This window comes from Anopheles ziemanni, chromosome 3, assembly GCF_943734765.1.
Source record: "Anopheles ziemanni chromosome 3, idAnoZiCoDA_A2_x.2, whole genome shotgun sequence".
NCBI classification, from domain to species: Eukaryota; Metazoa; Arthropoda; class Insecta; order Diptera; family Culicidae; genus Anopheles; species Anopheles ziemanni.
Genome location: NC_080706.1, coordinates 21098671 through 21236926, shown reverse-complemented (window position 1 = coordinate 21236926; position 138256 = coordinate 21098671). Strand labels below are relative to the sequence as shown.

Genomic DNA, 138256 nt, shown 5'->3' with positions numbered 1-138256 from the left:
TACAAATACGTCGATTCTCGAAACCCTTTATCCGCAATCGGCCCCGGTCTCTGGGTGGAAATTATCACGTGCGCAGTACCATGCCGTTGCGTTTGGCGGCTCTTGGGGCCATTTTCACGCTACCTTTTGCCGTTTCGCTGGCGCTGGCGTCTTCCGGCAAGTCTAGCTGCTTCAACGACCCAGCCGCCTTTGACTGCAGTGGTATTGAACACGGGCCTTACCGATCCCGCCGGGTGTTTATCTTATTGAAATTTCCGCAATAATGATATTCTCATTATTTGTCAAAACCTGATCAAACGGTTGCAGTGCCCTTTTGTGCCCGCCGGCATCCGGTCCTGGCTTGTGTCAGCGACTACAGCCGACGCCACCCCGGTCCGAAGCGGGAAACTCCGCAGCAATTTCACAAAAGCTCAATGCGCCGGATTTCCCCGATTCAGCTCGCCGGGCCCAATTAGGTCAGTTTGCGAAACGGTTGGTACCGCGTCGGTGGAGCTGGTACCGGACCGTCAAGGCGCCAGGCCTGTCGGTGGCGGATATTTCGATTAATCGAGCGTCAAGCTACGGTGCACTCGCTGCCGGTCGGGATCTCGCTCGCGTGTATGTGCGGCGAGAAAACGGAAAGGGTCGGTTGATGGCACGTCATTTCAAGCTGCGATTGATTTGTCTTCTCCATTCCATGGCGAGTGCCAGCCAACCGGGCTGCCGACGTCAAACCACGGGTGAGGAAAAGCTGAAACGGGGGGGGGGGGGGGGGGGGGGGGGGGGGGGGGGGGGTAGAGGAAAACTTCGAGCGCACAGCGAAACGCCAATTGCGATGAAAGGATACGCGGATATTAAATAGACGCGATATAAACTGACAGACGACTGTCACCAAATAAATATACCAAACCAGCGTTTCCCGGCGCCCCCCCTTCGGGTGGTGTGGAAACCAGGACCGGGACAGGTGAGCAGCGAAAGGAGCATTCGTACCCGAATGCAACTCGTTACTCGTGCAGTCGACGATCGTTCCGCGAATGCGATTGCCACCGGGCGTAACATATTTTCACACCTCGTGACTCGCAAACAGATCCCTTTCCGGTTTGGTTGTTTGATGCCGCGTGCCACACGGTATGCGCGTATATCAAGCGGACGACAGCCATCCGTCGCCGTGGCCCGATCCATCGATTACAGCAGGCGGTGGTACCGGCGCAACTCGGCACAACTCCTTTGTACGTCGGGCACGCCGAAGGTGGGGTATTTACGCTGGAAGGAGCTGCTTATGGTTCGTTACGATAATCAGGATCTGTCCCAACCAATCAATTGATTGCGTGGGACGTTCCAAGATATGATTTGCGATATCATCGAAGGAAATGAGAAATAGGGCGGATATGCATGACAGCGTGTTAATCCTATGATAGGCACGTTAACCAAACCGAGACGGGATCCGTAAGCATCGTACACGTACTATAGGGTTTGATTAAATATCCTAGTTTATTCTAAATTTTAAACTGTCTAACCTAATCAAATGTTTTACATTGCAAAACAATATAAAAGATATTAAGTTTCCAAATCGTTGTCGATAATAAATGAAAATTAAAGTAGGAATCAGTTGTACCTAACTTAGAAGTTATATTACTTTCATCGTAAGTAATCAAGCATATACTGAATCATTGATAGTTGAGGTAGTTCTAAGATTGATTGCAAAATTAGATTTCAGCTGTTGATTTTAGAACTATACAATAAATTTGTTGTAGAAAAATATATTGGATATAAGAATTATATCCTGTTTTTCTTGAGTTTTTACCTTGAGACTTTGTTTATACCATACTGATCGTTTGTTGATACAAAATAAAATATCGATTAAATACTCTTATACTTGTGGAATCGATATACATACATTTACCTTTGAATGTTTCGATCCGGCGATGGTTCTTTCCGTCAAGTATGCCTAAAATTACGGAAAAAGAAATCGAGTAACGATACGTTTATGATTGATCATGCCATAAATTAATGATTTCCTTGTCAAACTTAACGCGCCACACACGAATCGGAACGGAGACCCCGCCTTGGCGATGTCCTTCGCCACGAAAACGAGCGACATCAGTGTACGACGCTGGTTGCGTTGCAAATTTTCGCTTGTTCGTTAAGCAACGCCGGTGCCCATGCGGGAAAAGCTGTCGATAATGATACCCGCACGTCGAGTGAAAGTCTTCTGGCCTTCACGTCCGCCGTCGCTGGGCATCGATCGAACCCGGTACGGAGCGATTTCACGCAACCACAAGCCTTCTTCTGGCCTGGTGGTGGTTCAAGTGGTTCGATTCTCCAAGGCAAGCCCCAAGACGATGCGCTACCGAGAGGAGAGGAACCATATCAACATTAGCAACACGTGCGTACCCATACGTATGAAAACGATGCCCAACCGGTCGGTTTCGTCGTCCTTTCGGAGGGTGTGCATGTGTGAGAGTGTGTATTTGGGGGACCGGGTCGCGAGTAGACACAAATCGCTACACGTTCTGCCGTCGACAGAAATTATTGCTAACGTCTAGCGGAAGAGCGGGTTTCGAACCCGGATATCAATCCGGAACACCGTCAACACGGCCGGCTTTCGGTATCGTGACGAAAGCTGACGAATTTTAGAGGCAACGATGCAAACAACCGAACAAAAACCAAAAAAAAAAAAAAAATGAGGCCAAACTCAACCGTCCTTCAGCCTAGGCGCTCTCCACACGCTAAAGCTGTCCCGCATTACGACCCCCAAATCACCGACCATCGGGTGCACTTGCACCCGTGTCAGATGCAACTCTGCCGCCGCACGAGCCTTTAACGGGCACTTGATGACGCGGAGGGTTTTGATTTGCAAATTTATTCATTTGCATGCTGCGAACCACCATCAATCCCGTCCGTCCGTTTTTCGGTGCGGGGTTACCACGGAGACTCATCGATTTATGAGCGTGCACTCATGTGCGTCCCGGTGCTGCATCGGTGCATCGGGTGCACCCGAGAAACGCCTGGCGCACTTACGACCAGCACCCGAAAAAGAGCTCCCCGGATGGATGTGAGACGTGATAGAGTCATCAGATGAGCAGCGGAAGTAGAGTAGGGTACCTAAAAAAAGGGTTTATATTAAAAGCACAACATTGTGAACCACTTCTTCCTGGACGTGAGGTGGGTTGGGGAGGGGGGGAGGGGGAGGCACTGCAGGCAACAGAGTGCAGTGAATAAATTGTTATCCGGATCAGATGTGTCACAGGAAAAATTATGGTTTCGCAAAATTTCACCCACCGTCAGAATGTTTCCCCCCACGGTTCCACAACACGTTCGTATGCGTAAGCCGTGCCACGATATGTTTGAGAAAGGATTTTTCCACCTTGCCTCCCTTCCAGCTCGTCGCTTCATCGATACGAGTCCGAAGTCCTAGGTTCATCGTTTTTCCCTTGAATTCCGTTTCGTGCTCCCTTCACCGGAAAGCACTAGAGTTGGTACCTTCAAGTACCTTCAGGCTTCCTTCGTTTGGCGTAAGAATGTTGGCAGCCAAGTCGTGTGCAGATCGTCGCTTCGCCCCACGCAGCCACCTCGTTCCACGGCTGAGAACTTGCCTTAGGAATGCACCATAATCTTCACTCTTCACAGCGAGGGGAAGATGGAAGGCGGAGGCGCGTCCGTACCGATTATTGTTACACTCCGAGTGGCCAAACAATGGGTGCCGTATGGACGAACGGTCGCTGCAGTCGGTTTCGATTCAATTACAATCACTTACCGATGTTTCCAAGTAATCGACTTTTTAAGAATGCTTACATTTTTTAAGTGCTCTCCTGTCAGCCCAGCTGTGTCGGCACTGTATGTGTGCTTGAGTGTGTATATATAGGTGAGTGTGTAGTGTATGTGTGCCGATGCAAGCAGGAAACGCTGCTGACTATGCTATAATCCATCCTCACCGTCTTCACTGCTCGACCCGCAAAGTCGTAGAGGCTACCGTAAGCTTTGTGTGACTAGGATTTCCCGAGCACTTGTACACCCTCACCCCGGACTAATCCGTACGGCCAATCGACCGGATCAGAGCAAATACGGTGCTGCCACCTTACGTTTAAGAAATTATGAAACTAATCAAACCGATCCCCGGCAAAGCAGTGCGCTTCGAAATGCACTCGACTGAATGGCAATCTATTATACCTGGCCAAGGCACATCTGCGCTGGTTGGGTGTGTTTTTCTTTGCCCTATCGCTTGTTCGACGTTCTGTTGGGGCAACGTTATCATCTGTCTTGTGTTGATGTGAGCCCCAGAGTGTTTGTGTTTCATTTCGAATCAGAGACAAACCAGAACGGAAGTTATTCTTTTCCTACCGGCGACCGATCCTTACGCACCGAGTAAGTAAAACGTTTGTGGCGGTGAAGTGGTAGACAACTTCAATATTATTATCAATTAGATTGCCCTAACATGTTACTAAAAGGTTATTGAATACGAATGATCATGTTCGGATTGTCGGTCATTATAAGCCAATGTGTTTATTAAGGCTTCCGCTATCATGAGGGCATTGACAAGAGTAATCTCCGCTAGGAAATTTAAACCTATTATTATTATTTTCTAATTATCAGAAGAAAAATCTCAAATAATTTCGAGACACATCCTTAATCACTGGCTACCTAAACATGAGACCAAGTTGACTCAACCTATACCTATTTACATTCACTGCTTCCCATTCGGCTTGACACTTAATAGCACATTCCAACGACAATCATCATATCCACAAATACGTCGTTATCGTCTTACCAAAGCTAACTGATCCCTCGCAACCTCACGAAATGCAAACGCGAAAGAAAGCAAACAAGTGCACCACTCCAAAAGCGATCATTTAGCGAACGATTTTTGCCACTACATTTTGCCGACCAAAGTTCCACTCTCGCATCGACGATCGACGGTGTGCCGTATCGCCCCGGTATGCATGGATGCACTTTTGCACGACAAAGGTGCATCATACCCGTGCATGTGTACGCTTATTTGTTTTCCAGACGATTTGGCCCCCAACCCAGAAACTCCTAACTGGCACATAGGCAGAGAGCGCCTGCACGAGAACGTCCTGAAGAAACGCCGTTCGATAGCGATTTGTACCTGACGACGTCGGCGGGCGCGAATACCAAAAACGGAACAAGCAATCAATACATAACACCAGCAATGAAATAAAAAGGAAAACTAATGCAAATGGAACCCACCCTCGGCAGCAGGGATCGTGCGGTACATTGTGCGACAAGGCGGAAGAAGTGAAAATAGTGACAAAATTGTTGTATCCACAAATGCACTTCCGTTTGCAGCAGCAGCAGCAGGACTTCTTCGTTTGTGAGGAGCTCCAGGGGTACATCGAGTCTCACGGTGTGTTTGTTTTGGAGGGAAGGGGGGGGGGAGAGATAAATGTGACAAATTAGCACCAATCATATAATTTAAAAGAGAGATGATTGAAATCAAACAAGGTACTGAACTGGTTGAAATATCAATTGTTGTATCAAAGAAGCACAATGTTGTTCTTGTGGTTAGTATGCAAACATGAAAACATATTTTCGCCATCATTTTATTTATTTTATGCAAACAGTGGAAATTTTTAAGTTGTATAATCAAATAAATTGCACAATTCACCACCAAACCATCGAATCAATGCCATAACTTACGAAAACCCAAGCTACCTTTCGCTGGAAAATCTATATTTTATACATCTGACATTAGTCAATTTTTAGCTATTTCACAACACACAAACCGACAGGAACTGAAGTTATGCTCCCCTTTTTCCGAAGCATTTTTACCGACAAAGCCGACCCTCTACGGTTGTCACTGCATGTTGGTGTGTTGGCGTGAACCGGTATTCAAAGTCTGGCAAAGAATGGAACTAAAAATGGATCTACAATACCGGTACCAAAAGCAGCAGGAATAGGGGGTAAAAAACCCAGGATCACGCCATTCCGCTGCAAGTCAAACATTTGTAGCGAACGGGACTCCCCATGTCGCTAATGCACCTGGAAAAAGGGGTGAAGGTGTTCCGTGGAGGGCTGTCTTTGGGAGAAAAATGTTGCAAATTTTCGCGCGCACTTGCACTGAACCGAACCTATACGAAAAAGTGTCACCAGCATGTTCGCGGCCGGCACGGTTTCGAATTGTACGAGCCCGGGTTGCCAATAAATTTACACCCGCTCCATCCTTGCCGCATGTAAAATCCGAGGGTAAAATACAACCCGGAAGAGATGAATTGAATCGCAGCAAGGAGAATGAAAGGCGCACCGTTGAGTCTCGTGCTGTTTCCGAGAGCAGCCATTGCTTTCTTCCACGGGTGTCTCCTGCAAATGAATCCATAACGCCACTTCCGGCCCCACCGATCGGTAGCGTACGATCCGGTTCCTCAAACCATTCTTAATTGTAAATCCACCACCCACACACGGCGCAGCTAATCCCGGTCCGGGCACGCGGTGACAACTGACTCACCGGAAAACGTGCCACAGCGGGTGGAGAGCGTCTCCCAGCGTCAGCGAGGAAGGGCAGGAAACCCCCGTCGGTAAACAAATACCAATGTTGGCACCGTGGAAAAATGACGATGAATCTGCCTAAAGTGGGGAATAAACGTGTCATTTTATGTATGCATATCGGAGCATAAACATGATGCATAGCGCCAACCGGTCGAAACGTTCGTAGGCTCCCCGATCCCAACTTCCCCGTAGTGGAGCGGTGCGGAAGGCTGCCCTTAAATATCCTGAGTTGACAGAGGAGAATAGAATAAAAAGAAGCCAGCCAAATATATATACACTCCCCCCGCTTCATCCCCCGCCAGGCGGGGGCCGTTTTTACTAGGAAAGAAAGTTCTAGCTTCGGATGAACCGCGAACAAGGTACCGAAAATCGCAGCATTCCCATTCGCAAATATACATTTCTTTTTTTTCCTCCTCTGTGCTCCCCTCCCTGGGTCCTTGGGAACAGGTTTCGGTTGAGGTACGGGAAAAAAAAGAACGAGTACAAACGAAAACAGGTTGAACTCTATTCTCAGCGGGCTAGCGATCGTGTGGTGCTGTGTGCGCCCAGAAAAAGCGGGGGACGCATTCGGGCGGTACTTCCTAAATAATAACAACGACAGTAACAGCGGCATAGTACAACAAATGTGCCCTGCCCTCCCAACTTCCTGGAGGCAAATAAAAAACAATCCCTCACAACGTTTAGATCAGTGATGCTTACGGTGTTATGTACAACTTAACGATGGGAAACGAGAAAAGCTCTTAGTCGTGATAACGATGATGGTTTCATCAATAATTGTACATAATTAAATATCAATATTTGCAAAATTATTTGACCTAATTTATTTGTGTACTCACAATCATGTTTATTAATTTTAAACTACATGTCACCCGGAAACAATTCCTTCCGTATTATATGGACAAGTTTTTTTCTGCTTCGTCATTCTTTTAGAGAATATCCTAGATATGTTCAATAATAACAATGTAACAACACTATATACAAAACATGGAACCTAAATACTTATAGTTATCTATGGAAGTGGGGCTTTTGAAGAAAATGATTTTGGAACCACTGGTTTGGACAAGAAAAAAACCATAAAGGGAGTCCAAAAAAATAGTGTATAGAAAAGCGGAGAAAAAATCGCACCAGCGTCATTCGGCGTACGCGAACTACAATACAAAAAAAACGAGCTAGCGCACAAACACAAGGGACAACAACGGTGGGCGAATAAAAGAAATTCTAAAAGCGTGCGCCCGACCCTCCACTGGCCTTTTCGACACGAGCCACGGCAAGGACGGTGGAAAATCAAGGTTCGTCCTGTCCCAATCCTTTCCCACCGAGCTGAACGTGTGAATGAATGTGAACCTCGAATACCCGGTGCATGATGCAGATGATGCAAACCGACGACGACGACGACGACGATGCAAATAGAGAAGGGTAGGCAGCAAAAAAAACGCACAGACGCATAGCACACTCGGCATGCTCTATGTTTGGAGTGGTGCAGGGTAGCAGCTATATGAGCGGGAAAGGACATTTCCAGCACCGGAACTTTTCACCTAACCGCTTCCCGTTCTGCTGCAGACCGTCGTCGCGCGTCGTATCAGAACGTTCCTGTTGGCAAAGTAAACAAAACAACCAGCAACAGAAATGGGTGACCACCCACCCATACACGCACACACACACACATATTCAGGATATGCGGAAGTGGCAAGAACTCAAGCCATGCTTCCGATCGTTCCGCCGGGTAATGATGACACGGAGAGAGGGCTCGAGGAAGAAGCGGCAAAAAAAGAAGAATGGCGAGAAATGGCATAAGAAACACTCCGTACTAGGAATCGTCTGATTTTCGTGTTGCTTGCACCGCTGGCGAGTGAATTTTTATATTTATTTTCTATGCATAAAATAAATATATTTCTCAAACTTAGTTTTCATAATTTTCCCTCCCACGAGCGCAAACCGGGCCTTTCCCTATTTTTTTTTTTTTTTTTGCACGGCTCGAACTCTTCACCGGGAAAAGGTTTTCGGTCCTTTCGGTGTGTTTCGTAATTTTGCATTTTCCTTCTCACGCTCGGCATTGGTTTTTTTTTTTTCTTTCTATCTTTTTGCAACCTTCAATATATTGTGGTTGGCACGAAGAAATGCATCTCATGCACGGCTGTCGGTGGGCGCATTGGCAAACCACGGCCCCGGGAACCGCTAACCGGCAAACATCTCACTTGTACTGGCAACGGAAAACGGCAACATACACACTCCCTCCAGTACCCACCCACCTCCACCCGTCACTCCCACCAGTGGAAAGGATGTAAACGGACGCGTTCCGGAAAGGGGAGGTACCCGGTTGTTTATTGTTCCGACGGATCCCCTGCCGGACGGGGGTTCTCGCCCACACCGGCACGGAAGGCGTTCGATCATTTCCCAGGGAAATGCATGCCACTAAATCCTGCCCACTGCCGGGATAGTAAAGCAGCGTTTTCTTCGGAGAGCCTAACAATAGGCAAGCCCGGAGGAAGGAGTGGTGTGGCGTTGGCCTGCCAGTGCCAACGACAACGACTCAATTGCCCTCAATTGGTCCCGGCCAAACGGGGGCGGGCGTAGCGTTGCTGGGACCCGAAAAAAAAAACCGGGAAACGGCAACCGGCCTTGCCATCGTCGGGCGTGCCTTATGTCGATCGCCAGCGAAGGCACCGGGAGTACGGAGGGACCTGCATAAATTGGACACACGAACACACACACCGACCGAACCGATCGATTGGGGGCACCGACACAAGAAATAACGGCCCGGCCAGGTGTCACCGGCAGAGCCGAATCGGGAAAATTCTCATCCAGAAGCTGCTACCCCGCCAAGGATACACCAGCGGCAAAGCATAATAACGTTGCAGGTTGGGAAGAAAATATGACTTTATTGAATGTTGAAAGGCACGGGGTTTGTTATGCTTTTCGCTTTTGTAATCGGTTCCAGCATCGGTTTGTCGACAGGAGCCACAGAACGAGCCGCGTTGGTGGACACAGAACACAATTTATCATGTAAAGCAGTTCGATGATACGAGTGGAGTGGATAAACAAGCGCGATTCCGTTGATTTATAGCTAATTTGTTTGAAAGCGTTTGCCATCGGCGGGAAATGGATAGTTTTCATGCAGGGAGAAAATAAAAATCCCGAACCAAACGCACAACAAAACATTCAACTGCTGAAACACAAACTAAAAAGGAAAAACAACCACCCCAGGGTGAAACAGGGAAACGCAAACTCACTGGGGCAAGCTTAAAATAACCCGTTACTAATTAGTGAAGGTGCATGAGAAATCCAATTAGGACACTGTTTACGCCGGGTTTCATCATGCCGGTACTGCCGACTCCCACCCGCTATGGACACAGATCATTCGGGTTTACTTTAAAAGGGTTTGTTTTTCAAATACATGTAACAATGAGATGTGAAAATCGGTACCACTTGATTATTATAACTTTGAAACGATTCAGATGAGTGGCGAAGGTGCTCGTCATGCATGAATTCACGCTACTAAACACAATCTTTCCCCCGGCAACATTCGTCCTTCTCCCAAACTTTGTCAGCCCTCATTATTACTGACTTCATTACTGCAACCGGTTAGAAAACGGAAACGGTACGATCCGAAATCCGGCGATGGGGAAAGGAGAAAATAAATATAAATTCGTTTGACCTCAGCGCCAGTCATCAAAGGGCTTGGGAAATTTCGTCCCCTCTGGTCCTGTCCCTTTCGGGTTTTTTTTTCCCAGGCTCGCTAGCTTCCGGCTCTGCTGTGCTTTTGCTTTTCTTCAACCTCCCAGCCACCTTGCCACCCGTCTCAGGCGCATCTCGTCCGGTCACATATCAAAAGTTTGTCCCGCGGGGCACGTGCACATTCATCAACGGCAACGATTGCAGTCAAACGAGCACGGGTTCGGGCACTATTTTGGAGCTGGGACGAGCTGGGGTTTGAAGATGACACAAGACAGGCGTCTGCGGTTCCGTGGGGTGAGTCGTGTTTGGTTGTGTGCAACTTCTCTTCAGTGGAACTCCGAACCGGGCCAGGAACAAGGATGTATTGCGATGGTATTTTGATACGAAATTTTCACTTCATTTTCACCTTTTTTTTCACGACAAGGAAAAACAACTCGCACATTCCCATGCCACCGGGTGGGATGCTGAATGCTGACCATTTCATTCTTACACTCTTCTCTTAAACATTGTTAATTAAATACAAATAGTTCGCTACCGGCAACGCTTAAGCTCCAACCTCCCGGTGGACGGCCCTGCTATGTGTGTGAGTGTGGGTCACGTCTAGGATGGGTTTTGTTTTGCATACATTACGGCGAAACAACGGTGGCCAGCTGAAAACTTCCGGCCCCCAAAAACCGTTTCCGGAGCGCACCGGCTGGATGGATGGGCTTGCCTTTACGAATGTGACAGTTGGTCATTTCCGGGTTTATTTTTTTTTTTTGTTTTTTTTTCGTCCGTGCAAACAAACACATTGAAATCGGTAGCTAGCATCGGGACTGATAAGGGCGTAAGGTGTGCTTGAAGGAGAGGGAGAAAAAAACCTCAGGTACTCCCAGCAGCTCACCGCATCATTCATCGGGTCGGGACAAGGAGCCGTCGTTTCCACGGCAAACTTTCGCCCCGAAACGGACGTGGACCGCAAAAATCTCGTACGATCAAAAGCGAATCCCGTGGGGGACAGTGGTACATGCATGGCTTACATGACAAACTTTTCACCAACCCTCGAGCCGAACGCTGCTGCCGACGATCAAACGGATTACGAGGAACTTTGCTTTGCTGCTCCAGGAGGCCTTTTGGGAGACGTGTGTTACAGAGTGGTTGACATTTGAATGCACTTTTGATTTGAAACGTTGTAAGTCAAAACAAAATCCGCCATAGAATTGTTCGTAGTTAAAACTAAAAAGGGTTTAACCATGACTTTACTAGTTATGATTGCATTCTATGAACTATAAAGGCCATGAGAAATGTTTGAAAAGGAATGTACTCTTGAAATATGCAGTAATTAAATGTAATACATAGAAAAATATGACATTCTCCTTTTCCCAGTAAAACCAGCATGGCAATTGGCACACTTTACTATAACAGTACGCTTCGGTTCAGTTAAACAATAACCTTCCTCACTTCCACCTCTCCCCTTCCTTATCATTTATTCTATTCATGTTCCATTCATGTGTTTATAGAGTGTTTTCTAGTGTAACATCGGAGTTGATAATAATTACAATCAATTTGCAACCTGTGAAAAAAAAAACCTTTCCAACTAACAACCTGATGAGTAGCAGTGAAACTTTCCTTTAACATTTGCAATTTCCTTTAACATTTAAAGTGTTACAAGACGAACGGGTTTATTGAGAGGTTGTCGATTGGTGATAGTTAAGTTAACAAATGTCGCGACACCAGAAAACTACGCCGTTCGTTAGCCATATCTTATTGCCCCAAGTGAAAGGAATTCGAGCATGTCTGGCGAAACATTTCCTTTACGATAATCAGTGCCTTCTACGGTCACAAGGTTTGTACACAGGACACATGTGATTTTGCTACACATTTTATCGCAAATATCAGAGATTGCAAAAGGGCTTTGACGGTTGCGGATCGGTAAACACAAATGTTTAGGAATAAAATCGGTGTGCAAATACGTATCGCACGCCGACCGATTCGTTTCGTCGATGCGCCTTTGGATGGACGATAAAACACCAAACCTGTAAATTACCGATTATTCCAACCCAACAGGTTGCGAAGCGTAATCTATACCAGAGCTGGTGAAACCCGTAATTCGGTTAGAGCTACCTACATCTATTTATTGGAATGCCTACGATATAAAACAATTTTGAAACAATACTAACGCCCTCTGTTAAGCCATATTCGTTACGTGACAATCGATGTAAAATTATAACCCATTACAAAAAAGTACATTACCGTATAATCTAAATTTTCAAAACTTCTACGTTTCCATCGTATCGTATAGTATCAATAACTACATATCCTAATTATTAAATATAATATATTATTATTATTATTATTATTATTTGTGATTTATTGGTCTTCAATTTAATTCATTACATAGTACACTTTACATTTATATTACAGGGTTCATCAATTGTTTTCCTCTGTGATTCTGATGGCTTCTTTTACCGTTAAGGCATTTCTTATTGCTAGTTATTATACGCTTTTGCTGACTTTGTTTGGTTCCAAGGAAAATTTTTCAAAAACCTCAGGCATAAAAAAAAAAAAAAAAATAGAAGAATTTTATGAATTTTTGTAACTAACCCTAACCCTAACTACCCACACCTTATTATCTAGCTAAACTATTTAGTGCTCTGATTGAGCTCTGTTGACATTTCAACCTGTACTTGTTTGTTAATTTATGTATATAATCATGTAGCATTTCTATTTTGGTTCGCTGGTGGAGTTGTCTAGTGCTGAACCACGGAGGAACGTTTATTATAGTTTTCAATATTTTGTTTTGGATGATTTGTAGTTTTTTTAGGTGAGTTTTAGCACAGGTATGCCATACTGGGGCCGCATAGCACATTATTGGTCTGAAGCATGATGTATATAAAAGAATTTTGTTTTTAACGTTAAGTTTGGATTTTCTATTTAAGAACGGATATAGGATTTTTGTTAAATTATTCACTCTCAGTATTGTATTTTCGATGTGCGTTTTGAATGTGAGATTTTTTTCTAGGTGGAGCCCCAAATATTTGACACTATTTTTCCAAGGAATTTGTTCATTGTTAGAATTAATATTACTGTTCGGGAGTTTACGTGAGCAGCGATTTCTTGTGAAGAAAATGCCTACAGATTTGGAATTGTTTATTTTTAGTTTCCAATTGTTGCAAAATTTGGAGAATGTTTTTAGGGCCTTAGTGAGCGATTTGATTATGCGCTTAGGAGACTTTCCTTCCGCGGTTATTGCAACGTCATCGGCGAATTGATAAGTTGTGCAATTTTCCAAACTAGGCATATCTGCCATGAAAATGTTGAAGAGTATAGGAGACAATATGCTACCTTGTGGCACACCTGCAACCGGGGTAAAGGGCTCCGAATGTTTGTTACAAATTTTAACAGAGTTCTTTCTGTTTGATAGGAATGATTTAATTACATAAATGATGTGTTTTGGGAAGTTAAGTGTAATGAGTTTATAAATTAGACCTTCGTGCCAAATGCAATCAAAAGCTTTTTCACTATCTAATAGGACCATTCCTGTAGATTTTTTAATGTTTCTATTTTCAACAATATTATTTTTAAGTGTATGCAATTGGTGTGTTGTTGAAAAATTTTCACGAAATCCAAATTGGTGATCAGGTATGATATTGTTTGACTCCGTAAAATTTTTAATTTGTGATGCAATTATTTTTTCAAATAATTTCCCTATGCAACTTAGGAGGCTTATTGGCCTATAATTTGATGGATTTGTATTGTCTTTCCCAGGTTTGGGTATCGGAATAACAGTAGCTTTTTTCCAGTTATCAGGAAAATATCCCTGTTTGAGGCAGCTGTTCAGAATTGTAGTTAGGTACACTATAGCTTTTTTTGGAAGGTTTTTAATTGTCTTGTTATTTATGTTGTCCGGGCCTGTAGATTTTTTTGTTTTGATTTTACTAATTATTTTCATAAGGTCTTTCGGTTTTATCATCTGAAAGGTTATTGTATCAGATGTTGGAGCCGTGTTTAGTGTAAAGAAACTACTGTTACGGGAATCTATTCTATTCCTTATTGGACTGATAGTGTCAAATGTGATTTTGTGGGCCTTTTCGAAATGTTCTTTTATGGAGTTGCATTTTTCCTCGTTTGTGATTAGTAATTTATTATTGTCTCTCAATGGTGGGACACCTGGATTGCTATTTTTTATTGTTCTTATTAATTTCCAAATTTTACTATTGTTGTTATTTCGTGAGTTTACACTTTCAAGCGTTTTTGTCCAGTTATCATTTCGTTCTTGCGCAATTCTTGTTTCTATTTCCTGTTTTAACGAGTAATACTCTTGCTTGAAGAACCAGCTTGAACGGTGTCTTTGCCACTTCTTTCTAAACTTATTTCTGATCTTAATAAGTGAAAGAGTGGTCGTGGATAATTTCACATTGTACTTCCCCGGCGTTGTTTTTGGGATTGCATTGTTGTGAGCAGTTTGCATTATGTCTGTTAGATTGATGATCATTTGATCAATAATGTTGGTTGAAATAATATTGCTTAGATGGCAGTTTGCAAGATCTATTTTGCTATTGATTTCGTTTCTGAATTGATTCCAATTTGCATTCTTGTAGTCAAAGATAAGTTGATTTCGATAATTATCGTGACTTGCGTTTCCTATAGAAAAGATTACCGGTAGGTGGTCTGATGTTAGATCTGTGTGTGTTATGAGAGTTGAAACGTCTACGAGGTTATTTGTAAGACAAATATCTATTGTAGAAGGGTTTCGAAGAGCGTCAGCCGGATAATATGTGTGGGTAGCAGGGTGTTGGATTGTAAATTTGCCTGATTGTGAAATTTCGTATAGTATTTTGCCCGCTGAGTTCGAAGTAGTACAATCCCATTGTCTGTGCCTAGCGTTCAGGTCACCGCAGATGAAAAAGTTACTAGGGTAGTTTGTCAATTTTGTTACATCAGTTTTGAATTTGGTGATATCCTTGTTGGAGCCAGGGTGGTATGCACTAGTGATAATCACGTGAGAGTTCTGAGTAAATATTTTTATGCCTATGGCTTCTATAATGTTTAACTGGTAGCTTTTAAGTAATTCATGCTTGATTCCTTTTTTAATAATAATTAGTACCCCACCTTTGGGACCACTTAACCGATCTAGTCTGTGCACTACGTATTCGGGGATGCTTAATTTATTTCCTGGTTTTAAAAACGTTTCAGAGATCGCCATAACGTCTAGGTTGTGTTTGTTAAGGAAGTTTGTCAGTTCTCTGGACTTATTTAAAATGCCGTTAGCATTCCAATAGGCTATTTTAAGCCTGTTTGTATTTAGATTATGCGGTAGCGGTTTCATTATAAACAATATTTTTGGACTATTTCGAACATTAGAGCAATCTGCTCTGGCTTGTTTTTGCACTTTGGTAACTTGTTAAAGATTTCCGTGACAATCGGAAGAATATCTGATGGCAAGAACGTGTCATTACCCGACTTTTTGTTCGTCTCATTGGGACCTGTTTCTAGCTGCTTTGTTTGTGTGTTGGTGACGTTTGCCTGATTGCACATAAATGCCCACGGAGCAGGTGTTGCCAAGATTGGGAATTTTTCGTTTTGCAGTGAGAACTGCTGTTTTTGTATGGGTTTCGCTTGTTTTGCGATAGTTTGCGGACGTTTAGGGCAATTAATATACCCTGCAGAGTGGTTCCCTTCACAATTGACGCATTTCAGCTTGTGCTGTGGTATTAGACCATCTCCAGTCGATGGCCCGGCTTTGTGTGGACACATTTTTGTCTCGTGGCTACCCGCACACAGTTTACAAGTCATCGATCTGTTACAGTTAGCTGCTCCATGACCGAATGTTTGGCACCTTTTGCATTGCATTGGGCCCGCTTTTGTGGAGAAGTAGCTCCATGTGACCTTGCAGTGGTACAGACCACGAATTGTTCTTAGCAAATTGATATTGCACGTGCCTTTCGGAAAGTGCAAAAGGTATACCGCATGTTCGTCATACCTTTTCTGCTTTACAGAAATCTTTTTAATGCTTGAGGGCATTATACCTTCGTTTTGTAAAATTTCGTTTACTTCCTCCGTAGGAAGGTCTATTAGTCCGTGTAACACTATTTTCGTTGTTTTGTCTTCATCCAGTTGATATGTGTGATACTGCACATTTGTCTTTTTTAAATGGTTTATCACGGTTCGAAAGTCTCTGCTGCTTGTCACTTTCACTATCACGCCGTTGCGTGATTGGTTTGTCAAATATTTGTTCACACCCGCTGCTAATACCAATTTGTGTACTGCGTACACAGATGTGCTTTTCACTACAATTGGAGGCAATGACCGTTGAGGGTCCCTTTCTTCCGATCTCTCGGTAGCCGTAGTTCTTGGCTGGCTAATCAGCTCTTGTGGCTGCACAGACTCCTCCATTTTATCACTTTCATCGCTGAGAATGGCATATCTGTTCGAAGATCGAGACCGACTTCTAACGCTCTCCAATGGAGCACCCTGCTTGGCGCGGCTGCTCGTCGCGCCACTTCTATTACCTCGTCCCATGATGGGAGAGGGAGCACAATACTCAAGGATCCTCGTGTGTGGTAGTGTCTCTCGTTACAGAATCACTGTAGCACTCGCGGAATCACTACGACTAATCGATAATTGAATTTACTCTCTGTGGAGTGTACCAGAAATACGTCTGCTCTCGTTGACTTATCGATCGCGACTGATAATATATTATTCGCCACCACTGAGATGCACCGAAAAGGACCAACCGGCTTATCAATGTGCGGAAAAAGCATAGAATTTAATTCTACGACACCTATTTCGTATATTCGGGTGCTCTGTTTACATGCCAATTGCTGCCCAGTCCGGCATCTAGTAATCTGTTCAAAAGCCGCCTAACAACAATCTCCAACTATGTACCGTTTCAGAGCAGTGTAGCGGAATAAGGTTTTATTTTCAGGCTCAAATAAAGCCTGCCGATGTTAATAGTAAAAACAAATAGATTTTTTCAAATCTTTTTCTTTATTATAAATTGTTTCAGTTTTTTCGTTACCTGGTGGATTACGTATTTGTTGCATTCTTAGTACCCCTCTAAAGTGTCCAATTGAATGTTTTGTTTTAATCAGTGGAAATGGTATTTCGAATCTAATTCGAATGTTTTGTAACTCTTGATGGAATGACACTTTAATTGACCGATTAAATTCCATTGCCATGTCGATACCGTATTTGATTTCTGTTTGATAACAACAACATCTTATCACTCATCACTGTTTGAATGCTACTAAAAGGATAATTTATTCATAATATTTACAATGCAATCTTGATGACCATTAAAATTTCCACATTCCAGAGGTTGCAATTCCAACGAAGGATACTGCATGTCCCAACCAATCGGTCCAAGTATGTTTCCCGTGGTGTTTTCCCCGCCGCCGGGCGGGAAAAAGGAACATTCAGTGTCAGATTGGCGAAGCTTGAAAAATCTACCACCAAGCGAACGAATATGCAGATAATTGATTCTCCGATTGACCGCATCGCACACCACATTCCTGTGCAAACCTCTGCGCGCCACCTCTGACGATGCAGGAAGATGGGAGGGAAATGTACCTCCCACCAGGCGCCTCCATTATTTCAACCCCTCCCCACCTGATGTCGTGCAGATTGATGCCACCATTCATTCCCCTTCGGGGCATCAGGTTTCGAACGCCGGGACGGGTCGAAACCAAAAATTACCCATCGGACCTCCGTGTCAGGGTGTCATTTTGTCCCCTTTCCGAGTGGCGATTTTTATGATTCCTCCCGCAACGCCCTCCACCATGCCCCCATGCTCCCAACCATCGTCAGCCACTTCGAGGTGCCAATGTTGGGCGCGTTTTGAAATATAAATTTTATTCCTCCTAATGGTATGATTGCGGTTAACTGTTGTGGCACATTTGTCGTCCGCTATCCACCACACAGGCACACCCCGCTCCATCACACGCAACCAACTTACCCCCCCCCCCCCCCCCCACCCTTCCGGTCGGGTTTTTTTCTTGCTGAATTCAACCCGGAATCCAACCAGTTTTTTCCACAGATTTTTTTGCAAAATTTTCGGCTGATGTTTAATCGTTTTTTTTGCCAACCCGATTCGAAGTGAATGCCTGTTGAGCAAATAATGGTCAGTTGGTAGCAGGACGCGTCTGATTCGTCCACACTGTGGCGTGTGTATGGCCACGTGGTTGGCAAATGGTTTACCACTGTTTTATGTGCGTGTTTGTTGGAGGGTGTTTATTGAGGGGTGTTGCATGTTAGCACCCGCTTCTTTACCGATCGTTTTGTTTGCTTTGCCGTTGTTTTGATCATTGCTTCGTTACTTCTTTCATTTCGCGCTCGCTGTCCGTAGCGTTTCCGTTTGGTGATGTTTGTGTTTACTACCGTTCTGCATGCGGCGTTATCCCAAATAAATTGTTTCAAGGTTCATACTTTGATGCGAAGCCTTCGAGCTACCCCTTCCCATAAGCTCCTCGATGTTTCACTTTTATCACTCTGCGGTTGCTCGGATGCTCGAGGATACTCTGCGCGAGTTCCGTAACACCCCCGTATGCAAAAGGTTTACGGTCGGCAAAATCGATGTGATGTTGCGATATTATGGTGCTGATTATGCATACCACCATTCCCCGTCGATCGGTACCGGGGGGGTTGATTTTGGTTCCATTTGGCTTTTTTGTGCCGTCCGCAGCAACAGGATGGCTGGACGAGTCATTCCCCCAGTCAACGTACATCCCCTCGGGATGGGAAGGTAGTAGCGACACCGCCCTGCCAGTGTAATGATGATTGTTGATAAAGCCTGCGGTGTGACATGTGGTTTCATCGCCGGTAAAGAATTACCGCTCGTTCGTGGGTCCCACCCTAGTGGGAGGCTCTCGTTTCCCTCATCCTCACGGCGTGGGTTTGAGATCAGAAAGGACGAACGGGAAGTGAAGTGAATGCTGGAGAAATTGCAGTATTTTTCCATCCACCACCAAGCAACGAGCGCAACGCGGGGACCATTTGTGGTTTAATTAGAATTTTCCGACCCCGCGGAACACGGGAGCCTTCGCACATTGTACCGCCGTGCTCATCCTGCTTTTCGCGTGCATATGCTGAGCGATTGCGAGATTCTATTGGGTGGAATAATGTTTTGATCGGTTTATCTCGACCGCCAACGTTCCGAAGGGGGGGGCGCAAAAACAAGTACGCTTTTGTACGAACGGCACCGGGAGCCATTCAGTCCCGTGGTACTCCCGCCGGTACAGACCCAAACGTAATGAATCATTTGAACAATAGATTTGACCAACGGAATTGAAAAAATGTCTATTCATACCCATGGCGAAATTTGCGTAACTCTGCAGAAAATAGCGATGCAGCATCACATGATTCAATTTATCTCAACTGTTTCATTCATCTTTGTAAATCTGTCCGGGACTTACTCTGTTTTCGATAATGCGTTGGTCAGGAGAGTTTGAATATTAATTTTTGAATACCTCAACACAATGCTAGGTGCAGATAACATTTATAAACTCTGAAAGCAACAAGTTTTCTTGTATCAAATTGATTGAAGCTTTAATAAATTTGCGAAACAAACCGAAACAAATGCTATTGTTCTTTATTTTTTATTTGAAATTTAGAAATATAGCACATTTATTACATGTATGCAATGTTTAAAAAAATAATAAGCATTAATAAAATACAGTAAGCATTAAAAATACAATAAGTTTCATAGGTACCAGAGCTAATTAGCAAGCATTTTTGAGGATTGTTTATTTTTTCATTTTCTGTAATATTTAGACAGAAAACACACATACATTACATCATTATAAAAACAATTTACTTTTTGTGATTGAGTATGATATGAAAAAAAATCATATATCCATCATTCAACGTGTTGCTGGTCTTGTTTCGTTTACAGTTTTATTGATATTCGATTTATTCCAGGAACGTAGGTTTGCTAATGATATTGTTTCCGGAGTATAAATTAGCTTAATCTCTAATTATTCCCAGCCCACTACTTTCCTGGGTCTACCTCCCATGGTTCCTTCTCAAGGCACACAAGTGTGGAACAATCAAATTAAAACATCTTCCCAGCCCCTCCCGTATAGCTCTATTGTATCCCATTTTCGCCGATCGTAACATGTTTGCCTTTGCTGCTTGGGCTGCAAGAGCCGCCAGAATTGGTCTTCTATAGCTGTCTGGTTCAAGCGTCCGCTACACTACTTCAGCTCAAGCACCCCTGATCAGCAAGCACTCGCTACCGGAACGCCCCATCCGAGGCTAATTACTCATCTCCTTACGGTACACTCAACGGGCGCCGGCAGCGATGCTTCAACGGTTTAATTTATGATTGCTCCTTAATATTACACACCTATCTTATTTTACGAAATTTATTGCAAACATGGGCGCTAAGAGGCTTCACGCCGGTGCTGCCGCCGCCGTCCCGCGGCTGGTGGATAGATTTCCACACCGCACACCCTTATCATGCCCTTATCACTTTTCACACTTTCGTTTTTCAGCACCACCAGCTTCGCCGTGTGCTGCGCACGAAGGTGGCGATTAAACTTAGGTTGTTGGGAACTGTAAATTGAAAAATAGAGACTTATACCCACGACCCGCTGTTGCGACCAGCCTTCTCCCTCCCACCACCCACGAAGCGGTGTCATATTAAATATATCCTAAGCACTTTTATTTTCACTTACATCTTCCTTCCCGGCAGTTTATTGTTGCCAGCCTGGGTGGGCGGGTTGGATGACTCTTGAGCACGAGAACGCCGACGCTGGCTTGCGACCGGGGATTGGAGGGTGTCGTCGAGGGCAACGCGTCGTGGCCGCGCCAACACCTTGGCTGATTTATGCTTATCAACAACGCCCGAGGTGCAGAAACAGCTTCGAGGGTGTTATTTAGGCCGCCGCCTGACGGTACGCTGGATATTTATCGCAAGGATTGAGGGAAAAATTTAATAACTGTTAAAACACCGTTCATCAGCGAGCAACTAAAGGCAGTGTCGCTTTAATCGTACGCAATCGCAGCGGCCCTTTTCGATTTCACAAACCTGTTCGTCAGTTTATAGGATCTAAAGTTTAATTCTTCTCTGTTTGGGTAACAGTAACATACCATGTTAACTGGGTGTCTTAAAAAAATTATAAAAAATTCTGAATGACAAGCTACAGAATTTTAAATTATGTTGCTTTTAAGAATAAAAAGAAGCCAATGAATAATTATGTGAATTTCAATGGATTACTGTTCGGCGTTCGCTTTTCACTATATAATCCGCATCATTAAAAACAATGATGGTCTTCATTGTTCCATGTAAAGGATTGTGCAAATAGGAAGTAAGCTTATTTAAGTGGCGTTGCAATGAGCAATTTTTTTATTAAAATAATATGAATGTAGCCACAATTTGCAAACCGCAAAAAAAAATTACAAATTAATAATTCAACCTATATACAAAGAACAATACAACATCAAAAACTTTTCTTTTGGAATAATAACGGATGCAGCTGACAAAAACATCAACATTAAAAAAAGTAATAGTGAATTCCAAACTGTTCTCTTCCATCTATTAATATTATTATCCTACGGTACTCCTACAAAGATCTCCCATTCCACTCCATTAATAACCAATTTGAGATAAAACTAACGCTTCATGATTTTATCATTCGACATAAAAAGTTCCTCTCGTTTCTTCCGACAGCGTGAGTTAAGAAACGACATCTTCATCTCGTCCCGATAACGATAACCTTATCCAGTGTTTTTGTGAGACCGTTTCGAATTCGTCCGGGAACCGGGATAGCGGCGGATTTGAAAGCGGACGCCGATTTGGGGGAATAGTTCCAAATTTATGCCATTATAATTTGTCACGCCAAGCTCGAAGCACTAGCCATTCCGGTGTCCGAGGGACGGGACATAACAGAACATATCGAAACGGTTTCGAAATGCCCCTTCGCTTCGTCCGTATAATGAGATAAGAACCGTATCGTCCCGTACCGAGTAATGGTATTCATTCTTCAAGCCTCGGGTTGGGGAAAACCGGGCGATCGTCTCGGGCGGTCGGCGGTTGGTGGTTTCTTTCGCATTTGGAACGTAAGATCGATTCGATGGTAGCCAAGTGTCCCGCTGGCCGGGTTTCTAAATTGACCAAAACGGGCAAAGTTATGTGGCACGCTGGCTCGCCCCTGCCCCCTGCCCGAAAGCTCCCAGCTGACCCCAGGCGCTTCCTTTTTCTTGTCCGTTTGGTCATTTGTTGTTTGTGGCGGCAAAGAACGCAAACGGAAATAGCTAGCACAGGCAAATATATAGATGGCACAACTTAAGAAATACGGTCGAAATTGTTACGCTGGATGTACGGATGCTTAGAATGCGTCCCCGGTGATGGATGCTAGGTACTCGGTTCTATTGCAACTAGAAAAGGAACCCGATCGCAATCGTTCGCAATTTCAATATTCAACCAAGCACATGAACTACGTCGTACGTTCGAACCCCATCGAGTAGAACGGATCTGGTGGCCAGTTTTCTATTCGTTTTTATCACCCTCGCTGTGTTATTCCCTTCCCTACGTTCCCCTCTCCCATGGCTTGCCCACAGCTCCCCGGAAAATCGAGCAAATGGAACGAACCAAAACCATCGCAAACGACGGCGCTTATTTGCAACACTCGTGTCCCGGTTACAGCGCTTCACCGTTTCCAATAAAATATTCAACCAATCAGCTAATCAGCCTGGCTCATTGACACACCCTATTCGGCCCGGGAGCAAACCCGCGGGTACAATCCGAAACGGCACCCGAGCGCCACATCCAAAGGGAAGGCGAAATGTTTTCCAAGTTATTTTTCCATCGTCTAATTATTCGCAATCGAGCGGGCACGGGGAATGTAATTTAAGGCACTTAAATTTTAACGTAAATTGCTTTTAACAGGTTTTACCCGCGCCGCCCATCCCCCCTTGTGCCGTCCTTGCTCGAAGTGTCGTCGAAACAACATCGAGTGGTAGTAAGAAACAGTAGAAAAACCCTGCCACGGGAAGTTCGTTTCGGAAACTAAAGTTTATGCGGATGGTTGCGGCTAGATGGCTGCATCCTACACTCCTCCTCTAAGGATGCAAGCGTGTGTTTTGCTTGTAGGTGAAAATTTTAATACGAAAGAAACTTCAAAGATAGGCAACAATCCGACATGTAGCGGAAAGTTTCGTGGGTTCGCGAAATTTTTGCGATTGGAACGGAGAAAAGCATGCCGAACGGCGGACGAGTAGCAATAAAATTAAAGAAAAACTAAACCACCCGCCCCGAACGAACGAGGGGCTGATCCCGGATTTTCCAGTGATCGTGACCGGAGTTGGGAGGGACGAAAGTTCCCGCGCCACGTAAAAATGCATCTCTGTGCAATCCTTTCATTGGTTTCCCTCGCCAGCGCTTCCAATCCGTCCAAAGCTCCCTTCCCGTCCCGTGTTGCCGTGCGTCAACGACGAGTTGATGTAAATTTAAGAAGTTTACCATTTTCGCAAAGATTAAAAAGTAACGATACTTGTGCAACAACATACTTTCGCCGTCGGTCGTGCCGAAGAAAATCCAACACCACCACCGTTGTTGGGTGGTAGTATGGCTGCTGCATGCTGCTACCACAAAAGTTAAAATGAAGGTTCGCTCGGTTGCGCGGTCCCCGTTAGTCTCACCGGGCAAACCCGAGCACTTCCCTCGCGAACACGGTCGGCTACGGTTGTGGATGGAGGGAAAATTTCATCAAATACCAGCGTACGCCAGTGCCGGTAATCGATAATGTATTTACGTTTTCATTGCAAGAATGTACCCGCTAAGGAAAAAACAAATAGGATGAGAGGTGGGTTTTTGATCCTTCACCTTTGCTGAACCCACCTGCATCTGCATGCTGAAGGTTCACAAGATACCAACTCTCCTTTGAAAGGGATTAGTAATGACTTACCCTTTGCTCCGGATTCTAGAATTTTCAATCGACCCAATCATTGGCAAATATTTTCAATTATATATATGCGAATTTCTTGTACGATCCATAATGCTTGCCGTATATGCTATTTAATCAGACTGTTCAATTATCTAGTCTACATTTAAACTCCACTATCGAAGGGTCAAGTATTGAGAATTTACTTCTATCTTATCGTAGATTGGTGCATTTGATTAATTTCAGAGCACAATCAAGCGCACCGGATATGAAGATATACCTTCTATTTAATTCCCTTCTAGAGAGTACGCTGACGCTGACGAGCAGATGCAACCAACCAGATGGATTACGAGCATAAATACAGCATCAATGCATGTCAATTCACAAATAGATCAACATTATCCACGACCGCTATTTCTCGTTAACATCGTTATTGCTATTTGCTTGACTTCCTGGTACGAGTTCTCCAGCAAAAGGGGTGAACTTTACAATATAAAATTTAATTTCGTTCGCCCTTCAACTGTGCACGACGCTTCGTAACTAGCTTTTTCATACTTCTCTCCAGTGAGATGAGAGAGAAACGCACCGGTTGGGCCGGCGGGGCTGGTGGTGAAACGGAACGTCCAAGAATTCATCCCATCTTAATCATGGTCAGAAAGAAGTGATCCATTGCATTCCACGCTCTACCCTTTCGCTGCACCCGAACCGGAAAAAGAGAGCACGGAATGAATGTAACGCAAATATGAAGCAAGGGATAGGGAAGGTAGGCAAAAAATAAAATACTCAAACAAATTATCGAACGCAATCGATGAAATATTTCGCAACAACCTTGAGGGTAGATTTTAATTGAAGAAATATTGCCTCGATCTACTTTTTGCGCGGTTGTCGGCACCGGGTTTGGACCGGAAGCAACGGGGATGGAACAGTGATGCAGACCGCTGCAGAAATTGTCGACATGGCGATCGGAAAATGAGATTCTTCTGCGAGCGCCGGTGGGCACGGCGATGAGGGAATTAAATAAAGTGTCGATAACATTAATATTCATTTAATTATCTATCAATTTCTTCAACGGGTTCGTTCGAACATGAAATAAACATGTCACAGATTGCGCTGTTTGATGAAGTGAGGTGACGATATTAGTAAATGTTTGTATTCTTTACCTTTAAGTTTATTTATAACGCATGTATGAAATTTTAAAAGTTTAAAAAATGGGAAGTGTTTTAAGATAAATGTTCTAAAAGGCATATGTACATTGAGAAATTGACCGCGTTTAAGGTAGTAAATATTCAATTTTCTACCTCTAACTTTAAAAATACCTCTAGATATTCATAAATGAACTTCAAATGAACTATACAAAACAAGCTATGGACGTTTTATATTTAAATTATTCAGCGATTCATTGGGATATCAATTAAATTCATGGAAGAAACACAAATGATTACCTGTAACGAAGTACATTTTTTCCTTACCCCACCTCGTCGTTTAGTAAACCTCGTAATCCCATTCGTGAAAAATTATTTATATTAAAAAACCTGTTTGATGATTTTCTCTCTTCCAATCTGTGAAGCCGTTTTTCCTATGATTGTAAAATGGAATGCCGTGCTTTCGCGAATCCCCAGTCAGCTAAAAAAAAATTTTTAACATGAATGCAGGCCGGTCTCGGTTTTCGATTGGTGAAATAAGAAAGGTGAAATTGTATTATTTGCAAATATGTATTAATAAAGCGAAACCCAGTGCGAAAAGATAAATTTAATGTTATTCAGATACCGCAAATTCGGCCAGTTCGTCCCCTCTGAAATAAATTTGAGTCTAAACGTTAAAGCAATTAGTAAAACAAATCATGATGAAATTATTTTTCAGATTTAAGCAATACACTAGAAAGCCACGGAGAAAGCAATTCAATACTTTTGGTTGAAATAAAAATTGTATTACAAATAAAAATGAATTAAGTTGTGATCAAATATTCCATATCTTACATATGTAAGGAATATTTTGAAACCTACTTTAACAATATGACTATATTGCACCTGCTCCCAACCATTCTTTGAATTTGACTAACCCTACTACTTCTTCTGCAGATAAGACACCTAACCAGAACCGACCCCAAGAAGTAATCCAGCCCCCTTCCCACCATTTGCCTGCTGGGTAAAAACGGGTTTCCCACGAATCATTAACCTTTTCCTTTGTCTGTCACTTCCTCCTCCACCACCCTATTGCAAGGATAAACAAACTCCGGTTTCCCCCTGCCAGCGGCACACTCATCCGCACCAAAACGGACAGTTCATGACTCATTTAGAAAGAAATACAACGGCCATCCGAACCGGATCCCTCTTCAAACCGGGAAGGAGCACGATGCGAACGTCTGCACCATCGGGTTTGGTGGTCGGGTCATTTCCAGCTGACAATTTCCATCCCACCGTGCTCTTGCCGGGACCTACCCACCACCACCATTCGCACTCCTTTCATCGAGTACGTTTCCGAATGGGACCAAAAAGGATTATATCCCAACGACTTATCGTTCGGGACAATAAACTCGTCTCTTTATGAATGCGAAATGGACTTTCTTTCAAAACCTCCACCCACTGCGAGTGGCTGCGGGGGGTAGGGGGAGGTAGAGGTTTAATTTGGTCCGCCTGTCCCATGCCAGCTGGCCAGCGGAACCGGACGCGTCCCTTCCAGTTATCACTAGCACATCGCGCACTCCGGGCAGGACGGTTGAGGCTGTCAACGCTATCTATTGCCCCGCCCGACCAACACATCTAGAGAACAATAGAAAGAAGCAGTGTAGGAGAAAACTAATTTCGAAAGAGAAAGTAAAACGGGTTCACAGTGAAAGCTGAGAAAAGTAAGAACAACAACCCAAACCAAAAGCGGTCCTCTACTCGCGGTTCATTTTTTTGTGAAAATTTCTCGGTTCAAATTTTTTGTTCCTGAATCCTCAACTCAGCACTGATCGGTTGGTACGCAGCCGGAGGCATTCTTATTCTGGATCCCATCATTTAACTAAAGCCACCGGCACCGGAAGCCCTCGCTCGATTGGGGTTCGGTGTGTTTTGAAAATAAAAATACGCAAAATGATACAATAACAGAGGCGCACAAGAAAACGCATTCCTCGAAACAAAAGGGGTTAAGATGATAAGTAAACGAAAGCGTTTCGCGCGCGCGGCCTTTCAGCACGGGAAAAAGACAATGGGTGGAAATTGGGACCCCCTTAAATGCCTCACGCGAGCGTAAATAAAAACGCAGGATTAAATGTGCAAAACTAAAGGGCCCGGGAGGGAAAAGGAACAGCCTACGAATACAACATAAATAACTCTTCGCTCGTTCCCACAGTAAACAAAGAATCTCTTTTTCAAACACGTTTCCGTGGTCGCCTAAGGGAACCCCTCAACCCAGGCACGGAAAAGCGGAAAAGCAGCATTGAATGCCAATACTATCACCATCAACAATCGGAATAATTGAGAACCCCGAGTGTACGTTGGGAGCGTCCAAGGGTGTCCTCCCATTATTTCCGATTTCTTACGATTCCAGTGGACGGCTGAGCCTGGCCCTTCGGCGGTGGAGGGAAAATACACACAAGGCAGGGCAGGCCCAGGGGCAAAGGAATTCAGAGAGCTGCATTGCCGTACAGGAAGGAAGCAATAAGGATAATCGGAAGGCAAGTGTCTTCTTTGCTCCGGCATGGAGGGCAGCATGTTGCCAAAAAATCAAAGAATTTCACCGCAAAGACGGGGAATACAAAATCAATCCTTTTCCGCACAGGCTTTTTATCTTTGGCTTTGTATTTTTCAATCTGCATATTCCTTTGTGTGTTTTTGCCGAAATAAAAACCACACAACCGACTTTCTTGTTCCCCAACAAATTATTTGTCAACAGTCAATGAAGGCAGGGAAAAACAAACCCCCTTTTTGGCAACGGTTTTCGTGGCAACAAGAATTATCTTGTTTTGTTATTATTTTTCAATTTTTAAAATGGTGCCCCGGTAAGAAAAGCCAAAGTGTTTAGTACAAAACAAGACACCCGACCCCGTTTCCGTGCGACGGCAAGTAGGAAAATGGAGCTGGCTGAAAAACGCTGAAAAATGGCACCCGCCGTTGCCGTAAATTTATCATCGACGGGTGACTGTGAATTTCGTCCCGTATCGGCCTATTTTTCGTCGTGTATTGTAACGCGGCCTGGAGTAGATAGTTTGTTCGTTTGCAAGCAAGCAATCGAACGAGATTGCGTGCAGTTTTTGGCCCGTGGTAGTATTGCGCTGTACTTCGTTTGGCCCGGCCCGGTAAATTATTGTTCCCGAGGGAACCATCGGTAACCGGCTGGCTGGCTGGTTGGTTGGTTAGTTGTCTGACTGGCTGGCTGGCTAGCGGTGGAGTGTTTGGGGATGAGTGGGTTTGTCACAGCATGGGGAACATTGTCTGCCAGATCGACCCGATGTCGCCGGGTTAAATCAAATTGAAACATCAATGGTGTTACTTTTCACGTTGGGAAAGAATGGTTACGAGTTAGTCATGCTCGGTGGAGTGCATGAATGAATAATCAACATCAACTTATGTCTTACGGTGGATCAAATAGAATAAAATGGAACCGAACAGTGCATTTTGTTACAGAAAAAGGTACAATAACAAGAATTTCGAATCAATTTCACCCTTTTAGTTGGAGTTAGAAAAGGGATCTCCTGCAAAAATTGTAAGAACAAAACGATATAGGTTTTAAAGTTTTTGTTAAAAATTATCAAAATAACAGAGAGAACTTTTAAATATCTTTTTGCGAAATAGAACAACTTTTTTTTGACAGCAATAAATACACAGACTAAATAATTTAAAATATGAAATTGACACCAACAACTTTATAACGTAGACGTATGAGCAAATTTGCTCTTCATCAGTTACTCTCTAGAAGACTTCCCAAAAGTTCACTGTGCAAACTATGGGTTTCCTTTGTCTGGCAGAATGTAGCGGATTCCACCGGGCTCGCATAGACCACCGGGCAACTCCATTACATACGCATCCGCTGAAAGGTCGCACGTCAACGGCGAGTTGCATATTCGCCGCTACTTGAGCGCCCTTCCACCGAAAACTGCTGCCCCATATAAATCTTTGGATCGTGTTCATAAATCAAGATGTTTTACTTTCGTAGCTGTCGAACCTGAACCCAAATCGAACACCAAACGCTCATACGGATCCGTTTCCATTTCGATGCACAGACCAGCCAGCCAGCAACATGCATGGATTGTCTTAAGTTGCCCTGCCGGTTCGCAGCGCACGGAAAACTTGTCTTCTGCTCGAGCGGACTCCCGGGGGGCTGTCATCGAACCACGCCGAAAAGCTGACACTTGACCAAAGCGTGTGCGACAGAGGGTTGGCCACCTTTTGGGGCTGGCGATGGGCAGCGGCACGCGGATGTCCCATTTGCCTGACTTATTTCCGTTACCACTCCCTCGGACCGACTGCAACGGGCGCCGAAATTCAATTTCTTTGCCAAGCGAGCGAAACGACATGGAACAAACCACGTACCTTGGCACGGCCTGGAGCCGAGCTGGTGCAATTTTAATCTGCTTGCCTCCGAGAGCATAAGCCAACATATTAATGGTAAACCATAAGCGATATAGCGCACATCAACTTCTTCTTTAACTTCTTAGAAAAGCTATGGTTTGGAAACAATAACGTTTAAGACGAACAACTTTACCTATTTAGGATATTTCAATTCTAAATCAAGTAAACCGCTTTAACAGTACTAAGGGAATGTTAGCGAAAGCGAACGGCAGCGTGATCCATCGGATCAACTAAACCAGGAAGTTGCTAAAGGCATGATCAAGTAATGAGATCACGAAAAACTTCTACCCCTAAAGAGCCATACTATCACATAACCGTTTTATAGTAGCTCATAATCAAATAAACGAAGACAAAGTTTCACGAGTTGTAAGAAAAACTTTTACCCGTAAAAAAGCTTTGAAAAAACAATCGCTCAAGGCAGGCAACGGGCGAAACCAGGATATGTGTTTGTGCAGAAAAAACAATATAACAAACAACAAGATAAAAAAAATCGTTAAGCATCTCATGAAACTACAGCAACACATCACAACAAATTTTATAAGTAACACAAGGCAGACACTGTTGCCGCCTCCATCCATACACAGTGTTGAGAAAGTAGTTAGCGACTTGAAAATACTTCTCCGACAGGGCAAAATAGCGATGTGAAAATAGTATAATATGCTGAATGAAAAATCAGAGCTCATGAATAAAATAAGAAACAAAATCTCCTGAGGCATGTAATAACATTTTTTTTTTTTGGTTTTGTTGTTTATTTTAAATAAATCTCAAAGTATAACATTGTTGTTCCCATTTTAATGAAGACGAGATGAGTATTAAGAAATCTAGGTACATACTTGCTAAAATGCATATAGTATTTTAAAGTATGACGCCTCTAGAAAGCCTAGCTTTTTTGCTTCTTTTTTATAATGTACAATTATGAGTGAATTTCTGCGATTGCTTATATCTATTCATGTTATGCTAACATTTCTATGGTTACACATCCAAATTGAAAATTATAGTCCAAACGAAAAAAGGATAGCTTGACGCTAGTGTTAGTTTATATCAAACCAACACCATTGAACGGATTCGCAAAGCAATGATGAGTTATAAAAACTGTGTGTTTATGAAATATTTAAAGTTTCAATATGAGTTTCCAATTATCCTAAAGTTTTAATTTTTCTATTTTTAACGTTTATAAACCGCCAATTTAAATCTTCTCGAAGCCCGATGTCGACAATATTGACCACAGTTGACTCGACATTAGTTGTCACGACTAATGTCATTTTCTGACAAATGTCAAACAAACGTGTTCGATTGTTGTTTTTTGTTTTTAAAAAACACACGAATCTGTGTTTCCGCAATGTCCACAAACGAGGATTTTACCGGTAAGAACACCATTAATTAGCTTGATTTTGTGGAAACTAAACGTTTTACTTGTATTACAGTTATTCCCCTGAAATTTGTTGAAAGCGACGAAAGCGGACACCAATTGCTTGTGAAGGAAAATGCCTCGAAAGTGACATGCAAGCAAAAACCAATCGGAAGAACACTGTACGTACTGAATGTTCCACCGTACGCGACGAAAAAATCGCTTCAACTGGCGTTTTCAGCCGCCGGCAATGTGGAACGGGTGGCTCTGCAGGAAAGACCATCAAGCAAAGAGTCGGCCTCAATCGACGAGATGGCCTCGAATCTGTTTAAGTTCAAAGTAGCATACATTGTGTTCGAGGAATCAGCATCTCTCAAGAAACTTCTGAAATCGAAAAAAATTAACGCCCTAAACGCCGATGGTAAACTGCTGACCGGTGTACCCAAATGGATCCAGACCTACAAAAAGCGGGTGCCCGATCCGGTTGCCTTGCAGAAGGAAATTGATGAGTACATGCAGTCGTACGACGAAACGATGGAGCAGAAAAAGATCGAGGAAAGCGCCAAGAACGAAAGCGAGGATGGATGGGTGACGATATCAACGAAAAATTCCAACGCCTTTTCCCAAAAGGAGTCGGTTGTGAAAAAGCTAGAGAAAAAACTGAATAATGATAGCTCTACGAAGGAGTTGAAAAACTTTTACACCTTTCAAATACGAGAGGCTAAGAAAAACGATATCATAAGCTTGCGAAAAAAGTACGACCGCGACCTACAGAAAATGGAGCAAATCAAAAAGACAAAACGCTTCAAACCGTACTAGTAGTGTCGATGGATGTACAATAAAATCTATATTACTCAGATATCGCCTTATAAACTAGATTTGTTAGCGTTGATAACAATTTGAAGCAGTTTATTCTTCCCGGGCAGCGACTCCAAACGGAAAATCAGTTGAGTGATGTTGCCGAAGATGCAACGTGATGTAAGCCCGACCTGGACAGCTTGAGCAAATCGTTCCAAGCAACTCTGCAAATTTTCTTCGTCGAGGCTTTTTCCTGATTTCAAGTGGTTATCCATTTCGGTCTGAAGGCTGTTCACTATCAGCATTAAATGTTGAGCGTTGATCGGTTGTAGCGTTGGGGGTGTTGTTACCGGAGGTGTCGCATCGAGCAAGCTTTGAAGCACCGCCAGATGCAATTTGCTGTACAATTCCTGTTTGTCCGTTACGAGCAGAGACAGAACACACCACCTGATAAGCCCGGCTAGGGGTGTTGTTACCGGCATTGCGATAGCCCCACTCGGCAACGCTAACTGCTGCTGGGAAGCGAGGCACAGTGACGGATTTTCCGACACCCATTCGGTGATCACATCCAACAGAAGATCAGGGGGCGAATCCAGCGTTTTCGCGGAGCCGTTCAAATAAAGGTCCGTTACAGCGGTCATCAAATTGGCAGCAAACCGGGGAGCCACTAAGGGCAGCGATTTGAGCTGCTCGGAAGACTTCTTCGAGAATATGACAAAATCACGCACGATACACTGCGCCAATTCGAGACTTGCTGGGGAAGTACAACCCAACTGTTGCATCCATGTACCGGCGGCACACAATAACGGTGCGATCGAACCCGAAACCGCCGTGCTGATCAACTTGTTTAGCACACTCGTACGAATGACGGAGCCACCGAAAAGTGAAAGAAACACGGCATTTCGGGTGGCATCTGGTCCGGGACGGGAAAAGAACTCGCACAGTACCAGCACCAGCTGAAACTCTTCGATCGAGGACAGCCGGGGCAGGTTTGTGTTCACTTTTCCAAACTGACCGCTGCCCCGTTGTTCATCCCGACGCTCCCGGAACACAAACTCGCCTATCAAGTCCATCGCCTGATCATGTTTGTTTCGATTGATGAGATTTTCTGTAAGTTTCATTTGTTTTATTAATGTTTGCCTACAAAGATATGTTAGTTATGTTTGGTTTCTCACCAATAATGGGTAAAGCATCACGGGCCATGTCCGGGAACTCCATTTTCCGCAACAATCCACGTTCCTGGCTAGACATTTTGAGCAATTCTTTTCCGGGTCGGTTCAACAACTATTTCGCCTTTGTCCTGATCTTTTCAATAAATGTTTATCATTAAATTTTACGTGGAATCAATTTCCTAGCGGCAAGCTAAACATAAACAATCCCGTCAGCTTGACGCTAGCAGTCACATCAACTGTGGCTTTTCGCCATGTTTCTTTTTTTTTTTTTTGACAGACACGAAACTAAGCATTTTTCTGCTATCTCTTTCTTAGCGTTAAAAGCTGAAATGTAATAATCGTCTGCCGACAACATCAACTCCGGTTGTGCGAAACTTTCCAATAACAACGCCAATAGATACGCGGTTCTGGTAGTCTGTGCATTACGTGACTGTGCTGTGGTGCTATACTATTCATCGGGCTTTTACTCGCTACGATATTCGAGTGATTGTTGTGTTGTGAAGCATCAGCATCTGCTATGCCCAAAAACAGTGCATAACATTGCGTGTGAATACGTAAATCGTAAGGTAACGCCGCCGTGGCCTGCGGTAGGGACTAGTTTACGCAGAACTCTGCTTAGATTAACCGTGTTTCGATGATGAATAATAACGGATTCAGTACGGGAGAGGAAGACTCCCGGGGGCCAGTGGACCAGATATGTTGCCTGCTGGACGATGGCGAGCGATGCCGGAAACAGGCGGGCAACGCGTCCTACAGCAAGCGCATCCAGAAGACGGTCACCCAGCGAAGGTTAAAATTAAGCATCGATAGCCACGTACGTTTTCGTTTCGGCCACAATACGGCCCACCGATTCACCTTGTTGTGCTTGTTTCTGTCCTCCAAAACAAGTTGTTTCATGCAAGCACTTCTTTTATTTTTCTATTATTCCTTATACAGGCACGTCACATATACATCTGCGACTTTCACAAAGCACGTATACAATGCGCTCGTACGAAACGACGCCGGCGTGATTCGGAGGACGATAGCAACGAGACGGACACCGATCTTCCGGAAGTGGACCTGTACCAGCTGCAAGTGAACACACTGCGGAGGTACAAACGTTTCTACAAAGTGTCGACACGGCCAGGCATCAACAAAGCACAGCTATCAGAGGTACGTATTGTGCGTCGATGTGTGCGTCTAATGCAATTTCTAACAAACATTGCCCGCTTCTCATTTCCCTTCCGCAGACAATTATGAAGCATTTCAAGACGATCCCGATAAAGGAGAAGGAAATTCTCACATACTTTATTTATATGGTAAAATCTAACTCCAACAAGCTGGACCAAAAGAACAACGCGAACGCGGAGGCGTAGAGAAGGTGTGTCTAGAGTTTGCAGTCCCTGTCCCGTCGCCCCGTGGATGTTGGCATTTTGCGAAATCGATCGTAATTAACCCATTAAGCCATACCGTGTACAAAATGAGCGAATCTGGTCCGACCGACGGAACTGCCCCGACCGTGTACCAATCATCTTGTTGTTTTGATAGTTTTATTTTGATATGTTCTTCACTTTGCTTTCATTTAAAGTTCTTTTACGTTCTATCCACATTTTGATTGTTAGCACGAAATGAATCAAGTGTTGCTCGCGACAACACCCGGATTAAGGATTTTATTTTGCAAATGGGCATCTTAAATGCAAGAAGGAGGATAATGATTAAAGTTTATTAAAGTATTCAACTTCCATCTTTCCGGCGTAAGATTCGATAACATTTACCAGTTCAAGAAGTAAAAAGTAATATTTTTCCACATATATGTTCGACTAAATATTGTTGCTGTGCAATATTTTGGATACATGAAAATATTTTTTTATGTTCATTAAAATAGTGTTTCAAAAGTGTTTAGTTAAGAGAAATTCTTGTTGACTCAATAAACCGTATCTTAAAAAAGAAATCGTCTATACTTTTCATCTCATTATTATAAATCTCATTCTCTTTGCGTTATAGATACACCACAGCCGGCACAATTTGAAATAATGACTGAAATAGCTAATTTGTTTATAACTTGTTATAGCCTAGGCCAATTTTACAACTCGAAAAGCCTTTTCAAGACACACAACTTTGTCTAACAACAGATTTTTATCTTTGGTAGTTTTTAAGAAAATTTGTTGTGTGGAAAAGAGATAGAACTCTACAGGACCAAGGTTTGCCAAGCAAGCGCATCATTCTACCCTTACCACATTAGACGTCGCTAGAGCAACATGTAGACGTTTGGTAGGGAGGGTCCGTTCGACCGGCAAACAGCATACTTACCTGGCATAGGGGTTACCGTGATCAGCAAGGCGGTTCCCCCAGGGCGAGGCCTGTCCATTGCACTCTGGGACGGGTTGACCCCTGCGATTATCCCTCATGTGGATAACTCGTATGCGCAATTTTTGGTAGCCGGGAAGTGCGTCCGCGCACATCCCGATCTAATCTTAAACACAACCCTGTTGTAACAAGTACATATATGATGGGAAAACTAATTAAAGTAGTGAATTTAACAAAAATGATGCGTTTCTTAGACTTCAGGATGTGATGCTGCAGACGATTGCATTTTCCATTCTTCTAGAGATGCAAGCAACAACTTCATTCATTTTAAAAGTTTGTTGGCATACCTCTTTCTTAACCCATGGGTCTTCACATTACGGCTAGTTCGATCCATTTTATTTTACGATTTCAATTCATCGATATGTTTCCAATCCTATGTAAAATTCATTCCAAATGTTAAATTGGCGTCGGTTTTGCTAGGGTTGCTCTAGACGTCAAACATCTAATGGTGGTGAGAAATGTCAAATCGTTCCCCATTGCACTACCTGGCAACATAGCAGCCTGTGCACGGTTGTCAAACATACCGAACTTCACCGAAGAAACGTCGGTAATAAACGAACTTCGCCTTGAACGCCGAGTAGTGATGGGAAAACTGAATCCCTACAGGGATTCGAATCTTTCGATTCAAATCCATTCTGAGATCCGGATCTTCGAATCCGAGTCCCAATCCATCATATCATGCGTGCCTACCAAATTTACCGATTTTTCATATTATTTGTTACTTTAACAATTGTACAATCAATGGTTGAATTGATCCAAAGGCTAAATCGAGCTTTTGAATGGTCCCCAGGACCATCTGCATCGCTATCGCTATACGCTCCCAGGGGGAGCTGTTTCATTTCAGTTCCGAGGAAACTACCCACCACTATGCGCACAATTTGAGAGAGAAAAGTGAATTGAAAATGCTCTCGCAACATCGCAAAATCTCTCTTTCGAAGAGAGAGATTGCGCATCGGGACCTTTCGAACTCTGCCGGCCTGGGATTGTATGAAAATGACATTTGGAGATTTTCGAAGAGTTGAAAAGCTTGTTTCAAGGAACGCCGAGTCAGTTATTGCCCGCCACTGTTTTGCGTCGGTTCGGTGTACGTATTTGCGCTTCCCGCATTTGTCCTAGAGCTTACGCGCGAAACCAGCCGCAGCTTGTTTACCAAAACGTGCCGATAGTGTGCATGTGTGTGTGCAAGTGCATCCCGCAGCGCATTCAGCAGCAGATGATCTGCTGGTGCATTTAAAAGTGTTCCGGAAAGTCGAACTGGTGCCGTTTATTGCACGAATCCGAGACGAGCACAAACGGGCTAGGCAGACAAAAAGAAAGTTCCCATACGGTATAACACGCGCACAGTACGCTGCTTGCAGTCGGACAGGGAAGGTTTTTACTGTCCGATGCCGCTGATTCCACCGTGCTCCGTTTCCGATTAACACGGACACGCGCGGATTGTGCGTCAACCTCCGAACGGTATCAGTTGTGGCTCTGGCCAAAGTCCCCGTATTAATCAGAGCGATTCCTACTACATAATAAACGGTGGCCGGTTGGTTTAATCGTAGTGGCTGGAAGAGAACGATCGCGATCAGAACTTTGAACCGCAAATCGATAAGACCGTGGTAATATGTAACCGTAAGTGGATTAAATATATTTAAAACGCACTTCGATCGGACAACGGTACGTTGTCGGTGGTGTATCATCGCAGTGAGAACGTGTGCGACGTGTCCTCCGGTCTTGGTCCGTAGCGTGGCTTATGGTGTGCAAAAAGGCCGTTTGAACGGAAAAGAGAACAAGGAAAAACATAAATAAACGAATCATCCCACGATTCAGTGACACACTTTTTCTCCGTGTGGCAACAAAAACGCCTGCGAGGCGACGGACTGACTCACCGCCGAAGCCAAAGACTCCACGGGCAGTGATAGTGCTGCACAGTGCCTCCACCCGGAGGCTGGAACATCCGTCTGCACCAGTGAAACTTTGTTGCTCTCACTTCGGGGGCTCGATCGGTTCCGTCAGTTCCGTCCGATCATCCAACTAAACAGCTGGAAAGTGTAATAGCACTCCTCCCACAACGCCATGAGCCTTGGGAAAACGGTACGCTCCCACGGGGGTGTGAAAAGTCGCACGATCGTCACGCTAATTGCTCTGCTAGCGATCACCAGACAAACGGCCGCCGATGGCCTGTTCGATAACTTAATCTCCCAGCTGATGACAACGGCGGCGACTGCACAAAACTTCCTCGAGGAGGCGTACGACCAGCGGCAGGGTCGCGGGACGGTTCCGCCATCTACCGCGTCCGCCGTGGGTGCCGGGATGGAGCTGGGCGACGAGCTCCTACCGACGACACCGTCAACGACGACCGGCTTCGAACCGGGATCGACAACGCACGGCACACGTGCACCGCTTCCGTTCTGGAACCCGTTCGTCTGGTTGCGACCGAAATCTCCGTCCATTCCGTACAATCCGGACACCGATCTTAGTACGGTAAGTGACAATATAAATTTCAGACCTACCAACTCACAGTTTCGCAATTTATTCGATTGGGAAATTGCCCCTCCAAATTGTTAAAATTCTTTGAAGTAAAGTCTACAAATTCAGAAATGAATTCGTTGTCGATTAAATAGGTGCATTCATAACTAGTTGGCGTAATTTAATTTGCATACAAATAACTAAATTTCGTATAAAATTAGCTTAGTAACCAAAATGTTCCACTTGTCTCTATAATTAAGAAAAAATTAAGTTTACATTGGCAACATTTCATTCATAACACAATCAAAAAAATCAAATCATAAATAAAATCATAACACAAGTTTTATAAAGCAAAACAAGCCGATACTGCCTTCAATTGTTTGGAACAAGTAAATAAAGATATTTTAAATAATTTTGGAATAAATTCACAAAATATGAAAGTGGGAACTTTTTCGCTATCAACTCGTTTTAGACTACATTTGTTTAACCACTATCGGTGTTTTAAAGTGCTCAAAAATATTGGATAATTTTTTAAACTGGGTTTTGAAACAAATCATAGCTCTATATTTAACTTTTAAATATTAAAATATGCCATAGTAATCACAACATTTTTTTTTCAATAATATCAAGTCAGTGGCATGATTCACTTCGCTTGTAAAATGGTTCTGTTTACTGCATCAACAAAAACATACACAAGCGAAAAAGTATAACAAACAACTAGAAAAAAAATACATCGTCACGTATATTATTCCATTCGTTCCATTAACGGCGGCTATGATTCATTTAGCTCCAGGGAAATTAGATTAGATCGCGCAACAGTAAAGCGGACACAAAACAAGGAAAAACAAAAACATGGGAAAAAAGCCGCTCACAGATTGCATGATCTCCGGGGTGGGGTGCCGGGAATCAACGGCCGTATAACGGTAATCCGGATGCTTTCCGCAAATCTTAATCCAATTTGCCAAAGTCTTGTGCGCGCCGCCGACCGATTGGCGGCACGGCTCGTTGCGTCTGGCGTTCTCGAACCGTGGTGGCTAATTTAATTGCTCCAATAATCATTGATTACGAGCGCAACGTAGACGAATGCATGGACGATGCGACTGAGATGAGGAAGAAATTGCAAAACCGATCCGGGAAAAAAACTTAGCAACTGAGTGAAAAAATTCTACATGAGTCTCTAGAATGGGGTCTTGCGGAGCCAACAACTGATCGATCAAAGGGAAATTAAATCCCCAAGTGGACATTTGTGTCTGCCTTTTACTATAGGAAGAAAACAAAAGAGTATCCCACCGGTCGAACAAATCGCAGCCGATACATATCAAATTAACCACCACGATAAGTTGCGATAATTTAGTGGCCCTTATTACCATCGCTAGCACCTCGGTTTGCTAATTACGTAAGTCAGCATAACTTATCCACGGGAAACAGGATACACACGAAATATGAGAAAACCGCGGCTGTCTTTCGATGCTAATGCCGACGAATTTCCAAGCCAACACGACGGACAACAACCACTGACCAGACGGGATTTGGGTGGGTGGTTGGGTGGACGCTGCTGTGCTCCCCTCCTTTTCCCTCTCTGCCCGAACGACTCATAAAAATAGCAACCATAAAAGATTAAAACAGACTCGCTGTCCGTCGGCCTCGTGACTCGAAACATCGCCATTAGAGCCGGACGCCATTAGAACAAGGGAAATAGTCCTGCCGGAGGGCCCCGCAGCCCCCTGCGCCGAGCAGCCTTCTTAGCCACCGAGCCATTGCTTGCCCTTGTTTGTCCTTGTTTCTGTTCCGGAACCGTGCTATACAACCCACACACGGCTTAACAAACGTTCCCAACCGTCGTTCTAACCCATTTTCCAACCTCCCAAAGCCCTTGGCCATGCCGGCGTTCCTTAGTTCTGTTACCATCGCCCCAGTTGGTCGGAGTGTGGTGGAACGGGAACTGCATTTCCCAGGCCCGGTGAACCTTGTGGAGCGGGAAGGTTAGCATTCGGAATGATAGCAAACACCAAAGGAAAATGCCACGCCAAACAAATACACCCAGGGCTGGCAGACGGAAATGACCGGGATATGGAGGGTTGCGGGAGAAAACGAAAAGAAAAATCGCTGAATAAAAGGCGAGGTCGTGGAAAACATTCCCGTGGACCGGGCGGGCGCAACCGACGAGTTATGGTGGTTTGATAAAAATAATGTCAACAACACATTACGTTGGAAAAGTTTCGATATGTTTTTCCTTCGGCTCATAAAGTTATGATAGCAAATGTGCTTCCTTTTTTTTAAATATTTGCGAAAAATATGCTGACCATTTAAAAAGTTTAAAGATCGATAAGCGAACGTTAAAACAGTTTTTTAGTTGATGTTGGAAAAAAAGATAATGACAAATGAACATCAACAGGATTGATAAGTTCATAGATTTTAGTGTAAACTTTGTTTTTAACTTTCTATAAATTTAATTTTTCATCTCTCCTTTCATCATTTCTCTTGTAGCTTTATATGATACACGAATTTTTACAACAAATCATTTTGCGTTTGATTTTCTCTAAGTTTTCTTGCAAAAGTTGAAGTGAAGGATTGAAGTTTAGTTTTGTTTGCTTAAAAGTAAATTTTAAAATATGTGTTGGAAAATTGTCCAATATATTTTGTAAGTTTGGTAAGTTTTTTGCAACCAACCATAATCTACCCATGTTCAAACAATCAAAACAACATAACATCGACAGATCTTATCTTTCACTGAACGCTTTGTAAAGTGAAATGGACTATTCGCTTCTGTTAAAATTTTCAAACCTACATTTTGCAGTCCAGTTCCACTTCCATGCAATTACGGAGCAGAATCGAAGAACCCAAGAGAGCGGTACCATTTCGTGCAGCTTATCGAACTAGTCCATGTCAGCCGTCGTCTGCCGCAGTTGCTGTTTACGTGCTCCAGTGACACAATAGTCCTTTTGGTCGGAGGATCACCACCAACTGGGTGGGGTGTTGGAGGGGGGGGAGGCTTGCGAGGCCAATAATGGTCAGGAAATTGGACCGATAAATAACCCGTTCTTCTTCATGCGCTTCATCTCTTGCACTGTAAGTCAGGGAGGGCGGTCAATTATGAAGTCTGTCCGTTTGCTTCCGTTCGGGTGGTCGTGTTTGGGGTCGATTGTTAGCTTTTCCATTTGTATGTTGTAGCTTTTAAACTTTCCAACGTATGTTTTGTATCGTATCGATCGACCGATGCGCCATGAAGGTCCTTTGGGTGTGCTCGCCCGGACGAAACCGATGTTGGACGTGGGCTTGGGCTAAGGTAGCATTTATCCAGTAATGCGCACCGTGTCCATCTAGTTGTCCAAAGGAAATCAACCCCCACGGCCATTTCGACCACGCTTCTTCCAATACACCCCTTCTCCGATACGAGGCAAACTGTGAAACATTAAACTCATCGTCGTTGCGAGGGGAAAGGACCTTCCAAGGTGTCCAAGAAAAAATAACCGAGGCCTTTCGTGTCGTCTAGGGAGTGGTATGGTGATTATAATTGGCCGTTTGCATGCGGCACTCTTTCGTTGGAATTGTAGTGACCATGCCCGGGTAAAGGAAGCGTCAGGCCGAAGGCTGACTGCCGGTCAAGGACGGTGGGCATGCCTGCCGCGCGAGGAAGGTCGAGGCTTGTTTTATGAAGTTTTAAAATTTTAGTTCTACCCAGTGGCGATTTATGGCTTATGGACGGATTCTTAACCGATGGTGGCTCCGTGTTCTGTCTTGCCACTTGCTGCGAACCCGTGTACGGTTCTTTATTCCTCATGCATGTTTAAGTAAGCAAAAAAACGTACAACGAAGTAAGACAAATTTATAACCACTTACAGCACCATTAGGATCATTTTGAACTTGTTTGAGCGAGGATGTAAATCATAAAAAGCACATTACTTTTCATTTGTAAGGCCTACAAATAGTGTATATTAAGACTTTTTGCTGAATCTGTACCTTCTGTAAACATTTTACGATATTTTTAAAATAAGCTAATTAGTTAACAGCTTACAGAAGAATGCTGTTGCATGAAGCAAGATCCTAATATATTTGGTTAGTTGGGGCTTAAGAGAAACATTTAACGTTTGCAACCTCTATAACGCTTGCTTGGGTCAACTAATCGGTAATTGTTATTTATTATTATTTTTTAAGAACGTTTTTTTCAACTTAATGAACTGTTCCCTTAGGACAACCATACTGACAATTTACATATAGAACACAAACCTCTAAGGTAGATTGGGACCCAATATGAATTGTAGATTTCCCAAAATGATTTAAATCATCAATACTAGCACGGAAGAGCCACTGAGAAACCAGTTCAAAAATACGTTGCTCGGTTTGATGGTCTCAGGTCCATTACTGTTTACGTTTAATTCCTCTCCCAATTTGGGTCAGTTCACCGATTCATGAATGTTATCAGCGATCGGTTATTTATGTTTCAACCCTAGAGTAAGCTCCTAATTCCTGGACTGTCTGTCTTCCCCGTTGCAGCCGGAAATCGCCGTCCGCCACGGATACCAGGCCGAATCGCACACACTCAAGACGGCCGACGGATATCTGCTGACCGTGCACCGGCTACCCTGCGGCCGGGTGGGCTGCGGTGCCCAAGGTGGCAAGGGGACCGGCCAGCCCGTATTCCTCCAGCACGGTCTGCTCTCCAGCTCGGCCGACTGGCTGCTGAGTGGGCCGGAAAAGGCGCTCGCCTTCATCCTGGCCGACGCCGGCTACGACGTTTGGTTGGGTAACGCGCGTGGCAACACCTACTCCCGGAAGCACGTCAGCTTCAGCAGCGACGAAACGGCCTTCTGGGACTTTAGCTGGCACGAGATGGCGATGTACGACATACCGGCCGAGATTGACTACGTGTACGGCATGCGGGGTAGGTGGTCGTAGGAAGATCCTGTGAAGCGCTACGGTACAGGTTAATATTTAACTCCTCTCCTTATTTCGCAGAGCTGGAACGCAATGATACGACTCGCAAGCTGCTCTACGTGGGCCATTCGATGGGCACGACGATGATCTTCGCGCTGCTGGCGAGCCGGCCGGAGTACAACGACAAGCTGGAGGCTGTGTTTGCGCTGGCCCCGGTCGCCTTCATGGGTCACGTCAAGAGTCCCATACGATTGTTGGCTCCGTTCTCGCACGACATCGAGGTAAGCAAGGATGGCGCTTATTGTTTGGAAACCCTACCTTCCAAGAGTTATTCTACCGCCCCGAGGCAACAAGGATGTTTTGTCGCCCCGCAGCCATCAGTTCGTCCGTTGGTCCCCTCCATCCGTTGCATCCCAGTGCCATTTCTCTACAGTGTGTTTTCTGTTTTTCTTTTCCCCCCATATTGTTCCGTTTCTTCCCGGCTCCACCTTTGTCCTGCGCGGTTCAAATAAACACGTTGGCGTATCAGTAGATACCGCTAAACTATTTCGATAACCTTCGTGTTCCCAATTGGGTGGACGGTTTCGCGAACGACTTTCTTAAGCGTTTCTCGTTGCGACTGCTGGTGAGTCTTACGAATGAGTGTGGTGGTGGCCGGACGATCCGGACCGGTACACACGTTTTCCACCCTTCTCCGTCGGGATTTTCCCGACCTTTTCTGCTGCACACGTGGCCGGCTAGCGTGTTTAAATGGTGGTGAATAGGGGCGTCCTTTCCCGCACCCGGTGGTTTCGGTAATGCATTGTAAATGTGCCCTCATTATGCTAACGTTTTGAATGGAGCTTCATTTGCTAAAAATGTTGGTTCCTTTTGCATACTACACTCTTTTCCTACAGTTAATATTTTTTTCAATATTTCTAGAGTGAGTAAGAAAATAAGCTGGTTTCTTTAAAACTTATTACCATCGTTTAATGCATAATAATATACGCTTTAAAAAAACGTCTCAAAACTTTGGTCGTATTGCACTAAATCGCTCCTTTGCAAACTTGTTTTTGTAAATATGTTTTTTTAATGTTTTCCTCTTCGCGGTTACGGTTTTCTTTCCGACATTCTACTGATTGAACGATTTATTTAACCACCATTGGGAATAAGAAGAGTTACGAATGATTTTCACAATTTTGTAAATTTTAAACTTATTACACTATATTGTATCCCTGCTAAAGACGACGAGGATATAAATTTTCACCAGTTTCACTTTACCATCTTTGTGGGTATGTGCGTGTATTTCCCCAGATGATACTAAAGTTCTTCGGTGGCAACGAGTTCATGCCGCAGAACAAGATCATTCGCTACCTGGCCAAGTACGGGTGCGAGTTGACCGAGGCGGAAAAGTACATCTGCGAGAACACCGTGTTCGTCCTATGCGGCTTCGACAAAGAGCAGTACAATGCCACCCTAATGCCGGTCATCTTCGGGCACACACCGGCCGGTACGTCCACGAAGACCGTCGTCCACTATGCGCAGGAAATACACAACGAGGGTAACTTCCAGCTGTTCGACTACGGGGAGCATGAAAACCAGCGACGGTACGGGCGTGCCACACCGCCCGGTTACAACCTGGAAAACATATCGACCCCGATTGCGCTGTTCTACGCCAACAACGACTGGCTGGCGGGCCCGATGGATGTCGCTAATTTGTTCAACCAGCTGCACCGTACCTCGATCGGGATGTTTAAGATACCGAACGACAACTTCAACCATGTCGACTTCCTGTGGGGCAACGACGCACCGGAGGTGGTGTACAAGCAGCTTCTGATGTTGATGCAGCGATACAAGTAATATAAAAAAACAAAACAGCCATACCGGTACGGTTGAACAGACGACAGACATAAATTCCTTACGGTGACAAGCGTGACCGCCGACGACTGCATTTTCAGATTGAAAAGTTGTATGATTAAGACACTGAATAAATTGTATGTTTAATGTATAGAAGAACAAAAAAAGAGTAGTTATCTACTTACGAAAGAAAACAGCATCACATAAGCTCTTGAGAATGACCATTCAATGAAAAAGAAATTCTAATAAGGGGCAAGGTAGATCGAAAAATCTTTGGCATAGAACTAACTATCTTTTTTTAAACATACCATAATTTGAATCTAATATTACAAATGTATATAGGCGGCTTGGAATGCATTTTGTAAGTTCGGCAACCACTCCTTTTATTGGATTCTTGTACATACATCTTGTTGCGAATGTTTTATTATATTTTTTGGAGAATTTACCAAACTAATATGTATTCTAATTGCTTTGCATCATTTCGTTCTTCGCTGCTTATAGATCTAACGACATTTTTAAAATGAGTGCTATAAAAATATGAACACGCTAAACTACCAAGCTCTTTTCACTGGGTCTACCAATTTGCGTTTATACAACAAGTTCGAAGAGTCCATCGTTTTACACGCTTGGCAGGTCCCTTTTCATCCCAGCTGGTTCAACCAATGAAGAAGTCAAGCTACTCGTGTAAACCTTCGGCGAAGTTGTTGCAAATCATTGCGTGCTGTCAAAACGTGTGAAACTGCCGAAATAGCGAATCATTTTTCCGAGACCGCTGTTATTTACGCGATTTCCAGTTGTTTAATCATCGAAGCAGTGCTTCTGCTGGTAAAATGTCCAACGCAAACGTTACAAACTATTTGGCTGAACAGAAGAAATCCTCCGATAAAGAGCTAGCCGACGAATGGACCCAAATCGAGGAACTGTACAATGAGAAGTAAGCAACCATTTGTGTGAGATCTGAATAGAAAGGCGTCGGACGATCTACCTATGGGAGTTAATGGAATTACAGTTGCAGAAAATAATCAATGCATTACTTATGTCCCCTTTCCTGCAGGCTGTGGAATGAACTGACCATAAAACTGGACACCTTCGTCAAGCATTCAGCCTTACAGAATGAGGAAGCATTGCTTGCCTTGTATCACAACTTCATCGCATCGTTTGAAACAAAGTATATTTTGAACATCGGTCAACTTCCCGCACACAACGGTTTATAAACTATCCGTTTTTTTTTATCTTGCAGAATTAACCCCTATGGTTTGGTGGAAATTTTGACCGTCGTGATTTCGTTCATTTCGGACAAGAAGGAAGCGATAGCTTTTCTGGAGAAGCTGAAGGATAAGGTGAAAGTCTGCGATCAGGCCGTATGGATGTGCAAAGTGCTGCAGGGACAGATCCATCTCGAGCATCTGAACCAGCTCGATGAGACCAAGAAAATCATTGAAGATCTGAAAGACATTCTCGAGGAGGCGGGCAACGTCACACCGGTTCACGGCAAATACTACATGCTAGCGGCCAATTACTATCGGTAAGTTGAAAAGTGGTTTGTTTTGAATTCAGTTATTTTAGATTCAAATAATGTTTTCGTTTCAAAAAAAAAGTTTTGAATCGTAAACGGGATTCGAACCCTGAACGTTGTGGTCGGCAGAAAAAAAATAGTCATTTGACAGCAGCGTTATTGCCGATCTCTCGCATATAAGAATGGATACGATATTGTTCGTTCCTGCGGTCTCGATTGATGATTCTGTAAAAAAGATTAGTAACCCGGATTCGAAACATGAATCTCCTGGACAGCGAAAGAAAGCGAGTCTTATGTCCTTCAAAAACACGATGAAAGTAGGGTTTATTTTTTGCCTTGTTAGGTTTAATTCATTCTATTTAATTTATGATTCTTATGTAATTGTTACTTATTCTTCTTCTTTTTATCGTCCCTCAGGTTGGTAGGACAGCACAGCGACTACTACCGTTGTGGTTTGCAGTTCCTAGGATGTTCCATCGATACCTATCCCAAAGACCAGTGGGCCCAGCAGGCCTTCTGTCTCGGTCTAGCCGCGCTACTCGGCGAAGGGATCTACAATATCGGAGAACTGGTATGATCGAACTCGCATAAGCCAGAAAAGAACGCATTAAGAAACTTTCTTCTCTACAGCTGGCTCACCCAATTTTGGAATCGCTCAATGGTACCGACAACGAGTGGCTGGTGGAGCTACTGCGTGCCTTCAACTCCGGCGACATCGTCAAGTTCGAGCAGATGAAACCGAAGTGGAGCGCAATCGCCGACCTGGCCGCACAGGAGGTGAAACTGCGGCAGAAGATATCGCTCCTCTGTCTGATGGAGATGACGTTCAAGCGACCGGCCAACAAGCGCACCATCACGTTCGACGAAATTGCCCGCGAAGCGAAACTGCCCATCAAGGAGGTGGAAATACTGATCATGAAGGCGCTGGCGCAGGGACTGGTAAAGGGCGCAATCGATGAGGTGGCCGGTGTCGTAAACATGACCTGGGTGCAGCCCCGCGTGCTCGATCGCAAACAGGTGGCCGGTATGGCTTCGACCCTCGACACCTGGATGGCGTCCATCACGTCCATGGAGAAGCTGATCGAAAGTCGGGCGAGTGAAATCCTGACGAACTAAGGTCGTAGAATAAAAATCGTTCAGCACGAAGCAAAACAACAAACACAAAAAAACTCGTAACACAGAGAGCGAAAGAATGAACAGCGTGCGTGGAGATAGCTTTTTCAATTTGGTTCATAAAGTTTATACTTAAATAAATCAATAAGACTATATTTCATTAAAACGTAAAACAATATTGTCAACTGTGGCATTTATCCTTATCAGCTAGCAGTAGTAAACACTCGCGGGATGCATTTGTGCGTGAATCTGTCCGGAAGCTTAAAGCGGGTGGTAGGTAATGTTTTGTTTTTTTTTTTTGGCGATGCTATCAAGATGCTCCTAAATATGCAGACAGCGCAGTTTGGTGTCGGGCACGCGGGACGTGTACTCGAACGTCACATGGCGGCGCACCTCCTCGTGCGTATCGCGCCGTATGCTGCGTGGTGTAACGCTTCCGACCAGCAGCCGCTCGATGTTCTCGTTCGCTTCGGCCACGAACCGGCGTACGAGACCCTCCAGCTCGAACAAATGCTCATCGCTTGCCCCGGGCAGCTCGTCGCGCATGAAGGTGGCCAACCGGATGAGGTACTCGACGTTGTGGCCGCTCGGGCCGCGGCACTGGACGATTTGGCGCGCGGTCACCAGCACAGGCTCCTCGCCGATCCAGTACTCGTTCTTCGGCGTGGCAATGTAGACGAGCGTCGGAAAAGCTTCCCCGCTAATACCGGACTGTTCGGTCGCAATCCGGGGGTAGAATTTAATGTATTCCGTGGCGTACCCCCCGAGGGTGCATTCACGCTGCTTGAGGTAGTCGATCGCATGTCTGCCGGTTACTCTAAATGCACAGCCCCACGTAATACCCTGCGTATTCGGAGAGGGATAAAAATAGAACAGCACAGCATGAGCAACATTTGTAGGGTTCTGTCTTATTCATCGCTAGAACTGAAATTTTACGTCGTTCATATATATACAGCGCGGCTCACGTTGACTGACATGCGGTCGTTTCTAGCTCAACTCTCGTGGTGCCATACGAGTTCTCGTAACTCTTACCATAGTTCCTATTAAGGAGCTTACCATGGGAAAAGTCCCCGGGCATGCGACTGAAAAGTCGGAGTGTAACAACTCATTGATGCGTTCGTTCGGTAGCGAGAAATCGCTGCAGACAAAGAACATCTGTGCCACATTACGATAGTTATGTTGAGAATTGCTGGTTCCTTTACGGGGGCTGGTGGTTTACACAATGGGGCTTACTTAGAAGCGACTGCTACTACCACAATTACTTTTTTGGAAGAAAGTTATTTTACAGTTTAACTTTTACTCTCATTAGATACATTTCTCTAAATAAAACATTTCACATTTTAAACATACGCCACTCGTTACAATCAAGATAGCGATAACGGTAGACTGTCTGGCCGCCATTATGTACCACTTCAACGCCAGGTGAGTGGGATGAAATCACGCCCACACACTTATGGGCAAGATAACACCCCCCTTTATCCCTGCCTTATCGCAAACCCTCGTCTGAGAGGATGCCGCTGGCGCCGATATCATGCAAATAGAGTGCACTCTTATCATGTTTTGCCAACCTGTTGGTTGCCACTTACCTCTTTGTCCTCGATCAAAGTTGCCACGCGACCCGGCTGCACATCGATACACGGCACGGCGGCGGCGGAAGAGCATGTGGAAGAGAGAGAAAAAAGAAACAGAAATGCGTGTATTAGTCGTCTTAGCGGATTCAGCGTCGAGCAACGGCGTGCGTGCATAAAACGTTCGTCATCGTCTTCGGTTGATAGGGTAAACAATGAAGCCGGGCCAGATCAGCCGGAAAAGTATGCTACAAAAAGGTTCCAACGTGGTGAGGTCACCAGGTCACGTATCTATCCGATTTAAGACAATGCAATCCGTCGGTTCCAAGGATCGGAAATATTTTGTTTCGTGATTAGGGTCGGGATGTGCGCGGACGCACTTCCCGGCTACCAAAAATTTCGCATACGAGTTATCCACATGAGGGATAATCGCAGGGGTCAACCCGTCCCAGAGTGCAATGGACAGGCCTCGCCCTGGGGGAACCGCCATATTGATCACGGTAACCCCTATGCCAGGTAAGTATGCTGTTTTCCGGTCGGCCGCGCTCTCCGGACCGAACGTCTACATGTTGTTCTAGCGACGGATAAGAAGGGTATCTTACATCTGGAACACTTTTCTCTTTCTTCCTACCCGCAGCAAGACCGTTTTAAGCATGTCCTTGAGATGTCCTTGCAACCAACACTATTGCAATGCCGTACCAAACGAATAGAAAGGAAATTAAAATGAATATGGAAGGGCTTTTGAAAACAGTAGAAGTCCATACCTGGCCAACAATATAAAGTTCCGTAAACTATTAATACTACGTATTCCCAACGATAGGATTATAAATCTATCGACAAATACAGACTTGTTAAATGTTTCCGAAGAAAACTTCTTACCGAACACGTAATACATTATGATTTCAATCTATATATTGGCAAATTTACAATAAAATTTTACATGTCTTGTTTTAAACCGACATTTCTGTCTTTTCTTCGGGTGGGTAAGTGGGTATAGGGTTCCTTTTATCATAATGGAAATGCATGTTGAGTGATGGGTTTGGATCCAACGTTGTTAGCACTATTTAGAGTCAATTTTTAAATTAACGATCATCAAAATGATTACTTAACGCCACACACGCCTTAACTCCGGAACGGAACCAAGATCGAACGGGGCGTGTTTTACACAGATCGTTTGATTGGGAAGATTACACGGTGTCCGGAGATGGCAAGATCACCGCATCGTGGACACGCGTCTTACACTCTTATCAACCCATCAGCAACACTAACGATGACTGGCAAGACGGAACGACGGCTACGTAACCGGTGATGGGCAGATTACTCTTAATCACGCAGCGAAACAAATAGGAAAGTGGCAAGATCATAAGGTAGCAACAATCAGAACGTTCTCCATTCGAAAACCCTTCAGCACATGCGTCGCACGTGTCTTGGCAGTCAACAATGCGAGCTTCCCGAAGCATACGGGCTAGAACAAGCCCACCCCAAAAAAAAGCACGACACACACACGAGCCTCCGCTTAAAGTTTGTGAATGTCGCCGGATAGTGATGTGCACGGGTTAGCGATTAGGCGAGCCCTAAACGACACTTCTGGGGCGAACGAGATAGGAAGCTGAACCAACACGCTCTGCTGAAGCAATAAAAAAAATACCTTAAGCAACCCCCACTCGGAGGGTGGATAAGTGCTTTCTCGTTCTGGCGCCCCCGAAGCAACGGAACAGCCTGTCCCGGTCGATCGTTCTGTTTACAAACACACAACACCGCGGGGCCGCGCGTTTTCGCGATCAACACCCAAACACCAACCCCAATTCGATGGATTAACTCGGTTCGCAGTGCGAGACGCGTACGGGCGAATGTGGAAGAGGGGAACGGGGGGACGATTCAAGACACGGTTTGTCGCGAACAAGCATATTTTAAAGAAAGCACGCCTGCCATGCGGGGAAGACGGTCCGCGTGGTTGATGAGGGGATGAGACGAGAGAGCCGGGTCGATTCGTTGTCGTCCAAATTCATTTTCGGTTCGTTTTCTTTTTGTTTCGTTTCGGTTTTTTTATACGATAACAAAAATAACATCCCGAGTCCGCGTTGGTGTGCGCCGGTTGGACATCTTTCCGCGCAACGCCGTTGGCTGCTATCGCCAAAAAAGTAGGTTCAAGGTCCAGGCCGTGCGAGCGTGGAAAGGGGTCGCAACGAGGTTGACCAGGGGGTTTGGAAAGAAAAAGAAAACACCCATCTGCCGGCCGGCTTTTCCACCCCGGGTTGGAGAGAAAAATCGAAGAAAACCCAACCCCGTAGACTCTTACCTTTTCCTTCGTCCCACGGTGCGTCACATTGCCCTGCCAGAAGCGCCGGACGTACCCCCGGATGTAGCCGGTGATGCAGTCGGAGTAGTCGAACCCCGGATACCAGCAGAGCGATCCGTAGCCAAAGACCCAGACCGCCGGTTCGGACGCATCCGCTGGCGACGAGCGCTGCTCGACATCCATCCTTGGGTTGTTGTTCCCCTACTTTCGGTCGTTAGAATCGTCCTTCCCGCGGTGATGGCGGTGGTGTGGCAGGAGGCAGCTTTTATTTAGTAAACAGTCCGATTGATTGAGCGCAAGTTTTGTTTGTTTTCTCGGTGACACCGTTCTGCAGCTTCCGTGCGACAGATGACTAGCGGGGCACACGCCTTTCGCGTGATCGTTGGCAGTGGAAAGCGGGACACTTGGTGTCGGGTAGACAGGTAGACAAACGCGGGAGTAAAGGACGCTTTTCGTGCACAAATCGATCTTACTAGGACATTCTTCCCGAGGCCTGATGTTAATCGTCCGCCAAGTCCGATATCAAGGAGGTAATATTTGTTTTTCGTTTTGCTTTAATTAGTTGGAAGTATTTAGTAAACTATTTTTTTCAGGCTTCACTTTTACTTTTTTTTTTGCACGGTCGCACACAAACACAACATACACCGACACACCCGATCACACACGTCCCGGGCGCGTTTGCGACGAATTTTTCGGTCCAGTCCAGTCGCACTTGACACTCCTCCGCTTCCGCTCGCCTACTCCATGCTAGAGAGCTGTTCCACCGGCCGTTCCGAAGCGGAAGGGAAAAGGCTGCATCCGATGGTCAAAGTGTGGGATGGTTCGCCGCGGTCGTCTCGGTTGCTGCTTGCGTTCCAGCCTGGTCGCCGGATGTTGATGCTGCCTTCGGAGCGCTGGTCCGGCTGCTGCGGCCGCCGCTGCTGCTCGCTCTATCGCTACTACTGACGCGGATGTCCGCAGGCGGATGGATACTGGTGCTGCTGGTTTGCCCTGTCTACTAGCCGAAGGCTTCATATTCTGATTGAGCGACGGAAGAAGACGGCAGGCACAAAATAGAGGAAAACACAAAACACACCTCAACGTTAGTAGAAAGATCAGTTACATGGTACGATGACGCACACCAGCAGCAACATATTGCGAGCGCCGTGTAGGGAAGGCGCCCGGGATCCGACGGAGGATGGCAGAGACAAAGCGCACCACCTTGTCTGCCACGGAAAGGGGGTAGGATGAAGGGATGGAGGGTTGTGTGTGCGGGGACCGGATTCGAACGTGTGTGCGACGCCATCGTGGTGTGCGTTAGCGCACGGGCACAGATAATCACGCGCCCATGTGCTGGTGCGCGCGTGGACCGTGCGCAAACATCCGCGCGCACGGTGGGGCGTTTCCGTGGCGCTCCACTGTGTGTGTGTGTGTGTGTGTGTGTCTATGCTTATGATAAATCGACCAGACTAACCCGGAGAGACATTAAAGATGTGCCATTGGCAATGCCAATTACTTGCCACGTTGAACAGTTCATAGGGCATCGAGCCAAAAATGCAAAAACAATAAAACAAACCACCTGCGATCAACAACGCGATCAGGACAATGCCAAGACGGGAAGCACACGATCAATTTGTTCAACCAACGTGGCGAGCGAGACAAAGAGGGGATGCACGAGAGGATGCAAAAAATCTGTTCCACGTGTATAAATTAGAACGTTCGATACAATCCATCCGTAACGACGTCGAAACACGGTTGCTGTAGTTGCATTTGTTCCTGGGCGGAAACGGCATGTCCTGTTTGGGTCAGCATCAACAACGGACCTTTTTTCCTTTCGTGAGCATTCGCGCTAACAAACGTCAGCAAGTGTTCGCGGTAGTTCCAGTTCGGCGTCGCATCAGAGCGGATGGTTAGCAGTGCACGAGGTTCCTGAAAAGGGTTAGCTGAAAAGTAAGGTTATCTTAGGCACGGCCGCGTGGTGTCGCCGAGCTGGAGCTCAAGTCAGAGAAATCCTAGCCGACGCACATCTCGTGCTGTTTGAGTAATCAAGCGGATCACGAGTTTCGTGCGATCTGACAAACGGAAGGAAATATTCCTTTCGTTACGGCGGGTGAACAGCCGCATTTTGACTGCGCACTAGCGTGGTTGGCTAGCAGTGCTCCTGGCCGCATGGTGGCAGTCAAAAGGCGACGCCTACAGAAAATCGAAAACCACAGAAAATCAGGACATATGGCCTTTAGTTGCCAGTCCTTAACCTAAAGAGGTCTATGTCTCCAGGTTAGCTTGCGAAGGCCCAGGAAGCTGGATTCAATAGCCGTACTGGAGTAAATCCTCGCCGAATTGAAGAAGAAGAAGAAGTGTTCGCGGTCGCGAACGTCAACGCGCCGCCGCAAGGAATGAATTTTCTCTGGGATGAAGAAAATACGAAAAAAAATCCCATCTGTCAAACGGGATCTTCGGCGGAGATGCGCATTCATCCGTTCATTTGTTCAGTTTACGCGTTGGCATGGTGTAGATGTTTTGCTATGTTATTGCATTTTTCCGCGTAGTTCAATGTTTTGCTGCAGGTTGTTGTTCAACAAAACAAAACCAAAACAAAAAAAAGAGTTCGCTACGCAACCAACGGAGCAGCATAAAACTGCTCGCAAACGTCCGTGAACTTGACTCGCTAGCCTCGGGGACAATGAAGGCCATGCTGCAACGTTGTGCACGGTGCGCGATTGGAATGCAATCGGCGGGCGGGAGGAAGCTAACAAAAAGGGGTCGTCGGTAGGAGGCGCTTGGGGTGGGTTTTTCATACTTACACTGGCCCGTTGCCGAGGGCGAATGCAATTTTCCTGCACTGTAGCCGCCATGCCGCACGAGAAACGTTTGTACCACTAACACGAGAAACGACCACAACAGGCACAACCGTTCAGAGACATGATTAACTGCGTATCGAATTGAACCGTTCAGCAATGAAGAAGCGAAAGAAAATGTTCGTACAGCTTTTGGGGGGGCAGAGGTACTGCCGAACGCACGAAAATCGGACGTCTCTGTGGTTTCACAGCTTTCACGGACCTTTTTGCACTTGCCCTACAACCGAAGAGTGGCGAGTGAGTCAGCTAGCAAAAACTTTACAAATCGATACCGACCGACAATGTCAACGTGGACGGGATTTTTTTGCAAAAACTGAGGTGGAACGTTTTGCTCGCGGTAGCAGCACGGAGGAGACGGTCGAACGATCTAATCGTTCTAGTTGCCTGAAACAGTCTGTCGAAGCAACCCCTTCTGTGCGTCGATGAATGCCGCGAGTTGGCGGATGAACCTCACGTGCGCGTTTCCTCGCAATCGCGAGTTCGCTGTAATGAACCGTTACTGCGCGAGCAGACGCTCGTCTTACTATGACGTGCGAGGGAAAGCGTAGATGAACAGCTGTTTCCACATGGCAACTTTCATTCGATACAAAACTGGCTGATGTAATCGCGTAGCGTATTGCATTCGTTTTGCCGATGACGTTTTGATGCACGAATGCACCATTCAAAGCTTTATCGTCAGCAGGACTTGATGATCAAAGCTTCTGTTTGTAATTAAAGCTCGCTAGGCATACAGTGCTTTCAGTTTTACATGCATTTGTACATTATTTCGGGAAGAGTGCCTGTGAAGAGTACGAATAAGAAAAAAAGATATCATATAGAAACTTATTTCCTAACAGATCGTTGCTAATCATATTTTCCCTTTCCGCTTCTCGCTATCTTCTCGGTACTGCACCAGTGTTGGTTGCAAGGACATCTAAAGGACATGCTTAAAAACGGTCTTGCTGCGGGTAGGAAGAAAGGGAAAAGTGTTCCAGACGTAAGATACCCGTCTTATCCGTCGCTAGAGCAACATGGAGACGTTCGGTCCGGAGAGCGCGGCTGACCAGCAAACAGCATACTTACCTGGCATAGGGGTTACCGTGATCAACATGGCGGTTCCCCCAGGGCGAGGCCTGTCCATTGCACTCTGGGACGGGTTGACCCCTGCGATTATCCCTCATGTGGATAACTCGTATGCGAAATTTTTGGTAGCCGGGAAGTGCGTCCGCGCACATCCCGACACAAGAGACACAAAACAAATAATTTCGTTTTCCTCTAAAACCTCTTTCTTACCTGTATGTACTTCCCATAATTTTGGGAAGTTTGCAGTATTGGAAATAGAAAAGCAAACGGATTCCAGACGGTTGCAAGAACGATAGCTTTAAAATGGTGCTGATATGCAAAAATAAAAACAAAACAAGCATATGAATTTAAGGATATTTTGAAAGAGCATGTTCTGGGTATTATTCTGTAAAAGTATAGTACATCACCTTGCAAGTCGGTTAAAGGTCCAATGTGTTGACAGTGGAGATTGGACTATTTAAATGGCGAACATAACATATTTAAAGGTCCACCCATCCCACCAGCCATGTCATGCCTGTTGCATACTGCCAGGCGCTTGAATGCAGCCTCTGTTGATGACACAAACATTGGTGATAACCCGCATGCTAACCTCATCGAGCATCGAGTCGAAAACATACACTGTATAAGATCGGTTATCAATGCTTTACGATGTGTGTGCGGTTTTCCCGTTTCTTTAATTGCAAAAGGCTGAAGCTGAGATGATAAACTTCGGAAGCGTAGAACGTTCAGTCAAGTTGTAGCCTTCGTTCCGTTCAGCACCAGAGATGGATCCCGTCAAATTCGTGCTGTGGTTTTTAACAGCCACCACGCTTCGTAAGTTGCAAATAATGGTGCTAGTTATCCGTGTAATGATTGGTATTTAAATGTATGCGAATATGGTTGTTTGCTTTGTAGAATGGACAATTACGAGCGCACAGGACATCACACTCAACTGCGCGGATCCCGAAGATCGATGTGTTCCCGTGAAAAACTGCGCGAAGTTTAAAAAACCTGAGGGAGAAAAGGTCAGCAAATATAGAAAATTATTGCGCAAACATATCTGTACGCCGGAAGTACCCGCGCAAACAATGCATGTATGTTGCCCGAAGCAAAAGATCAAATGTGAATGGAAAAAAACGCCAGGCGTGTGCGCTTTGAAACCCAACTGCCCACTCCTGCAGTCTATGGAAGAGGAAAATATTCCGCAAGATAGCCTGTGCTACATTCGCAATGGAATGGTAAGGACCTTCTCATGTACAAATTGTTCCCGGGAGCTTTCCTCTAATTGTGCTGTTATTTTCGATTCTAGAACTATTACTGTTGTACCGATCTGTGGTGTAGAATCCAGGAAGGGATGTGCGATCAGGACTTTACTTCAATCTTGGCAAGCCCTCCGTCAGCTTTCGCAAATTGTACGACTAAAGGCAAGGATGGGTCGTTGGTGCCGAAACAGTTATGCGATTATAACTATTCGTCAGCAGATATTAGCAATCAGGTGTGCTGCGAAAAACAAGAACCGACTCGATTGATAGCACATCATAAGGCGGAAAAGCTGGCAAGCATGTCCTGTGGTGTCGTCAGTGTCGATGTATCTAAAATATACAATGGAAATTACACAGTGGATGGGGAGTTCCCCTGGATGGCGAGACTGGTTTATCGTGGCTCCTATATCTGCGGTGGAACACTGATTCATCCATCATACGTACTCACTGCTCGTCACTGCCTTAAAACTGATCTTATCAGGGTGCGTCTAGGATTGCGTGATTTAAAAAAAACCGGTCAATCTACCGAAATGCAAGAGATTTCCATCGCCCGGCGCATACCTAATAACATGCACGACGCCGCACTCCTACGCCTGACCCAACCAGCCGAGGTGGACGGTGACATGGTGCGCCCTATATGTTTGCCGCTGTATGCCTATCTCCGAATGCGAGTTCCTAACACGGTCACTATTGCTGGATGGGGTGCGACAGAGAGAATGCGTGGCTCTAACGAGCTGCTGAAGGGAGAAACACCCGTGGTTTCACCAGAAAATTGTCCAAAAATGCATGAAATTTGTATCGGTGGAGAAACAGCGCAGAGCAATCAGTGTCCCGGAGATTCCGGAGGTCCGTATCAGGCCTTGGACGTTTTCAATGAAGACATGCGGTACGTCCAGTTCGGTATCATCTCTAATGGTCAAGTTTCTTGTAGATCAGCACAAAAATTGAACAATGGGTTGCTAGTTGGTTACGTTATTGACTGGATTTTAGATAGTATGATATTGTAACACGGTAATTTTAAACTGTTGAGTGCACCAGCAAGCTTAACATACAAAGTATGTTCATTCTTACAACCTTTATTTTGCAACCCGTGGTCGGGACCCGGGAGTTGTAATAAATAATAGTAATCTATTACATCATATTTCAATAAATACAGTTAAAAGTGAGTTACCTTTTCGCTTCATATAAACTTCATGATGACTAGTCCTAAAATCGGGCCCGAAAACAGCTTCCCAAACCACTCGTCCATTCATTGCTACACTTCATTATCTTGAGTTTTTTTTTTATCAACTAATCCTAACAACTTTGCACTGCTCTTTCCCATTCGTTGATTAACTTGGAACGGTCTCTGACTTCCTGTACCATGTTGTACAATCGTGAGCTTATCAATTATTCAGAGTAGGTTTGTTATTATTGTTGCGAGAAATGTTTTCTTACAATTGATTTTTAATAGCCTTATGAATAGCACACTTGCACTTAACCCTCGACCCATTTTAATTGGTATGAGAAATTCTTTCCATTATCAACCCATACCAGATTTCCTTGGATTTTTGTTTTGGAAAAAACACGTTAAAACTTCATTATCAAATGAGTGGCAATCGTGTGCCAAAATAATGCCACACAACTTGGAGACGGTTGTGCGTCTGGCTTATCAATTCATTATTTTTGCTATCCCCTTCTTCTTCCCTATTCTTGAGTGCCATGAAACGATGCACAATGTTGAGGAGACTACATTTTTCTCAATCGTAAGATGGGGGGAAAGCCGAAAACTTTGGGAAACAGCAATGATGGATGTGAGGGACTTTATCAACTCGTTCTTATAAGTAGAATTCATGCATGCATATCGAGATAGTTCACTCACTAGTTTACATTTATGATACGTTGTCTTATTATCGGGATTTCCAATTTTCTTAATTGATTAACTTCAGAGGAATTCTAGCGAATAAAATACGGCATATACCATCGGCACTGGAATCATTCAAATCCGCTCTGTTTTGTTGGCGTCGAAAGTAAATCCCCCCTTTGAGGTTAATTGATCGCTCTTCGCTAGCTTATGGACTCCACACTTGGACGGTTAGTCAGTGGGAAGTTATATGTTTTATTTTGTATTTTCCAATTATGAGCTCGTGGGAATGTCCGTTTCACAAACACATCCAACATTTGCATGTTTTTCAAACGATTGCATTTTAAAAACGCGCCTGCAAGTAGATAAGATCTTATCTACGTGTCTGCACGAGATTTTCCCCCAAAAGTAACACGTTTTGGGTAGAGAAGGAAAACTCGACTCTCTCTATTTCCCGGAAGGCGGAGTTAACACTGTCGTTTGTTGTTTTGTTTGGTGTTTCTCTTTCCTTTAGTCCTTGTTATCGCTAAGTGTCCTTTCAGAGTGTAGACGAACTCTCAGCCACCCAGGTTCATTGTAATTCGATCCCAACCAACAAGAGCGATGATCAATAGCGCTGCATACACGAAGGATCTGTGTTTTTTTTTCCAAGACGTTGTCTGGAAATCTGCTCTGTGATCCATCTCTACTTCTGTTTTAGCTAAGAAGCAAAGATGAACGAAGGACATTCCTGATGTCCTTGTAGTGGATGGAAAATGGATAACAATTTCCATCCGAACGCTACAGTAGCTGGCTCATTCTCGCACCCTCGGGGGAAAACAGCCGGCGTTTCGTAGAAGCGATGATGCGCGAGGAAAATGCGCGACACTTTTCTTTGGCCTCTCCAAGGATTCCCTATCGTTGTCCCGTTCTTGCGCGATCTTGCGCATTCGCAGCCCCTTAGTAGCAACTTTAACGCCATTATTCGTGCATTCCGTCACTCGCACGATTTCCCGGACATATAGCGATCAGTACGATCGTGCTTTTCACCGGCGAAGGTATCACCCCGTGTAAGCGACGCACGCACCGCAGTGAATGTCTTGTGTTCCCTGTCCAGTGTCCGCGGTGGTTTCGCTCCACACAAATCGAGTGACTCGGCAAAGTCAATGTGTGATTTTTTGAAATCTTGGTGATCTTGGTGGTGCTGGGCTTCGGTGTGAACATACCGTCAGTGTAGTAAATTCGATCGTGATGACCAAATTCAACCGAAACGGTAGCCGCAAACCGGCGGTCAAAACTGAGCTCGGTGGCTACAAGCAGGGTTACGAGGTTGACCATCGTCCTTTCGGTGGGCTGATGCCAACGGGACCCGCTGGATCGTCCATGCCACTGGCGAACGGAAAGGTGGCCGGCGGCACGGGCAACTGTGGGATCGATCGTGCAAATAGTGTCGCCACCCATGGAGTGCATAAAGGTGCACAATCGATGAATGGTAGTGTCCCGATGGGGAATGGAAGTAATCCGGGAATGGGTCACAATGGTGTTGGTGGGGGAAATGGTAGTGGTGGTAGTGGTGGTGGCTATTTACATGATCTCAGTGCTGAGCAGAAGCTGAAGCTGAACATCCAACAACTTCACATCCGACAGCGCCAGCTGCAGCTGACCGATTACGACGACAACAGCCTCAGCTCGGAGGAGCATGTCCTTGCACCGGTTTCCGGGTGCATGGCGAGCCCGAACCGGCCATGCCTGACCTGGGCCTGCAAGGCATGCAAGAAAAAGAGCGTTGCCGTCGATCGCCGGAAAGCAGCCACGCTGCGAGAGAGGCGTCGCTTGCGGAAGGTTAGTGTCGTGTTACTCCAGTTGGATTTTGCATACGACACCGATATGCAGCCGGATGCTTTTTTTAAATGTTTTGTATCTTGCTGCTTTATTTTGAAAACGAACGTACGCCTAACAATTGGTTAACAAATTGAAATACAAAACAACGCGGTCACTGATACTCTGATCTACTACGATCTGATCTGATACGACGGCTGGGAAGCAAAAGAACGCATCCCGTGATTCGCTTCTCGATGTCACTCTTGAATGACCCAGTCTCTGAAAGGTCCTAATAAAGTTTAGTTGTTTTGGTGCATAAGCTTTTCGTTTTTACTAATAATATTAAGATGAAATAGAAAAATAGTATGTCTTTCAAATCATATGGTTTGGTCATAAAAGCAATTTATTCTTTTAATAATAATTTTTTTCCTTAAAAAATACACAATTAATCAGCCACATATCGAGATACCAACGTATTGAAATACGTTTTTAGTTCATTTTAAAATTATTTAGGCAAGCGACAACAAGTTGTATCCAATGAAACAACGAAAAGATCATCTAATGTAAGAAATTATTATAAAGTTATAATCCAATTCGGGTTTATGTTAACCAGGTTGTTGGTTAAGAGGTTATTATTTGATTGATAAAGTTTATGTGCTCTTTTGAAAAATCTATTACCCCTGGGGGATTTGGTACTGACCATTCGAAAACAAACAACAAATAATCAACCAGTCAGTCAACATATTCCCTGCTTTGTGAATTGCAAAGAATAAATCTATATCAAATCTATTATTTAACAGTATTTTTAACAAATGTAAACATTGCTTTGGGTGATGGTTCTAAAGCACTCCTACGATTTGTAATTGTTTATCAAAATTGTTAACATGCCAAAGTTGCTTTAATTGTTTCTCATTGGCCACTAAACGACAGGTAAATGAAGCCTTCGAAGTTCTGAAACGGCGCACCAGTACAAATCCCAACCAGCGACTACCAAAAGTGGAAATCCTCCGGAACGCCATCGAGTACATCGACAGCCTGCAGGCACTTCTCGAGGTAAGCCCGGGTGTCACATCCGTCCGTTATCGCGAGGGCTCCATTAAATACGCATAGTGCGAACAAACAATCCCTTTTACTCCTTACTACCTTCCCCAGGAAACACCTCCAGTCCACCAGGGCACGGACATCACATCCAACGGCAGCGGTTCGACTCATTCAACACCTCAGGACTATATGGTAAGTGTATGGCGCAAAGGACCGTGTGCTCACACGCTCACAGGCACCGGTGGTTCCCGGTGACTAATTAACGCCCATAAAGCTGCTTGTCGGATATCGGTTCACACCCGATGGGCGACAGCAGCAGCAGTAGCAGCAGCTCGTTCCCATCAGCTGACGCCTTGTTCGGATCGGGCCACACTTGTTGCACTTTTTCCCACCGATCGGTGACACTCTGACCCCCGACCCCCGTCCCCTGCCCTTCATTGTTGGTGAAATTTATCGTGATTTAATTGTTTGTTGATAAACATACCGATTGCCATATGGGCCTCGGGCGGCAATGTTTCTTCTGCAACGGGTGGCAAAAATAAACTCCAATCATCCATTCCGTTGGAAGGTTCCGGTGGATTGGATTATACGTTCGGAACGATGGAATTTGCCACATTTGCAGGCGTTGGCGGTGGGTAAAGAACGTTAAATGAATTCACCATTTGCTGGGGGAGGATTTTCGTTTTTCTTTGGCACTTGTCTTTCCCTGTACACCCCCCACCTTACCCCCCCTCGCAAGTGAACTGGCGAAGAGATTTATGGCACTCCCGAATAGACTACCGATTTCATTAATCGTTCCGGTGTGTGGCCAACGATGGGCACGTTGGTTGTTCACTTTGTATTGCGTGCACTCTCTTTCCACCGCAACCAGAGACCTCCGAAGCCCCAGTATACCGCGTTCAGTGACTTTCATCCCGCCAGCGCAACAGGAAATCGCGTCTTGTGTCATGTTCTCGAACGCGCCAACGCTGGAAGATTAATGTTTCACCTTTCGAGGGGCAAATGCGGGAGACCTCCTATCCGGTAGGAGAGCGTGAAATTCTTCCCAGCCTTCTTCTGCGATTTTGCAGAATAACCGTACGTGCAACGCCATGGGCGACATATTTGTTGCCCTCCGCCGTACCGCTGTTTTGCTCGTCCGATTTCGGCGTGCACTGTCACGCGGTTCATGACACTGTCAGTTTACGTGGGGATGATCTTGCGTTGAAAACATAATTAGTTCCATTTTCATCAGCCAAATTGAGCGAACGAACCGAGTCCAAGGTGTACCTTGAACGAGGTGGCGCGGGTGTGAAAAGTGACGCATCGTGCTCCTTTCCAGAAAGTTTGTAGGAAATCGTTCCTTGGATAGTGTGAATCTATCAACATGCTAGAGATTGCTATCACAGTAACGATCTCTAGTGATGATATGAAACTGTCCAACGATCGACCTTTCCAGCACTATTCGGGGGTGAACAAACGGGGGTTAACTTCGGGTGAAAAATGCTCGATCATTTATCTCCCCCTCCGCAGTCATAATATGTCAAACTGTCACGACAAATGTCACCGCCGGTAGCAGTACAATTAGACCCGGAGGAGAAGATATTATTATCGCATACGCATACGGTCCTTGGCACCGGAAAATGGTACGTGCGAACGTGACGGTCGGTAGCCCACGGCGATCGCTTCTGTATCGTTTCGAGCGTACCCTACCGGGTTGCCGGGTGATGCGTTGCTACTACACACTGCTACACTGTGTCACTGTCACTGCCGGTCGCTGGTCGGTTGTCTGCCCACTCCACCACTCCAGCTGTCCCAGCGGCAGCACGGCCGGCCTACGGCCCCATACCCGGAGAACCTATGCGCCCCGGATCGATTCAGACAGCGCGCAATCCGAGCCCTCCAAGGCGTCCGTGTCTCTATCTGAAATGTTAGGACTTGTGAGCAAACAAACCGCACACGACGACGATCGGGGTGTCATGATCGCGTCGACAGCAGCGCGTCGGTGGCGGCCTGTGTAATCGTACCCGCGGGTGGACACTCTCGCTCTCTTTCCGTTCCGACGCTTCTGAACGCGGTCTTCCGAGATGAGGTCTCGATGGGCAGAGGCACAGGGCGTTACAGTCGAGCAACTGCAGCCAGAACGGCGACAGATCACGGTCGGAGTGTCGTTTCACGGCTGGACGACTTTATTATTCTTGCTCGACGGTGGTGCCGTTTGCAAGAAAAATTGTAGCTCTGGTTTATGAAGCTAATCCTTCAATCCTTCGCTCGTGCCAGGCACGTGAGAAGGAAACGATCGATCACAATTAAGAGGCACACCATTCGAACGCCCCGGGAGTACATCACTAACAGGACTGTCTACCATGACCAGTGTCAAAAATTTTGAAGCGATATTTATTTACACACATTGCATCGCGAGTGTCACCCTCCAATGTCTCTGCCTCTACGACGGGCGCAAGGAAATCGTCATTCGAACGATCAACCCGTAATACGACGTGCGGCTGGGGTCTGGGGGAACATGAAACGGTTCAGATTTAATTTTGGAACATCCTCCATCACCGAAGCGCTTCGGGTGAAGTGACACTGTGGCGCAACTTTTCAACTGGTACATCGTTTTTAATGAGATTTAATTGCATGTTTCGATAAATTTGCCCGCAACAACCACAGCCAGCGGGAAAACCCCGTTCCAGCCGGCCCTGCCGATGCTCGTGCTCGTAGGAGCAGGAAAACACGCAACCGGGGTGACGTTTTGGCAGACTCCTCAAGATTTTGTTGCGCACTCCGCCGATGACGGAACGAAATGTGCGCCCTTTGCCGATGCACAACACACACAAACACGCACGCCCCGGGAAGACGCGGATCGTCGCATCTGGTTCGGTGCGTATTCTCCCGACCCCCGGGGGGATAAGACTGCGGCGTGCATCGCTATCTTGTGCGCCACCGATCTTGCTGCTCGTTTAATCTTCAACCGTCTGACGGTCGTAAAGTTACGGGGAAATGATGAAAAATTCCCCAACATGCATTAAAAAAAAAAAAATGAGCCCAAAGCAAAACGTTCTTAATCCCGCTTCCTTTACGGCATTTGCTTCCCGCCGAAAGGGAATCGGTTCCTATATTTTCTACCAGCCGCTGACGTACCGTGCGGCACGATGTTGTGGTTTGAAATACGGACCTGCACGTAGTTTAACATGGTCTGTCGTTTGTCGTTGGATTTCGTGGAACACGTTAAGGAAATCCGCCCGCACGGGCTGCGCAGGACCGTGTTTTATGTCCATCTTTCCATTTCGTGGCGGTTTTTTTTTGCGCACTGAAAACTTGCTTGTCAACCTACAAGCAGGGTGGCTGTAAATTTAAGCTTTATATGGTTGCATGGAAGTCGGAAAATGTTAATATAAAAAGCAGTATTGGTGGATTGTCAAGGAAAACAGCGTTCCAAATGTTTTCCTGCTGATCCAGGGATATTTAAAACCAAATTGGTTCCTGAGGTATTGTAGATCCACTTCACCAGAATTCACCGGAAATGCTTGAGGATGGGTTTCTCCCCGCCAAATCATGCCACATCTATGTCACTGTGTTTCAAAATGACTGCTTCTAATAGAGCTACACATTTTACAGACATAATTGAAAACAAATACCCGAGAACACTTCGTATCGGTCGGCACAAGATGTCACACTTGATTAGGTTTTGACAGCATGTGGCGGGTTTTTCGTGCGCCCAACCCATGACCCCTGGGCTGACCACAACACTTCTGCCGTTGTCCTGACTACCAAACCAAGCTAGAACATCCGGTGCCTGGCTACGATGGCGCAAAAAGGGATCGTAATTCTTCGGGGCCGGTTCGGCCTGTCAACGGTGGAATGTCGTTCGGCGCATTCCTGATTTCCTGAAACGACCCAGACGGCGGGGCATTGCGTTGCGTCCGGTTTCCGTTCCGTTCGATGACTGCCCGGCCGGATGGATCCGATGTTGACATTCCACTCAAGGTCAGCGGGGCAGCCGGGCCTCGGAAAAGGCTTGTAGCGTGCCGACGGTGAAAAGTGACCTAGCGTTTGTTACAACTGTCACCACCGAGCGTCATGAAAGCGAACGCGCGAACATGTATGCTGCATTTGCGTGTGTGTCCAAAAATAAGCAAAAGAAATCATGTCGTTTTGAATCTGGCTTCTGGTTTCTGCACAACGGACTTGACTAGAGATTCTTTATTTTTTTTCGCTTCTATTTTGTATGTGTTTGCTACGTCTCGCTGCTGGCGTCCATTTTGTCCCATTTATCCATTCGCGGCGGGAACGGCGGAAAGGCCACCAAACAGTTTCACAAGGATTTTCGTAAAGTTGGGATGAATCGGGTGGGATTCCTCGAGCGTGACCGGCGTAATCGGAGTGTCATCTTTCGTTTTAGAACAATTCTATCATGCCAGATACTCCACCCGACAGTCCGCTGGTGGGCAGTTTGGTATTTTAAATCGCTTGTTTGGCTTTCGTATGATGACGCTCATTAATTTAGTCCGGCAGGTCGTTTTAACCTCCAACATAAATCGAGTCAGAGACGGGCGACGCCGTTGGTTGGTCCGGTAATACGCTGCTAATGGGACTGCCTTAGAGAATACTAATGGTGCGGCTTAAGACTGACGGTATTCCGTCGCAGTATTACCGATATTCGATGCTTGGAGCGCTTCAATTGGATAGAGAAAATAAGATACAATGTTTATTGTCTTTTGCGAGAACGAATCCCTCACCATGCCAGAGTAGATTGAATATAAGCAGGGTTTAAGGATGAGGAGACTCATATTGACCAATAAGTCCTAAACAATCGTTTGACTCAAATAATTACTCTGAAGAATGTCACAACTTTTTCTTTTCTTCAATCAATTTCTTCCAATTTTTTACTTTTAAAAACGTGTCTATGTGTGAACTTTTTCTCCATCCTCCATTTTCGCCATGCCCATTTAATAAAATTAATTCGGTCTACCCGAAGCTTTGCAAAAATGAGTTGGATATGATTTCAGACTAGAAGCTGTGAATTAAAATTCTTTCTTTTAATTTTTATTTTTTTATAATTCATTAAAACTTTATGTTAACTTCAGATGAACGAACCGGTTCGCCCCGGACTTAGGCCTAAGTGAAATCACCTTTAGGTGGTAATGAAATGATTTTATAGTGCCATCGATATCCTTGGTCCTATTGTAGGTTTCAAAGATGTTCAATATGAGGTAGTTTAAACTAAGTTCTGTACTTCGAAATCAGCAACATCCTACAAGTGTCGGAAATTCAACCTCTTAAAAATTGCCAGAGGTGTGCGTTTGAATCCCGAGTCCGGCACTCCCCGGTATTATGAACAGCTGACCATTGATCTATAATATACCGTCGATCGGTTACAGATACTCTGTTCGGAATAATATGTAAGTTAAATTCTTATGTAGTGTTATATTGACAGAATACGTAGCAATGTTGTCCTGCTTAATCTTTATAGTAGCAACTGTACTAATATAGATATTATAGCCGAGCGAATGCCATACAAATCTCTTGTCGTACCATTCAGCTGCAAATATATTGTTTTCAGCCGCCTTTAATAAAACCGTGATGCAATTTTAGAAGACATCCATTTCGCTTGATACGGAATTGAATTCCTGTGCACTGCACTTGCCTCATCCCTACCGTCACGTTTCCGATTGAACTATGCTGGTGTGATTCCTAGACACGATAATAATTCCTCATTTGCGCATAGCATCGCTTACTGCATTTCCTCCGAGAACCGCTCGTGATTTCAAACTGCGTTCACAGAAGCTAGACCGTTGGAAAGATGCGATCGGTGCACTACATTCTTCTCAGCTGGGATTAATTAAAACTCCGTCCGCTCCGGCCCATGGGCGCACTAATGAGTACGTGCTAATTGCGCGGCACACATCGCCTACCGATTTGCTTACGGTTGTCGGCCTGTCCCTCCTGTTCCGTTCAGGCCCACATGGTGACTTATCCGGGTGGCGTGGCACATTGGTGGTGGAAAATTCTTCCATCTACCCCTCCTGCACTAAGGCACTTAGGCCGCCCAAGGATTCTTTCATCGCAAGGAGGCTAAGTGTTAAAGTTCATTAACGTCAAGCAGAGGTCGCAGCAGAGCGGATCAAACAATTCCCGGCCGCTCGTGCCCGTAGCGCCGGGAGACTTCGTGGTCCGTGGAGGATCGCAAGGACAGCCCCTCTGCTGTACTGAATGAACCGGTTGTCTTGGCACAGAGTAATGCGTGCGATAGCGGCATAATCCGCACGAACGTGGTCGGCCTACCCGTAGGTTCTTCCCTTTTGATTAATTAGTAAATTAGCCCCGCACTAAGTGCAATTAATTAGCTCCCTTGCCATCGGATGCGATATCAAACGCAGGGGGCTTTTGCCCGCCGAAAAATATCCCCGCGAGTGAGTTAGCTCATGCGAAAAGTCCCGACATCGGGCGGCATCGGGGTCCTCTTATCTGACAGCTCGCCGGCGTTGACGTGACGGCGCGTCAGAGGGTACCATCCGACCACGCACCGCGTCGTGCAACTGGAACAAGACCTTCACGCACCACCATCGCAGACCGCAAGTTTGGTGTTTGATCCTGAGGTCCACAGTGTTGAGCCTCGCGGTTTCCTTTACGCCACTGGTCATCCGAAACCACCCGCAAGAAGTTTGCGCAACGAACCAGTGGCCAAACCCTCGGTCCGCCCAGGGATGGCATTTAAATTAAGATGTTTTCCATTACATTTTTGCGTGTCACTTTTACTCTCGATGAATCTATCGTGGCACGTGCTCCAAGGAGTACTAGTCCGTTTTGGGCTGGAATGCTTTGGCACAACTATTCGCTCCCCTGGACGCTACCCCGTGTTGGCATGTTAATAGCGTGCAGTGGTATGTTGGACATTTTCATTAAACAAAACGGGGTAATTGCAGAGGAATACATCGGTTTGCGTTAATTGAATGCTAGTGCTGGTATGTATATTTTCGTTACTGATTCCTTTTTTTAATACTTTGAGGGTCTATAAATGGGGAGGAAATCATTATTTCAGGCATAAAGACGAAGACGGACACTAAAAAAACTTTCTTCCTTTTATCAAACACGAGCTTTCCTTCTTTTATACATGTTCTAATCAACTTTGTCAGCTACTTAATCTACAACACATGTTGCTGCAACCGGCATGCAGATTACTCTCCACCGTTTTTTCTCAAGATCCAAGGTATTTTGGTGCGAAAGTATATTTTTATCTGCATCACTTACGTCCATGAATTTTTGATCCTCAGGTAGCGGAAACATAAAAGTGTCATAAAATAACGCTGACAAGCCGGCAGCCCGGCTCTAAGTCACCCTCCGCTGCGCCACAGCTACGGCCTCCGAAATGGAGCTGGCGTGAGCGTTTCGGCGCAGAATACGTGCAGCCCCCGCGCGGCTTGGTAAGGGAAGTCGAAGAGCATGATTAACAAATTATGATCTAATTAAGAGGGATTAATCATCCATCTAGGAAATGCGTTCCTTTGATCTCTCGCCTCTCCTGACAGATCTGTTGGCACCATCTCGAATGGTGGATACCTAGTGGGAGCTGAGTTTGATGAGTGGAAGTAGAAAGAGTGGTATCACAAGCGAAAAAAGACGTACTTCTGCGGTTACCGATGTGGCGCAAGGTTCTGTGTAAGAAAATTTGGATAGATTTTAAAAACTCCGTTATGATGACAGGCTTTTAGCAGGCAGTTCACTAGAAGCTGGCATGAGTCATTGTTGTTAATCCACCCAAGGAACGAGCGTTGGCAAGTTTATGGGCAACAATCGCACTAAAGCCATTCCACTTTCCTAATATCCACCCCGGCCAATCCCAAATCCTCCTACCCACACACACACACATAAACGTATGTGTACGCACGAACGTACGCATGCACGCACGGCATATGCCAAGGGGACACGTTTTTGTACGCGATCGTGTCCATCTGCGGCCGTGTCTTCTCTACTTTACGACCGATCTGTCACAGCTTCGGCAAAACAGAACGGCAAATAATTTTCAGTGTAATAAATTTTCACCCATCGTACGCACACAGATTCACCCAAGCTGCATCAAATCCTCGAGCCAAATCCTCGGGCTAGGACCATCGGTTTATTGCTGTATTTTTTATTATTTTTTTTTCGGCCTCCATTCGTTCTAGCTGGAATGTGTCGTTATAAGAAGGCCACGTGATCGCAACACAAACACACTTTAGAACTGCGTTTGGGGTTTTCGAATTTGTTTTCATTTTTTCTTCCACCATCGGTCGGTACTTTGGTGAAACTGAAACAAAACGAAAGAGTTTCCTTTCTTAAATAATGCGCCCACCTCAGAACCATCACGGACGGCTGATCTTGTGTTTAATAATGTATTTAGTCGGCTCTCCCCCAAGGGAGTTCAACACACACAGTCCCATCTCGCAGATAACATTTGTCAATAGCGTCACGCAAACCCCGGCTCGATACGCGGCCAGCTCAATGGAGTAAATAAAGTATTAAAAAGTTAAGACTGCTTATTTTTAAAACGTCTCGAGCAACAAACTAATCACGCCCGGCGGCAAGCCCACCGACGGCCGAGTGTGCATCGGGCGCCCCCAGAGCCGGCCGTCTAGGCGAAGGAAGACTCGCAACCCCGGGGGCTGCACCGGGGCCAGCCATCATTTCTCGATAAATTATTTTTTAATATTTCCTCCCCTGGATTAAAACACCCGAACCCAGGACGGGTGTCTTTCTTGTGTCCCCGTTGCAATGTGCGGCACGTTGTCATTAGCGTCCCAAGGGTTGGCTGCGCCGTGTGGCCCACGCCGGGAAATCTATGGACGGGAGGCAATGTTTTGAATCTGTCACGGCGAGTGAAAGTTTATGAATTCCGCTACCGTTTGTCGTCGCGTCGCCGGCGCGGCTATCCTCCGGGGGCCACTTTGAGAATGGAACGCGAATGGGTGGTAGGCAAAGGGGAAGAAGGAGAAGGAGCGACGAAAAAAAAATGGGTATGAAAAATGACACCGCCTTCGAAGCGATCATCGTAAGTCTTCGGGCTCAAAGTGACATTTGATCGTTCAGTCGACGGTACCAGCATCCTTCCTTCCTTCCTTTCTTCCTTTCTTCTCTAGCGATGGCGTTGAGCATTCTTCTGGCGGCGTGAAGTGCCGGTGAAGTTGTGATTCTCATTCACCCCAAGGGTTTCCTGCGGGAAGTGCCCACTTACGCCCGGTAGGTACGCCCGAGACGCCACCAGTTAACTGCTTCACCGATGGTTCGATCGATAGTTGTCACCTCGGGATGGCCCTATCCTTCTCGAATGGCTGGAAAATCGGTGCCCTTGGGCGAGGGAAATAAAGCACAACAACAACAGTGAAAATGTATCGAAAAAATACATAGGCCCGGAAGGTAGAGCCATTCCCTCCGGATGCGGCTGGGGGGGAGGGAAGCTGGGTGCGCACGCGGGCACCATTGAACACGCCCCGATACAAATAGCTGCCTGTCTAACGGATACATGATTTTGTAATATGTGACTTTAAATGCCATCCTAAATCTTACGCTAAGTGGTCCGTATTATAGTCGACACTTTCGGGAGTTTCCGTCCTTCGGGCGGCCGGGCAGCCGGTATATTTTCTCCCGCTTCCACTCCCTTCCACCAGCCAGCCCGTTGCGCGCGTCACCCAATGGGTGTTTGTGTTTCGAACCTACGCGGGAAAACCCGCACGTCCCGCTCCGTAAATTAGTTGTGACGCCATCGAACCGTATCGGTTTCGGGTGCATAAAGTGCGGATGAAGTAGAGGGGCAGAAAGGAAGGGAAAGGAGACGCACTGCCTGAGACACTATCGCGACGAAAATCGGGGCCGATCTCGGATCGGTAGTGGAAAACTGTGTCATTCTCAAGTACCATCGAACATTGCGTTTGTCTAACCTTGTTTAGAGATTGCTTTAAATGACACTCATGTTCGCACTTGAAAAAAAACGCACACACACACACACACACACACACATACAAATATATTTTCATTCATTTGAGGAGAAGCATCAAACACTTAAACGTACTGTAAGGTCCTTGCAGCCTCACACAAGCTCTCAGGAGAGTCAACCACGGTTTCCATTGAAATCCTGCTTCGAAGGCAGCAAAGCCTGGAAATGTTCTGTCACATTATGGTACGATCAAGTACCACACCGGGACAGGACACGATCGTGTCTCCCTTGGGCCAGTAATGCCAGCGGATGTACTGAAACATTCGTGACAGCACGTTCAATAAATAAACCTTTTTTAGATGTTTTTGAGCATTGTTATGCTGCCTTCGTTCCATGGCAGCAACTCGACAAAACTAATAGAAATAAAAACTATGACTTAGTGCTTGGTAGACTTTGAATGAACATGAAATAAATATGCTATAGCATTAACGACTTAATGTACGTTAAGCAAATACCAGCTTAACTCCAAGGTTAACAAAAGTTGAGTAAATACACTTATGTACAAATGAATGTTAAAATATAAGACCATCAGGTCCGAGCGGTCAGAACCGATGGTGCCACATTTTATCAAAACTCGAAAAAGAATTTGATAAGAAAGAAGTGATAGAAAGGAATCTTTGAAAGAAGTGATGACTAGCTAACGAACGATACGTACCGCAACACAAACGAAAGTTTTATCAAATCGTATTGAAATACATAAATGCTGTTATTGAAATAGATAAAAAACGCTCCCAAATCTTTATATAGCTTCGGCCCCGAAAAAAACCCTTATCACGCACGACCGATAAACTGCAAATGCACTGCTCGTTCCCGAACCACCAGAAAACATTAAAAAACATATTTTTAAATAAACAACATGTTATGTGCTCCAATTTGAGCGATAAATTCACGCCGTCTACAGCAAGACGGCCTCTGGTCGGTGGAGGAAGCCAACAAAACGTGTCGACAAATGTTTGATCCACCTTGTTTGATCTCCATACCTCGAGCGCACCTCGGCCCCGGATCCGTCTCGGGCCAAGTAACGAAATGCACATAAATCGTGTGTATTTTATGCTGACAATTTTCGCACACGTCTCCGTCCGTCGACGGGAACTTGCGCGGACAGTCCCCCTCTTCGTTCCCGGCTCCTGCGAAACCGGTGCAAATAGATCGAAAATAAAGGACCACTGCAAAATTATTGCATCGTAAATGCCAGATCGTAACGCACGTGGAATGCGGTTGATGAAAGTGGTTATAAAAGGTGAGGCTATTAAACCGTGCTGCAAGTTGAGTGATTCCTTGAACTGATACCCGGGCTAGAAGTTTGGGAAAGGATTACAAACGAACGAAGTGCAGAGGACTTTGAACGTGAAGCAACGTGTCGACTGAAAGCGTTAAGGATATCTGGATTGAAGTGATCATGTTGTTCAGCGTCCGCGCAGTCGACATCTCGAAGTCAGAATGAGTTAAGGCGCGATGACGATTGTAATCATCATTGTTGACTCGTCAAGACTGGGAAAGAAACGGCCTCGTGGATGGCCAAAAATAGAACGGACACCCTCCGGATGGTAGTTTGTAAATTGTCATGCGTATCGTCACGCCACCCCTACCCGGCCCCGGTCATCCGGAACCCCACCCCTCCCCTACCAGAGCGTCTTTTGATGTTCGCTGTAGAGTTAAGTGGCAATACACACCAACGCCAACCGTCCCAACGCCAGCGGCCAACCGTAGATCGCTTGTGTAACGCATACCGCATTTCGTGGCGCACAACCACCATTTCATCGGTGTCCACGGCGGTAGCCCCGAAAACGCCAAAGTCAACTACCACCCATGAGACGCAGCGGATCCCCGATCGCGACGACTTCATTTTATTTTATTGCCGAATGTCATCTTTTTTAATTGACGTTATAGAATCGCGTCGTAAACGCTGCCTAAGCGCGTACCGGCGCGAACCGAAGGGAAGGGTAACACGGTCCACGGTCGACGGTGTCCCCGATACCTAGCGGCCTGGCCTGGCCGTTCGCACCGCCCCGGCCCGGATGGCGCGGATTTGTTTTTGGAGTGTGCCACTGCCGCCGCTAGTGTTTGTGTGCGGCACCGGTTTCGGGCAGAATAACTTACACTAAATTAGGCATCACAAATGTCAGTTTGTTCGCTCCGCTTGGCCGTTGTTTGGAGCGCTACCGAATGACGCTACCCGGTCCCGGGTACGACGGGAAGGAATCTATTTTCGGGTTCACAACACGGATTCAACACGGAACGCTACGGTACGAGCTGTGGGGTCCTAGGGTTCCCGAATCGCGATCTGCGGGAATAGGGGATAACACGCGACACGCCGTTGATGAGGAGGAAGAATTCGTGAATCGAATTTTATATATAAAAAATAAAACAAAAGAGGAAACCCGCAAAACTCGCCAGCAAAAAGGGAGGGCGAGGTTTCCTGCAAAACGCGACACGTGGCCCCAAGCGTCTGGGCGTACAAATTACCGTCATGTCTACAAGCTCATTTACCGGCATTTGCGGGCGATTTCCTCGTACCGTCCGTTTTGGAGCCACCGGCCTCTGCTTTTGCACCGTTTGGTTGGGCCAAGTGAAAATGATCATTTATGCTTTTCGCCTAATTTTGCTCCTTTCCATTTCACAGAACTGCTGCCAGACGGGATACCTGCGGGAGCGATTAGGACAGCTAGGAAAGGACAACGACCGGTACTCACCCCTGACAGGTAGGAAATGTTCTGTACCGGTGTGCCACACCAAGTAACGCAGCATGCAACATTTGCAAGCCCCAAACCAAGCCGACTCGGCATGAGATTGCAATTCTTTGCCTGCTCAAAAACCCATCATCCTTCCCATCCTTCCCGAACGTTACCAACATACAGTCCCCCCCCTCCTCCTCCAAGGTTGGAAGGTTCCCCAAACTGTGTGCAGCGGAAAACGCGGCACGGTCATGCATTATTGCCAGCTTGTCTGGCGAAAGGAAATGGCACCGCCGTTGGACCCCGCGGTTGGGCGGTTTTCTGGTTGGTAAATTAGAAAATTATGAATTCATCCGTGCGTTGATTTATCATCTCTTGACCGAGATAGGGGCGGAAGAGGTAAAACGATTCTATATTTACGCAAGGTTGTGGTTACCCTTTCAACCCTTGGCTTTTAACGCCTACTGCTAACAACGTCGCTTGAGTATCGAGAGAAATTCGTCACTAATCGAACGTTAACGTTTCTTTTCCTGATTTGCGCTCAAGGATACAGTCAAACGGCGCCATCCGGGACGGTTAGTGGTTCGAGTTTGGACTGTTTAAATCTGATCGTACAAAGCATAACCAACGCACAACAGCAACATCAGCCGCCACAACATCAGCAACAACAACAACAACAAACGCAGCAGGTCCATGCGGCACAACCATGCGGTCAATCGATGGCAACACTCAGCCCGACCGGGCATCAGAACAACGGCATCGGCAACAACACCGGTAACGGTCCCCCCGGTACTGGCACCTCCACCGGTAGCCATGGACCGCCACAAATGCAACTGCACCAGCATCAGCTACTGTACAGCACCTTCTCTTCCCCATCCTCGTCGTCGTCGTCCTCATCTTCGTCTTCCTCGTCATCTTCGGTGTCCTCATCCTCCTCATCGCCGATGTCACCACCGCTGGTGGCGGTAGGGTCCCACCATCAGCTGAGCATTGGCAACACCCGACCCGTTATTCCACCGACGTCATCCATTTCGTTACCGTAAACGATGCACCGCTCTGCATTTTGATGCATACTTTAAAAAAAAACACCCCTAATTAAATGTACATACTCTGCTCGGTGCAAATGTTGACAAAGGAAAACAAGTCGCGTACGGTTGCCGATTTACGGATGACCTGGTGAATGCAATAACGACTGTGTGAGAGCGACGAAAGTGGTATTATTAGTGTTACTCTAGTTGTATATCCGCTACGGTACAAGCCATGAAATTAATAATTTATAATAAAATACACTTTTAATAAAATAAAATAATTTAAAGCCAATAAAAACTAATTCGACAGTTACTATCATAAATCTTTGATGCGCCCTTTTTGAAAAATAATATTCGAATACATTTTAAAGCGATTGAAGCCATACCGCTTCGTCATAATCGCCTTTTTGTTTTTTTTAAGTTTAGTCAAGTTTGAATAGTTAATAATAACCTGAAAAAAATTTGATCATTGAAGGTAGGAACTTTTTATTTCATATATGTGTATGCCTTTAAAATAATCATTAATATGTATCATACTTTGCTGAATATGCTACTAGGTGCTTATTTTTCAGAATGATTTAGAGTAATTCGCATTATAATGACAATGATATGTTAGCATTACTGGTGTTCGCTTAATCGACGATATTTCTGATGGTACCTCAATGACAGTAAATCGGCAATGCCTTATGTCCAACGTATGATCTGTTTGTTCTATTTTTAATCCTTATATAGCCTAATTGAAACAAAAAAAATTGTTCCATATCTTAACCCTAAGCGTATAGGAACGAATGGACCGACTTTCCGGGAAGCTGGAGTCGAATACTGCCATACCGTTTGTCTTCGATCCGCACAATTGACTGGGTATTGGCTCTGAAAGATAAGATAGAAGCTGAGAAATCCTCTACTCAAGAGTCGCTACTTGAGTGTACTTACTTGTTGTAAAACACCACGACGGTTTTGTTGTCCAGCCGTTCAAAGGCCAATGCCACCACGTTGCTACTTGCACTTTGAGCATCCAGCCTCACCGAGCCGGGCAAAATGAAGCGCGAGAAATGTCCGAGCCCGTAGAAGATCGGTTGTTTGTACGCTTCCTCCTTCGAGGTAATGTTGGCGATCACCGCGCTTTCGACGTAGTTTTTCGCGTAGTTTGGACCGCCGCGCTCGTCCAGCACCAGGTTCCAGTCGATCCACCCGTTGACGCTGTGCTGCAAATCCTGCAGCACGTAAAGAATGTACGATTCGGCCCGTTCCCACGAGCCCAAAATGGGCCGATGCTGTTGCAGGGGTTTATCGCCCAGCGACGCCTCGGTGTTGAAGATCCACTTGCCGGGGTAGCTGGTGGCGGTCTGGTCAAGCAGAGCCGGCGGGGCAACACCATCCCAGTACCAGTGTACCGCCAGGCCGTCCAGGTAGCTGGTCGCATTGGCATGACCCTGATCCATCAACTTGAACCACCAGGGAAACGTGTACCGCTGATCGTCGCAACCGAACAGCTTTACCGAGCTCACGGAAGATTTACGCAGTGTCGGTCCCAGGTACTGGCCGACCCAGCGCCCCTGTTCTGGTGCCGTCCAGCCTAGGCTCATAAAGTGGATGAAGAGAAAACCGATCACCCCGTTGAGCGGCTCGTTTCCAGTCGAAATGGCCCAAAACTCTAGCCCGGCCGCTTTCATCAGCTCCAGGTAGCGCACGTGGTAGTCGGCCCAGGCCTGATAGTACTCGGGTTTCAGCCGACTCGCCCCGGTCCAGTCGTTGTTCGTTTTCATCCACCGCGGAGGACTCCAGGCAGCGCCAATAACGCGTATATCGCTGTTGTTCGTTACCTCCATGAGCTGCTTGATTTGCGACACCTTGACCAAATCTCGATCGTCCAGGGTGGTAAAGTTCGACAGCGCACCATCGTTCGTCGGGAGCTCGTTGTAGGCCCACGGGTCGAGATCGAAATCGCAGCCACCGATCGGAATGCGCATGAAGCTGTAGCCGATTCCTACCTCTTTGGAGTAGTACGATTTGTAGAGACTTTCCCGCAGCGGCGCACGCAGCTTGGCCAAATTGTACGAAACGGCACCGGTAAAGGCACCGCCGAAACCTTCCACCGTCTGATACCGACGAGTCCGATCGATCGTGATCGTGATGTCATTCTCGGTTGCCCTCGACCGCTTCCTCGGTGGTGGCGGTGACGACGGTCCGCCTTTGGTGCGCAAAAAGCTGCCCTTGGTCAAGGCGAATCGCAGACCACCGGAGCTGCTCGACACGAGCACAAAGCTGCCCGGCACCGTCGGATCCTCAAACTCCAGCGTGTCGCAGTACGTCACATTACACACGCAGACCGATCCACTCGAATACTGACGCAACGCGCAAGGGTACCCAGTGGCCACTGCGGGGGAAGTGTCGTGGAAATAAAGTATTACATCCGGATGGCGATTGCACAATCACTCGGCCATAGCTAACGACTAGCGGTTACTGAGTACTTGGGCGGATAAATCACTTACCAGTTGTTTGAGGTAGTCCCAGCCAGACCCAAACGATGACAGCAACGAGCGGAATTGTCCGGTACCACATTGTGCGTCACTCTTGGAACGTTCACCTAACGACTGATGGCGTTCGTGGCGGGACGAGCCTCCTTCTGTCGGTGATCGTTACGCGTAAACGAGTATCACTTTCTCCAACTCGGCGGATTCCTATGTGTGTGTGTGTGCCTCAGTAGAGTAAGTCTTGATAACGCGGGCATGGCTGATTGAGGGGTGGAAAAGAGCCGTCAACAATGTGATCCATTCACGATGGTGGCGGTTGGGTTGAAAAGTAATCATACCTAATAAACCCAGTGTAAACAGAATTATCGGTTTCTAGCATCCACTAGCCGGTTTTGATCGATATGTATGGCGGACCGGGTTTCAGAGGCATGTCTCGTTCGTCTAGCAAGTACGTGCAATGCGCATTAGTGAAGTGTAGAACGTCACAAACCAACTTCCACCACAGAGCATAGAATGACGATGGCGGTTTGCTGGGTGTTTGCATTTATTTATTTCTCACTTTCTACGTCACGGCCAGCTCGTAATACTGCGTCGTGTTGTAGACGCCCACGCCGGGGCTTCCTTCATATCGTACGCATCTGTTCAACCGTGCGCGCACATCCTGCGGACGGACGACACACTCGATGTAACCTTTCAAAACATATTCAAGAAAGAAGATGTCACGCATGCGAGACGCTAGATCGGACTGCCCAACCGTTGCATCTAAGCGCTTCGTAAGAATTTAACGCGTGGGAACCCTGCACATGCACCGCGACGGTAGTTTCCCACGTGGTTGGGAACTTGAAGCTGTGCTGTTACTCATAAATGATTCGTAAGTAGTGTAATACTACCGACTGATGAATCAAAGATGTTTTCTGATTACATTCCTTACTTTCCGCATATGATTCAAAAGTATGTAAAATAATATTTGCCGCTCAAAAGGTACTTGCCCAGGCTAGTTCATTTTAAGGCTAGTACAAGTATTTATATATTTGTCATAAATTTTACTACATCATATATGAAAGCTATGGCTGACTATTCATCTCTCTGACGAATTTGTTCCTGAGGCGTGGTCCAACGCCGTTAACGTAAAATTGGTTTGCAAAAACTATGTTTTCTTCATTTCGCTATAGCGTACTGGTTCAACACGCTCTTCATGTTGGCAAGCGAACATTTGGCGGGCTTTAATGTTTTATTTTATTTTTATTGTACATAAATTGTTCATTTTGGTATTTAAAACCACTATAAAAGCATGCTTATTCAACTGGGGGGATTTTTGCACACCCTCAGCATGAACTCTTTATTGGTCATTTCTAGCATGCATACTCAATGGGTCACAGATGGGGAGTCCCCTGTTGACGGAAGAGTGCAAAAGAGACTGGCAAAAAAGAACGAATGATTCATAATTCGTCTAACCGGTCTTCGGCTTGCTGGGATTCCTCTGAGTTTCATCAATGAAGCGAATTGTGCATCCCGAGACATGCTCGGGCCGTGTTTACACATGTCATGAGCATACGGACTTTGCTACTTTGAATCGATTTTTGCAATTTTCTGTTCTACTTCTTCCGTTGCTATGGTAGCTCGTCTGCACGATGGTGCAACCGCAAGTGTGCATGAGATGAGATTGTTCTATTTCATACTTCTCCAGAACCTAAAAGTTCCAGTTGTTGATAAAGTTTATTTGAAGCTGCATTGCGGCTTTACCCCGATGTTGCCTTTTCCGAAATTGCGACATAATCGGCTTTGGGATTTCAGCCTTTTCTTTATTATCAAGCACTAGAGTGGAGGGAGCAAAATTAAATTGCGAGCATATGGAACTGATAACCTACAAGATTATTTTCGCTTACAAAAACCGAATGCGGTCGTGTCGATTTTTTTAAATTTTCTTTTTTACACAGGATTGCCGTTCAGTTGATAGAGATGTCAGCCAGAAATAGCAACATTTATAAAACGACGACGTGCCCACAGATAATGGAACGAATTTCTAATACCAATTGAAGCGGGTCAAGTGGAAATGTTATGTAAACAGGGCTATTAAACGTCAATTGTTAGTTAACTAATTGCACAGTGCTAATAACAAATTTAATTCGAGAAAACCCGTATACCGGAGTCCTTTTCCGAAATAAAAAAGAGTTTATTTCAAGTAATTTAAGGAAGTAAATTATCAGTTGCAAATGAGAAAAAGTAGTGCAAAGTTATTACGACACGTTGATCAATTGATTTGTGTTAATCGAAAACGACTAAACATAGTTTTCAATCAAATATATTTATTCAAATTCTTCTATAATATAAACATTTCTTATTATTTTAACTTCTTAGGAAGAAAAAGAGTATCATACAGAAGGTAGAAGGAACGCATTTCCCATTCTATGCTTCCATTCCATAATAATGTTTGTTTGGCAGCAAGATTACAGTTATAACGACAGTCGTTTTGAGTTTTTTTTTTAACTACTAGAACACTGGAAATCAACATTTCCAAGCGACCGTCTTAGATTATCATATTGTCCAAAATCCAGTCAATAACGTATCCAACTAGCAATCCATTGTTCAATTTTTGTGCTGATCTACATGAAGCTTGACCATTAGAGATGATACCGAACTGGACGTACCGCATGTGTTCATTGTTGAAAACGTCCAAGGCCTGATACGGACCTCCGGAATCTCCAGGACACTGATTGCTCTGCGCTGTTTCGCCACCGATGCATACTTCAAACTTTTTCGGGCATTCTTCATTCCCTGATGCAACAACGGGCGTGTCTGCCTTCAGCAAAATGGGTGATAATTTCTGGTTTTCCGTCAAACCCCATCCAGCAATGGTGAGCCTTTTGGGAACGCTCATCCGAAGGCTAGCGTACAGCGGTAGACATATAGGATGTACCAAAGAACCATCGATCTGGGCCGGTTTGGTCAGGCGTAGGAGTGCGACGTCGTACATTTTATTAGGTATACGCTCGGCAATGGAAATTTCTTGCATTTCGGTGGATTGACCGGCTTTTCTTAGATCACGCAATCCTAGACGCACCTTGGTCAGGCCAGGTTTAACGCAGTGCAATGCCGTTAGCACATATGATGGGTGAATCAGTGTTCCACTGCAGGATACTCCGCGCCTACGATAAACCAGACTCGCCATCCAAGGGAATTCCCCTTCCTCAGCATGCGTTCCGTTCCATACTTTGTTCGAATTCGAATCGATCTTACCGCATGGCTTTTTCGCTAGCTTTGCCGCCTTAATATGGGCTATCAATCGATTCGGTTGCTCCTTGCCACAGCACACCAAGTCCGCTGGATCGTTTGAATTAGATGGCGCATAATTATAATCACACAACTGTTTTGGTACCGTCGAGCCAACCTTACGTTTAATCATACACTTTGGAAAGGCTGATGGAGGGCTCACAAGGATTTTATCCGTATGGTCCTGATCGCACAACCCCGGTTGGATTACACAGTACGGATCGGTACAGCAGTAATAGCTCTAGAATCGGAAAATGTGTACAACAGCACAATTAGAGGAAAGCTCCCGGGAACGGTTTGTACATGAGAAAGACGTTACCTTTCCATTGCGGACGTAGCACAGGCTTTCTTGCGGAATATTTTCCTCTTCCATAGACTGCAGGAGAGGGCAGTTGGCTTTCAAAGCGCACACGCCGTTACCGTTGAATGCACACTCGATTTGTTGCTTCGGACAGCATACATGTGTATTTTGTACTTCCACTTCCGGCTTACAAATACGCTGGCGCAATAACTTCTTAAACGATGCCTCCTTACTTCTATTTGCTCTCACAAGTTTCGAAAATTGCCTGCAGTTCATCAAAGGGACGCATCGATCTTTGGCGTCGTTGCATGTGAGCATTGCCTCAGACAGTGTCCACTCTACAAAGGAAAGCAAATTATGCCCATAAAACCAAGCACAATACTTTACACACACGACTTTTTGTTTGCAACTTACGGAGCGTGGCGACTGTTAAAAGCAGCAATAAATATTTGATGGGATCCATTTCTGAATTTAGCGTACTGCCCAGGACGAAGGTTTCAACTCGACTGAACCTTCCATGCTCGCAGTACGCACCATCTCATCTCGTGGTGGTTCCCTATCGCGCAGACCTGGGGATTTTTGTCGCCTATCTCGCTGCTAATTGCCACCGCGGAGTGGGTTTTTTATTCTTTAGTTTGCAATATAAGACGGAGAAACCACACACACATCGTATAGGATCGATAAACGATCTTCAGTGTATGTTACACCATGCGCGATCATATGTATTCACAGACTGCAGCAAGCAACAACTGGGGACTGTATTGTTACACATATAGAACAACTTCATCTTAGAAATAAGTTGACTAATCGAAGGCACCAATCGAAGGAAGTCAGAATCGTAGCAGTTGATATTATAATCCTGGTACAGCAGTTTAAGCGAAGTACGCAACTAACATATGTCCCCATCGCCGCATAAGAAGGACGCGAATGCGGAGGCTAAAATCGACTAGTTCGACAAGTTTCGTTTTGATTCACTATCCTCCAGCTTTGCTCGATGCATGCCTTTTGTTCTGTATTCAACAGTGTTGCTCGGAAGCATTTATGGTACCATGATCAGTAGAAGCACCTCGGATTCAACCGGATTCAACCGGATGGAGACCTATGATAGTTGCGTACTTCGCTGAAGTTGCTGTACCAGGATTATAATATCAACTGCTACGATTCTGACTTCAACTGGCAAAGTTATTATAAACATGATCGCGTTATAAAATCAACTGATGCAGTTGGAATATCCTGTGCTGCAGTAAGAAATAATGCTGCTGCTGTTATGATATCATCTGAAAATCCCTGTAATGTCCCTTCATGATTGCCGATAATTTACTACGATCATTTACAACCTATACGTTGAACAAATCGATATCCATTACTTTGTTTGCAAACATTTAAAATACGTTTAGTAGTGGTTTCTCTTATAATTCAGAAACATGTTATCAGTATTAGTCTTTTTCAACTCACTTTGGTGGAGATGATGATGTTCAAAGTGTATAGCAAGACTTAAGTTTCTAGGCAATCAATGGGCAGAAAAGATTTCCTCTCGGTGCATTGGACGATAATTAAGGTAAATAATTAATGTATTGGGGGTCCGCAACAGCCGAGCGGTAGCGCCGGTTAGAAAATTGGCCCATGAGCGCCGGGGCTCACCACCTCGACGGCGTGGGTTCGAATCCCAACCGAGACCGAACCCTCCCCTGTACGAGAGGACTGACTATCCACGTACAACAGGGAAACAAGTCTCGTAAGCTCTTAATGGGCAGGCATGACCAAGAGGTCGTTACGCCTAGAAGAAGAAGAAGAATTAATGTATTCAAATATGTGATGTTATTATTGTAACAACCACTATGCCATGCAATCGCCGAAAAATAATAGGCAAATACGTAACTGATTTATTGAGCAAAATTTGATAACGTACACTTTTTACCACATAACATACCGACCTGAACTATTGATAATAATGCAACAGGATGCGAATCGACCACGGGTAGAAAAAGCGTGACCAAAACCAAACCTATGATAAGGAGGTCGACAAACAAACGTTAGGAATCACACTACCCCGGTTGGATTACACACAAAGAATCGAGGCAATAGTACACGTATATTGAAGCATAATTGGAGGGAAACCCCCGAGATCGGTTTATACATGAGAAGGAACTTACCTTACCATTGGCAATGTAGCAGAGGCAGTTGAGTTTTAAAGGGCACACGCGTGGTGCTCCATTCCAGTCACATTTGATCTTTGTCTTCGGGTCAATTACATGCAGTACTTCTGGCATAAGGCAAGAGCACAGTAGGTTCCGAACTGTTCTAGACCTATTTGTATTTCCTTCTAGAGGTATTACAAACTTAGCACAGTTCATCAAAGGAGCACAACGTGCTTTGGGTTCGTTGCTTGTAAGGTCATTAGAGTCTGCTTCCGTCAGTTCCCATTCTAGAAAGGAAAGAAAAATAATCAGATTATTAGAATTTTATAACTAGAGGTGATGCAATCATTTGAAACCTACGAAACGACGCGTCTGCTACAAACGGTACCAAAAATAAGTTGGTATCAGTTGTCGTCAGTGTGATCGATGTTATATTACGATAGTCCAATGTTTTGCGTGCAGCGTAAGTAGTCTAAGTATTTATTTAATGATTATTTTGGAGCAATAAAACATTGGATATCCTAATAACAAATGAAATCCTTATATTTTGATGAAGACTTATGTTTGTTTCTCCTTTTACTATTTTGTGTATTATGCAAAAAACTCATCGTCGAACCTTCGGATGCAACATCGTTGGGCTGAAGATGTAGAAGAAATGGAAACGTATGAGAATAACATTTTATGGCATTCCATATTGACAATCTGTTAATACTTACGCCATCAGCCGCAGCTGCTTTCTTTACTTGTGGAGATTGTGTTAATAATTGTTCCGTTTCGTCGTTCATCGTCTTGGATGCTTTGATCACATCCGGCAATGGGTTAGCGATTGTCGGAGCTGCCGAAATGCTTGGACACGGTGCGGTTTGATCGATGTGTCTTGCACGGGTGATACGATGATATCGAGCATCCCAGTTTCCTTCCCCTTCTGTTAGAATCCTTTGTGATGTCTCAGATTTGCAATGGTAATCGTAGAACTGGTCCAACTTTTCGATACACTGGCTGCAAACCGTAACGGGAAGGGTGTCTCCCGGAGTGATTTTGATCGGTAAACAAACGCGGATTTTCGTCAACAACGCCCTGCGCTGTGCGTATCCACTGTAAAGAGATACCTGAAGTTCATCATTCGAAAGACAAATACGACAAATCGGGACGGTTGGATAGGACATGTCGGCCCCTTGGATAATCAGCAACGGTTCTCTTCCGGCCGGCTAGGTAGTCAGTTGAAGTTTGTTTAAACGGAAACCGTGCGGATTGCTAACTGCGTGAAAAAAGCAACGTGATGTCAAAACCAAATTCGGAAACACAAACTACTCGACATAGTTTCGAGCTGTCAGATTTTCACTTGTGCTTCTTCTCACAGTTAACAATTTAGATTATTGTGAATTATGAAATGATGCTTAAAAAATATATTTAAATTATTTGAAGCGCAGCATCAGTTTATTTCAATTTTAATCAACAAAGGAAAGCCTTTTTTAGAAATAAATTCGACCACTAGTTTCCGTGATATACCATAAAGGCACACGGCTTGCTCGAAAACAGCATCGACCGTACTCTTAATGCACGGACGGCATCGACCGCATCGCTAATGACAGTTAATTGTCAATTTTACAAAAATACATACGAAAAAAGAGACGACTCGAGTAATTACTTTTAATGGTTTAATTCGTTGAAGAAATGCTGTTTCTGGCATCGCTGGCGTACCCGTTCGATGGTGTCTCTGCACTGAAAATCGATGGCCAGTGTACGTAGTGAAAAGTGCGACATTTCTGCATCGAAAAGCTACCGCCCAGCAATTTCGAACTGCGCTGGCAGTGCGCGATAATGGTGTAGTGAAAATCAACGCATGCAAGCAGCAGTTTGTTATCCACGGTTGAACCGCCGATAAAATCGTTTGAGGCGTTGCAGCTATTGACTAAGCCTGCCCAACAAACAAAACGGTGCACTAAGCTTTCGTGGTGTGAATCTACCCAACCGTGTGTGGTCAGAACGGCCACCGTTGTGGGTCGTGTTTACCCTACCCCAGAAGCGACCCAAAAGTTGCGTTTCGAACGGAAAGCATAACAACAAACCCGTCCTCCCGGGGGGCATCGAAATGTCGTCCGGACTGGTGGAGAAATCGTTCGTCAACAATGACGAACTGTTCTATCTGAAGTGGAACAACTTCCAGAAAAACGTGAGCACACAGTTTGAGAAGCTACGCGAAGATGACGACCTGGTGGACATAACGTTTGCCTGCGAGGGTCGCATGCTAACCGCGCACAAACTGGTACTATTCGCCTGCAGTCCGTACTTCAAAGAGCTGCTAAAGGTAACACTTGTTGTTCTGTCTCGGTACAAACTTGGAAGGAGAGCAACAGAAAACCTGCATAATTTAACCTCAATTCTATCGTAGAAAAATCCCTCGCCTCATCCGGTGTTCTTCATGAACGATGTGAAATATGATGTGCTTAAGGCAATTCTACAGTACATGTATCTTGGTGAGGTGCACATCACTAACGAGAACCTGAAGGAGTTCATAAAAACAGCAGAAGGATTACAGATCCGAGGATTGAGCAAAGAAAACAATGTAAGTAAAACACAAAACCCGGTTAGGAGTGTCCTTTGGCTACGCGTGAAGTATTGCTTTCAATCGTGACTTTCTGTTAACTGCAGGGAGATTTGATAATCCCACCAAACCACCAGGACACGCTACGCCTCGACGGTAAGAGCGAACACATACTGGACGAATTCTGCCGAAAACGAACCGACCTTGGCGATCTGCAAGGCTCGTCGGTGCTCAACATCAAACGGGTGAAAACGACGGCCGATGGTTCGTTGGCGACTGGTGCACCGGACGGAAGTGGTAAGTGTGTCGGCCGCTTGCGTTGGCAAAGACAGTGAGATTCTCATCCTGTTGCAGTATCTAACGTAGAGCCAAAAGTGGAAATGGTTGAATACCTCGACAGTGAACCTGGCACCCATCAATCGCCGACCTACTGCAGTATGGATACGTACGCAGACAAGAACAATCCTCGCAACCCGATGGGTCATTTGACGACGATAAACAATGGTATGTTTGAGGCTGGCGGGCGTTTGTAACGTTAATGAGGATGGCGAAGTTTTATTCCTTGTTGTGTACGTTTTTTTTTTAGCTGGGTTCCCACAAGCTACCGCACCGCCGGTATCCGGTGCGGGGCCGAATCAACCCGGTGGCTCTGGCAGCCATGGCCATAATGTGCACGAGTACAAATCGGAGGATGACAGTAGTTGGATGGAAAAATCGCTGGACAATATTTCCGTCAACTCGGAGCAGAGCATGAAGTACAACAGCGGTGGTGGGCCGGGAGGTGGCAGTGGCGGCAGCAGCGGAAGTGCGGGCGGTGGCAACGGTGACAAAAGCAAACAGGGTCGCAGCAGTCGAAGCAGCAACCGTTCCGCGGACGATAAGGCCAACTGTTTGACGCCCCGCTGCTGTCCCGTTTGTTCACGGCTGTACTCGAACGTGTCCAACCTACGTCAGCACATGCGACTGATACACAATCCGACGGCCGTTTGCTGCCCCATCTGCCAGAAGCACTTTAACTCGGAGCTGTACCTAAAACGACACTACTCGTCAATACACTCGATCAATCCGAATGGTCCCGGCGACGGTGATCTGGTCGACACGAAACCACCGGCCTCCCAACTACAACAACAACAGCCACCTCCACAACAGCAACAGCAGCAACAGCAAGGTCCGCAACCAACACAACAGCAGCAAGCACAACAGCAGCAACAACAGCAGCAGCAGCAGCAACAGCAACAACAGCAAGCGCAGCAACAGCAGCAGCAACCTCAACAGGCGCCAGCACCGACAGCGAATACTTGGAACCCGTATCACCATCACGATGCATCACAGCTGGTGAATCCTTTTATCAAATAATTAACCGGTAAATAGGCTAGGAAGCAGACGATGGCTAGCGTAGGGCAGATTCGTTGAACATTTACAAATCCAACCCGTCATCACATGCCCGCTGCTGATCGATGGATTTCGCGTTTCATTTGAATGTTTCCAGTCCAGTGCTCCAGAGGCAGCAATCGCATCGAGAAGCTGTCCCCTGCTGTCCCGTCTGCTACGAGTACCTTATCGCGCAACCGCTCTGTTTCGGTTATCGTAAAACGCAGAAACAGAACTACATTATTTTAAACACAATAACGAGCAGATCTGCTCGTGTTGCCATGGCAAAAGGATAACAAGCAGGGAAAACCCCTTAGCTAGGCATGTGCAATAAGAAGCCCCGCAGAAACAATAGTAATCCCAGCAGCCGTGCAATTTATTATCGTTCAGTTCATGTCCCGCAGGAACACAGTGTGTTGTGTTCGGAAGCTTTGGTATACATGGTTAATTTGTGTGCTTCGGAATAACCAAGGGATTAAACGGTGTCTCAGGTATTGGTAATCAGTGAGAAACACGGCTAATATTAACCATGTACTCGGAACATAACGATTCGTATGTCAACCCCCATTGGATTTTTCCTATTATCGTAGCTTCTGTCTCTCTAGAAACGAAAAACACTCCATGGTGGTGAGGAGACTACTTTGATCGGATCAATTTTATTTAACAGCGTCTGGAGCCCTCCCCAAACTGGGTTTCTTTGTGTATACTTTGTTCGTTTTAATCTTCCTTAAAGGATAAGCTAGGAAAGTCATGTGTGCAGGTACAAAGCAAGCAAACTGACATAGGACTTTACTTTAGGTGATACGGTAGAATTAGCATCTGGGCCACCGACCTCCTGCTCCTATGAGTTCCAGCAGCTGTGACAGAATCATGGTGGATGTTTCGCAAAATGCCAGTTTGTTTTTTATTTGTGGGAAAATGTTCTTGTGGCCCTCATCACTCTCGCTCGAGGCCAAAGCAGGTGAGCCAAAAAACGAAGGTACTATGTACTTATGCTTAGCTGCAGCAAACGGGCCAAATGGATGGCATAAAATAGCTAATTTCCGCTAACGATCATTTGCGTTGTTCCGTATCGTGTTTTACACTTGGGCGTACATATTAAAACGTCTTGGGTTTGCCCCGCTCTCGCAATGAAACGTTATATGCGAGCCGAATCACCGTACTCTGGCTTGTGCTTAATGTTAATGCATTATGCAAAACAACGAAGGTGTACATTAGTAAATCAAATAGATGATTTAGCCTGTTCTTTTCTCCACGCGCAAACACTCACAAAAGGAAAAAGGTACACGATTGAATTCAGCAACGTGCACCCAAGTAGATCTAGGCTAATGTTTTAAATTATGTATATGTCCCAATTAGTTCATTTATGTGCTGCTGTGTAGCTGGGTCGGTTTTTATTCGAATCTAGATTTTCCATGTGGCATATACATGTGTTTTGCCTACACATCTACCCTTTCTTCGGCTTCCGTAACATGTGTTAAACGTGCTGGAGGATAATGTTTAGTTTAGCTTGATTATTGTACATATATAGAGAGTATTAAATATAACTAACGATAACAATAATTATAACGGTAATGATGTTGATTGGGCGTACAATAAAACAAATGGAAATTCTATGGACACACTGTAAGAAAAAATAGTGGTGGTACCGGTTTCTTCAAAATATTAGCCAACTTGTGGTAAATGTAAATGCATTTTCTTTACTGTTGGACAGAAAGAACTGAGACACAGTTTTTTTTCCTTCTCATTTATTCACATCCGATTTACGTTCGTTTACATGGTAAAGCTCCCCTGCGTCCAGTTGGATCTGGAGGACGGTGGATATTCTTGTTTGTTTTCTCTTCGAAGCTGTCCCTTCCGGCGGTCGGGCTGGTTGAGGGACCCAATTAATGCTAGCGCCAGCACGAGTGTGCGGTTTATACTAGGTGCTGATGTCCTGATTGCTCCTTATGGTTGCTCTTATCAACCTTCCTTCATTCTTACGGCCTACTTCTATTTCCCTGTCAATGTAACGCTATGGAGCACAAACAAAAACGCAAATAATACATTTTGCAATACCGACATCCCTTTTCTCCAGTACATTTGAATTATGCTCGTGCATTTATTCTACTTGGATGACAAACAGAATGCCTTTGTATTCATCTAGCAATGTGTCATAAGATAAAAAGGAGTTTTTATTATAATCATTCACCTCTACCAAAACAGGGATAAGAAATCGATCTGGTTCTGTGCCACAATTATTTTCCACTGCCTTCCAATTGATTTGCATGGGGCAACCTTCAGCATACCTTTTGGCGAAATCTTATAATTGAGCGAATGTTGACGTTATCTTGCATCCCGAAGCTGTTATATTAGTTGTATTGTTTTCTGAACATTACGCCGCCAAGACGTTAAACCTGAATTATATTATTTCCGCCACTGGTGAGGCTGACTTAAGTGTACTCATCTTTGCTTCTGCATGTTTTATAGCCGTATTTGTGTCGCATATTAATTGCCAAGATGATCAAGGTGATTATGCTGACATACAATCGAACACGAGCTGTGTACGGAGGACACCAATGTGATGCTGTTGGACGACATATAGTATTCGCAATGTTATTTGATACGAAAAGTTGGTGGTACGGAGTGGTACATATCTTTTCTTTTAATTTTGTTCTTGTTTATTTAAATGGCTCATCTTCTACGAGGCGGTTTTGAAGAACTCCTACCAAAATTGCGTTCGGTCGCACACCGGTCTTTTCTGGTGGCTTCTTTCTGTTTGTTTTACTACGCTTAAATAGTAAACATATTGACAATTAAAGGTTAACATCGTTCTGCTGGGTGAAAGCTGCTTGTGATATTCAGTCCCAGTTGGCAATGTATCGTCGTCGTATCCTGCTTTCCTCTGCGACTTTCTCTCTCACACTAGTATGGGCGCTGCCGTTGATCGTTTCTGTTGTTCCTTTCGCTAGAAGAGCAAAAAATAAAAACGGTTCCATTATTTATGACCATAGTGTACCGGGTCCCGTCGGGAAAAACGAAAACACTTACTTTCCACGCATCGCCCCACCACCGTAGCCTCCGCCACCACTGTTGTCTCGTCCTCCTCGGTTTCCACCACCGTATCCACCACGGTCTTGTCCTCCGGCACCACCACCACGGCCCCCACCGAATGAACCGCGATCGCGGCCACCACCACCGCCGTTACGATTACCTCCGTAACCTCCACCGGACGATCCGCCACCTCCGGCCCCATCCGCTTTCGGTGCTTTACAACGGTTGCATTCATTGCGCCAGGCGAAGTTTTTGTTGTTACACTCTCCGCAGCTCCAGTCACCCTCACGATCCTGACCGCCGCTACCTCCGCCGCCACCACCACCACCACCGAAGCCGCCGCGTCCACCACCTCCCATGGGCGGTGGTCGGGAGCGTGTGTCTTCTCGGTCACTGCCACTAGTGCCGCCACCACGGCTATATCCGGAGCCACGATCACCGAAGTCACCGCCGCCACCTCCCATGCGGTTTCCGCCACCGAAACCACCGCCGCCTCCCCCCTTGTTAAATCCTCCACGGCTTCCACCCTTGTTCTGCCAGTTGCTGTAGCGCTGTGCAAGCGTCACCTTGACGACGGCACCATTGAACTCCTTGTTGTCGAACCATCCGATGGCCGACTGAGCCGCACTCGCATCATCGTACGTGACTGTGGCCTCTCCCTTCATTTTTCCCGTCTCTTTGTCCTTGTACATCCAAATTTTTGGTTTCTGTGTCCGCTTATCGCGCTACGGTGTAGGGATATGGGGACAAAACACTGTGTTAAATAGCGCCGGCCGCGATTCTTTCGTGCTGTTTTCAACTCACCTTGATAACGCCAATCGATCCGAACCGTTCGGCAATCTCTTCCTCTGTCGTCTCCGGCGTCATGCCCTGGATGAAGATCGTATCCTCTTGCGTGATCATTTCAGCCCCATCTAGAATGGGCGAGTCGCGCGGGCCATCAGGTACGAGTCGCACCAAGAACACGGGTAGAATAGATGGGCGAAAAGTTCGTAGTGGATTGGGAAGGGGATGGTAAAGAGAGAAATAGAGAAGAAAAGATGCAAACGCATACGCGTCCACATGTGAGTGCATTTTTTGATTCAGCTCTCCGGGAACTTAAGTTTTGTTTAAAAATAAAGTACACTTTTTGTTCGAAACCTTTACGTTCTCTTGTTACTGTAACGCTCACGACCTCCCCCTCGGTTCAGCTCAGTCAAAACTTTGGACAGCTTTCGAGGGCATAACGCTGTTTTACGCAGAAAACTGTTTCATGGCATTGTGCACATTGGCCACTGGACACCTCCGATAAGCAACCAACATTCTATAGAATAGGGCGTTGTTTGTAAAACAGAACCGTGGGCTGCCACATGTTGAGCTAATGCAATGAACATCTGTCGGGCCGGAACATCTCTCGGTCGGTCTCTTGGACTCCATATTATGTATTGTTAACGATTCAAGTAGCATTTCGGTTGCTTCCTTTAGTTTTTACAGTAATAATTCTTCAATTCATGCATTTCTTTTAAGTATTTAGTGCTAGTAACACACACCTGGTTCTGTATGATCATCGTATGAGAACTCAAAGTAAAAAATTGAACTTGAACAAACTGGATAACTAAATTATATGTCAAAGCTTTCTGCAGTTGTCTAAAGCTCTCAGTGCCAACGAGGACGCAATTACCTGAACCCTTATATCCTATTTTGCTATGCTATGCAATACAAATAAAAAAAACCAAATTGTAGGTGCGTATTACATTATTCTAATCGAATGATTGTCCAGGCAGCACTAACTGCGTGCCACGCATGATTTAAAAGCAGAAAAAATGTGTACTAACTGTAAGATGTATATCAACTTGTAACCTGTCATGGTATTAATATTCCAATGAAAAACGTACCTTTTTAAACAAAAAGAAAGAGTTGAACTAACAGAAAACATGCTAGACAAGTATACGGTAGGCGATAAGAGTGATAAGTTTCAGTGCAATCTCGAGTTCTATGAGATGGTAGCCCCTTCTACGATTGATACATCCAGAATTGGACAAAATATATAGACGAGTACGAAGCTAAGAAAAGTGTTCTTCGAAAATACAGCCTTAAAAGAACCACTTTGTAAATTAGCAGCAATCTGATCAGTGATTCGACTCGATTCGCGAGGCGCGTTAGGTGAGATCATACCATACCATACGCAAAACGGAGTTCATCTTCTCTAATTCTATTGCTCTTCTTTCTTAACGTTTACAGGTACAGTGTACTGATAACTGGTAGTAGATATTTACTAAGTAAAATAATAGAATAGAACAGTGAAAAAATAATATTTTCACCGAACAGTCGCTCGGTGTTTACCTTTGTTATAACCACCCTTGTTGCCGCCGCCACTGCTATAACACATGAAACCAAACACCATTTCGTTACATATTTGTTGTTGATCGCACGGACACGGACACACACACAGTGGAGTAGAAGTAGAGTAATGGTGGTTTTGGTTGTGTTGGTGGAAGTAAAAGTAGAAATAGGTTGCACAATAATTTGTGTTGTTTGTCATTGTTTATACGCCGTTGTAAGTGGGAATTTGTTTACGGAGATCAAATCAATTCAGTGATTGAATTGTTGTTTTAATAGCAAAACATGTATGTTCATTTTGTGTACAGTAGGCCAAAGATACTCAAAATCAAGATCGGTCGAAGATCAGTTATTAAGTTACACGATCGAGTTAATATCAAAATGAATGTTTCACATCAGAGCAACCATCGGTTTACTGATGGAATGAATAAAATTGCTAACTTTTGAACAAATCTATAACGCGAAAAGTCGTAGTTCCATGTACAAGGAAGGGACAATAAACGACCGTAGATATTTAAGAAATACAAACTTGTGAAAAAACTGACAAAAGTAGAAAATCCAAATGTTTTTACTTTAACTCTTCGTTTAGAAATCTTGCTTAGTTACCATACGACTTCATTTAGACTTGCAACATACTTTACGTACAATATCATGACAATCCGCATCGGAAGCGGAACATTTGATAGCGGTCGGCAATATATAAATCATTGAAGAGAAGGATCTTTGGAGAAACGGCAGGATAGTGGGACATACACGCTCATAACCTATGAACTCTACGATTGATGCTCACCTGTAGCCGCCGGTTTGGTTACCACCTCTTCTGTCGTAGCTGCCTCCGCCACCGCGGTTACTGCCGCCCCCACCGTATCCACCATCGCTACCGCTACCACGGCCGCCACCATTGTAATCTGCGTTGGATGAGATAAATATAGAACACACATTAGCTTCAGAATTGTCGTGCCGCCTGCTAAGATATGTTTTTCTTTTTATCAACAGAAGCACCTAAACCCGTTATTGGTACGTGTAAATTAAGATACAAATATCACGCGCCTTTTTTCACGGTCATTACCATCTTTATCGGCATTTCGATTTTGTTCTTCCCTGAACGTTCGGTAGTGCCCTTGAATTTTACATATTCTACGGAAACCAGTACCCCGTCCCTCGCGACTCCTTAAAACATCCCTCATGGTACCCGAACTGGAAACGAAGCGGACTTACCACTTTGCCCACCATATCCACCGCCGACGGCACCGGTACTCTGGGGCCCGTAGCCACCGGCACCTCCACCGCCGCCGCCGCCACCACCACCAAACTTATTCATCGGGGGAGGCTGACTGTAGTTCTGGTTAATCGATGGCGGCGGTACATTGAACTGAACGCCACCGCCATAGTCCTGATTGCCGTAGCCGCCGTATTCTGTCACAATTAAAATGAAAGAATGCAAATCAAATCGCGTCAGCTCAACGTGTGCCGCCGTCTATTGGCAAACAAAATTGCAACCCTTGCGGTCGTGAGAACTCTTTTTGCAAAGACAACCCCCAGGTAGCTATGATATCGCGGACGCATGCTGAGCAATAATTTCAAGATGGACGCCGCCACTACCGCACTACAATCGGAAGAGGCTGCTAAAAGCCCAATAATACCGTATCACTATTGCTATCCGTATTCCATACTCTATGCCCAAACTTACGGTCAGCCATTGTGATGCTGTCGCGAGATTTGAATTGAATTAAATGCACTTTTCTGCCCCGACGCTTGCTGGGCGAAACGAACCGCGTTGGATGTTGTTTTCAGCTGAAGTCACTTTTTTTAGCGCACAAATTTTTCACAGACCGAGTCTAGTTGTCGTGCATTTCTGAACAAGGGAGATGTACTATCAGGTTCAACACTTTCCGTGCCCGCCATTTTGGTGGGCTAACGTTTGGCTTCGTTGGATAGAAAGAGCAGTATGAATTTGAAAAACTTTATTATGGTAAAGGATAGCATATATTATTAGGCTTAAACTTGGTTCTTTTTTTTTTAAAGAAAACCCAAACTGTTGCTAATAATAAATAGTAACTAAAAACAAACTGTGCATAATACTGGTCTAAACAATTACGCCACCACTGATGGCGTATAATCACCCTGTGTGTTAATCAATTTCAAACTCGAACGTCAAACTCACGGGCTGGTAAATGCATGGTTCCTATTCATTACATTAAACGAATTTAAAAGATTTACCTTTAGCATTAACAAGAATTAGGACTTATCATCAAGCATATTCCTTTTGTGCTTAAATAATGCTTATTTAAACGTTACTTGTATAAACATAATCAAAATGAAAACAACATTTTCAAATTCGATGGACAAATACAATAAACGTCATTCTCTGACAGATCAACAAAAACGCTCCTCTGCAATCCATTCTCGTTCGAGGTCTCGCATTGCTTAGGTTTAGAGTAGGGTAAATTTATTTAAGGTCCCATTCGGGTCGCCTACCAAGCAATCAGATTAATCGATTGATGGCGTGATTGTTTTGAGTGCGTCTTTTCCTGTGGATGTCCATTGACTGTGCTTCTAATACACTATATCCCGGTCCAGTCCAAATACCTGTCCTATCCACCCCGTACAATTTAATTCAGCAGTGTAGCGTTGTTTGTTTTGTGTTGAATGTGCCCATAGAGTATCCCGGTAGCTAACTGTGTCGTTTATTCAATTCCGTACTAATTTGACCAACGTGAGCATTCCCAGGCATGGCGTCACCATTCCGCTATACACATGCCATTACCGCTAGGTAAGTGTAATGTTGCACTTCTAACGAGCTCTTGGCATTGATCCATGACCCGTAAGCGTAAGTACTTAATGGTGCCCATAAATTCGAAACATCGCCCAATTAACACCGGTAGAACAACGCCCATCAAAGTAGCATACTGCCAGCTTGTTTTTCGTTTCCGTCGTGTCGTGGTGGTTGCGAAATGGAAATGATTTGCCGAATAACTGAATGATTGTCTTTTCTATGTCTACTGCAGAATTCCACTGTCCTTAAGGACACGTGGTGAAATCGATCTGGAGGAGGCCAAACTGCAGCATGAAAACTACGTGAAAACGCTACGTGACCTGGGGCTGGACGTGATTGAGCTGCCACCGGATGAGAGTTTACCCGAATGCCCTTTCGTGGAAGACTGCGCGGTGGTTTGTAATGGAATAGCACTAATTTGTCGTCCCGGCGATCCCAACCGTGCACAGGAAGTTAGTGAATGCTCTTTCTTTGCTTCATTTCATTCAGAGAATATACTCTTATACTTTAATACCTTACATTTGTAGGTCGAAGCTGTCCGGGCTGTGCTCAAGAAAGAACTGGATCTTCCATTGGCAGAAATAGCCGATCCAAACGCAAGACTGGATGGTGGGGATGTCCTTTTTACCGGACGAGAGTTTTTTGTTGGTCTAAGTAAGTGGACCAATGAAGCGGGCGCTCGAGCTGTTGCTGCTGCCTTCCCAGAATACCCGTGTGTTCCAATTAAGGTACCTTCCGCTGCACTTAATACGGCTAATGTCATAGAACAGCTGAGTGTTAGTTTTCTTTCCATTTTCCCCTTGATCATCTTATGATTATGGAGCTAGCGATGTACCAAATATGTCCGATCATAAATTCTTTGATACTACTGTAACAGTAATGTAAATATGTACCAACTTCATTTTCGTTGCTATGTTACGATTTTTTCCCTTTATTTTTGGTAGATTCATATTTTTACAAAAATATCTGATATAAGCAAACTTACCACGTGTGCCTGTACTAGTAAAGTTAGTGGAATTAGAAATAGAATCATCAACACGTTAGTTCTAAAGTTTGCAACCAATGCCAAAATGGAACGAATTTTCTGGCTGGAGATTTTGGAACTGTTTTTGGCCTTACCTACTCACTTCGAATCTTACTTTCCTTCTCTCACCTTTCTTTCTCTTTTTCTTCTCTTCGCCAACACCTTCACTTTTCTTCCGATCCTTACGTTAAAACACTGTTCTTGAAATTTCAACCGACTCGGTAAACCCGGTAACCGGATTGTGTTGGTATCGAATCGACGGGCTCATACGCACCTTATACACGTTACTGTAATATAGGTAGAAGACGTTAATGACGTGGTGAACACTATTACCTTGGATTTAATCAGTGGAGTCATACAGGTTGATTTACACAGTCACATGGTTATGAATATATTAGAATGAAATCAGCCAAATTTTAACAATTCTTATATTTGAAGCATTAATCAATTTTACTTCTCTAACAATTGATCTCCTGAATCGGTTAAAATCATTAGGTTTCTTGCCAGCACGTTGTAGTTTGCATGCACGCAAATTTTAAATAAACCGAGAACTCTTCAGTTAATAGACGCTATGTGTATAAATTTATAAAACCATATTTGTTATGTTTACAAGGCATGTATTTCTGGGCAATATGGGTACTTTTTTACATTTTGCAACATGAATATTTTATAGATAGTCAATATGCTAGAGCTTTTTCTGTTTTAATTTATTACGGGACGTTGTTGGTGGGTAAAACATTGTCCGCACAACTTGCTTAACGTTTAAAATGCAGCTACAGCATACTTTTTCTGCTTCTTCCATACAGTGATCCTTTTCACGATATTGGGGCGGCATAAAAGTGATACTGTTTTTACTATTTCTAGGTAACCGAGCATCATCATCTGAAGTATTATGTATCCATGTGTGGCCCGGACGTACTCTGCGTCAGCAGGAGCAAAGAATCGCAAGAAATTTTAAAACGTATCGAGCGAGAAGCCACCTTCACGTATCATACGCTAACGCTCCAGGAGGAGACTGCGGCCAACGTTCTGTATATCAATGGCACACTGGTCACGCGATCGGTCGAAGAAATTCCCGCTTCCGCTCAGGTGAGATGAACGCGTGTTTTGCTTCCCTACCATTTATCACCTGTGCCGTACCTTACCACAACTGACCGGCGGTCTCGTACCTTATCGTGCACCTTTCATTTCTCAGATTCTTTCGCAGAAAATCGATTCTCCACGGCAGATGCTCTTCATGTCCGAGATGGGAAAATTTTCCAACGGTCTTACTGCTTGCTCCATTCTGGTGAAACGCTCCAAACACATCAAGAGCCTCTGAACGGGCGGGTGGGAGAGGTCTGGATTTTGCTTTGATGCGATTGATGCAAAGTTTGATCTTCACTCATTTTAGCCCTTTCCATTTTGAAGTTATCATTATTTGCTGTTTAATCTCAGTCCATCTGAATGCTTCGACTCGATGTTGTATAACATGCCGACAGAGGCAATATTCCCTGTAGAAAGTGTAATCTTTGTGCTTGTCTTTATTTATTTCTTTGTTTAGTTTCATGTTTTGTGTTGGTTGTGCTGCTCTTACGCGCTGTTCTCTTTACGAACGTTATTTTAAGCCATTTTTGTATTATCTCTTTCGATGTGGTAAAGGCTTCTGGACAATGTTAAAGTAACCTACTTAAATTTTCAATTTTCAAGTTTTAATCTGTCTTTGCTCTCGATGCCTTTCGGTACTAGTCACCAAAATAGATATTCCACCGCTTTACCATCCGTCTATGTTAAAGCAAATAGTCGCAAAACGAACAACCTAGTTATAACAACAAGGTATGCTGCATTATGATGCTCATAGTTTAAATTTGGCTTTCATCAATCTTATGTTATATCACATAATTTCGATCTTGTTGGAATAACGGGCCTCAAAATGATAAAAATAATCCAAATTAAATCTCCAGACGCGCTACGCACTACGTCGAATCTCGAGTAAGTGCGGATACTGATAGAGAAAGCTGTATTTTATTATATTAAGAATCTAATAAGTGCATAACGCAAAAAAAACTGCATATTAGATATTTACAAAATATGCATACCATAATGATAAAGCATTAAATTTCCAGTACAACAAATGCATTTAGTGACAAAACGCAGAAGCAAAACTATTCCCCCGGTTCTATTAATGTTCGTTGCGTACCTTTTACCGATCTGATAGTAAATAATTAATGAACAATAAAGTCATTTGATAACAGCATCATAATTTTCGGTCTTCAAAATAATACATAAAAAAAGAAAAAAAGAAATGTTTTTCTGTGAGAAACCACAGCACATTCCATTCGGCATTCAGTTTTTGAATGTAATAATGTTTAAATGCCCTAATGTGGATAAACTACCATTGAGAGTTTCAGTAGTTTGTATTGATTGGGTAGTTGACCGTAGCTTTAACTTTCGATTGCGTGCAATTGCTCTTGCAGTTATATACGGATAAGTTTAGATGGGTGGCGATTGTTTGCATTTCTGATTCCTTCTCGAGGATTCTTTATGATTTACATAACATTAATTCTGTTTCAGCCGTGTCTTGATGTGCTTGTTTTTCCGATGACAGTCTTCAGAAAGCCGTACGGAAGCGGGGCAGGTTTATGCCAGATAAAACATATATCAAAATTCCCCACACCATGATGGGAAATGTTATTTTATTTCCTTCGACGGTTTCATTGTACTTAATGAGAACGTTATCTTTCACTAACGCTATTTTTGTTGTAATATATGCTAAGGTTTTCCGTTTGAAGCTTTATCTAAATTGTTTTCATCTTTTAACAGTTTGATTTCATGCACACTGTTGAGACCGATCCGCGCGACTTACTCGCCTCGTTTAACTTTATCTATAAACGGTCTTGTAGTTATTGGCACTCCATCGATTAGATCCCGTACTGCAAGTGCATCTTTAGCAGCTTCGGGGCGCCGGAAAGTAATGGTGCCGAACATGGCCTTTTCCGGGTACCATATAAAATCAATTTCACCGAACGGTTCATATGTCTGGTAAAGAATCTGTTCGGTTGTCGCTGTAAAATAAGAACGGGAGAAAACGAGTCGTAGTGTTATGATAGGTGATCCACGAGTTCAAACGTCCAATAGTACTAGTTGACTAGTTGCCTCAGCAATATGGACGGGACGTTTCCATCGACCTTAAGGATCATTAATAAAATGATACTCACACTCTCTGATACGAAAGAACAGAGAATATTGTTCTCTGTTAGCTGGTTTATCTATGTTGAATGCAACGCGTAGCCGACGATCTCCCAGCAAGACATTGTTCATTTCAAGCGCCGAAAACGCATCCTCCTTGTTTGCGTAATCAAAGTAAATCTCTCCCCATCGAGCTCTGCACGAGAGGTCAATATCTTCTAGTTTACCGTAGCGCTTGAACTTCTTCTCTATTTCACGGCTCTTCACCTTATAGCTGATGTTTCCAACGTAAACACTGAACTTGCCATGCCTCGTATGGTAACGACCGATATTGTACATATCCCGTTCCAGGGACGCCCCCCGATGCTGGGGTGAAATAGAACGTGTACTTCTGCTCCTGGATCGGGATCTTGTCCGGGGCCTTGTGGTACGATACGATGGGCGGTACGACGAGCCAGGTGAACGAGATACGCGTGATCTACGAGACGGTTGGGATCTTTGGCTTGATCGCGATCGTGACCTTGAAGGAGAGCGCGTACGATGGCGTGAGCGTGACCTAGAATGCGAACGGTATGGGGAACGAGACCTAGAATATGATCTGCTCTTTGAGTGTCGTCTTCCCACCGGTGATTGGTCGAAAGATGTTCCACCAAAGCTGTATTCACCATGGAGCTGAAAGCGTCGCTTTGCCTCTAGTTGAATCTGGATGTCCCTCTGTTCTTTATCGAGTCCGGCCAGCAGGTCCTGAAGTGCTTCTACTCGGGAGCTTTTGCGATAGTCGAACCGCTGGCGCAGCGAGTTTAGCTCTTGCGAGATAGCAATTTTTTCCTCGCGTATTTGTACGTACCGCTCGTGCGCTAAACGGTCCGACGGAGAGATGGAACGATTCTTCTCCGTCACCATTAGACGACTGGAGGTGTCCCCGCCGCCACCGCCGGCAGTGCGGGCGGAACTTCGCTGGTTTGTTGAGGCACTCGAGCTCCGTTCGGAGGGTGATGAATTGCGCTGGGAACCTCTGTTACGTTGGGCTCCAGCATCATTAGAGCTTTCGTCTGCTGGCTGTGCCGATCGGCTGGTCGACGGAAGTAATGCCGTTACATTCGCTTCGTCCCGTTCCAACTGCTCCAGGCGGCGCTTGATATCCATTTCCTTTTGCTTGATAATGCGCTCCATCTCCTCCAGGTCGTTGAGCTTTTCATTGCAATCCGGCTTTCGCCTCTCGGCGAGAAAATGTCGAAGGTCTGGCGATTTGTTTGGTCCTGGATGATTTTGTGGTTGGGATGGTATAGTTTCAGTGCTCGCAGATGGTACCATGTTGGTGGAATTCGTTTCGGGTCTAGAAACTTCCGGTGAGTCGGGTTTTTCCTGCTTTATACGAATAACTGGTGGTTCCTCTTGTTTGATTTGTGGTTTTTCCTGTTTCGTCTCTGCTTTGATTAATTGTACGATTGGAGGTTCCGGTACGGGTGGAGGTTCGTTGCGTATGTTTGCTGCCAGAATATCCGAAAGTAGCACAAACGGTCTTTGATTTTTAGCATCATCGTCATGCTCTGTCCCGGGTAGATTGCTCTCCGCATTCGTTCCCATTATTTTGTTCACTTCTTCTCTATTTCGAAGAAATTCCCTCATGCCTGGAAGTTTTGTATGTAAAACACGAGCGGAGTTAAGGCATTTCTGTGTGCTTGTCGCATGTTATATTTTTCCCTATTTTGGGTAATACATAAAAAAAACATCATTGTTCGCGTGTACTTACAGCAAACCTCCATCCGAATGCTACCGAATTTTTTGATAGCACAAGCTTTTTTTGCATACTTGACATCGCGGAAGATGACGACGAATTCATTTCTGCCGATTTTGTCGGCAAAATACAAACCTCCAATGTTGGAGAAACCGCGTGTCAAACGCGATATGCTTATGTTATCCTCTATTAATGGATAGATATAAATAGAAACAGTTAATAGCAAATCGAAACGAACATGGACAATATAAGCTGGACACTGAAAAAAGACGGCACCATCGCACCGCAAATGGAACTGATACTTACCCGTGTGCACTACAATCCTTACCGCCTCGGAGCAATCCAGTTTGGGACTCTCGGCAGCGATGTGCTTGTACACGAACTCGCCATCGAGCTTTCCCTTGAGACGCACTGCACGGTAAGCGTCCAGATAGTTTCCGAAGCTAACGTAAACTTTACACGAATTAGGATCGAATGGACTGGGTTCCTGTCGCACTGTGAGGACTTCCGCCGCCCGCTTGAAATAGTTCTTCACATGTTCAATCGTGGTACCTTTGGGGCAGTTATACAGTACCACTAAAATGAAACGATGTAATGATCGATCAGTATCCAATCGGACTGAAAGTCCACTGCGTACAAAGCCCGTTACCTTCAAATGCGTACTTCCTTGGATTGGGATTGCGATAGTGCGGATCGTGAACCGTTTTGTACATGATGTTTTCGATTTTTTCTTGCTCCTCTTTAGCTTCGATTTCCGCCAAATAGGTACATTTCGGCGTTCCTTTAAAGTTACCCTTTACTGCTTTCTTAAATGCCGCAATGTTGGCCTCAAACTTTAGGAACTCCTTCTGGCTGCATGGAACCACATAGACCACATTGCCGGCGATATTGGTTATCCGACACGCCTCATTAATGCTAATGGGGTGGCAGAAGTGCACAATGGTTGGGCCATTATTGCGCACTCGCTTCTCAACATACAGCACATCCCCAATATTTGCAAAAGCTTCGATTATTTCGTCATACAGGACATCTATCAATCGCGGAATTAAACAAATAAGGCATCCGTTATTGATGTGGCCAATGTGCTCTTAGTCACTATGTTTGTACTTACGGATCGATAGGTAGCTGACCAATACAGATTTAGATCTGACCGGATGAAGCGCCTCTCCTGGCTTCATCGTATAGATCATGCATGTAACACCGGACAGTGTCACCTGCCGGCGAAAGCAATTTATCGCACGGCGTTGCGATTCCTCATCCTGATACGTGATGGTGTACACTTTAGTGAATATCGAACTCATACAAATTCCTCTCTCCATGCTAACGATGGATCCAAACTGTTGGAAGTAGATGACAACATCTTCATCATAGACGTCGCGAGGAACGTTCTCTACTTTAACTGGTGATAAAAAAAGAATCATGTTATAAGGAATTAAGTAATGGAACGGGCCTTTCCTACATGCTGTTTCATAGACATACATACCTGATGTTTTATTCGCCGGTGTGAATCTTTGCTTTCCAAATTTAACATCGCGCCGATATACTTGAAAGGCATTATTTTCCTCAAAAGCGGATGCATTATCCATTATAGGTTGAAACTCATTGGAATCGTTAGCGAAATTATGAAACCCTTCACCATCCATCTCACTGTTATCAAAATAGTGGTCCTCTTGATCGACATCCACCGTAGGGATGTTAGCAGGTGCCGAGTGTTGACTTCGCTGCTGCATAGGTTGATTATTGTAATATTGCTGTCTAGCTCGCAGCAGCTCATTGTAAACGCGAGGCGTTTTAAAGTTGTCCAGGTCTTCCAGCCGGACTTGAACATCTTCGTTGAGCACCTTCACTTGCACCCTATTATTTTTCAGCAGACCATTGTCCAACTTTTGCTGTGCGGCCCGTGCGGCGGATCGTTCAGCAAAACCAACAAACGCATAGTAATTGGTTGGTATTTGGACGGCTTCGACACTCCCGTACTTGCAACATGCTTCGAAAAGATCCTCTTCGCTTGTATCTTGAAATGAAACGAAACCGCAGTCAGTGCTGTTGCACTGAGAAAGAACTTAAATCACGACTTACCGGAAGAAGTATTCTCTATCATGATGGTATACCCAGCCAGGAACTTCCGGTCATCGTTGGATAGAAGAACGCTCAAGCGGTGCGCTTGGAATAGCGTTTGATCTAGGTTGCAGGCCTCCAAGGCTTGACGCTCATTTTCAAACAAAACAAATGCAATTTTCGTACGGCAATCGTTGCGGTTTTCCCGCATGAACGCCGCCCCGACGATGTTACCCGATGATTTAAGAAATCCATGCAAATCTGCCAAAGTAGCTTGCTTGGGAATATTGGAAATGTACACCACTTCTTTCGGATTCATCGTCACACTATCGTATGAAAACTGTGCACTCTAGATAACCAAACCACTGAAACTTTCGTCAGCAAAGAAGTCGCATGAAGTTTGACGTCTACTTTACACCGTTCTAGATCGTTTGTGGTGTTACGCCGTTTGAAGTGCGGTGTAAATACATTGTATTTATTTTATTAATTCTCAATCTGTTTTCGTGATTGAAAATCGTATTTTCATCACTTAAAATCCATGAACATCCATTGAATGCTAGATTCGATCGTATATTCTTTTTACTTCAAAATATACCAGTCCATATTACACCGACGATGGCTGCGAGGACCGGGTTAACTTTGACAGCTCATGTCTTATCAAAAGGTGTTTTCAGACAAATTTGTCTTGTTTATGAAGTAAATGCGCACAGTTTCTTCCGAAATTTTTAGGAAAAACTTATTATTGAACATTCATTTACCATTTTCATGCAATGGCTGGTAAGTGTGCTTAAACAATACATTCGTAGCACGTAATATTATAAATTTCGTTTGTTGCGTTCGCTTTCAGGAAAAGTTCGTCACGACTACTATGTCGGGAACATCCCGAAAAAAGCCACCGAAGAGCAACTTCGAGCGCACCTTTCCAGACATGGTGATATCACTGGCTTCGAGTTTCGCTTGGAGAAATGCTCTTATTGTCCCACCAAAGTTGCTTTCGTATTGTTTGCGAAGGCACTTGAGGAAGAATCTCTAGCTACGCTTAATCGTAAAATGTTCCAAGAAAAGCGATTGCTTGTAGTAAGCACGGCGGCGGAGAAGTATTTTACTCCACTGTTGACTATTGTGGTGCGATATCTCAATGAACGTAGGTATCTTTCGGGGCCGGAAGCAAAGCAGTTTCTTATTACTGCGATCATTCGAGATTCATCTGCAAGATGATTTTCTATTCCAGATGTCACTGAAGAAGATATTTACACATATTTCGAAAAGTTTGGACCACTGGAATGCGTGCAAAAACCGTCCAATACATATGCGTATGTTTCGTTCGTAAGCAACGACTCGGTCAAGTATGCAATGAAGACACAGTATCGTCCATTAAAAGGAGTTGAAGCGTACGTGGTAGCGGTAAAGCGAAAAATAAGCATGTTCCTCGAGAAGCGGACACCTATGGTGTACGCGAGCCTTGTGGAGAAAAGCGATGGCCTAGAGCTATTTTACGATCCGGCAGCAGAGAATGAAACAACATGTGAGTAAACAAAGCAGCGCCCGTGAATGTTAAAACGATAGTTGATGTTTATTCCTTCTGTTTTAATTTTTAGTACTGGTTACGAATATTCCTCGAGACACCGAAGAAGACGATCTGCTCGATTTTTTGGGCAAATACGGTAAAATCATTGACTGGGAAATGCAGAAATCGGCCACATGTGTAATGACTAACATTGGCTATGTAACGTACCAGCAGCCAAAGATGGCACGCACTGCGTTTTTGAGCGCGCCGTTATGTTTTCAAGGCGTCGGCTTGGAAGTGTACAATCATAAGCTACGCCACAACACTAATGATTCAAAACGTGCTATAATTCTCAAACGAACGAGTGTTTGTAAGTAGCAATATACACAGAGTGATAGCGATTGCTTTTATTATGTTCCTTTTTATTTTCAGATTTAACAGACGACGAGATCTTTGAACAGTTCTCTGAATACGGTGCTGTACAGTACATACAGCGCCTGGATACGGTAAATTATAATACGATTGTCCGCCTCGGCACTGCCAAAGCGGCCGAGGAGGCGGCCCAGTCCGTCACCTGCATAGCGGGCGAGAACGTACACATCCGGTCATACACGTCACGGCAGTATCATTTGCCAATGATTGTGGGACCGGAGAATACTGACGATAAGCACCCGAAACGGATGCGAAAGGAAACGCTACTGCAGCAAATAATTGATACCGAAGACCGCCGGAATCGTGTCCAACTGCAGACGGATTTTAATGACAAGTATTTTAATCCAAACCCTCACTTCTACCGCAACGAAGTGCAGGTGTGGAACTATCCGTCCACATTTGGGCTTACCCAGTTTAGGGAATTTTTCAAAAAATACGGCACGGTAATCAATATAAGAGAACTGAAGCCGAACCCCACGGCACCCATCAGCTTCGCCTGTATCAGCTTCGACACGAAGCTCGAGGCGAAGCGAGTGGTTAAAATGAATCAAAGATTCATGGGATCTAAGCGGCTGCTCCTCCTAATGGCGGATAGAAAGATTTTCCACGATCCGGCTCTGTGCGTAAGAGTTGGTAATCTTACCGAGGAAATCATGGACGAAGATATTTACGATAGATTTAATATGATTGGAACCGTGAAGTACGTTTATCGGCCTAAAGTCCAAGAAGCTATTGTATGTATGGTTGACGAGCCATGTTTAATTAAGGCACATAAAGTACTGTGTGTAGGGAGATTTCCGGTTGACATAGCCCCGCTTGTTACTGTAGTCGTTGCTGGTACCGCACAGACCGGGTTTAACAACGCCGGCAATTTGATGGCCATGGCTAATCCTGCGTACAGTATGGGAAACGTGATGGGCCCATTGCCACTGAGACCGGTGGGACCGGGAATTGGAATGCCTCAAGTACCCTTACCAGTACCGGCACCTGTGCCTCTTCCGGAACGCTCACCGGTGATCATGCAAGTTGGGGGGCCCTCGTTCATGGGTGGGCTCGTACCGATGCAACACGGTGGGCCTCAAATATCGCCTCGCATGAGAGGTCTGATGCAAGCAGTAGAACAAACGATGATCAAGTCGAAAAACTTTACCACGTTGCCAATGCTGGACCAGTTCAACGTTGTGCAGGATATCGTTAATCATTGCTTGAATTTTCCCTTCTTTTTGGCACTGCAAGCTGACGAAAAGATTCGGTATCTGATCGCCGGACGGAACGGGTTCAAATACACGAATATTTTCACGCTCTTCACGTACCCGGAACAAGTGAAAATGTTATCCGTCATTGAGACGTACTATCGCAGCACAATGGGTCAGGATGGTATAGCTCCGGCGTACACTGAGGATACCTGGGGGTCGACAATCTCGCAAGCAAATACTATAGTGATACTAACCCAGGATGTGGAAACCCCACACGGTACCAGTTCGGATGCGAATAATAGTACCGTCTTAGTAGCAAACAACGATGACGGGGACAGAGAAGAAGGAATAGATATACCACCAGCACCGTCCCCACCTCCAATGTTTATCAATTCGCGCTCCGCCTCGCCAGGATCGGATGATGCTGCTGCAGTTAAATCCCGCTCGATGGTGCTCAACGGTGCCGCCCAAAGGCTACGGGAAAATGCGTTGAGAAAACGGCAAATGGACAACGAACCAGCCGATGAAGTAACAAATGATCAGTCGAAGTCGCAACCAAGCGGCAAAAGAAGGAGGAAACGTAGTAAGATAGACGATAGTTATGTTTTAGATGATAACAGGATTTACGTTAGTAATGTACCGCAGGAACTTAATGATCGAAGCATAAGGGAACTTTTCAGCAAATACGGAAACATTGTGCTGGTGAGTGAGCAGAAGAGACAAATTCTAAACCCCAATTCAAATCAAAACACGAAAGGGTTTGTTATTCAGTACGAAACTAACTACCAAGCGATTAGGGCATTGGATATGCATCTCACGATCTTGCTGGGCCAGCTGATACGGGTGGACCAATTCAAGAAACAGTACAAGGAACGTTCAGACCATGCCATCAGTGTAACCTGTGCCGACAGTAAGTGTGCCGATTGTACTGTTGGCCTGCCAATTGTCATTGTTGTGTGTTCGATGTAACTGAAAAGCTCAACTTTTTATCCTCTTCTGCACGTAGAATATTCCGAAGTTGCCATCTATGACACGTTTAAATCGTGTGGAGATGTACGCTTCATCTGGACACGAGTTATAAATGGACAGGAAACATGTGTCATCGACTACAAAGACAGGGTGGCAGTACAAGCAGCCCTCAAAATAACCTACCTGCACAGTGGAGGACGCTGCAAGGCCGTGGCAATGTAAGCGGACAACAACAAAGCATGGTAAGTGTATTTTAAGTACATAGTCGTTTTATGATTTTTAAGCAAATTGATATCCAACTATTCCTAACTGTTTATGAATAGCTAATGATGGGGGTCCGCGACAGCCGAGCGGTAGCGCCGGTTAGAAAATCGTCCCATGAGCGCCGGGGCTCACCACCTCGACGGCATGGGTTCGAATCCCAACCGAGACCGGACCCTCCCCTCCCCTGTACGAGAGGACTGACTATCCACGTACAACAGGGAAACAAGTCTCGTAAGCCCTTAAACGGGCAGGCATGACCAAGAGGTCGTTACGCCAAGAAGAAGAAGCAGTCCGTTTGCAGAATCCTTTCCGAGTGGCAGTGAATACCCTAACGTTAATCTAGTGATTAAGTTTAGTGCTACCATCTGTCAACTGCAGTTAAAATATATTTTAAGTAGAACAGTAAGTATGAGGAAAACTGTCCTCAGAATTAATAGTAAAAACAACAGTCGAGAAGAATCGTTTATTCAACGATCGTTTAAACTGCCGTCTAGCGCTTTCAATGAATTGGATTCGTTTGTCATTCGTTTGCGTATATTTAAACGAAACTTAAACGATTCTGAAAACCTAATGACGAATTGAAGGCTCTGAATCAGAGAGCTGTTGAAATAGTGAAAGTTGAAACACAATTAGTTTGTCTGAAGCAATTTGCTTCACTCATCCAAGATGAAAATTACATAATAGTAGATTAATAGTAGGTTAATACTTCACGAGCATTTTAAGTTAAGAAAGTGACAAAATTCATTACTAGGCATGATATGGCATGGCGACTATCATGTGGTAGCTTTACAAATGTAAATAGTTTAGCGTAGGGAATCATCATAATATTCAATAAAGCGAACTATACTTCACCTTCACAATTAATCTACGAATATAAAAGAAGTTACATACGTCAACTCTTCTCGCTACCGGTTTTCGGCTAGTGGTACCAGCTTCCTTTCCAGGTAGGAGCGTCTGGTGCCCTGCTCGAAGATATATTTATAAACGGAAGCAAATCTCCAACCAAGAGAAATACGATAGAAGACTGCACGGAAAACAACGTTTTCCCCTGGAAACGAGTCAGGTAAAACTATCTGTAGATAGACCATAATCAATATACTCTAAAACAAAAGTGTATTTATATGATGAGTACTTTCTTAACTTTAAAGAATTCAACCACTATCAATCTGTCTTTTAAATTGTGAAATTAATAATTATCATTAAACTTATGCAAGTGTTTTGATAGTTTTTGTTGTAACTACTTACTTAAAAGTAAGTTGTGATATCCATACAAAAATAACGAAATGATTGCGTTAATTTTAAGACTTCAGTCTGTTTTATTTAATTTTTAGCTTCGTTTTGTTAATTTTTTCTTACTACTCTATCACACAATTAGGGTTTTGTTAAATTCAAAACATTCGCTCTAAATAACCTGTTTGCGCTTAAGTTATCGTTATTTTTCGTTTCGCTGTTGCAGCACTAGACCTAATTGTCGTGTCATGTACGCGATGTGTACCGAGGATAAAGTCGCCAAAATTAACTAACGTTCCCATACCACAAATTAAGCGCACGGTCACCGTGGATCGTGGTGGCTAGAAACGCCCATAAGGACATACAACAGATCGCTCGAACCAACCTATTGTAAATGCAAGTGGACATAGTTCAATCGAATCGAACAGATCCCTGATAGACATTACTTCGATCCCGTTGAACACGCTTAGAGAAGGCCTTCGATTTTGCATACGATGCCCTTGCCGTAGCGGATGGTGTGTTTCGGTGATGAAGAAAAAAAATGGAACATACAAAACTTATTTTTCAACTTAATCCATTAACGGATATGAATCAACGTTAGTCGTATCACAGTTGATGTATCAACCTTTCTTTTAACGAAAGAAATGTTACTCTTCCTGTGGCAATTCAATCGAGGTGCTTGCACTCCGGTGCATTCCATCCTGTATGCCACGAACAATCATAATACTAACACATACAGCAGACTTTTTTGTTGACTCTTTTATACTTTTTTTGTGTGTAATTTTAAGGATTTACCACCCCTTCTTACAGCTAGTCACTAACAACAATCTAGTACGAGACGGACCTACGGACAATGTGTTTTCACTTCGCGACACATCGTTAACCGTTCTATGTTTTTACTAGGAAAATAAATCGACATATCTGTATGATAGTTGTAAATTGGAAGAAAAAAAAAAGTTTGCAACACATAAAGGAACTGGCACTACTCAACTGATAAAAAAATTGACGTTATTAATAAATGTGCGAGTAAAAAGCTATGCAAATTAAAACATGATTTGTTACTTTCGGTCCTCGTTTAGGCATGGCATTGGATCCGTCGATTCACTCTCGAAACACGCTTAGATTGTTAAGGGATCGCACCGGTCAAGTGGAAAGGATACAACCTGACCGTGCGTACAAATAAGGCTAAAGTGTTTTCGTTGCCATAAAGGAAGCGTTGGATCTTCTCGCTGAACGATCACATACCAAAGTGTGATGGTAGCGAGAGGGAAGAAAATTTCGTTTAAATTGGGTACTTTTGATTGTGTCGAGGATTGAATTTGGATGTTCGTCTATAAATTCTTCTCTATGCCTTCGTAAGTACAAAGGCTGAAGCTTTTGTTGAATTCCATCAAGAAGTACCTGCCGATTCGTTCGGTCTGTACAGGGTGTGTATTGAATTGAAAAGTTGAACATTGCTTTAAGGTATGGTTACTTTTCATGGAAAAGTAAACTCGCATCGCTACATAAGTAACGGGTTTGTGGTTCATTGTGTTTGGGCCAACAGCGGTACAAAATCGGACATTATTCACATTTTTAGCCTTGAGTATTTGCGTACCTTTAGGATGCTTTACAACCACTGCCTTTCAGTAGGAGATCGGGGCCATCAGGGTGCGTAGCGATGGCACAAATTCGGCGGCCAAGGGATTTAGTGTGGATTGTTCAACGTTTACGTGTTTCGATAGATGCTGCTGTGAGCCTTTGTCGAGCTGTAGGCTAGAAAGAATATTCATCAGACCGCTAGAATCGAAAGGACGGACATATTGGGGGATAGGGAAGAAAGATTAAATAAGTAAAAGGGATTCCTCTTCTGCCAACGGTTCGTGTTAAAGCAGACAAGCGTACCTTTCTCTTGGGACACTGCCGGTCACCGTTGTCATCCTTTCGCCAGAAGCCATCTCGTCAAGGATCATGGCCTCTATGCATTGGTCCATCAGTTCCTCTTCTTCGAGCCGCTGCAGTTCCTGCTCGTCGAATTCGTCCTCGTTTTCCATCCACATGTACTCGGCAAAGTCGTCCCCGGGGCCGGCCGAATGGTCTTCATTCGGTGGTGTGCTCATGCTCTCGGGCTCGGAGTCGTATGGGTCACTAAAGTACGTAGTTCCAGCTCCATCACCTTGACCTCCACCACCACCTCCGCCACCGCCACCGATACCCGCGTTGATTAATGCGTTTCCGACGGCGATGGCAATATGCGTGTAACTATTTGAGCTGCTTCCACCGATACTGTTGTCAGGCATCTTCATTTTCATTTGTTTGGTGAATTCCAACTGGTACTTTATGAAGAATAAGTTTTCTGTAACAATAAAAAAACAACATATTTTTAGAGAGCATGAACTTCATATTTAATTATATAAATACGCCGCATCAGTGACATGACAAAAAAAAACAACACCCAATGAAAAATAAATACAATGTATGATTTGTTTATGTTTGCTTTTGTCTAATTATAAACAATTGCGATGAGAACCCTACTTTACAGCATTAAAAAACACACAAACTCGAGAGCCCACACGCACCACTGCAATATATTGTGCAGCGTTTCTGCTGTGTTGGATGATGCACAGATTGTTAACCCGTTTGCGTGTCGTTGATTGCATTGAAGATACACCTAGGACAACTTTTACTATCTCAAGGTGAATTGCAATGAAATTTAATTTTAAGTGCAAAGGCTGTTCATCGTTGAATATGCTTTTTGCTACACAGGTGTAATGCACAATCATGGCACAACTCTTTGTAACAATCAAACTGTTTTTTGTGAAGCACTAGCGCAATGCTTTGTCGCTCCGTTTCACCATTGCCAAGCGGAAGAGAAAACAAAGCTAGACTTCCGTCGCGGTAGAACCTCCATCTTTTTAAGCCCATTACCTCAAGGTGAATCTGCTAAATAAAGGCAGTCAATAACGTCGCAATTCCGGGCCACTTGGAATTTCAGCTAGCCAAAAGGGGGTTTCCGAAATGGGACGTAAGTTTGTTTTCACTTTCAAGCACTAATTTCGCACCTAAATTTAAGCAGTATCCCAAAGAAACGTCTACTAGAGAAAAATGGATTCTCCTTTATCGAGCTATTAAAGCGTTCGTAGACTTACTATTGGCAGAGCTGCACGATTGCTTTGTTATTTTTTTTTTGGTCTTGAAGATTCGATTAGTGTTGGCAGAATCGGGATTCGGAAGAGTCGGAAGATTCGATCCCTAGACGGATTCCAAAGAATCGGCAGGAGTTGACGGAGTATGCCTAGTGAGCTATGCAGGAGAAATTTAGCGCATGTAGTTCAAATTGGCGGTTGTAAAATCCGTTAAAATTTGTCGATTTTTGAATTATGCGTTTTCCAAATCTAGATAATCTTAATAGATTCAAATCTTAATTCTAATCTAGATAATCTTAATAGATAGACAAATGATGAAGTAACGAAAATTAAATACACGAGTGGAAATTTTTACGTACAAAAACAACAAGTAAAGCTACAAAAACTGTGCGTCGTAATAAATGATCTCGTTCTAAAGTAGTGTAAATGGCGTATATTAGTGTAAGTAATTTGATACACTAAGTAGCTGGAAATAAGTAAAGAATGCTTTGAGGTTATGCATACAGCTGATGGGACACCATTGAGTGTATTGCTCGATTACCACTACACATGCCAGATAATAGTCAATTAATAACTTTATAAAGTACGTCAGCAACCAAATAATTGATCTGTTTTTAGTTCTCATGTAAGATCAACAGCAACAACGAAAGAATGGTATGCGGGCCTGTATTCAGCGTCAACTTTGACCAGCGCTGGCTTAATTTAAAATGTATCTATTACACTTCCATTGATACATACCATAACAACACAACGAGGTCTATTTATAGGTTATCGGTCGTACTGAATTAGATTACGTATTAATTTTTCAGGCTAGTTCTAAATTGGAAATTCAATGATTAATAAAGTTTTCTTTACGTGACTAAGTCGTCTGTATGAGTGTGTGAGCGTATTACTCTTTCATGTAAACTCCTATTGGGATGGCATCATGTGTGTTTGTTGAAGAATAATATAAATTTTAATGGCTACCGAGGCATAGTAAATGTTTTAGTTTGGGCGGGGGCATACCAACCCAAATATAAATGGATAAAATGATGACTTTATTCCTTCTAGCATACACAATTCACAAAAGGCCGTTAGGAGATGAGCGTTTATCTTCATAGAGAACGAAAGTTCATGAAACATAAAAAAAAATCGAAAAAATATTGATTGTTCTCATTCAACCAAAATACACTTAGTACTTTGGAGATGATCATGAGCAAGTAAGCAACATAATAATCGTAAATGATAAGGGCTGCACAAATGTCAATTGTAAGAAATGAGGATAGAGAAACATAGAGAGTTAGAAAGAAAGAAAAATAAATAGAGAGAGAGGGAGGGAGCAAAAGTGTGTGCTAGAGAGAATAAGCAAAACAGTAAAAGAGACAACTTCGAGAGAAAGAAACACCGTCCTTTAATAGAGTATATTACTACCGTAGCGAAAAGGTAGAGACCGTTTGTGAAAAAGGGACAGGAACCGAGAGAGAAACTCCCAGGAAAAATGGTATGCCGAAGGCATAACTTGATCAGGCTTCGGTGGAAAATATATTGCCACTCTCAGCCCGTACTAGCCAGTAACGGAAGAGCTTTCGCGGGAGTTATACAAAGTGTTTGTATTCAGCCCCATTGACACATTGTATTCAAAGGAGTTCGACACACAAAACTGTGTGCCTGCCTTTATAAAATTAACTATTCCTAAAAGTGCGCCAAGGCAAACTTAAACGTGTATTTGTTTCTACCGAACATTCGGCATAACAGGTCCATCGGTGTCACGGTCATGTGAAGTTGAACGAACGATAAGTAACGGTTTTTGTTGGTCAATCATGATTGCGGTACGTGCTTGTCAAACGAGGTGCCACTTACATTAAATAATTTACCAATCCAAAATTTTAAGAAAAGTTTCGAAAAAGTTCGCTATCATTTGAAGTTTCAAAATCCACTGCAAATGGAGGCGCCTGGTGTTTAACGGAGTCGAGCGGAAATAATTGTGGTTAAGCGTTTTGCACAGATCAAACTGTTTAGATTAGCTGGTATTAATAAGTGAACTAATTATCGAGGTAGAAGTTTTACTCTTCACTGCGTGATTTTAATCAAATGAGTGAACAAAAAGATAAGGCCTGCGACTGTTTCTAACCTACGTTCCCAACAATGGTGGCCCATAAAGCCGTCGCCAATCGTTAATCGCTCCTATGCTTCTGCACCACAAACAAGGCACAACGTGGATGCGCCGTACACTATGGCCATGGATGATACAAGGGAAAGGATACAGAAACTACACAAACGGAACGTAAACTTAACCTCCTTGCTTAGGTCGTAAATGGACCGAGTGGAGTGGTGAAAGGCTTTTTTCGTCGTTGTATTTCCTCTTGCCATAGAGTTCAGCTCTTCATTTGTGTTTTATTACTGCACTGGAGCGTTGGCAGAACGGTCTGTGGCACGCGCTCTACAACCGACCAGCTCACTCTCTACGCCACCGCCAAGCCACATTTGAAATGGAAATTAAAGGAACATGAAAGAAACCGCTAAGCAAACTGGACGAGGTTTGGATGGAGAGTAATTGGAGTGATGTTCCAAAGAGGGCGAACAAATGGAACGGTTTTGCTCCAAATAACGATGTACCATGTGCACGGTTTCGGCCCGTATTCCGCTCGGTGGTCAGCAGGTCGTTCTGGTGGAAAGCGGACGTGGTGATGATGCGGGTGCAGGTTGTGCGGACTGACCATGCGACAAGCGGAAGGGAACTGTTTGTCCATCGTCGTGGTCGTCGTCGTCGTCATCGTCACCGTGTGGTGATCATTTGGTCAGTTTTCGGTCCCCATGCCGTGGACCATTGACGGTGTGAGTGTCTACGATATGCCCATGCTGCTGATGTTCTGGTCAGGGCGACTGAATGCGGTGGGTGGGAAAAAAGGGTGGCGGGTTCACCGCGTTGGTTCAGCAGTACGGTTTCGTCCACTTGGAAGCATTTGTAATCATAATCGATTGTTCTAAAGGTTAAAAGCAACAGCGTGCACAGCATGTTCGTGCACGTCCTTCGGCGACCAAACTGGACGGTGGACGAATGAGCACGGAAGGTTATAAGCATGGCTTGGTTTTTGTTATTTGTGGCTTTCCTCTTTGGCGTCGGTAGGGTGGAAAATAGCACGGTGGAATACGGTTGTGACCATCAGTGTTTTGTCGAACAACTCCGGCTTGTGTTTGAAGAGGGTGAATTTTTGTTTGCTTGGTTGGGAAAAGTTGTCGCATTCTAAATAATTTAGATGCAGAACCAACAAACATAATCTTTATTGGGGAACAACGTCGGAAATAAAATTTCTGTTAGTGCTGTGAACTACTGCATAAAAACAAAAATTAGTGTCTAGTTTAAGGTACCACAGGAAGTAAAATCGTTAACGACAACGCATACATAAAAAACGAAAGATATCAAAACCCTATTTGGAGCACCGCAGCAAGTGAATGGATACGAATACTACTAATTAACTAATTAACCGAGGACTGTGCGGACACACCCATCGTCGCGACGGTCCGCCAAGTCTTTCGAGCCGAAAACTCGATCACGCAGTTGGTCGCAAGTGGTGCAAGCCTTTGCTAGTGCTTCTTACTAAGCCGAAAGGTGTGTGAAGTGTAGACGCTCTATGCACACCCCTTCAGACCAAACAACACATATTCTTTAGGTGTCTCCTTCATTGGTGATAATATATGAGTGACTTTTAGTTTAAAAAGAAGAAAAAAAAAAGTCGGTGAAAAATGTGTGACACTAGAGGACACCTGATAGAAGCGATTGCTGCATGTTTGATTTGGGTTTAGATGGTACTCGGACCGGTGTACGCTGGTAAGCCCGCAACGCTAGTTCCTTATAGAACACGAATAATTTACTTTTGTAGATAGTTTTCAGTACCGTCGGAGTATCATGAAGATTCATTTTTGATTGAAATATTTATGCCATCGCAAAACTATGGTTTGCTGATTGCACTGATCTAGAGAAACTTATGGCACAAATGCTAAAACAGTTCTATTTCATTATTTTCCTTCGCGATTCATCTTTCCACTGGTAATTGCAACCCTATGTTATATTTTTCGCAACCCACTTTAGCCACACATCTTTTTCCCACTCGTAAATCTTGGCACTTTGCATACGTATAAGTAAGCGATAAGATACAAACAAAACTAGCCGAGAATATTCCAACCTGCGAATATTTGTTTATCGATTTTTTCCCCCCCCTATTCTTCCTTCTATTTAATTTTATTTTTCTTTGCAAAAATCATATACCCATGAAAACAGCACTTTGTGCGGAACGCTTTCGCTTCGATCGTCCACTTAAAAAGGGATTTTCTATTTGCTCTACAGCCTGAGCAGGGCGAGCAGACCGTGCCCTGTGACCCTGCTTTGCCCCTCTCCCTTTGCCAACACCGTTTGTGGCGTGGAGTTGTACGCGGGCCCCAATCGTAACGTACGATTGTTTTTCCGACGATTTTCATTTACAATGCGCTGCTCGGGTAATGCTATTAAAATGTTTATCCATTCAATTCCAACCCAGTGGTTGTTGCCGACGGGATGAAGGCGGGATCGGGCGGGGAAGGATAAGGACACGCGCCACAGAAGCACTCGCGGGGGAAAAGGTTTATTTTTGCCGCGCACAATAGAGCAGCGTAATGATCGGTCGGGGCCGCTTCGATACGATCGAAATGACACTAGAGATTAAATGGATGGTACTTCGCATAATTCGTCCTCCGGTTTGGGGGTTGCGGTTAGGAGAATGAGAGTGTGAGAGAGAGGACGGTGGGAAGATAGAGCCGGAAAGGTGGGATGAAGTAGGTAGGGTGAAAGAATGGCTGAAGCTTGTTTGCATCGGATTGGAAGAGCGGATTGGGGACAGGAGCGCAAAGACCACCGGCACGAACGTGGAAACGTCTAAAATCGATTCAATGCTTTTCCCGGACAAGCATGAGGAGGCAATAAGTGGCAGGAGACGCCGGACGGGAAAACGCCCCGTACAAGGTGGAGTTCCAAAAAGGCGGGAAAATGTACGTACGACAACGGCGGAAAATGGAACAATAACGAGTTTCGTTGTGCGGAATAATTACATTAGATTTTTTCGGCAGTCTGTCAACTTGTCACGCTTGCTGACGTCAGGCGAGCTTTCGATCGGGTCGACGGTGAAATGTATATGACGCCACTGTTCGCCGTGAAACGAAAACGAAAACGGAATGGTCTGTTCCGTTCAGGAAGGTGATGAAGGGACAAGTAAAATTAAAAAAAAAAAAACAACAACAACAACAGAAAACAAATACCACGAAACGGGCGCACTTTTGGTGACATTCGTCGGTTGACCTGGCCGTGTGGGCGGAAAAGTAGCGTGTTGGTTTTCCGCTTTTCCATTCCACACCGATCGATACATCGGGCCCAACATCGCCCCGAACGTACCGAACCGACGTCATGACCAGGTGGTCAGTGGAAAACCGTAACGCGTGTGCTGACAAACTTTCCCTCCATACCGTCTAGCTGGCCGTCTGGTGGGCTTTTCTGGCCAGCACGGAAAACGACACGTGTCCGCCGTGGCGGTCGGCGGGAAATGGGATTCCGTTTTTGCAATAATCGACCCGTCCTCATTCCTCGGGTAGACGGCTAGCGATGAATAATGTAACCTGTCAATCAGCACTACTCTTCAATTATCCGTCCGTGCGATGGGGTAGGAACGATGCGATTCTCCTATTCTATCTCTAGGGAAAGCTAACTCCCGCTTTCGACTGGTAACGAGCGACAAAACATCCGTGCCAACCATGGTACAATTACGAGCATGACCCCCTAGGACCTTGGTTGTGCCAACCATTTTGGATGGCCAACACACTCGGTGCATGTTGTAGACGAAATGTCAAAGCTTGTTAGAGATTTCCTCGGCGATATAGAATCGAGCTGCATAGCCACTTTGATCGGGTTAAACAGTATTGTTAACCACAAACGCCTTAAGATAAACACGGATTTCGAATGACATACACGTTAATAAAAAAAAAACAGCAAAAATATTAATGTCAATGTTTCATTAACAACAAAATAGGAAAATGGCATCGCGTATAATAGTTACTGATTTATTGAAAAACTTTACAACAATTTTAGAAGATAAAGGAATAAAATAAACTAAATGACCGGCAAAAGTATACGTATTTCTTCACTTCCTCCGAAGCTTGTACAAGGCAATAGAGAAGGGGTAGCAATTTAACCAGAAAAAAGGGAAAATGCGACTGAATTTTGCAGAAATCATTTTCGTCATTTTCTGGCCCAATTTTGAAACGAAAACATAAACGCCTAAAGCTACATACAGAAATAGTTTAAAATGCCTAATACATATTATTATTCAGGATGCATTAAATTGCTATAGTTCACGCTAGTATTGCAAGTAATTCGTGCAGTTTCAGTAAAAAAATAATTCTGCAACCCCGTAACCTAAACTTTTATGCCCTGGGCAACGAGAGGTCAGCACGTAAGGTAGTAACAGTCGAAAAGACTCAACGGGGCCAACGCCAATCTTTGGTATGTGCTACGTGTTCAATTTCACGGGCAACACTTTCATTTCATGTTCCGACAACCTTGTATCCTGCGGTGCACTCCTGGCGTCCGTTGGTCCTTACGAATCACGGAAAAGATTTATGAGCATCTCGACGGTAAATTATTGTTCGGCGCACAACCTCCCTTCCCCTTCCCCCGCTCGCCTTTCTCACTCCCGTCCGATTGCGGACATGTTTCGCGCGCCCCACCTTGGAATGCAACAACATGCCAGAGGAAAATTGATGGTTCGCTGCTGCCTATCAAAGGCCACCTGAGCCACGGACTCGCTAAATGCGGTGTCTAGCAGTGCGCGGTGGAAATGTGGCGCGCTACCGTGTAGATGCCGGTGACCCTGGTTATCCGTTTTCCTTTCGCGAGTGGCGCGGGAGCGGGTCGACAATTGGAATTTTATTGCACATGCATCTTGGATGGTTGCTTTTCCAAGGAGTCTCCATTCCTCCTGTAGGTGGCGGCCAGTCTTTCCGCTCATGCGATACTTTTCTTCTCCTCCCCCGTGAAGCTTAGCATGCTAACTTAAAACTGCACTCTTCAGAGCGTTGGAGGAGTCGCCGGAGGTGCGGAATAATTATTGCCGGCCCCGAACGTGCAACCTACGTGCCAACCGAATGTACCATTTCTAGTAAGGTCCGTACCGTATCGTTCCAAGCTGGGAAAGCCCGGGTCTGTCAACGGTTTTGAGGTCGTCCGGGTGGTTCCGACATGGTTGTGTTTCTTTTTGACCGACAGACCAGTCTCGTTCGTAAATTCCGCTTCTTCTCCTTCTACGTCTTCATGTAAACCCATTTTCCAAAGCGGCTCATGGTGAGCTGCGCTCCGCAGTAGCAGCGCATATCGGAACGGACGAACAGACGCATCGGACCAGTTCGGTAGCAACTTTTGCCCGAAGTCAGATCAGGAACCAATTGTCATCCGTTGAATTCTTGCAAGCCGCGATGCGGACCTATCCCGGTCCTTTTGGGCTTCTGGTCATCTTTGGCCTACAAATAATTATCAGGGAACAGTGCATCGCGCATCCGTTAGTGATTTGCTTCCATGAGGAAACCTACGACGACGTGAGCGTCCGTAAGTGTACTGGATGGCTCCGGCGTGGCTGACTGCCATCCCAATAAGTTGCAGTCCACCTTTCTACTATTCAAGAGTTCAGGCGTGGAAGGGACCTATTCTACAGTTCTTCTCCCCTGGGTAGATTCCAATCGAGTGATAGTTACAGTGATTAACAGTGCTTTTCCGATATTCCGCATGATGCCGCTGATTGGGAACAATGTGTCGAGATAACGAATTGAAAACAGGTGTTCCTCTCGATGATAGAAACACGACCTAATCTACGCCAAGTGATAGGGAAAGAGAGATAGGGTTGACGGGAATGGTGATCACTTGGGTGGTTGATAAGTTTGGATCTGGATCAGACTTAGAAGTGGTTAACCAAGGCACCTTTGTGTACAGTACGCGACCAGTTCCCGGTGAGGAAAGTAACGTTTTAGGCTTTACTGGTGCGCATATCCTTTAGTGACCGGCTCAAAATGTCTAGATTAACTCTGGTTCTTTGGTTTATTTGTTTGGCGGTGCAAGGTAAAACAAGACAGTATGAAGCTAGTGGTTTATAAGGCTAGGAGAACTAGTGGTTTATTCGTCGTACGTGGGTTTGTCTTGACACCTAAAATGTAGAGTAATACATTACCTGTCATACATAATATGTGGTAAAGTTCTAATTAATAAAATACAACACATTGAGTCTGAATAAAGTGAACGATGTGTTGTACCGTTGAAGTACCAATGATAAGCCGCTGAACGACCTTTCGAAGCCATCGTAATGAGTGTCAGCTGCTATAGTTTGGTATCTTATCAGTGCACCTACAATAAATGGTCTTCAGAGTCCATTGGCTCGCTGTATGGATTCGGATCCGGTGAATGAATGTGTTGCAAACGGGAGCCTCATTTCCCCGTCAATGGGTGATTTAATGACGCAGCTCGTTATCGTTGCAATCGACCCGATGTGGGTAGAGAAATTGGCCATTTTTCGTTGTCATTAAAGCGAGTCGCGACACGACGAGGCGTGTTTCGAGTGTGGGAGGACAATCATTGCCAAAATGATAAATCACTGCACCCAGGACTTGTTAACACCAAGTTCAACCAGTTCAAAAATTGAACAAACTTACATATTTAAGGCGAGAGTCTGTGCTGCCAATTCTTTCGATTAGACAAGGAGTTTAAAGAATCATTCATTTCCAGAGAGAGTTCTAGAAGAAAAAGACTTTATATACATATAAATTTTGGAAATAGCATCCAAGGAAACCAATTTTAAAGTCTATGAAGCGCTTTGATGAAATAGCACGACATTGTTAAAAAATGACTTTTCAAAAGCAAAAACTAAAAATCTTGGCATTAAAATAGGACTCTTTCTTGATCAACTCGTAAATAAGGTCGAATAAAGTAACTTATTGTAATTTTTAAATCCAAAGGCCTCATTTGGGACCGGGGGAACCCTAGTTCCTGCGCTCATATGATAGGTTAGGCACATTAGCTGGGTGTTATTATTGGTGTAAGAAAATTTTTGTTCACCTATTTCATCCGCTTGGGACGGTATTTTGAGGTCGTGCGCGTACACTTTCGTGACGGAAGCTCATAAAAGTCCAAAGTCCTTGAAATCTTCGCGCTCGGTGGCAAACGGGGAACGAAACGAGAGGAGTTCTCGGAGGGGTCGACTATGGCGTCAGGAATAAGGCAAGCACCTCACGGCTCGCGAAGGTCAATACGTTCGGGCAGGAATGTGAAACCGCGGTTTCCTACGAATCAATCGGGCGTCCTGTCGGCTTCGTTTATCCATCGCCGTAAATCTTCCTGCAACGCTATCCGAGTCAGAGTAGGCTATAGTGGGAATCACGGTCCCGGTGGATATGGTATAGCCCGACTGCGAAATAGGGATTTTCTGCACACGCTTAGCTCTGTTGGTCCGTTGGTGGTTTGGTCGAGGTGCTGACTTTTCACACTTTCCTACCGTTCTTCATTTCCCCACTCCCCTTAGGTTCCCGTAGTGTGATTTGGCCATGCGACACCAGCACCGACTGCAGCAGTAAGGTCGCCGACGCGCACTGCTCGATATTCGGCTACTGCCAGTGCCCGGCCGGTTATGTCTTCTCGACCGACGTCACGCGCTGCCTGCCGGAGTCCGCGTATGGCGTAGCGTGTCAGGAGGCGGTCCAGTGCTCTCATATGCTCACCGGCGCCAGGTGTGAGGCCGGTGTTTGTACCTGTGACAGCGACTACACGTACGTGCGCGGCCGCTGCCGGAAGCTGGTGGATCTCGGGCAGCCGTGCAGCGAGGACATCGACTGCTTCTTCAGCCACAACCGGGAGGCGGTCGTGTGCCACCGGGGAACGTGCGAGTGTGCCGACGGCTTCTACCGGCGCAGCACCAACGTTTGCCGCCGGCGTGTGACAAGTGAGTAGTGCATTTCCATTGTACTCACCGTGTGCGGTGAGTGTTCTTCGTGCTTCATTTATTCATCTAACTGCCGGGATGCCCGGGTGGGTGAGGTGCGGCAGACAATGTGCGACCCGGGAGAAACCCATTATGCCCGAAAAACTGCGGAAACGGCGCTGTCGCCGTCGGGACGAACAATCGCTACCGCGAAATGGAATTCAATCAAGTGGACGGCAAACGAACGGGTTGCCTATCGCTGATCGTTTATCGATTTACCGAGCTTGTAACAACGAAACGGATATTGCACACTTGAGCAAACGGAGACCACGGATGAGAACAATGAAATGACGCGAAAGTAGGTTAGATTGTTGCAAGGAAAGTTTTGCGTTCGATTCGACGGGAACATTATTGATCACAGAATTGACAAGGGACTTCGTCGTGATTGAATTAAAGTTCAAAACTTTTGTTTATAAGATTCACTGAAACAGCAGTATCATACAAAAACATTGGAAATGGACAAGAGGTGCTTTCATGCTACAAGCATTTGGTTTTGAATGTTTTGCCTTTCAAGCAAATTTTGTCTCATTTAAGGTACTCAAACAGTCGCAAGTAATAAAAACAAACTCTTTATTATCTTTGCTTTGCTTCCGCAGAAGGTGAAGAATGCATCGTGCACCAGGACTGTGACGGGGATAACTTGCAGTGCGTGAACCAGGTCTGCACCGATGCGGCCGCACAGACGAAATCCTTCCGCGATGCGGCCATACAGACGTCGGTCGACGTGGCCGGTCAGCCGAGCGAGCAAGGGTCCCCGGCGAAGGAGCCGCCAACGCGCGACGCCGAGACCAACACCGACCAGCAAACCCAAGTCGGTCCGTCCAAGCGGGTACAGATCAACGTTAAGCGGGCGGCGAAGGACTGTGCAAACTGTCGCAATTGTACGTGTCTGTTGCTGGCAGAGTTTGAGGATGGGAGCCTGCTAATGTTCCTGTAAACCTTCATTTCAGATGGTGACGTTTGTCTCGAGGAGGGCGTCGAGTGTACGGATGTGCCTTACTCGGTGTGCCGAATCGGGCAGTGCCAATGCAAGGAGGGCTACTATAACGTGCAGGGCCGCTGTATGGCGGAGCTCGGCGAATACGCACACGACATGCAGTACTGCCAGGAGGATCATGAGTACCGAAATAATCGATGCACCTGCCGGAATGATCAGTTCTACGACAACAACATGCGCTCGTGTTTGAAGCGTAAGTGTATAGGATGCATGCAATAGGAACTTTCTCGCGTTGTGATGAGTCTCTATTTTGTTTAAGTTCGAAACCTCTTTTTGACGAAGAGAGTCTTGAGTTGAGGAATCTTGTAAGTTGGTGTCTAAAAGTAGCTTTCTGAGATGAACTTCTTGAGAATAGTCTCTTGGGAATAACCTTTTGGGGCTTGCGAAAAGTCGTCAGGATGGTCGTTAGGCCAAAAACGATGATGTTAAGCATCTGGCAACGATGGAGCTCATTTTGAATCAATCAAATGATCAATAACGTACTGAGTTCTTATATATTATTAACACTACGTTAACTTTATCGTTTCAATGTAACTTCATGACCGTTCAAATGGAAGTCTATTTGGTATTTAACGTTCATTTTTTTAAAAATCACATGGCTATTATCTGTTCAAATTTTTGGTATACTACAGAATCTTTAACAGTGCTTTTGTAGAACCTTGACGCAATGGTTAATTTTCTTGGAAAGATATAAATTCTTTTTGAGTTATTAGTTATTTTGTCAGATATTCACAATGGCTGACTTTTGCTCGAAAAAGGTTGAACTGTTGTTTGAAACTAGAAGTGTGCTCATAAAATGAACCTAGGTTCAGGGTTAATTAGCTGGCAACTCTTCCCTGTACAAAAGGAGTGAGTTCCTACGTAGACAAAGGTCACAGGCCTGTTAAGTCCTTAACGGGAAGACGAAGTTATAATATGGAGATTATCGCGATTGGCATTAAAATTAATTAGATTGTTCGACAAACTTAACCGTTTTTGTTAACTTATGTTTTCTTCCACAGCCGCCTTGGGCATCAACACATCCTGTACCCAGCAAAGCCAGTGCTCGCCGTACGGTGCTGCGTACTGTCCGGCGGCTTCGCCGAAGCGGTGCACGTGCCACCCGTACGCCGAGTACGACGAAAAAACGCAGCTCTGCATCGAGAAGACCGGCCACGAGGCGTACTGCGAGCGAGACGCGGACTGCGCACTCGAGAATGCACGCTGCTCGGACCAGAAGACGTGCGTCTGCCAGACGAACTACTTCTACGTGGACGAGCGCTGCAAGGCGGCCAAGGGTGGTGAGTGTGAGACGGAGGCCGACTGCTCGTTCGCGGACGCCGAGTGCGTGGCAGGGGAACCGTCGGAGGATGAGCAGAGCACCACCAGCGAGCCGAAACGGTGCACCTGCAAGCAGGGCTATCACTTCCAGACCGCCAGCAATCGCTGCCTGAAGGAGGCGGAACAGTACGGGGACGAGTGCAGCGCGGACGAGCAGTGCCAGCCGTTACTCGGCGAGCTGGGCCAGTGCATCGGGGGCAGCTGTCAGTGCGACGAGAAAAAGGACCATTTCAAGGATGGCAAATGTAACACCAAAATCGGTAAGGCGAAGGACGGTTGAGGGAAACGTTTGAGGATGACGACGGGCGGTTCCTAATGGTTACGGCATTTTTTCCTCTCTCATCCTTTTGCAGCTCTCGAGGAACGCTGTGGAAAATCCAGCGAGTGCTTCGTCGAAGATGGGCAGGACAATGTCGAATGTCGCAATTCGGCTTGTCAGTGTAAGTTTGACTACTCGCCGGACGTGGAGCAGCAAAAGTGCATTAGACCAAGTGGCAAAAGTACGATTCGGTTTTCCAGCTTATGTGCCCAGATCTGGACTAGTTGGTCAGACTTTTTCATACGGATTTTCTCTCCGATCTTTTTTTTCTCCAGATTCTTCCGACCGTCCCAGCGCCCTGAAGGTGATCACCCTCATGCTGACCAGTGCCGCTGTCCTCATCACGGGTTCGGCATTACGTGACGCATATTACGCCTAAGCATGGGGAGGAGAGAAAAGGATGCACCGAATTGTTACAAATGGCGTTCGTTGGAATAGTCACAACTTGATGGCGAATGGTGCTCCGGTTGTTTCGCCACGAAATAATTTAAATATAGCCGATTCCATGCGTTTAATGAATGGGTGGACGTAATATGGTTTCTAAGTAGCAAAACAAAGTTTAAAGCATACGAAAATCACTAACAATAATTGCATACACCAGCAGCGGAATATTTCGTTAGCGGAAAGGGCGAGCGTAAACGAACGAGCAATATTCGCAACTATTTATACACCAAACTGCACATAGCAATAAATAATTAAAAAAGAAGAAAAAAAAGTAAAAAAAACACGTAGAGAACGAGCTAGAGAGAAACCCGTCGGTAGTAATGAAAAAAACCATTTACCCGTGCGTGTGAGCTGTAAGGCGCAGAAATATTAATCATATGTACGAACGTGACAACCAAGAGCTAAAACAAATGATAGCATATTATGGTAAACGAGTTAGAGTTTAAAACAATAATAAAAAAGCAATAAGTGCTGCTTCTGTAGCGGACTGTTGCTGTTGATTTTTTGAATGAATGCGAGTGTGCTCGTTTTTAAAATAATGAAAGAAATTGGAATTTTTTAATTTGCAATCAACGTGCATCTATTAAATATGTTAACCATAGTTGCAAGAAATTGACGATAGTTCGGGCATGATGGCAATGCGGAGTTATAATTAAATATACTATCAAAATATTCAAGAGAACATACTACACTCAAGTGTATTAAAGTAATTTGATTTCAAAGTCCATAAAAAAAATCCTAAAAAGGGCACGTAAAACATCCTACCATAAGGTACGGAGCTCGTTTGAACTACATGCTTTATATTATAGCACACATTAAGTAAAAATCAACGAGCTTTCTCTAGTATCTTGACATGTGGAGCTTTCACAAATTTTCATGTGATTTTCGAACATACACCTAGTTGCTTTCAACGTTGGATACTTCAAATTCGAAAAATGTATCCAAGCGTTCGCTAGCGTCCCAATCTTGAAGAGGGTCCGTTTCTGAAATAGCCACATGTCTGCTACTTCTAAATTATACTAATGTTCGATCAAGATAGCTCCGAACAAAACCCATTTGTTCATCCATTTTTATTTCCTGCTGTTCCTCCGGCTCGCCAGCGGTAATAATGGCTGAAGCTTGTTTCGCTCCTTGCCCTAACGAGAACTACGGCGGGGAGCTTCCGGCATGAGTTCGTCGTTTGACGTCATCGTTCTCGTGGTCGACGTTGCTCGGAAAGTGACTCTAGGTTTGGAGAAGGCGTTTGGTTTCAGCAGCCATTTCTAAGGTTCCGTACGTTCAAGGTGAAGGAACGGACCGGTTTTGGTGAAGTTGTCCAACCGCGCTCGACCACTTCCGGCGGGGTGGCCCACTACCGGATGAGTGCGGAAGCGTGACTGCTGACCGATGAGGTCGTCGCGAGCAATCATATAGCGCTTATGATGTCATTAATGGCGATGATACGCACGTCGGCAAAGGGGAAGGTGATGGGCTTGCGAGGCCCAGAACCGTCTCCTTTGGAAGTCCTTTACGAGCTCGAATTAAAAATCATGCAACGGCAAAAATCAATCGCACTTGGAAGGAGCGCTGTAAACGGAACAGTGACCCCAGAGGTTGATGATTTATAATGTTTTCTTGGCCTGGGATGAGAAATGGGAACATGTGGTTAATGCACCTAAGCCTATGAAAAACATAAATGAATATAATATGAACCGTTTAACTCACCTCAAAGTAGGTATGAAGGTAATGTCTGGCCATCACCACTGGCCGAGCACGATTTGCAAGAATAATTATTGCACGAATGGTACACTCCCGGCTTTTTTTTTGTTGCGTTCCTCCTGGTCTAACCACAACCATCGAGAACTAACACGCCGACAAATGGGTCACTTTCAACGCAAATCACCCTACACCGGAACAAGCGAACGAATCCACCCGGTTATCGCAATACACCTGAAGCCTTGCATCGAATTGGGTCAGCACCATGCTAACCTAAGGGAGGGAGGGTGTTCCCGACCTTCCTGCGTTGGGGGGAGGGAGCGATTGGGATTGTTCTTTGAACAACTTCTAGACTTACGACGTGGAAGCTAATGTTACTCCTGCACACGGTTTGATTTATTCAATTAAAAAAGACAATCACGAACAGTCAGCTCGGTCAGGGAAAAGGTTTTAAAGGTAGGACACGAAGCCGTCCAACGGATGGCGCTGTTTAAGGCTGGTACGTTAAAGAGCAAGGTTGAAACCTGAGAACGTATGCGTCGAGAAAAGGATGCCACCCTCGGTCGCGAATCAATATTGATGGTTTATCCTTGGTTTTGATAGACTATTTGCCCTTAGCTAGAGGATTGAACTGCAGCGTTAGATAAACCATCAACCGGAAGCATTAGTGAAGAATTAACTTGCTTTAAATAAATTATGCTGTATAATGGCTTTTAAAGTTTTAATTTAATAATGCTGTAAAAAACTGTTAGTTAATAGTGCATGCAATCTTTCACTGCAATTGAAATAAAATTTGACATCTCTGTACAAAGAGACAGCTATTGCAATGGTTGGATGCTTAACCACCCTGGTCGGATTTTATTTCAATGCTGTGTAAGATTGCATTCGTCTTCTAGCACCATAACACCAATTTAACGTAAAATAAACCATTTAAAAGACATTTTTCACCACTATTACAATTTACTTTTTTTCTTTGTGTATCTTATGCTGACAATGGGTGGCATTGTTGCTCTTGTCCCCTGGCGTAATTATCGACCACCAGGCGCCTCCATCAGGCGCTTGCATTAAGTTTCACAGCCTCATCGGATGGCTCGATGGAAACTTTGCACAAGAAATCACACTTATATTTACACACACACACATACAAACATACACCATTTCGCGGTTATCACCATCCGTGCTGTCGCTGAAAGAAACTATTTTAATTTGAATGTGGCGTGACCTTCTTTTCCACACTTTTTACTAGCGCCTTGTACCGTGTCTGCCAAGTTCGTGTGACCGGTCCACCAATCACGGCCGGTGGAGGCAATTAAAGTCACGCGGGGGAAGGAGGGTACGGCCGTGTTGCAGATACGTGCGTTATCTGGCGAAGTTTTGGGGGTTCCTTCCCCCTCACGGCGCACCTTTACCGATTTGCTGTAACTTTCAAACGGAGGGGACATTCCACCATTAGGGTTTTTGGCAAACTGTTGGCACACCACATTGTGATGTATAGTGTAATTAGATAAAATGGAACCAAAAGGAAAAAATGTATAAAAATGAGTAAACACCGAACAAAAGTCTTAGTGGAGCAGCACAGTCATATTTGTGATTTTTGTTTTGTGGCCAAATGGTGCAGTAGATGTCGAAACGCGAATGAAACAATCTTTTTATTACTCCTAGTTCCATAATTTTTCCTGTCTTGCGCTCCGTCAGTAGAGGTCAAAAACTAATGATAGTTCGGGGTATCCCGGTTGATAATCGATTCCACTTTTGCCCAAACATTTTCCACATACTTTCTAAGGCTGCAATGCCTCGCGTTTTATTATATTTTCTGTGTTCCTTCCCCTGGATACAGAAAAACACGTTCCCTTCCTGACATTCCGACAGTCGTAGATAGGTCACAATTTGGCGGTGGCATCAATTCAAGCCCGTTGAGGTTCCTGCTTCGTTCCAACTCAAAGGGTCGGATCCTCTCTGGAAAAAGCCACCCAAAGTAGGAGTAAGGGGGCGGGTGGAGGTATTGTTTTGTCGATTTTTGATATTTATTTTCTACCCGCCGATTTCGCTATCCAGGCGGTTTCGATTTGGGTTTGTTTCGGTGCATCGCGAGTCAAACGGAACGAACACGTGCCAATGTTGAGCGTTTATGTAAATGCTTCCGCTTGACGGGTTTATTGGCGTGGTGAATGGTTTTATTCATCGATTATTGCAGCAGACTGGTTCGGTTGGTGGGGCTGCGAGTATGAATGCTATTTTTTATTTCTCTTGGCCTTGGGACCCACTGTGGTGATCTATCGTCACAGTATGACGCGCTCGGCCTGAGATACAAAAGGGCTACTTTGTGTTTATTGCATCTGGAATGTGAGGCAGGGGGCGAAAAAAGATGATCGATTCGCCCATATTAATGCTCTGTCAATCAAAGACGATCGGTTCACCCCTGTGTACGCTCAGTTAATCAACTTCACGTCGGGAAAAGTGTTTGAAAAATATGGCGAGATGACTTCTGATGCTTAGGTTCATTTTATCCAATCAGGACTAGTTTTTAACAAAGAGTTGCTTCTCTATCGCTAGATGCTCTGCTTGAATTGTATGTGTAAAATTGTACAACAATAATATTCAACCAAAATTCTGAATTCATGAAAACTGGTTCACTAAAAATTCATTTGATAATGCGACATTTTCGTTAACTATTATTTATCATGACCTTTCTGGCGTATTTTGTATGATTCAATGGATAAATATGATAATACTGCTAATTAAGGAAATATTTGTCAACCTTGCCACCTACTCTTTTTTTCAAAGACTTGATTAAGCTCTGGGGAACTTGGTTAACCTCCGTAGGTGTAGAGATAAAAGAATATAACTTTTATCTGAGCAAAAATAAATAGTAAGAATAACTATCTATCATAGAGAGAATAAAACTTCAAACAACAATGCTGCATATTCGGGATCAATAAATTATGTGCAGTAAGGAACGGTTTAAGAGAGAATCTAAAAACTAATGTGAGAAGTATGTCCAAGATATTTAAAATCCTAATAATACTCCGAAAATAAAAAATAGAGCTCATCAATCATCTCAGACTTCTTTTTAACATTCTTTTCGAGCTATTCATAAGAAAGTAGTAAACATAATTGAAATGAGCTTCGTCGTTTCACCGGAAGAGTGGAGAATGGAGTAGGAGGAAATACGTTTTGCTGAACAACAATTTCCTTCCATCGACAAGCGAAATGGTCTCATAAAACCGCTTGTTCTGCTACAGCTATTAGCCACCCTAAATCCATACACTAAAACGATCGTAAACGTCCGACCAGAAAAGAAAAGAAGCTGAAAACCATCAGGTTCGAACCAAAATAGTCCATGGCTTGCGCCCGGAACGTTTGGCATAAATCCTCGCCACAGACAGGCAAGGATGGCTGGGAAGGCTCATCCCAGTTCGCCTACCATTCAACTGGTACTGACCAAAGATTAACCTTTCTAGTGAACGCATATCGGGCGCAGGTCGGAATGTCAGATAGCACCAACTAGTCAACCCGACCCGACGAGAGGCCGAACGATAATGCCACCGGGTAGACCAATGGCTAAAGCTAAATTCGCATGTTGAGCTCCAATAAGATATGCTCGTTCTTTACACCGTACACCACCACCACCATTACCACCATCCGTGGCATAGCCTTTGCGTTGCTTTCCGGCACCGATTCTACAGACACACAAGCGGCGAGTTGACTCTCCATCGGGCCTGGGTAATAAAAATGGATGGAAAACGGCAGCAAGAAAAAAAACCCCACACCCGTCCCGGCTCGGAGTGCTTTCGTGAGCAACTACTTATCTTTTTCGCTCGTGCTTCCGCCCGGTCCCGAAGCCACTGTCGCGGCTAGCCGCCATTATCGCCGCGTCAAAGGCATGACCGCAGCTCATTTCTTTGTTCTATATTTGGGGAGCTGCTCCGTGACGCTTCCGGTCACGCGCGGGCGGGAGGAAGCGTCCGCGCTTAAGGGGGTAGTTGCAAATGTCACCCCAAAATCTGTGTGCCGGTTCAGGTCCGGTTGGATCCGTCAAGCGTGAATACGGTGATTGATCGTGGACTGCCACCTTCTTTGGGTTCACTTCTTTGGGTTTCCATCTTTGGGTTTCCTTCTTTGGTCTGCGCAGGGGTTCTTTTGTATTTTCCCTCCCGTTCTGTACTCCCTTCTGATTTGCAAATTTGAAACATTTCCGCCGCGCTGCTCCATCGTTAACATTTCGTTAGTGCGAATGGCAAAAAAAACAAAAGCGACTCGCGAAGCCAGGGAACAAAAACAAAAATAAAATAAACGGCGAAACAAAATCCGGTCCTCCCCGTTCCACTTCCAGGAAGTGGAAAGTCCATAAAACTCAAAGTTTTATTGAGCGTGCGCTTGTATGTGTGCGGCTTCCGGCGCATTTCTCGTACGCTGTGTGCGATACCGACCACTATCGGGCGCTCCGTTCGTCCACATGGAGTAGTTCTTCCACCTGTGACGATACGGACGAAGAAGTTGCCATGGACCCATTCTCACGTACTCCCGGACACGCACGCCAGGGAGGCACCCTTGGGCGGGCTGAGCGCTGACCGAAAGGGCGAACTTTCTCGAGGTGCGCAAAAGTTGTCATTAAACCGATGGGCCGAAGGAAAACTTGCAAGAAAAAGGTGTGTTCTCACGTGCTTGAGACATTCTTCGGCGCACGATGATTCAGCGCAAGCCAGAAGCAGTGCGCGAAGAAGAAATATATGAGGTGTTTCTAATTATGCTGGCCGCACGCTGGGCACCTGGTTGCAAGGTTGTATTTGTTTACTATAAATACCCCCGGTGTCGGAGCAACTTGTGTTTGCGCGCCGGGAGCCCAGAGCTACTCGGCTGCCGACCATTAGTGGATCGTCCCCGTGGGGTGTATCTTCCTTTTTGGCGAAGACGGCAACTATTAGAAAGGACGGACCCTGTTCCTAATGTGCCATAACGTGAGACCTCACTCACACACACGCACACGAACACATGGATAGAACAAAGGGGTCTCCCCTTGGGTGGAAATGTCGGATTGGTGCAAGTTGTGGCCAAAACACGCGAACTTACCCCAAGTGTCGCTCTCTCACTCTCTGCGGGTGGCCCTTCTAGCACACCGGGCAAGACAGCAACTACTACTTGCTTCTTGGTCTTAGTAGTCTCCAAGCTCTCGACGACGACGGCCTCAGACCCGCAGGTTGCTAAAGCCGTTCGGCGTGGAAATTCGCTCACTTCGTCACGGCACCCGCAACGGTTCGGTCGCATGGTAGAGATTTGCGCCCTAAGGAAGGATTTGTGTTAACCGCTCGCTGAAGGTCTTCCGTGTCGAAGGGGTCCCGCTTGTCGATTAGTGCGGTGAAAAGTAGACCGTGCCGTGGAGGGTACGATACAGTTCGAGTGGTTAATAACCGACATCTTTCGCCACCTCGCTCGGTACCCGTCAGTGTGATTGGCAAGAAAGTGTGCGGAAGTGTTAAGCAATTCTAACAGCGACTCATTAGTTACCAACTAGTAGCTAAATCTTATCCTGTTCTTTTGGTGTGAGTGTGTGTGTGCGTGCGTGTATGGTGTCTGTGTCCAGCTCCTAGTAAGGGGAAGTTATAACTTTTCTTGTCGGCGGCTAAAAGAAAGCTGCTCATCGAAATCTGTGCGGTGTTTCGTTGTTAAAAGTTGGTGGTAGCGTAAAAATAGACCCAGCACCAATAGAAGTGTTTCCTGAAGCACCAGCTGTGGTTCGCCCTTCCCTAGGGGTGGTGTGTTAGTGGGCAGAAACCACGTGAAAAGTACCAACCAGCCACCATGGGGCCACTTAAGCAAATGACACATTGCGGAAGCATAAGTGCACTGTTCGCGGTGTTGATAGCGTTGTTCGGCGTCAGCTCGTCGGCACTGACCACATTCGGCAAGTCCAACACGAATCAACAGGCAGCTCCAACGCCACCACCTGGTAAGTTCGAGCAGTGTGACACCTAGTGTTGGTACTACCCAACGACAAGTTCTCCACTCACCAACCAATTGTAATTTATCAATTCTTGGATAACCAAAATGGTTTCGTAATATTTATTCGGAACATGTTGGTTTTTAAAAATAGATAGAATTACAGAACTCATTTTGGAATTGGAATCTAAATCTTCAAAACCATTTCGAGTGACAAGAAAGACTTCTATCTGTATTTCGCAGCAATTCGGAGAATTGCGGCATTGAACTTAACCAAAGTGGACTATTTCATTCATTCATATTCGAGAGGATTATCACTTAAAACAATTTGTCAGGCTTAAATATGGTGAATATGGGAGTAGATATGCTATGGACTAAATTAGTTACTTGAAAATGTGCTACCTCTTGTCTAAACACATTCTCATCTGTTGGAAACGTTTCGGTCCAACGAAGCTGGCCGAACAAAACCGTCGCGACGGCGATGTTTTTAGAAAATATAAAAAGGATCGAAGGATGCGCCTTCGACCTCTTCGTCATACGTGAATTAGGAAAGCCAGACGATTTTTTGACTGTTGCAGTTTACAATAAAGTTTCGCATAGGCAAGAAAAGCTGGTTGCCTTCTTTTTTATCATCGTTCCACTTAGAGCCCCGTTAAAGACAATCTGTCTTTAACATCATCCTTTCCGTACATTTTTTCTATGTTTGGCTTCTCGACATTCGGCAAAACTCCCATTGTAAAATGCACCTGATGCATACACTTGAATATATCCCCTACACCATGGCACAACTTTTTTTGATTTTCATCGTTTACCGTGCCTGACGAGTTTAATTTTCCTTCTTGAAGAAAACTTTGGTTGTTTGAACCAAACTTCATTATTTTACGTCTGACAAAAAACTAAAGAACCAAAAATAACTCGAATAGATACTTTAAAAAAGAGAAAAAACAAACAAAAAGTTGAATAAATATTCCGAACAGCTTGTTTTATTAAAGTTAATTTAGTAAACTAATTTTGTTCCAGTTGCCTATGTTATATTTCAATATAAAACAACGTCAGGAGGTGTAGTGCAAAAGTTTTGAGACAATTCTCAATATTTTGGGTTGGTAATTTTTCGGTCCGCCATTTTTCAAACATTATAGGTGAATCTATTTGCAATGTTTCTGCTTAACTAAGATGCAAAACTTTCATAGAAATAGACGCAAATTATCCTAACTTGTCTTAGCAATTTTTGCTGGGTTATGTTTTAATTAATCAATCGGTTTCAAGTATGTGCTATCCACGGGAAAACCCCTTTAAGAAAAATAAATTTTGATGTTACACTTGATGAAAACTGCCCATTATATCAAAACAATTTTCAATTGTTTACAGAAGAGAGAAAGTTTAAAACAACAAATTAAGTTTATGCTAAAGGATCAACATAAATGACGCTTTTCAGCTTTTCTATCAGCCGTAACAAGTTAATTATTTAATGAAGATACCAACTGTGTTTTCCTCTTATAATCTGATCGAATAATTAGACCAAATCGGAATACAAGTACTTCCTGTATCGTTACCGATGGCAGCTGACAACATTTATACTATTTGTCGTCTGCACAAACGAACGTCTGATGGGAGTTAACCGCCGTCGAACCTAGTTTTCGAATGTTTTTCTTTCTACGAGCGTCCAATACATTCAACATGTGTTTTATCGGGTGGTAGCAATGGGAGAGAGGACTATCGGAATGGAATTGGAATTTTTCCGTTTCCCGTTAATGAAGCATGAACGTTCCTTCCGTCTGTGGTACACGCAGAACAGAACGGCCCGGCAAGGAAGTCTTTCAGTCAGCACCGTATCGGAGCCAACAAAGCCTAGTCCGCAAGTATAAGGCACGCAAAAAAGGAAACTGACCCCAAACGATACTCCTTTATGTAAATCTCGATCCTCATGACCCCCCGCTTTCAAATTTAATGGTTTTCCTTTTGCCCCGAAAACGGCCAGAGGTTTTGCTCGTACGCAAATGAAACGATGCCTGTGAGGGTTACTGTGCGTGCGTGAAGCACCATTTCATGATACAAAGTGGACAAGGGTGGACGAAGAAGTAGAGTAGGAATTTGGCTGACCACATTCTTAGCCACACTGAAACTATTTTAATGAATGCGACAGGCGACCGTAGGGTTTGTCTGTAAAAGTACACTATCATTTTGCTTACGGGCCCGCCGAGGAAAATATAAAACTAGTCGATGACCATGATTAGATAGAGTTAGAACTAAGTTAGAACTAGAGCACGAAAGGTATACACGGATTTTGCATAAGCTGGGTGAATGGGTAAGTGCAAAATATGTTGATCATTTGTTTTGTCTGAGAAAATTGATCGTCTATTGTTCTGCATAATTGTGGTGGCCGGTAATTGGCCACAAAAGAGTTTGGAAAAGTGTCGAGGTGCAAAGACGGCGAATAATATAAATACCGAATAATTGAATATAAATTAACGACCAGTTTAGTACCGGATGGTTTTACCTCACCGAGAACCACACCGTATTAACTGCTTCCATGAGAAGAAAAAACCCAATCGACCTCATACCTTCGGCGAAAATCAACAGATTGGCGCTAGCAAATGAGAGAAAAAGTGAAACAGAATATTATTATGTTTAAGGTGAAAATTTATGGCCGCTCTAAATGTTGACTATCGGGTTCAATCAGGCAACTACGGTGAAACTTTGTCGAAACACAAGCCGTGACATCGGCGTGGCATAACGCCACAAGGTGTTCGAATTAATTGCTCGTTTATCGAAATCTTGATCGGCAGCAAATGGCGTCATGCTAATTGCAACTATCGAAATGTTTGATCAGCCATGGGAAGTATGTAGTTGTTCACGACGGTACTAAAGATTCGATCGCTTATTTAACAGCCGTTTAGAGGAAACGGTTAGCAAACTAGTGAAGCTGGATTACGGTTAATTACGATTTGGAATCTAAATATCTTTGCAATAGTTTGCAAAAATTGATGAGCCCACTTGCTTTATCTATAAATGCAATATTCGTTGGTTCAACAACAATACGTTTAGTTTAAAATATGTAAAACAGTTAAAACATGATTAGCAATATTTTAAGCTACTTCTCCAGGATACTGCATGGAGTTAGTTAAAAGATAGTAAAATTAAAAAATATGGAGAAGGGGATATAGCATAATAAAATGACGAGATACTTGAGAATGTAAGAGAAAAAAACAATTCTGTTTGGCTCATATTGAAGAAATTTAAACATGTTTGATCCTTTTTGAGTACAATACAATTGATTAAATTTTAAACTCAAATTTATTAATTATGAAAAGAGGAAATATGTTTAAATGGTTTTTGTGTTGTCAACAACATGATCGTTACATTCATAAAAATTTAAATTTATCATATAAATTCGATCACTACACATACGCGCTCCCATGTTATTTTACTTTACGTAAACAACAAGTGGCCTTGGAAGTAAAATGCAGTTCATAAAAATAACCTGCGGCGTATATGCTTTTCATAGTAATTTTCGACTGAAGCGTGTTGACCCTCTAATGCCCACGAGGCAATCTTCATTCAGCTTGTTGCACATAATGAGGGATAATTTGGGCTCCTATCAAAATCATACCGTTGGGATACCGATGGAATATGGCCGTGTTCAGCTACGGAGGATCACACACTACGCTAGTCGTACCGTTATCGACGGTTGTCATCAACAGAGTTAAATCATTATAAAGGCTAGTCTCTATGGACCATTTTTCAAATCCCCGTTTCGACAGCACAACAAAGCGAGTACTTCAAACTGCTCAAAGAAGCTCAAAGGGCAACGAAAATGAAATGCTTGCACGAAAAAGTGAAAATGAAAAAGAAAAAGGGGTTCACCGGGGCAGAGAGTTTAATTCAACGAAAGCAGGCAGCATGTTTTTCAGTTTTCTTGGATCACTCCTACCGTCGAGCGCGATGTTCGTTTAGATTTTGTCAGGAGCGTAATTGTGCCTAGGCACGTGAAGTGCACTCGTTCAGTACTATTTGGGAAGCAAATGGACGCCAAGTGTACTTGACTTTAACCCTTCTTTTGCTGCTCCGTTCACTCCCAGATCGGTTTAGGTTGTCGTGTCCTTGCGTTTGGAATTATAGTCTGAAGCATTTTGATTTATCATCACGTGTGCATCGCTTTTCTTGTAACTAACGTTGTTAAAGATTTTAAAATCTACAGTTTATGCGATTGTGAGTGTATATTTTCGATAATAACCACTTGCTCGTGGTTTCCGTTTGGGACTTTTCCAATTATTGTAGCAGAAACATTGCCTTCATAGCCTCTCTATCTGATCATTTCCACTCTCTATCCACAGTGGTGGCGAAAAGCTGCTCCAATCATGGGGACTGTAGTACGATACAGAACACGAGCTGCGTAATCGATCCGACCGATGATCGCATGCGGTGCCTGTGCGGTGATTTCAAGGCACCGGTCAACGGATTGTGTACGGCCAAATTCAAGGGTAAGTATGTCCGGCTCCCCGGAAGTCCAGTAGCATTTAATGCGCTTGTTTGTACGATGTAATATGCACAGATTTGGAGAAGCGCACAAAAACTAGAATTCTAACTGAAGGAGCACGCTTTCAAGTCTTCACCCACCAACAAAAGGGAAAACATGCAACAGATCGTGCAGGAAGAAAGGACTTGAGCAGTCGAGAGATGTGTATGTGTGTGTTAGTTTGGAAAATAAATGAAGTTTTCTCCGGCCCAGTGGGAGTACCATGCTACTGGAGGAGTAGCGTTTGAACTATAAATTAGTCGAAAGCTTCCGTTTTCCTCTAGGTAAGCGTGGTTTGGCAGACATGTACCTGATGTTCTGGCCACCGTAAGGCTTGATTTTAAAGATAACTTGGTGTAGAGTGCCGACAAGGTAATCATATTAAGCATGCAGTTGCGTGCTATGTGCGGTTTTCGATATTCTTCGCAGAAGAAACATAGAGACCAGTGTTTCTTATGCGAACCGCGTTGAAATTGACCAAGAAGTAGTAGGTTTTGACATTTTACTTATGATGTACACTCGAATGTCACAAAAGCCATGTGCAATTTGTTCTACTTGTATGTAAAACGTTAGCACCTGGTCGGCAAGAAAGCACGTGATTGAATAGTTCCTGTTAGTATTCTGACCTTAGTTTTTTCCATGACCCACTCAAATGATAGCATCGGTAATAAAGTGGTTATTATCGGATAAACCTTTGCACACAAGATGCTTTTTCAAGCTGCCCACGTGATGCTATTTTCTTTGCTTTAATATCTCTTTATTCCCGGGTCGGTTTGTTTGATTGTTTTTTAAATTGAGAGAGTAGATAACTTGCTTATACAACTCTGCTTGAACCGTTCTTACGCAGGGCTACGCCACCTGTGTGCGGAATCACTCCAGTGCGACTACGGTATGATGTGCGCCATCGAGAACGGCACCAAACCGACGACGACACTCGTGACGAGCAAAACCTTCCTCACCAGTAGCATGCTGAACAGTAACGGAAACGGTACCTATAAAGTGTGCCTGTGCGACGAAGAGGCGGACTTTTTCGAGAACAAACACGAGCGCCACTGCAGCGGAACGGTTATGCTCGTGACGTCGGGCATGTTGGTTCCGCTGGTTCTGCTGCTGTTGGGTACATCCATCGCCAACCAACCGGTCAACCACTGGAATTCGGTCATTTAAGGAATCCCTACCACATCGTGCGACGCTGTACGGTAATGCTTCGAGATGTGCAGCGTTGAGGAGCTGTTAAAGTGATAGCTCGTGGGTAGGCGAGATTTTAGCTAGCACTTAAAATTACATACAAACATGTTTGTCCTGCATCCCTGCACCAAGCCATTGCCTTGATAGTGTAACTGTAGCAACTACCATCTTTAGAGGTAAAGTTATTATACAAAAGAACCAATCGAATTGTAACATTTAGAACCATTGTACTTAAAACTACACCATAAAACGTCATTCACGTGAAGGCTTTACATATTCGATACCATTTGATAATATTTCAAAATTTAATCTCCAGGTTTAGAGTGTTTTATGATGCTTCGCAAGATTTTATGCTTTACTTTCCACTAAAACATTTCTTGTGAATCCAACAGAAAATGGAAATCAAAATTCAAAACAATGGGGCAATTCAAATATTCCAACAAAAGGGAAATCATTCCTTGCAGACACTATAGGGTTTTGCGGCAAATGTAAATATTTTAGAATGCATCA

At 44.7% G+C, this 138256-nt stretch overlaps 18 protein-coding genes and 3 non-coding genes across 24 annotated transcripts; 12 read left to right on the top strand and 9 right to left on the bottom strand.

The window, feature by feature from the left end:
- Window positions 1–30911: 30911 nt before the first annotated feature.
- Window positions 30912–31773, top strand: LOC131284338 (ribosomal RNA-processing protein 7 homolog A). The gene is made up of 2 exons (XM_058313194.1): window positions 30912–30936; window positions 30997–31773. The coding sequence occupies exons 1-2, from the start codon at window positions 30912–30914 to the stop codon at window positions 31737–31739; spliced, it is 768 nt and encodes a 255-aa protein (XP_058169177.1). The 3' UTR covers window positions 31740–31773.
- Window positions 31751–32969, bottom strand: LOC131286649 (integrator complex subunit 15). Its single transcript, XM_058315633.1, has 2 exons — window positions 32894–32969; window positions 31751–32826 (listed from the first exon to the last, which is right to left on the bottom strand). Exons 1-2 carry the CDS (start codon window positions 32967–32969, stop codon window positions 31787–31789), a joined length of 1116 nt encoding a protein of 371 aa, XP_058171616.1. The 3' UTR covers window positions 31751–31786.
- Window positions 32970–33211: 242 nt separating this feature from the next.
- Window positions 33212–34497, top strand: LOC131287434 (histone deacetylase complex subunit SAP30 homolog). The gene is made up of 3 exons (XM_058316481.1): window positions 33212–33704; window positions 33827–34042; window positions 34120–34497. Exons 1-3 carry the CDS (start codon window positions 33525–33527, stop codon window positions 34243–34245), a joined length of 522 nt encoding a protein of 173 aa, XP_058172464.1. The 5' UTR covers window positions 33212–33524; the 3' UTR covers window positions 34246–34497.
- A 674-nt stretch (window positions 34498–35171) lies between these two features.
- Window positions 35172–35336, top strand: LOC131290112 (U1 spliceosomal RNA). Its single transcript, XR_009189291.1, has one exon. It is a non-coding gene; the product is annotated as a U1 spliceosomal RNA (small nuclear RNA).
- A 1961-nt stretch (window positions 35337–37297) lies between these two features.
- Window positions 37298–44435, top strand: LOC131287555 (lipase 3-like). The gene is made up of 4 exons (XM_058316613.1): window positions 37298–37705; window positions 42185–42572; window positions 42647–42846; window positions 43859–44435. The coding sequence occupies exons 1-4, from the start codon at window positions 37298–37300 to the stop codon at window positions 44402–44404; spliced, it is 1542 nt and encodes a 513-aa protein (XP_058172596.1). The 3' UTR covers window positions 44405–44435.
- Window positions 44436–45139: 704 nt separating this feature from the next.
- Window positions 45140–47208, top strand: LOC131289471 (26S proteasome non-ATPase regulatory subunit 13). The gene is made up of 5 exons (XM_058318738.1): window positions 45140–45335; window positions 45456–45569; window positions 45642–45926; window positions 46335–46488; window positions 46548–47208. The coding sequence occupies exons 1-5, from the start codon at window positions 45232–45234 to the stop codon at window positions 47031–47033; spliced, it is 1143 nt and encodes a 380-aa protein (XP_058174721.1). The 5' UTR covers window positions 45140–45231; the 3' UTR covers window positions 47034–47208.
- Window positions 47136–51116, bottom strand: LOC131289472 (glutathione-specific gamma-glutamylcyclotransferase 1). Its single transcript, XM_058318739.1, has 3 exons — window positions 50898–51116; window positions 48617–48652; window positions 47136–47873 (listed from the first exon to the last, which is right to left on the bottom strand). Exons 1-3 carry the CDS (start codon window positions 51078–51080, stop codon window positions 47352–47354), a joined length of 741 nt encoding a protein of 246 aa, XP_058174722.1. The 5' UTR covers window positions 51081–51116; the 3' UTR covers window positions 47136–47351.
- LOC131290114 (U1 spliceosomal RNA) lies at window positions 48958–49122 on the bottom strand. Its single transcript, XR_009189293.1, has one exon. It is a non-coding gene; the product is annotated as a U1 spliceosomal RNA (small nuclear RNA).
- Window positions 51117–54788: 3672 nt separating the features above from the next.
- Window positions 54789–54953, top strand: LOC131290115 (U1 spliceosomal RNA). The gene has a single exon (XR_009189294.1). It is a non-coding gene; the product is annotated as a U1 spliceosomal RNA (small nuclear RNA).
- A 4157-nt stretch (window positions 54954–59110) lies between these two features.
- Window positions 59111–74388, top strand: LOC131288329 (myogenic-determination protein). The gene is made up of 5 exons (XM_058317453.1): window positions 59111–59701; window positions 60611–60733; window positions 60833–60913; window positions 73294–73372; window positions 73892–74388. The coding sequence occupies exons 1-5, from the start codon at window positions 59111–59113 to the stop codon at window positions 74386–74388; spliced, it is 1371 nt and encodes a 456-aa protein (XP_058173436.1).
- A 755-nt stretch (window positions 74389–75143) lies between these two features.
- LOC131284337 (lysosomal acid glucosylceramidase-like) lies at window positions 75144–76935 on the bottom strand. The gene is made up of 3 exons (XM_058313192.1): window positions 76866–76935; window positions 75307–76750; window positions 75144–75243 (listed from the first exon to the last, which is right to left on the bottom strand). The coding sequence occupies exons 1-3, from the start codon at window positions 76933–76935 to the stop codon at window positions 75144–75146; spliced, it is 1614 nt and encodes a 537-aa protein (XP_058169175.1).
- A 2439-nt stretch (window positions 76936–79374) lies between these two features.
- LOC131284336 (CLIP domain-containing serine protease HP8) lies at window positions 79375–80881 on the bottom strand. Its single transcript, XM_058313191.1, has 3 exons — window positions 80833–80881; window positions 80437–80756; window positions 79375–80358 (listed from the first exon to the last, which is right to left on the bottom strand). The coding sequence occupies exons 1-3, from the start codon at window positions 80879–80881 to the stop codon at window positions 79375–79377; spliced, it is 1353 nt and encodes a 450-aa protein (XP_058169174.1).
- A 2154-nt stretch (window positions 80882–83035) lies between these two features.
- On the bottom strand, window positions 83036–83774 carry LOC131288479 (uncharacterized). The gene is made up of 2 exons (XM_058317617.1): window positions 83273–83774; window positions 83036–83194 (listed from the first exon to the last, which is right to left on the bottom strand). Exons 1-2 carry the CDS (start codon window positions 83720–83722, stop codon window positions 83078–83080), a joined length of 567 nt encoding a protein of 188 aa, XP_058173600.1. The 5' UTR covers window positions 83723–83774; the 3' UTR covers window positions 83036–83077.
- A 719-nt stretch (window positions 83775–84493) lies between these two features.
- On the top strand, window positions 84494–86612 carry LOC131287380 (transcription factor GAGA-like). Of its 3 annotated transcripts, none has more exons than XM_058316425.1 (5): window positions 84494–84864; window positions 84949–85122; window positions 85209–85395; window positions 85456–85605; window positions 85688–86612. In XM_058316425.1, exons 1-5 carry the CDS (start codon window positions 84649–84651, stop codon window positions 86455–86457), a joined length of 1497 nt encoding a protein of 498 aa, XP_058172408.1. In that variant the 5' UTR covers window positions 84494–84648; the 3' UTR covers window positions 86458–86612. The 3 variants fall into 3 exon arrangements, with proteins under 3 accessions (XP_058172408.1, XP_058172407.1, XP_058172406.1); XM_058316424.1 differs by having other exon boundaries at window positions 85209–85398; window positions 85468–85605; XM_058316423.1 differs by having other exon boundaries at window positions 85209–85398.
- Window positions 86613–89376: 2764 nt separating this feature from the next.
- On the bottom strand, window positions 89377–93655 carry LOC131286416 (RNA-binding protein cabeza-like). Its single transcript, XM_058315363.1, has 7 exons — window positions 93515–93655; window positions 93043–93240; window positions 92615–92732; window positions 91828–91862; window positions 90310–90419; window positions 89503–90230; window positions 89377–89419 (listed from the first exon to the last, which is right to left on the bottom strand). The coding sequence occupies exons 1-7, from the start codon at window positions 93522–93524 to the stop codon at window positions 89377–89379; spliced, it is 1242 nt and encodes a 413-aa protein (XP_058171346.1). The 5' UTR covers window positions 93525–93655.
- A 901-nt stretch (window positions 93656–94556) lies between these two features.
- On the top strand, window positions 94557–97178 carry LOC131287313 (N(G),N(G)-dimethylarginine dimethylaminohydrolase 1). The gene is made up of 5 exons (XM_058316350.1): window positions 94557–94597; window positions 94833–95052; window positions 95128–95328; window positions 96489–96713; window positions 96820–97178. The coding sequence occupies exons 1-5, from the start codon at window positions 94557–94559 to the stop codon at window positions 96943–96945; spliced, it is 813 nt and encodes a 270-aa protein (XP_058172333.1). The 3' UTR covers window positions 96946–97178.
- A 1268-nt stretch (window positions 97179–98446) lies between these two features.
- On the bottom strand, window positions 98447–102907 carry LOC131284335 (uncharacterized). The gene is made up of 8 exons (XM_058313190.1): window positions 102610–102907; window positions 102014–102544; window positions 101642–101929; window positions 101180–101560; window positions 100837–101106; window positions 100546–100716; window positions 98822–100423; window positions 98447–98668 (listed from the first exon to the last, which is right to left on the bottom strand). Exons 1-8 carry the CDS (start codon window positions 102905–102907, stop codon window positions 98466–98468), a joined length of 3744 nt encoding a protein of 1247 aa, XP_058169173.1. The 3' UTR covers window positions 98447–98465.
- Window positions 102908–103358: 451 nt separating this feature from the next.
- On the top strand, window positions 103359–106926 carry LOC131284333 (uncharacterized). Its single transcript, XM_058313189.1, has 6 exons — window positions 103359–103365; window positions 103436–103732; window positions 103820–104113; window positions 104187–104465; window positions 104528–106633; window positions 106730–106926. Exons 1-6 carry the CDS (start codon window positions 103359–103361, stop codon window positions 106912–106914), a joined length of 3168 nt encoding a protein of 1055 aa, XP_058169172.1. The 3' UTR covers window positions 106915–106926.
- Window positions 106927–108251: 1325 nt separating this feature from the next.
- Window positions 108252–111303, bottom strand: LOC131286211 (polyadenylate-binding protein-interacting protein 2). 2 transcript variants are annotated; one of them, XM_058315135.1, is made up of 3 exons: window positions 111094–111303; window positions 110071–110521; window positions 108252–109965 (listed from the first exon to the last, which is right to left on the bottom strand). In XM_058315135.1, the coding sequence occupies exons 2-3, from the start codon at window positions 110475–110477 to the stop codon at window positions 109812–109814; spliced, it is 561 nt and encodes a 186-aa protein (XP_058171118.1). In that variant the 5' UTR covers window positions 110478–110521; window positions 111094–111303; the 3' UTR covers window positions 108252–109811. The 2 variants fall into 2 exon arrangements, with proteins under 2 accessions (XP_058171118.1, XP_058171119.1); XM_058315136.1 differs by having other exon boundaries at window positions 108252–109941.
- Window positions 111304–121047: 9744 nt separating this feature from the next.
- On the top strand, window positions 121048–124345 carry LOC131287967 (prion-like-(Q/N-rich) domain-bearing protein 25). Its single transcript, XM_058317061.1, has 6 exons — window positions 121048–121291; window positions 121927–122211; window positions 122281–122520; window positions 123329–123907; window positions 124001–124147; window positions 124242–124345. Exons 1-6 carry the CDS (start codon window positions 121063–121065, stop codon window positions 124343–124345), a joined length of 1584 nt encoding a protein of 527 aa, XP_058173044.1. The 5' UTR covers window positions 121048–121062.
- A 7559-nt stretch (window positions 124346–131904) lies between these two features.
- Window positions 131905–137725, top strand: LOC131288681 (uncharacterized). The gene is made up of 3 exons (XM_058317849.1): window positions 131905–132052; window positions 136377–136523; window positions 137406–137725. The coding sequence occupies exons 1-3, from the start codon at window positions 131905–131907 to the stop codon at window positions 137723–137725; spliced, it is 615 nt and encodes a 204-aa protein (XP_058173832.1).
- The last annotated feature ends 531 nt before the right edge of the window (window positions 137726–138256 follow it).

Bases quoted from the DNA above. Each gene is read 5' to 3' on its own strand.
- LOC131286211 (XM_058315135.1), bottom strand. From the start codon at position 110,477: ATGAAAATGAAGATGCCTGACAACAGTATCGGTGGAAGCAGCTCAAAT. The intron at 109,966-110,070 runs GTACGCTTGTCT...TTTCGATTCTAG, and splicing joins GGCAGTGTCCCAAGAGAAAG to CGGTCTGATGAATATTCTTT.
- LOC131289472 (XM_058318739.1), bottom strand. From the start codon at position 51,080: ATGGATGTCGAGCAGCGCTCGTCGCCAGCGGATGCGTCCGAACCGGCG. The intron at 48,653-50,897 runs GTAAGAGTCTAC...ATCGATGTGCAG, and splicing joins ACCGTGGGACGAAGGAAAAG to CCGGGTCGCGTGGCAACTTT. The intron at 47,874-48,616 runs GTAAGTGGCAAC...CCGAATACGCAG, and splicing joins CTTTGATCGAGGACAAAGAG to GGTATTACGTGGGGCTGTGC.
- LOC131284333 (XM_058313189.1), top strand. The intron at 103,733-103,819 runs GTAGGTATCTTT...TTTCTATTCCAG, and splicing joins GGTGCGATATCTCAATGAAC to ATGTCACTGAAGAAGATATT. The intron at 106,634-106,729 runs GTAAGTGTGCCG...TTCTGCACGTAG, and splicing joins CAGTGTAACCTGTGCCGACA to AATATTCCGAAGTTGCCATC.
- LOC131289471 (XM_058318738.1), top strand. From the start codon at position 45,232: ATGTCCAACGCAAACGTTACAAACTATTTGGCTGAACAGAAGAAATCC. The intron at 45,927-46,334 runs GTAAGTTGAAAA...ATCGTCCCTCAG, and splicing joins CTAGCGGCCAATTACTATCG to GTTGGTAGGACAGCACAGCG. The intron at 46,489-46,547 runs GTATGATCGAAC...TCTTCTCTACAG, and splicing joins TCTACAATATCGGAGAACTG to CTGGCTCACCCAATTTTGGA.
- LOC131284336 (XM_058313191.1), bottom strand. From the start codon at position 80,881: ATGGATCCCATCAAATATTTATTGCTGCTTTTAACAGTCGCCACGCTC. The intron at 80,757-80,832 runs GTAAGTTGCAAA...TTTCCTTTGTAG, and splicing joins TTTAACAGTCGCCACGCTCC to AGTGGACACTGTCTGAGGCA. The intron at 80,359-80,436 runs GTAACGTCTTTC...TTCCGATTCTAG, and splicing joins GCTACGTCCGCAATGGAAAG to AGCTATTACTGCTGTACCGA.
- LOC131288681 (XM_058317849.1), top strand. From the start codon at position 131,905: ATGGGGCCACTTAAGCAAATGACACATTGCGGAAGCATAAGTGCACTG. The intron at 132,053-136,376 runs GTAAGTTCGAGC...CTCTATCCACAG, and splicing joins AGCTCCAACGCCACCACCTG to TGGTGGCGAAAAGCTGCTCC. The intron at 136,524-137,405 runs GTAAGTATGTCC...GTTCTTACGCAG, and splicing joins GTGTACGGCCAAATTCAAGG to GGCTACGCCACCTGTGTGCG.
- LOC131284335 (XM_058313190.1), bottom strand. From the start codon at position 102,907: ATGAATCCGAAAGAAGTGGTGTACATTTCCAATATTCCCAAGCAAGCT. The intron at 102,545-102,609 runs GTAAGTCGTGAT...TTTCATTTCAAG, and splicing joins GATAGAGAATACTTCTTCCG to ATACAAGCGAAGAGGATCTT. The intron at 101,930-102,013 runs GTATGTATGTCT...TTTTATCACCAG, and splicing joins ACCGGCGAATAAAACATCAG to TTAAAGTAGAGAACGTTCCT.
- LOC131287967 (XM_058317061.1), top strand. From the start codon at position 121,063: ATGCTCACCGGCGCCAGGTGTGAGGCCGGTGTTTGTACCTGTGACAGC. The intron at 122,521-123,328 runs GTAAGTGTATAG...TTTCTTCCACAG, and splicing joins CATGCGCTCGTGTTTGAAGC to CCGCCTTGGGCATCAACACA. The intron at 124,148-124,241 runs GTACGATTCGGT...TTTTTTCTCCAG, and splicing joins CATTAGACCAAGTGGCAAAA to ATTCTTCCGACCGTCCCAGC.
- LOC131287434 (XM_058316481.1), top strand. From the start codon at position 33,525: ATGATGAATAATAACGGATTCAGTACGGGAGAGGAAGACTCCCGGGGG. The intron at 33,705-33,826 runs GTACGTTTTCGT...TTCCTTATACAG, and splicing joins AATTAAGCATCGATAGCCAC to GCACGTCACATATACATCTG. The intron at 34,043-34,119 runs GTACGTATTGTG...TCCCTTCCGCAG, and splicing joins ACAAAGCACAGCTATCAGAG to ACAATTATGAAGCATTTCAA.
- LOC131287380 (XM_058316423.1), top strand. From the start codon at position 84,649: ATGTCGTCCGGACTGGTGGAGAAATCGTTCGTCAACAATGACGAACTG. The intron at 85,399-85,455 runs GTAAGTGTGTCG...ATCCTGTTGCAG, and splicing joins TGGTGCACCGGACGGAAGTG to TATCTAACGTAGAGCCAAAA. The intron at 85,606-85,687 runs GTATGTTTGAGG...TTTTTTTTTTAG, and splicing joins TTTGACGACGATAAACAATG to CTGGGTTCCCACAAGCTACC.
- LOC131284337 (XM_058313192.1), bottom strand. From the start codon at position 76,935: ATGTGGTACCGGACAATTCCGCTCGTTGCTGTCATCGTTTGGGTCTGG. The intron at 76,751-76,865 runs GTAAGTGATTTA...CTTCCCCCGCAG, and splicing joins GGGACTACCTCAAACAACTG to TGGCCACTGGGTACCCTTGC. The intron at 75,244-75,306 runs GTAAGTACACTC...CTTATCTTTCAG, and splicing joins GTCGTGGTGTTTTACAACAA to AGCCAATACCCAGTCAATTG.
- LOC131286649 (XM_058315633.1), bottom strand. From the start codon at position 32,969: ATGTCTAGCCAGGAACGTGGATTGTTGCGGAAAATGGAGTTCCCGGAC. The intron at 32,827-32,893 runs GTGAGAAACCAA...TGAAACTTACAG, and splicing joins TGATGCTTTACCCATTATTG to AAAATCTCATCAATCGAAAC.
- LOC131286416 (XM_058315363.1), bottom strand. The intron at 92,733-93,042 runs GTAAGTCCGCTT...CATCCAACGCAG, and splicing joins TGGATATGGTGGGCAAAGTG to ATTACAATGGTGGCGGCCGT. The intron at 91,863-92,614 runs GTGAGCATCAAT...CATGTGTTATAG, and splicing joins AACCAAACCGGCGGCTACAG to CAGTGGCGGCGGCAACAAGG.
- LOC131284338 (XM_058313194.1), top strand. From the start codon at position 30,912: ATGTCCACAAACGAGGATTTTACCG. The intron at 30,937-30,996 runs GTAAGAACACCA...CTTGTATTACAG, and splicing joins CACAAACGAGGATTTTACCG to TTATTCCCCTGAAATTTGTT.
- LOC131287555 (XM_058316613.1), top strand. From the start codon at position 37,298: ATGAGCCTTGGGAAAACGGTACGCTCCCACGGGGGTGTGAAAAGTCGC. The intron at 37,706-42,184 runs GTAAGTGACAAT...TCCCCGTTGCAG, and splicing joins CGGACACCGATCTTAGTACG to CCGGAAATCGCCGTCCGCCA. The intron at 42,847-43,858 runs GTAAGCAAGGAT...GTATTTCCCCAG, and splicing joins CGTTCTCGCACGACATCGAG to ATGATACTAAAGTTCTTCGG.
- LOC131287313 (XM_058316350.1), top strand. From the start codon at position 94,557: ATGGCGTCACCATTCCGCTATACACATGCCATTACCGCTAG. The intron at 94,598-94,832 runs GTAAGTGTAATG...TGTCTACTGCAG, and splicing joins ACACATGCCATTACCGCTAG to AATTCCACTGTCCTTAAGGA. The intron at 96,714-96,819 runs GTGAGATGAACG...TTCATTTCTCAG, and splicing joins AAATTCCCGCTTCCGCTCAG to ATTCTTTCGCAGAAAATCGA.
- LOC131288479 (XM_058317617.1), bottom strand. From the start codon at position 83,722: ATGTCCTATCCAACCGTCCCGATTTGTCGTATTTGTCTTTCGAATGAT. The intron at 83,195-83,272 runs GTAAGTATTAAC...CTACATCTTCAG, and splicing joins AAGCAGCTGCGGCTGATGGC to CCCAACGATGTTGCATCCGA.
- LOC131288329 (XM_058317453.1), top strand. From the start codon at position 59,111: ATGACCAAATTCAACCGAAACGGTAGCCGCAAACCGGCGGTCAAAACT. The intron at 60,914-73,293 runs GTAAGTGTATGG...TCCATTTCACAG, and splicing joins CAACACCTCAGGACTATATG to AACTGCTGCCAGACGGGATA. The intron at 73,373-73,891 runs GTAGGAAATGTT...TTTGCGCTCAAG, and splicing joins CCGGTACTCACCCCTGACAG to GATACAGTCAAACGGCGCCA.